The sequence below is a fragment of the Dermacentor silvarum genome, chromosome 6, assembly GCF_013339745.2.
Source record: "Dermacentor silvarum isolate Dsil-2018 chromosome 6, BIME_Dsil_1.4, whole genome shotgun sequence".
Taxonomy (NCBI): Eukaryota; Metazoa; Arthropoda; class Arachnida; order Ixodida; family Ixodidae; genus Dermacentor; species Dermacentor silvarum.
In genome coordinates this window covers 67,621,389-67,765,567 of record NC_051159.1, presented here as the reverse complement: position 1 = coordinate 67,765,567, position 144,179 = coordinate 67,621,389, and the positions used below count along the sequence as shown (strand labels likewise).

Here is a 144,179-nt window from a genome sequence, read left to right as displayed (position 1 = left end):
GACCTCCCGATGCATCATCTGGCGGCGGGGGTGCTGTTGTGTCTGGCGGTCCCTCGGGACAAAGGAGGCCGGCGCCGACTCAGACGCGCCAACCTGGCGCCCTTTCTCGCGGCCGAGAATTGTCACCTGGGACTGAGGGATTAGCAGTTGGTCTCCGGGCTACCTCATGCGTGGCTAAACGGCAGCGTCGCCCCTTGGTGCGGTCCCGTGAATTACCAGCGCCGCCCGAACCACGACGACGCTACGCCGACTGCTGCCTTTCGAGACAGCCACCGCCCTACCTGGTTCCGCGAACTGACCGCTATGGAGAGGCGAATCTTGAAAGGGGCCCGTGTCTGGCAATCCCGGGGGAACGACATCAACAGTTCGGTTCCCAAGGTGTCAACCGCTGCCTGTGTTCGGGGGCGACCTAACAAGATTGGAGGCGGAGCCCGGCGGGAAACGACGACACATCACGTGCGGGATATGGCCACCTGATCCAAGATGCTGATTGGCTAAAAGAACTACAGTGTGTTCCCTCGTCGAGTGAAAGAGGGAAACGAAAGGGATAAAACAGGGGACTTGAGTGTTGTGAAGGACGCTTGAGGCTTGACCATGTAGAGCACGCTTGACGATGTAGAGCACGCTCGACCATGTAGAACGCTCGGAGATGTAAACGCTACCACATGCAAAGATGTTAGCACGTAGACGGCTCCAATATCATGGAGCCCATCCTGTAATATACCATGTACAGTGTATATAAAACAGTTTTGTAATCTCCCTGGATAACTCCTCCTCTTGGCACCTGGCACGGCATCATACATGGAACCTTCGTGGACACCACGGACCATCACCATTCGCAACAGGCGATAGTTCAACGTTGTCCTGCTGCTGTAGTTCATGCTTAGAATAATCTCGCTCTCTCTCTGCTTTTTTTTTTTTTTTTCATCTTCTCTGCCATGTGAGAAACGGTAAACCCGATCCGCGGTTCAGGTTCAGCTTTTGTTCTGGCTTCAGAAGACGCATGATATAAATTCGAACCTGTGTGTTAGCGTGACTCGTTTATTTTCCGTTCTTTTTTTCTGTGCTCTTACGGACCATAGACATCGTTAGGACCACTGACATCCCTGGGGGCTAGCTTTGAGGGTTCCCATTATCGATCATCATCTGCGAGCCCCTATATCAGCTCACGTCAGACTGTCCGGGTATGAGTGCTTCATGTCCGCCACAAACGGAAAATGCAGCAAGATTATCGTTTTCATACGACATTACCTTACGTGTCCATCATGCAGTGCCGCCTGACCATGAAAACCAGTACGTGTGTCTGACAGTGAAAAAAGGCCCACATGTCGCCCTCAAGTCTGCTGATCTGCGAGCGGTTACGGCGAATCACGCCAGCGACTCCGCAGTCTTGGGTGATGACTGGAGATTTTAATGCCCACCTGGGGAAGCTCTAAGATAAACTCGAGGGGCAGAAGATTAGTGTCATATGCCTCCGAACAAGAACTGTGTTGGCTAAACGATGGAAGCCCTACCTTTCTGCGCGGAACTGTCTACAGTAGCTGCCTGGACCTCACCTTTGTTTCACGCTCCTTCACCAGAAGGGTTAGGTGGTTTTCGGATATTGAAACGCTGGGAAGTGACCCCCTCCCCACTTATCTTAGGATTGAGGGGCTGAGTAGTTATATCCGGCGTCACCCAATGTATCAACTAGCCGAAGTTCAAATCATTTCTGGAAGACGTTGTCGTGATGGCTTATCCTCTAGCCTAGGGACACAATAAAAGGCGTCCTAGAGATTGCCACGAACGTCTACACGCACCGACTACGACATTGAGCTGGATAAGCTTCGCTCCATTCGTCGCCATGCAGAGCGAAAGTATAGGCGTACAAAGTCTGTACATGACTTGAGGTTGGCCAGAAGAACTCAAAACAAGATTCAGCGTCGCATGTACAAACTCGCATCGCAAAGATGGATGTCGTTATGCAATTGATTGGATCCAAGAACACCTCTGTCTCACATATGGAGAACTGCTCGTGGTCTCCTGTAGCTGTAGTTATACCAACAATGGGAATAACTCAATGGTTCAAGACTTCCCATATCACTACGTCTACAGGTTCAGAGCTTGCGGCTCTCCGCAGTGCGCTTCGTGTGATAAATACCTAGAGTCCTCGAAAATGAGCAGTCTTCTACGATTCAAGGCTGACCTTACAATGTGTACGGTCGTTTCTCCGACATGGAACTCACGATCAGCTGACGTGCGAAATCATGAAACTTATCCATCGCTTGAGGGAAAAGGCCATGGTATCTCTTTTCAATGGATACCAGGCCACTGCGGTATCATTGGAAATGATGACGCAGATAAGGTAGCTCAGACGTCAAACCAAGAAGACCGCCGCGTGCCCATTCCTCTCTCAAGAACCGACGCTGCGAGACAGCTTCGCATTCTAGCACGCACACTCTCGTGAGCTGAGTGGAATACTACACATACAAGGTGCACTAGACTGGTGCCAGACCCATCGCTGCAATTCGGACATCCGGCCGGACTGCACCGACGCGAAGCGTCTCTTCTGAGTCGGTTGTGGTTGGTTAGGAGTTGTCTTTACGAAAGCTTATTCAGCACTAATTAGAATGGCTGACAGTCCTGCATGCGGATGTGAGAAGAACATTGAGCATGTATTGTGCCGCTGTACTCGACTTGAAGCAGAAAGAAAATCTATGTTCAACGCATTCAGGAAACTATATGATCGTCCTCTGAGTGAACAGACTACACTAGAACACCGTACCCACCGATCGTCGGCTTAAAGGCAGGGAAATCACTTTTGCGCTTTCTGAAACGTCTGCTTTGTACGAGCGCCCTTGACTCCGCAGCACGGTTAACGCACGTCTCTATATCTCTCTCTCTTTTTTTATTGCGATAGCAATTATACGGACACTCAAAAGCAGATTTCTGCCGTCGGCGTCGCCGTCGCCGTGAGGTTCCGTATGACGTCAATGGAGATGAAATCGTCGCCGCGCGCCGAACGCTGTATGTGCGAGTGAAAGGGCGCGAGGGACGCGCGCTTTCACGCGGAGTGAACGCACGGCGGAGAACAAACGCGCGTTCTGCGCTGTGCTCCCTTAAGGGCTGCAGAAGTATGCGTCTCTTTCCTCCTCTACAATCACCATATGTGTAGAGCAAACGTGCCTTCTTCCGACGCGCGACAGGCTGTGGGGGAGGGGGGGAGGGAAGGGAGGCGACGTTTAGCTGCGGCACCACTTGCTTATTTATATCAGAGGCTCCGGCAACAGTCACCAACGCCGCACGCATTTTAAGCGAACGCGGGCAAAACGCCGACGGCGTCGACAACAGTTCTGCGTGTTGCCGGTGCTGCTGCATGTCCACGTTTATACAGCTGATAAAGCTGCTATTATTACTCCGTATAGCTCTCTACAAATTTGCTATCGCAATTGATGCTTCGCCTTTCAGGTGAAACTGCGACAACTTTTTTCTTTGTCCCTTCTCCCCTCCCCCAGCGTAGGGAAGCCAACCGGACTCGACTGGTTAACATCCCTGCCTTCCTTATATATATATATATCTCTCTCGAACATTGAGGTTACATGCATTCTTATTTTCGGAGAAATGAAAGAATAATGACGCAAGGTGTAATGTCGCCACCGAAACTATAAATCCTTATAAGAAGTGGAGATCAAAAACAGCAATACTGAAACAAAAGTTGAACAAGAAGTCATGCATGACGTAACAGTACGGTTCCCCCGACTTCAAGATGGCGCAGTTCGATTGATGCTCAAATGCAACATTTATGCGCACGAGGTCGATAAATGTTTGCTTATAAAAAGCCCCGTGACCAAGGCACAAGTTATCAAAACGTATCCATATTATTATTGCGATAGCAATTATATGGACACTCAAAAGCAGATTTCTGCCGTCGGCGTCGCCGTCGCCGTCGGCGTCGCCGTCGCCGTCGCCGTCGCCGCCGCCGTGAGGTTCCGTATGACGTCAATGGAGATGAAATCGTGACCGCGCGCTGCCGAACGCTGTATGTGCGAGTGAAAGGGCGCGAAGGACGCGCTCTTTCACGGGGAGTGAACGCACGGCGGAGAACAAACGCGCGTTCTGCGCCGTGCTTCCTTAAGGGCTGCAGAAGTAGGCGTCTCTTTCCTCCTTTACAATCACCATATATGTAGAGCAAACGCGCCTTCTTCCGATGCGCGAGACGCCGTGGGGGAGGGGGGAAGGGGGAGGGAAGGGAGGCGACGTTTAGCTGCGGCACCAAGTGCCTATTTATATCACAGGCTCCGGCAACAGTCACCAACGCCGCACGCATTTTGAGCGAACGCGGGCAAAACGCCGACGGCGTCGACAACAGTTCTGCGCGTTGCCGGTGCTGCTGCATGTCCAAGTTTATACAGCTGATAAAGCTAATATCATTACTCCGTATAGCTCTCTACAAATTTGCTATCGCAATTGATGCTTCACCTTTCAGGTGAAACTGCGACAACTTTTAAAAAAAACAATAACGGCAGATATGTAATTTAGACATATACAAAACGTGGGTGTGTATCACCGCAGGCAGACGGCACAACCGCGCCGACACGTTTTAAGACGTCCGCGAGAACACTCGCAAACTACAAACCTCCCGAGACGCGATATGATGAAAACTGAAAACTTGGCATTAAGCTAACCGCGGCACGCGAGTCTCAGAGACACCGCGACCGAGCGTTCGTTTCCTTACCACAAGTATACAAGGCGCATTCCGCAAGCGAAACGAAATCACTGCGCTCACACATGTGCACGCAAAGAAAAAAACGAAATCTCCTAAGCGATTGGGGAAAAGCGTATATACCGAAAGAATGCCTCAGCGCAAAGTGCAGCGGGCGATATATCACATGTCAAACCTATGCATGGGGGCGAACAAGAACGCCCGCACGGCGAGTCCCGAAAACTGAAACAACCCGCCGCCACAACAACACCGGTCGGTGAAGGGTGGGGAAGAAAAAGAGGGAAAAAAAAGGACGACGGCCTAGAAGCGTGTAACGAAGAAACCAGAGCGACTGAGAGTTCCGCGCCGCTCGCGCGCTGCGTTTCATCTGTCAAGAACAGTGGGTCGCTACCGCGTGTACGGATAGCGCAGCAATCTCCGCAAAACCTTACAACTCGTTTTGTCTCGCTACGTACATGCATTAGTTTCGCGTATTCCTTTTTCCCTAGCTTCCACACTGGCGCCGAAGGAAAGGGGAACAGAAGAAAAAGGTGCGCGAAGGAAAACGAACTGACGGCGCAAGAGGAATAGGGAACACAGCAGCGATCTTCCCGAAACTGGCTCACTGGGAGGAGCCGAAAGGAAAAAAAGAGAAGGGAAAAAAAGAACTACCGCAGAAAGCGAGGATATCACGCCGCGGTAAGGAACCTCGCGTAGAGTGGTACGATTAAAAGGATCCGACGAAAGAGGAACGAAGGGCGGGGAAGAAGGGGCAAAAAGGAAACAAAAGGCTCCAAATTAAACGGGGAGATAGAGGAACTGAGAGATAAAGCATGCTACTCCTGGAGGAAAGTAAAAATAAAGGACGAAACGAAAGGAAGCGAGAGAGAACGTTGAACCACCACACATGCGTGAAAAGTCCCGACAATGGTATAAACGGGAAAACGCGACCCTCTCGCTCCTCGAGTGGAAGGCACAAGACGGGACTTGGCGAGGGCGCCCAGTTCGCCCACGGCGAGTGAGTCGCCGCGGCACCTTCCTTCATCCTGCTTTGAGGAAAAAAATAGGAACAATAATACGCGGGAAAACGAAGAGGTGTGGTGAGACCGCGGAAGGGAAAGGGTGACAGCGGCGCGCTGTACGTGCGCGACAGTCGAGCGAGGAAGAATAGGGAAGACGGAGGGGAGGAAAAAAAGAAACTCGGGGAGGGAGACATTCCGAAATTGGTCGCGACACGAGGGGGTGGAAAAGAAAAGGGAGGGTTGCTGCGGGGGGGCGGACGGGAGAAGCTATTTTAATGAAACGTAGAGAGAACAAACGACGGACGGCTTTTCCTCGGAGTGGGTTCGGATATCAACAAATCGATACGGCATATACATACCTCGAATGTTTGCTGCGCCGAGAGAGAGGAAGGACCGGTGCGCGCGCCGGGCGTCGCAACAGCGCTCCGGAAAACGAATAGCCTCGGCCCGCGATGGAATGCCGGCGGCGGAGACTTCGGTGTGGTGCGGTGTGCTGTGCGTGCGTGCGTGTACGTGCGCGAGCGCGGCTTGGGCGCGGGCACACACTGACGCTTCGCCGCTTGCTTTGCTGTTTCGTGCGTCGTCGCTTGCCATAGCTGGCGCGCTCTCCCGCCCGTTCGGTTGGAAGCTGGTTGGAAGCGAGTCGCTCGCTGTTCCGCCGCCCCTGCCGTGCGGCCCGACGTTGGCGACGCTGCCTCGGCCAACGTCGTCTCTGCTCTTGCGTTACTTCGCGCGACCGCGCCGGCAGATAAACACTCGTCAAGTGTGCGCGCGTGCGTGCGTGCGTGCGTCTGCCCGCGGCAGCGCAATACGTGTCTGTATGTGTCGACGGTGGTCTGACGCACACACACGCACCGACGAAACGCCGACGGAAGAACGTGGCGGCCGCTATAGCGGCTGGCAGAATAGCTGCGGCACCACTGCTGCTTGCGCTCCTCTTGGGCCAACGCTTCTTTTCCCGTCTTTGTTCGGCCGCGGCGCCCGCGGTATTTTTTGCTGCCTTTTCTATCGCGCACCACGGACGCCACGCCACGCACGGCGCCCGTGGCACCGTGGCGCCTGCTTGTCACTCTTGCCGCGACTTTGCTGCGGTCGCGCCGCGCATTCTCTTTGACGTTGGCGGGAAAAGAAAGAAAAACCAGGCGAGCAGAACTTCCTCACGCCGCCCGCTTGACGCTCGCTCTGTACATTCCACTCGCTCCGACAAAGTTTTGTAAGGGGAGCGTGGACGAATCGAACTTGTTCCTTCTTTTTTTTTTTTTTTTTTCTCGCTTTAATTCTTTTTTCGCCTTCAGCGGCCGCGCGGATTGAATCAAGGCGGGCTGCTCTGGTGAAAGAAAACTTTTGTCAGACGTGAAGCCGGCGCCCATTGGAACACCAAGAACCCGAGCGCCCGTTGCGACAGATTGCCTCGAGTGTATATACCTGAAAGCACAAAAGGTCTTCGGTGCCCTACACGCCGAGAATGCTTCAAACTTAAAGAACTGACAAGACAACGACATCACGACAGTGCGGGAACGCCTCGATAGGCCGCGTTACCCTCACGGCACGTTATTTAACGTGATGTAAACTGGTAGCAGTGTATAATACACGCATGAAAGGAGCGACACGACGAAGCTGATCAGGCATATAGGCACAGGCGTACTGTGCTATCTCTTGCAACAATCTCTTTAGACAGTCTATGGAAAGTCCATTGACATTAGTCTATAAGGGTGATTGGCTCTCTAAATAAATTGAATAGACTTCTATAGACTTCTAGACACTCTGTATAAGCTTATCTATGGACGGACTTATGACCTTACACTTTTCAGCGAGTATTGTCTATAGGATATCTACAAACAGTCTAATGACACATTGTCTTACAACTGTATCGAATATGTCTTATTGAATGTCCATAGAATCTCCCCTACATACTCTTTATAGATATATACAAATTCTTATTGACTATTGTTTATAGAATGTCCGTAGACAAAGTCTACAGAACTGTTTATAGACGGCCTATAAACTGTCTATACTTTTGTAAGGGATGTGGCTCTTAGATTATAAGAGTGCAGCGGGAGACAGAGTAATGTGGAGCACAGTGTTTAAACGGCGTATATAAATATTCGCATATATGCTACCCTGCAGGGAGTGCGACGGAGTAAAGCAAAAGCCCTAGAAGGTGGAGGGAAGAAAAACAAATAAATAAATAAGGACATCGCTTAGAATATTTAGATAGAGAATAATACTAGATCACAAGGCCTACACCTTCCCTGCAGGCAAGACATGAAGGTGCCGTTCGAAGCAATCCCTGCTCAATTTCGACAATAATAAACTCTCGCTTGCAACATCCTTATCTGTTCTCACAAAGGATAGTGATTGCTTTATCGCTGGGCCACACCGACTGGGGGAAATTAACGTGTGAAGTGCGCAAGCTTTCTCGGCACATTTCTGTCCATCAGCAACTCGCGCTTTGCAATACGTATCGCGTGCAGTGCTAAATTTCTCTTCAAATGAATCAGGGTAGGTATTTAGCGTAGCGCGTATGGAGAGAGCCACAACATGTCGGAGGCGCAAAGGCAGTTTCCCACCATTATAAGTTTCTCTAGTGTATCTTCATATGCAGGGCTATATAATCGAGCGAGAGAAAGCAGGGAGAGGAAAAGCAGGGCGATCTATACCAAACGAGCCGACGGTTATCTATCCTATACAGTCGTAAGGGAGAAGCCAAGAGAGAGAGAGAGAGAAAAAAGGAGAGAGTGAGCAACGCGAAAGCAAGTTTTGTCTGTGCTGTCAAAGCTGCCTCCACTCCCCGTGATGCAGCGCATTTCGTATATAAACGAGACGCAGCGCTCGCTCCCGACAGAATGGAATTAAAGACCGGTAAGAGGCTAGAGTAATTGAGCCTCTCATAAGGCTATAGCTTTGTTGGAAAGTCATCCAAACGAACGACTTACAGCACACGGAGAAAAAAAAGGGGAAAAAAAAAAGAAAAGGAAAGATAGTTGCTTGGCCCCTGGCCTCTCCGTTCCTTTATTTGCTCACGCGCTTCCTGGCATGCACTGCGCGGAGTCGGACCTTCCAATCGTGTTTCGTCCTTTTTGTTTGCTTTCTTTTTATTTCGCTCTAACCTGTCTTGAGTCGGAAAAGAACGAAATAAAAAAAAAATAGGGAAAGGGGCACGTCGTTACAAAGTATCATTCTAGTGGTAAACTGAAAAAAAGAAAAACACATAAAACACACAAAACACAAGCAGGACAAGCTTGGGCCTTGCGTCTCTTTCGCCAGCCGCGCAGAGGCGGCGGCATTGCGGGTCACTGTCGCAGAGAACCTCTCAACGCGCTCGCACGGTTTTTTCATGGCCGCGAAGTTAATGCGAGCAGAAAATGATGGCGTGGCACATTTCTGGGCGCATTCAAGTGCGCCAAGTGATGAGGCGAGAGCGCGGCCGCTCAAACGGGCTCTCGTTCAAGGTCAGCGGTGCGCAGCTATCGTGGCTTGATGAGAGGATGCGTAGAGCGCAGCCTCCTGTTGCCGGGGGAAACGGAACAGCACCGCAATGACCCCAACAGTGCAGGAAACAATACTGCGTATTTCTCCGAAGACCGTGCCTCTGTTGGTGATTCGAGAAAAAAAATCATCATTACTTTGTGAAGCGTTATATCAGTAATGGCGGTCTATGACGCGATAGTCGCCAATACGGTCATTAATGAACAGTCATTCACTAATTACCTTTTTTAATTTATGACTTTATGAGGCACGTTGAAACTGGAGATTTTGAGTTGACCAGTATAGTCAAAGTGATATCATTTGGTACAAATAAGTCTATGTCTGGTGTAAGTTCCGGGAAATATGGACTATATAAATGCACAGTGAAATGCACTGTTGTCCCAATTAACACGTTTCTGCACTGATGAAAAATGCACTGCGAAAAAAGAAAAAACAAAACGTTAGCAGCAACAGCAGCGCATTTTGGATCAAAATGTGTTACCCACTGCCGCATTTGGGCATTAAATTCACGTCACTGCGGCAAAAAGGAGTTGCGATTGGGAAACAATAACCACTAAGCTGTCGCTCATCTTGTTCTCCCGGTAGCTTCTGCGGACCTAACAAAGACTCCGAGAGCGGCGGCGTCTGCGCAAATATTTCGGAGGCAACCGCAGACATTAAGCTCAAAAAGCATGTGTCGCGTTGCTTAAAAGTTGTACAGTCAGAGTAACGTAACCGATGACTAATAAAGAAGAAGAAATTGCGAAACGGAATAGGGCAGAGCGTCAAAGCCACAGGGAGTGTGAGAGTGTGAATATGAGGGAAGAGAGGGTCGTTGCCGATCGGCAAACAGCTGGCCCGGAGAGTAAGTGAATTGCAGAAGCGACCAAACAAACCAGATACGATCAGCACGGCAAAGATAGCTCCAAGACGTTGCAGATCTCAGTAATCTGGAACTAAGACAGCTCACTTCCCATTTATTTTCTTTACCTACGACGATAAGGTAACTAATAAAGGCCATTACAACAACAAACAACTATTGAAGAAATCGCAACCCATGGTTGAATCTACAAAGCTTTTCCTCCAATGACCTGTCGCCTTTCTCATTCCAAACTTTCCAAATCCCCCCATTATGAATTAGCTAAAGAAGGCATTTGGACAGCTCTTTCTCTTCTTTTTCTTTATTTACCTTTCTAATTCCGGGCGATTAGTTTGAAGACCTAGAAAGAGGACTTGCAGGGAGTTAGCTGGGGCGAAGTTGACGCGGATGGTGTCTCTGAACCTGTTCGGCCACTTTCTGAGAGATAACTCGTTATTACGTGACTACTTTATTATTTGGTTTATTCCGGCTCGTAATATAATAAGGTGAAGTGCGGAAACAAGGAAGCTGGGACAGCAATATCATAGCGACACGTAGTCTGTCCCATTCGCGTAGACTCCCTGTTTTCCTTTTCTTTATTACTTCTTGTTGCTCAAGCAGTGATCCATTTTCACCTGTGTTCTTTAACGTGCACCTATAGTTCACTCTCTCTTTATGTTTAGGAGCACGTTAAGTAAATCAAGTTCGTCATACAGAGAGAGATTTATTATGAGCAAAAATCTGAGCGGTCGACCTGAAGAAATCCAGAACCCTCCGCCTGAGCGTCTTTAAGAGCCACAGTGCTGCTTTGGAACATTGATTTTAATCAATAAATCAATTATTTAATTAATTAATCAAGTAATAATCCGCTGTATATGCTCTAGGCGCACAACCACCCGAACGTTCTCCACACGTGCGGAAAAAAAAAAGAAAAAAGAGAACGGCGCTTGTCAACGTCGCAGGCGCCGCCGTCTCTGCTGCTCGGCGTGCAACCCCGATACCCACGCGTACACAAAACGATGCGCTTGCGCGCGCGCCCCGAAAAGCCATCCCTTTGCCTCCCCCAGCCCAGTCCACCGCTGTTCCCACTGACTTGGCGTGGGTGCCGACGTTCTCGGGACGATCGACTGAGAGTGCGCGCGCCTCTTGTTTTGCGCGCGTTTGCTTGCCGGTGGGGCGGCTCACGGCTTGCCGACGGCTTACAGAGCCATCCATCTCCCGGGCTACCTTTCAGGGGAGCGATTCTCGCCTCTCCTCGGATGGGGAACAGCTTAAGAGCAATTCCGTAATGCATTAGCGATTAGCCTCGGAGCGGTCTGATCAATACCGGGAGAAAGAGCGATTCGCCTCCTTCTTGGGCCGAGATGACTCCGAGGGAAAAAGCGACGATGCTCCCGATGGCTGCGGTGACGGTGATGCTATAAAGTGGAAAGAGGACGAGGAGCAAGCAAGGAGTGAGACTTAGTCCATGCTTGCGTACGCGCAATGTCTTTAACAGCCTATACACACAAGAGAAACGTGGCATGGAGTACACTGACAAAGCTCAGGGGTAACTGCAAACGGTGGCAGGGGCCTTCCAATTTTTTAAGCCGGACTTTAAGGGACGCTATAAAAGAAAGGCATTAAGTCATTTAAGAATAGTCAGTACAGCACCATTTCAAAACTCCATTTGCATTCATTTGGTAAGAAAAGGTTAATGCGCAAATCAAGGCCAAGCTTGTACTTGAATTTTCTCACCGAAACTGAAAATTTATGCTTAACCTCTCTGCCTTTCACCTCTTGTTTTCCTCCTCCTCCTCGAAACCTGCCTAAATGTTGTGAAAACTTATAATGTCAGAGCGAGTTATTATGGGAACTTCAGAGCGACGCGACTATAGTCTCTCGTTTTCGGCCATTTCTGGTTTACCAAACGTGTACTCTTAAAGTAGGAAACGGCCATTCTTGTAGTGCAGTAGTGGAATTTAGTAGTACAAAGCTCAACATTTGCTTTAAACTGCTGCTGGTGGCGCTGGTGAGACACACGCCGCAGGGATATCACGGCTGCGTTAAAAGGCAACATTGGCGTACCTTTGGTCGTGTAGTGCAAGTACAGACTGTCCAAAAGGATAGCAAGAAAATTTGCGTAGAGTTCAAATTAGGTCATTGCCCTGTCTGCCTCTCTGCAATTAAACTGGAGAAAATGAGAGGGAAGTAATGGTGCGTAGTGTTAAAATGCTCTCTCTCTCTCACACACACACGGGCGCACGCACGCACACACACACACACACACGGCGCACGCACGCACGCACACACATACACACACACACGGGCGCACGCACGCGCACACACACACACACACACACACACACACACACACACACACACACACACACACACACACACACACACACACACACACACACACACACACACACACACACACACACACACACACACACACACACACACACACACACACACACACACACACACACACACACACACACACACTAATATTTATTTCCCCATCAATGCAGGTTGATGGAAGGCCTCAGACTACAAAGCGATTAACGCTTGCCGTGTGTCTCGCACCTCTTGCAGCGACCTTATCGCGATCACAGCGATTTATCTGTACGGCCGCGAAACAAAATGCTATGACTATATCTCTTTGAATTTTCCTTCAGCGCTCACATCTCACTGAACGTAAATATTACTGTGCACTAGAGGACAGCGAGCTGTAAGAGAAAGCACCAGATTGCCTCGGACGATAGCATTGGAAATTATGGTTGTCGAAAGGAAAACGTTTTCCATCGGTCAAAGGAGAAAACACGAAAGCGAACTGCGTGAGCGTTACAAAAAACGAACCGTTTGCTCACAGCAGCAAATCATAATACTCACTATTGCCTCGCTATAGGAAAGCAGCTCCACTACATAGCCCAGCCAAGCAGAAAGCTATACTCGGTTTATATATATATATATATATATATATATATATATATATATATATATATATATATATATATATGCACACTTCTACACAGGCCCGATTAGAGAAAGGGAGGCAGATGCGTCGGAAAGATACGTGGAAACGGGCAGCACGGCCAGCCGGCCACGAGTGCCTAGCCCGCGGCGTTCGATTCCACGAACTGCAAGCTGCAAGCAGTCAGCTCGAGGCGGCACATGTCCGTCCGCGCAAGCGCACGCGTGCGATTGCTATCGCGTTCTCCGCACAGCAACAGCAGCGGCGGCTGTGGTGGCTCTCGTGACAAATGTGCGACGACTGTCCGTTAGCTGACCACGACCAAGGGTCAGTCGCGTCGTCTCCCATGGCAGGACACGCGCGGACAGGGCTTGACGCAGGCCGCAGATGTGGGCCGATCTCGTATAGCTCTTTATGCCGTTCTATGCACTATGTATACAATGCTGTAGATATTCGAGCGAAGGACAGGAAGGCAAAAGAGGAAAAAGAAAGAAAGAACATGCAATGGACGAACGTAACTGACCGTTCGGGTCACATTGTCTGTGGCCAACAAAGCGAAATGGCAACGTACGTTTTGTTCGATTCGGTGCCCTGCACTAAGCTTTACGTGTGTGACTGTGGATACGTCGCCGAATAGAGAGCCATTGCGATCATGTACCAGTTCAATTGCTGGCTGACCTTATACGACTGACGTTACGGGCGACTCACAGAACACTGGCTGTCCGACGTGTACTGTTGAAGGTATTTCCCCAACGACGTGCATCGTGCGATTAAGAGAAGGCCAGAGAAGACCGAAGCACTATATTAGTACTCTTTCTTACGCACTTTTATTCTTAAATGTGTTCCATTGAGGTACCAACGTGAACCCTATGACCTCATCGCTGGTGCGGGCGAAAAAATAAAATCAGATATTCAATGGGGTCATGTCTCACTTAGAATTATTGCGCATTTATGAATGCCTTTGCTTTAACTTAAGAATATGGCAATGTACGTACATGTATATGTCCAGCACAGCCAGCAGCAATCTTTAGAGGTGCATTTTGTACATTAATAATCACACTACAAACAGCAGCAATTTTGGGGGTTTAACATCACGGTAGAGTGACAGCAGCGCTGCTTAATAGGCGCACATTTCTTGGTTAGCGTGACTGTGTGCTGACAGAAAGATAACTCCTTCAAACGTGGCGGTTATCCACCCACAAAAGCACGACTTTCTCTGTTTCGCTCACGGTAGTTCTAATTTGCTATCGATATAAAATACATTTCAATCTCGTTGCTTCTAATTACAGAGGGCAACAATTCGGCAACATTTTTTTTCCTTTACGCCTGTGGTAGCATTTTTTTGCTAGGTTGACAACAGCCATGGAGCATCCCGTTCACTAGAATGTCATGGTAGTGCGGCAGGCAGACACATAAAAATTGTCTCGCAGAATTTCCTAAAGAATTCGGCGAAACGTACCAGCATGTGTTAATCATCTCAAATATCCGTAGTTATTATCAAGCACAGCTTACTGCTCTTTTTCAACACTGTCCTTCTTAGCCAGTCTTACGGTACCTTTTTAAAAGACTTCTACGTAACGAATTACCATGCAATTAATTACTTGTAATCAATTACATTTCTTGGCTGTTTTGTAATTTGGCGGTTGCTTTTTTTTCCTCGGTAACGGTCACTGTAATTCATTAAATTTTTCGCTAACCAATCAAATGCAACCAGTTACATTATTGGCGAGACAAGCTGTAACAGGAGACATAGCTTTTAGCACTTTAATTTAGCAGGAACTACAGTAGGACGCCCGTGGTCGTCCGAGACGGCAGACTCATGGATGCGGCTGTTTCGATATACAAACCAGAGTTTTGCGCACCTTTCTCGGAGGCGCTTTTAAGCAGCATCCATGGGCGGTAAGAGTTGCTACTCAATTCTTCGCTAAGCGCAGTCCCTGATTACTCTCATATAGACAAGTTTGTGGCCGTTAAGCGTGCATGTTCCAGCCCGTATGCATGATACGTGACTCGCATACACTTATATTGAAGGCTGACGAATAAGCATTTATATTTTCTAATTACAATACAAATTTATCCATCTTTTTGAGGAGGGTGAACTTCTGCTGGCATCCCTTATAATTCTTCGGTTTAAGTCTAAATGGCTAAGGAATGAAGGTGGCCGGCAAGAGCTCCACCATATGTTGGCCGACGGATTGAGCTGGTGGTGCTATTACTCCACGCCGATGGCCACTTCAGAAGCTGTTGCCAGCGTTCAACTGTGGACGATGGTTTTTAGCTTTTGCCTGCCAGAGGCGGTCTTCTCCGCGCTCCAACAACAATATACAATGTATTCGTGCATAAGCGAAGCGCTACGATTCACAGAGGACTCAGACGCGAGCATTGCGGCATGGTGTTATATGCCACAATCTCGTGCTTAAGGCGTTCATACCAAGGAGGTTATATTTTTGAAACCTCCCTGGTTCATACGCTACAACACCGCCATTCCTTCCTGCGCCCACATCGAGCGAGTTTTCACTGTAGCTGCTGTTGTCTTTAGAAGAAAAAGTGGGAAGATGGGCGACGAAAATTTTGAAAAAAAAAAAACAATCGTTTAAACAAGGTGTGAATGGATGCAACGACGCACTGAAAGAGCCAAGCCAGCTCGTATTACATGTTTCCTGTATTCGTGCAGCATTAATCAATGCTGGCAGGAAATTTACGTGAAAGCAATCGATTACTGCTTAGTTGCTGCCCAGTTGCTTTCGTGGGGAGTAACTGTAATTAATAACTTTTTGATTGAAGTACCTGTAATTGTACTCGGTTACTTTTTGTCTCTGTAAGGTGCACAAGTCTGCTTAAAAAACATTTGGCAGTTCTCTCATAAAAATTGTGAAATAGAAAGAGCCCGTCAAGTAGGAAGAGGACTAGTTTTGCTAGCTGCAGATAGACCTAGCCTTGTGGAAGCTGCCGGCAATTGCTCCGACCAGAGTCGTATATGAATTTAGGTGGAGCCAGAATCCCGCCAAAATATTTACGATTGTAGACTAACGGGGAAGAGGGAGTTCAACCTCGCGTAACCTGCGACGCTGTCTGTCCCCCGTTTCTTCACGGTGCACTTGTGAGCCGCGGTTGTCTACTTCACCGCTCACAGTTGTGACGTAATCCAACACAACTTAATATTTGTCGAGAAGCCAGCGAGAAAACAGTTACCAGCGTTTTCAATCTCATGCAAACGAAGCAATCACACCAACATGTCTTTCCCAGAGTCGCATCGCCTAGCATCACCTTCCCTTTCCCGAAACACACAGATCGGTTCGCTAAGAAGCCCTCTATACACTTTAGTACACCAGTCGGAACTGTAAAACAGCAACACCTAGGATTTGAGCCCCATCCGACGCGCAAGAAGTTTTAGCATCGCGGCATCAGACACTGACGCACTATAACACGATGCGGTTTTCGAGGAAAACACCACTGATTCACTTAGCCCACGTGCGCGCTAATGGAGCGTACGTGTCTAATGGGCCGAAATTCCGGCATTCCCCTTTTTGCGAGGACTCCGGCCGCCTCACGGTCAAGTGTCATCAAGCATCGGGATGGCTTTCATCGCGTGCCCACCTATGGTATACACAGGCACAAAGACGGCGACCATGAGCTTGCCAGGAAAGAAGCTCGCGACCCTCGGCATTGTTTACGAACGGAGAATATACCCGTTTCACCTCAACACTCCCTCCACCCCCCCCTCCAACCATTCCCCTTCCCATGCCGCCCCCCATTTCCATGCGCCTTGCGTGGGATGCACAGTCACAAGCGCAAAATCATAGTTGTTTTCAGAGCGCACGAAGAATACAGGAAGGTGTCATTTTTTCGACTGAGGCCTTCCTCGAGGAAGAAAACATACGTCGTAGGAAACCAGAGTTTCTTCGCTGATCACGTGACTACGTCGGCATACAAAAGGTAGCAGCGTATAATTTATAAATCCGCTCTTGCGTAGATCATGCACAAGTGTCCATAGTGGAATTTAAAATAAATGTTTCTCAAGTATTATGTACAGCACGAAGCAAGATGGGACTGTTTATGGTGCAGTGTGAAGGGCTGAAGTATACGTGAAAACGGAACAACAGGAGCTTCACTGATCCACACCATATCAGATCAGCTTTAAAATAAGAAAGCGTTCAATTAAAAAAGAAGAAATAACCATATGCATTCTGAATAATGAGTGAGGCCACAACCACTCTTATCCCTTCAGAGTAGGTCATGAAAACACATGTAATATATTTAGCGAATAAAAGTGCTCGAAGCATCATATGCACCAGAATAAACGCGCCTCCTGTTTCTGCTCATACAACCTTTACCGCTAACATATTAAGAAGCGGTCGGCTGCTGGGCGCGAGTTTTCACACGGTTAGTGAAAGTGATGTAGAATTGAATACTCATGTCCTCACACGGGCAAATTTGGCCTTGTGCTAAGCAAGAATGTATAATAGGTGGAGATGACTCCGGGAGATGGCGCTCATTTCCTGAGCAAGAACTACACCAGTGTCACTAAAACCAATGCGCCGAGAAAGGTATATATATATATATATATATATACATATATATATATATATATATATATATATATATATATATATGTGTGTGTGTGTGTGTGTGCGCGTGTATGTGCGCGTGTTATGTATGTATGTATGTATGTATGTATGTATGTACGTACGTACGTACGTACGTACGTATGTCTGTATGTATGCATGATCTTAAGCATACATTAAAATTAGGGCAATCGTTCAACAACAACAACAACAATAATAATAATAATAATAATAATAATAATAATAATAATAATAATAATAATAATAATAATAATAATAATAATAATAATAATAATAATAATAACAGTAATATCACAGTCATAACTCGCCCGTCCACATTTCTGAACACCGTAACAAATTGCCTTGCATTGTAATAAAATATGGGTTTCAATTTTTTATGTATGTACCCACCCCTTATGTAATACCCCTTCAATGGGGTCTTTAAGGTAATAAAATGAAATGAAATGAAATAATAATAATAATAAGTAAACTTACATTTTAACTTACGCGCCACTTGTTTTCCCTATGAAAAGTAGATGCAAAATATATGGAAGGTGACCGTAAACTATTCACACGATAACAATCGTCCTCACCAAAAACATTCATAGGAATTTGAGTTGGCTTGGATGATTGCACCGTATATAGCCTAAGACATTTCGGCCATCTCGTGTAGTTCAGGATCATGCCAAATATGACACAAATGTGCATGCATTATGTGTATTTGCGTATAATACACCACGCCTTCAGACGTGATCCGAACACCGCTTGTGGGCCTTCCTCCTAATGACTTCTTTTTGAGACATTATTTTTTTCATTGTTTCATGCCTTCCACGTAAAAAGGCAGCTGAACTTCGCTTAGATTTTGGTGTATTATGCTAAACATCATGTCCTTTTTTTTGTAGCTTTTTATGCAGTTGACTTGTTTCAGCTGTGAAATATTCTCAACGTCTACCGCGCTTCTGAAATGTCAGTTGACGGTGGTCGTTCGCGTATTTGCAGCTATTTATGCATGATGACATGTTATATTAAAGATGGTATAAATGCGTGCACAATTAACGGAAACAATTTTGCTTAACTTGATCACTATCAGCTATTTCTTCAAGTATGTAAGGAGCAATATCTTATAACAATTTTTCACGATACCGTGATAACGTTGCTACTGCAAACTGTCATAATGTAGCACGAAGGTATAGGTAATAGCTACTTTGAACGCCTTAACTTGTCTGTAAGATATGCAATCTTGAACTCCAACCTCTTCATTGTGAGCACTGTTCTGAGAGGGTCAAAACCAGTTCTACAAAGGCTGTCAGTACATAATGATCTTATCGACTATCTGCGTTAAAACGTGCCTTTCAAAACTCTTCAGGACGCATACCCTACTAAACTCCAAACAGCCACAAGTCTTCACTAAGCACTGTATTCACGTGGCCTCAAGACTACAGAAATGCGTTTATTAATTTGCACCCTTTCGTGACGGTATATGCAGGTAGTGTTCAGTGGGGTTTATGTGGAGACGTGGGAAGCAGTATGTCTTCGGCTACTTCACTTTCCTTCTGTGGGAAATCATCATCATCAGCCTATATTTTATGTCCACTGCAGGACGAAGGCCTCTTCCTGCGATCTCCAATTACCCCTGTCTTGCGAGAGCTGATTCCAATTTCCACCTGCCAATTTCCTAATTTCATCACCCTACCTAGTTTTCTGGCGTCCTCGGCGGCGCTTCCCTTCTCTTGGTATCCATTCTGGAGCTCTAATGGTCCACCGGTTATCGCTATGCAACTGTACAATTGTCCACTCCTGTCACAGCCATAGCAGGGCTGCAGTATGTAAAACAATAGTATTAAATAAATAAATAAATAAATAAATAAATAAATAAATAAATAAATAAATAAATAAATAAATAAATAAATAAATAAATAAATAAATAAATAAATAAATAAATAAATAAAAAGCCGGCAGCTCCCACGCCTAGTGGGAATCGATGTTACGCGAAGCAGCGTGCTGGGAGCCTACTAAGTTAACGAAACGACCATGAGACCACCAAGACGTAGGCTGCTCTTTCATGACCTACATAAAACGCATGTCATGACATTCATGTCATGAGCCTTCAGGAGTCCCTTTAGCTACACCTAAGAGACCTTAAGGCGAAAGCCTTAGTCATGCTCATGACAATGACTTCGACCATCAACCTTTAGCATTTTCATTCACTTAGTAACACATAGGAAACCATTCCATTGGTTTTGAGTGTTAAATCTTTTTTCGCTGAGTCATTGTCATTTTGGCTGAGTCATGCTCATGACTCAGCCACTTGACTACCACCATCCTTTAGTGTTTCCTTCACTTAGTATGCCCGTCCAAACCCATGTCAGTGGATTTTGAGTGTTAATCTTTTTCGCTGAGTCATTGTCATTACCTACATGACACGCATGTCATGACCTATCACTTATGTTCCTCATACACTCCTGTCATACTATGCCAATTTTGGTACCTACTAAGTTAACGAAACGACCATGAGACCACCAAGACGTAGGCGGCTCTTTCATGACCTACATGACTCGCATGTCATGATATCCATGTCATGACATATCATTTATGTTCGTCATATGCTCTTGTCATATACAGTATGCCCATTTTGGTAGACACCAAGTTAACGAAACGACCATGAGAGCACCAAGACGTAGGCGGCTGTTTCATGACCTGCATGACACGCATGTCATGATATTCAGGTTATGACATATCATTGATATTCGTCATATGCTCTTGTCATAGTATGCCAATTTTGGTACATAGCAAGTTAGCGAAACGACCTTGAGAGCACAAGGACGTAGGCGGCTAGATAGATACTGTCAAAGTAGCAAATGTTCGCCAAGAAATGCTTCGCATTTAATAAATAAATAAATAAATAAATAAATAAATAAATAAATAAATAAATAAATAAATAAATAAATAAATAAATAAATAAATAAATAAATAAATAAATCATCGCGTCCCGTTGGCAACAGCAGAGCCAGCAGAGCAATGTAGCGAGTTATAAAAGACGTAACAACTACTTCATACAGTCGAGCGACATACCGGAGTTCGCCGCCTGTAATATCTTATTTTAAAATACATCTCTTACGGTGATCAGCCTTTATTTACAAGCTTCTAGTATAATTCTTGTAAAAAGTTTGCTGAGTGCATGTGTTTAGCATCTCGAACTCATCTGTACTGGTCTGCGGGGACTTCAATGCCCACTGTAACGTTATCTGGGGTATAGCGAGCATAGTGATGCTCGCAGGCATGTTGTCGAGCATGCGTAACAAAAAATGCAATCTAAATGTGTTAAATGACAGCTCTCCGACGTTTCCGCGTGGATATCGCTACTTTAGTTGTATTGACCCTTTTCGCGGAGCAGTTTGTTTTAGAGAAACGAGATGGCGCACGAATGGTCGAAGCTGAATGTTTCGTGACGGTCCACAAGAGTAAGCGAGTTACTATAGCTGTAATATATATTTGCTACAAGGTATTACAATGTACAAAACAGCTACGCTTCAAGCCTTGTGCGCAGCAAGAACAAATCTATCGGAACTGAGCACACCCGCGAGCAATTAGGCAGAAAATAATCAGATAGTGGCCGCACCGAGGAACTTCACTGAGTCAGAAACTGACAAGCCACGTACTGCTTCAAAATATTTGCGAATAAAGAAAAACACACTAATCCTGACTGAATTCATGAGCGGAGTGTTTGGATATCATGGAATACATATTTAGCCCCGCTTTTAGAACAAGCACTAACAAATGGCTGCTTGCGCCATTTGGACATAGCTTAATCAGCTCCGAAAGCGCTTTTGCATGTTCTCTGAAGCTGTGATCAAAGCTTCGTGTCATCCACCTAGTCACCGCCTACGATATCTCCGAAAACAGGTTTTCTAAGCCGCGCCAGCGTCAGACACTTCATTGTAAACAAGGAGGCAACGGAGGCAGTTGAGGCAAGCAGTGGACGCGGCACCACGTAAACAAACATGGCAGCGCCCACGGGATCGCCGCGAAAAGGGTCAATAGACGTTACGTTCTGCTCACAATACCTCCTTGATTGGGTTGAATGGGCAACGGATATGGAAACGCATGGCGGCGAAGATTTCCCGGTTCTGGTAAAACATCCGCTGATGCGATGCGCAGAGACCCAGCGCTACTCAAAATATACCAACTGGCAGAATTTTCGCCCCTGCATAACTATCAGAGTAGGCGAACCTACAAAGTTTGAAAGTTTTAAAGATATCTTGAGTGAATCTTTTCAGACTTCTACGGAAGAAGTCGCTGTTCGAAATGAATACGCTTCATTGAATGGGGAATACGAATATATAATGGCCATTATAGAATATGGGCCGAACGTGCGTACAGCCTCAGCGGACGACTCGAGGAATACAAGAATTCAGAACAAAGTTCATTAAATCTCGCGCAGGCGCCTGTAGAAATTAAGTATATGAGACGATATGGGTGAATATTGCGGAACATTGTCTCCTTTCACACCAGTTCCGCGAATATGGCTCGTTGCCCGGCCTCTATATCACTGTGGTGTGTGTAGTGCGCGACACGGTGCGGCGAACGGATATAAAACAAGAAGCAGACTACAAGAAACCTCCTTGACTACAAGAGTGCACGCGCACAGGCGAATTCCGTGCTGGTTGAAAGACGACAACGTCGAAGACCGTTGGCACGTGAACGCGTGGCGCAAGAAGGAAAAAAACAAACAAAAGAAAACGCATCCAATCGCAAGAGAAAGCGAAGCTTCGAGCGGCCAATGAGCAAACGACGAATCGGCCAGAGCGGCAGAAAAGCGAGGCGCGCGCTGGCAGAAGGAGGAGAGTTCCAGGAAGCGGCGCCAGGAGAAGGTCGGCCACCGGACCGGGAGTTTAAGACGGGCCGTCGGTTACGCAAAGTCACCCTTTCCGAGCCCTTGCCATAGCTCGCAGCAGTTGCTGACGAATTATTTCGGCTTATAACCCGACCCGGAGTTTCAATCTCTTGCCATCAGTTTGCAAGTTCTGTAGCCCTCGCAGACCAGAAATTTCGAGCATGCTTTTCGTCAGAACACGCTCAATTTGATTGTGAGTTCATCTTGGACGAGCTGAAATGTACTCTTACATTATGCCGTATACACAAAGACAGCTGCAGGGCCCAGACGGCGTTACGTATATGATGTTAAAAGACCTCGAACCCACAGGTAGAATGACTCTCCTGGAGTTACTTAACGATACCCGGATAAAAGAGCGTCTTCCGTATTCATGGAAAGTTGCTCATTTTATTCCAGTTCTGAAACCTGGAAAGACACCTCTTTGTCTTCCTTCCTTCCGACCCGTATGCCTCACAAGCTGTCTTTGTAGGGTAATAGAGAAGATGGTGTACATTTTCTGACTACATGACAGGGCTTAGACAAAGGCATTGTACTATGGATGTCGTGTTTGACATTGTCACATGTGTTTAACATGAACGCATGTGTGGAAATATAAAAAATCGCAATATTCCTAGACATGCAGAGAGCATTCGACATTGTAAGTCACATACATTTGATTGCTAATATATTAAAGCTTGGCCTATGTGGCCCATCAGTGCGACGGATTTCAAAATATTTGACTGAAAGGAAAATATTTATGCGTACGAACGAATGACCGAGCCATTACCACAGCGTCCCGGGCAGTGTTCTTAGTACGTTTCTTTTTAATTGCCTAATGGAATGATGGCAACGTTACCACAAGAACTACCGTATGACCTGCAGTATTCACTGTACGCAGATCACAACTATACATATGGGCTTAATTCTGGACCATGTATAAGTCAGATTCGATCGAAGTGGCAAGAAGCTCTCGATGTTGACAACTTCGTGAAAGAAGGAGCCATGGGTCGTTCATACCCTAAGACAGATGCATTGCCTTTCATTCGAGGACAGCTGAAGAATTTTAATCTCAATCTTGAAGGGCAAACCTTGATGTCTGTCAATGTCAAATAACATAAATTTCTAGGAGTTACTTTCGACCGACAACTGTCATGGGCCTCACACATCGGCGCCATTGAACAAGACAACACTGCTATAAACGTACTTCGTCGACAAGCCGGCATGACATGGGGGGAGGGGGGGGGGGGGGGCGTATGTTCACTATTACAAGTACACCATGCACTTATAAAGCAAAAAAAAAACATCCTTATTCGGCACCTATTCTTCATGGCCTGTCGCAAACCTCCGAGGAGCGGCTTCAACGTTTACTGGCAAGTAGGCTTAAGGTGTGTCTCGGCATCCCCCAAGCAATTAACCTCAAGTCCTCTAGCCATCGCTGAATCTCGTCATCCGCCCTTTCCATTTATACACGCGGTTGAAACTTGTCGACACAGTTACCGCGTTTTAACGCAGCATCAGAAGCATCCACTAAACCAGGCTTTCAGGGGAGGAACAAAAGCAAAATTCACACGGTTATTCAGGAATGTAATACATTATTGCCTAGTTTTGAATTATACAAAGCGGATATTACGTCTTTTCCTTGAATGCTGAGAACTCCAAAAATTTAACTACTGGTTGAGGGAATATAATAGCTAAGAGAGACATGTGCATGATAGCTGCGCTACAATTGGCAGTAACCAGATTTATACTTTATATCCTCGGCATGTTCACCTGCATACCCAGAAGAATCGTACCATAATTATTCCTCTGCTTCAGCATTCGTCATTACAGCAAACGTTTAACTTATCCAGAATGACTTCTGCCACCGTCGCTAACATTTGGCTTTTCTATCCGCGTTGGGCTTGATATCATCAGTAGAGAATGCGCAAAATTGGGCAACTTTTAGTGATTCTCGAGCAGCACTGCATGCTTAAAAAGCATAGATGAAAATTTGAATGCATATTTATTGTACGAAATGCTGAAAGAGTTCACAAAAGGAAGAGTTAAGATCTTCATACGTTATATAGCATTTCAGTGGATACATGGCCCCTGCAATATTCCTGGAAACACTGCAGCGGATGTAACTGCGAATCGGGTGCAGAATAATGAATAAACACTAAATATTCCCCTTTCATGTAGGGTCCGCTTGCTCATGAGACAGACATCCGGTCGTCTCAGCAAAAATGCCTGGTTTGACCAGCCATCGAAGAGTTCGGGGTTATTCTTTATAGATCCAGGCATAAATTTGTCGATTCTGCCAAACATGAGAGATAACAGAAAACGTGAGACATCACTGCACCACCTGCGGCTCGGTGCAGTTACAAACAGCCTTTTTGTGCAGGATTAAACGTTCCGCTAGTCCGCAGTGCTCTTGTGGCCACCCAGACGAAGATGTGCACCACCTCCTTCTCGAGTGCCCAAAACAGAAGCTCCAAGGCGAGCTTTGAGGGCAGATTTATTGCTATTATAGATATACGACCATTCACCATAAATTAGAAAATACTTGGCCCATAGCCAACCACGGGGCTTCAGAAAAAGCCGCTTAGAGCTTTAAAAGTTTTCTTAGAAAACACCAGTATCTTACGACTATATCATTTTGTGTGTGTGTGTGTTTTCCGAAAGATAAATGTGGGATGTAAGTCTGCTTGCTAGGTTGTCAAATGTTTATGTAGTATGTTATGTATGGGTGTACTTACGGTCCGTGCACTCGTCTGTGAAACTGAACTTCTTTATGTGTTCTCGGACAATTGAAGTAATTGTGTTTTACATATACAACGGTATACGTGTTCATTTGTGGGTTCCTGGACTCGTGTACAGACATTTGTGTTAATGTTGACTAATTGTGCTTTCTAATACTTCTGTGCCACAATTTGTTGCAAATTTTGTGACAATGTATTTCTTTGCCAAGCGACGAGTAGTAGCTAGTGCCATATAAAGGCACCGACCTGAGAAGCGGAAGCCATTTTTTTTTTTTTGTCAGCCCATTGTATTAGCTTAGTTATTGTGATCTGGAGCTGCCTTTCACATGCTGGTAAAATTGAGGCCCGGTACGCTATTCGCAGATTCTCGACGTATATAGAGTCCATAACAGGGGGGGGGGGGGGGGGGGGGATGACTGTCTTAATGGAGTTCATTTCTACTATAAAGAATGTTGTGCTAGGTTGCTTGGATAAATACGCGCGAGGGCACAGTACCGAGACGTATATGGAATGTTCTGTTGGCCATGAAATTAGCGGAACAGTTCAGCATTTTGCAGCGGATTCCAAAAGCAGCGAGATCACGTAAGATTCCAAATCTCCAAGTGGTGTCATACGCTTTCTCTAAATCGAAAAACACTGTCAGGCAGTGCTGTTAGTCTAAGAATGCTTCACGTATATCATGCTCAATTAGGACGAGGTGGTCAGTCGTTGGGCAGCCTTTCTTTTTACGTATACACACTGATGCAAATTAAGTAAGCTCTGCGTTCCAAGAATCAATGTCATTATCGCATTTACGACACTTTCGTACGATTTAGCTACAAGCAGCTTGTCCAAGCAATGAATCTGTAGCCACTTGGAGACGTAAGGTATTTCCCTACCTTTAGTACTGACACAACTATTGCGTTTTTTTAATATTTTTGCATCATTCCAGATTCAAATATCTCATTGAAGAATTTAAGGAGAGTATCTGCCGATGCTTGGGACATGTGTGCCAGAATGGAATTATGAATGCGGTCAGGACCTACTGCGGTTTTTTTACCAACACAGAGTACCCTGTTTAGTTCCTGCAGAGTAAGCGGAGCATTATATTCTTCCGTTGACATACAAGCAGTTAGTTTCTCCTTTTCTGCTGACTTTTTGTATTTTAATAACGTGTCTGAATAGTTCGCAGAGGTAGAGACGCTATGAAAGTGCTCCTCAACACTACGTTCCTGTAGTGTTGTGTGGGCGCCTGAAATTGTTAGTAAGGGTATTGTTTGGTTATTATAATAACAGGTGGTTATTATAAATAACCTGTCCCGCGGTATCCTTCAGATCATGTCAACCTTCCAAATCGTTCAAAGCTTTCGTTCATTCCAGAATTTAGCTTCCACTTTAATTCGTTCAACTATTTCGCGGCTGCGGCATCAGTAGCTTTAACATCCTGTTGCTGGGTACAGGCAAGAATGAGAAATTTATCACCCCTGCGAGCAGCTGAAACTCACAGCAAGTGACTACTTGCGACTTAATTTGCAGGAAGCCCGCGACTTCATGCTAACAGATTAACAAAATTTACCCACGGGAAATGCGTGAACAAACCACAAATACTACCTAACACGAATCAAATGTTTTTACAATTCCGTAGTATATATACTTTATAGACTTGGAACACACACGATGTTGTCATAAATTGTATGAGGACCACCTATGCAAAATAAACCTGTAAGCGAGGAACAGGAGCAAGTTGACAAATCAAGAATCCATGGAAATACCAAAAGCCAAATATTTCCGAATCTAAGAACAGTGAAGAAACGTAAATAAGGGCATAAGATGTAACGCCATAATGAGCCATATTAGACCAACCTTCAAATATACATTAAATATGGATCTATTGTTCAAAAGAACTTTTAGCCTAGAGAGAAGGGAATGTTTATAACAAATACGGCTGAATGACCTATTGTGAGAAGCATTTAGCGAAAATTATCAATCAGAAAAAGAGAACTGCTTGTTTCGGCGAACTCGTACATCTCCAAAACACAGGCCAACACCGAGGTGACAAAGCTGACGGTCGGCGTTTGTCCAACCCAAAGTCACTGCTCAAGTCTGTGCGCCAACTACACATCCGCCATCGTGCATATCAAAACAGTCGGCGGAACTCGAGATTGGTGAATATTGAACCAAGGTGAACAAATTCGAGAATGTGCTACGCTATTCACGTCCGATAAGCTAGCCCGTCTTGTGCCAAGACAACGCCGCGAATGTGACCCGAGGTAAATGTAAAAGAACGCACCCCGTCATATGTAAATCATTTCAAAAAAGACGCAATGGAAAGAGAAGAAAAGTCAAGTATCATGCTATAAGAGCTCTCAGTCAATACTTACATAAATCTGCCGCAGAAAGAATCATTAGTTTGTCTACAGCAACGTTTGTATAGTTTTAAATCGATTTAATGTCCGAGAATTGTTTATCACGAGAAGTATAATGTGTTCCAAAGTCCCTTCAAATTTATATGTACAGTCTTTTTTCCTTTCTTTTTGCAGCTCGTACTGACTTTCGCCAATGTGACCATTTCATTCAACGCGAAAGTTATTGGCGCTATAATTACCAAGGCGAGACGATGAGAATGTGGACGCTGGACGTTCATTATTGACAAGTGTTTTAATTAAATGTCCGTATTGTATTTAACGAAATATGCTATCATCAAGATGCCTCGTGTAACTGTTCGGCAGTCAATTTAATGAGCGGTGCAACTTGTCCTCGCCTTGCCTCTGTATCCTCGGCAATTATCGGAATATAAGGGGACCTCGTTCACTCTCATTCGATCCTCTCGCCCTTCTTTTTCCTAACTTGTAACGGATTTTTAATATAGTATTCTGTATTACTACTCTGTGAAAGGAAGTTGTCTTCACCAATGTGGGGTGCCTAAATCTCTTTCTTTTATTTTCGTTTCGATATAGAAAGGACGTCTTGCGTGTGAACTTTCCATACAAATCTTCTTTCCACTTTGCTTAGCAGGACATGTCCGGCTAAACAAAGTGGAAATGCGACTTGTGCCCAGAAACCATCGGGGGCAGGGGAACGCCGAAAAAACATTTGAGGCGGTTATAGGCAGAAGTTTTACAATGAAATTTTTCCCAAAGCCCTTCCTCCGAGACGACATCAGGATTTTTGTGTTCGTATGTGTAACTCCCAGGCTCAGTTAGCACAGACGGAGGACCGGCCACCCCATCGCTGGACCACTTCTGGCGGCCGTGTCGACGTAATATCACAACTGCTCAAAAACCGCACGAGACTTCCGAACAATGAAACTGACGACAGCTCGAACCGAGAGGAAAAAAAAGAAAACGGGGGATGGAGTGGAAGGGAGAGGTGGCAGGGGAGGTATGGGGGAGAGCCAACGGTGAAGAGCTGGTTCCTCAGAAAAAGGAATCGGGAATAGGAGTCCGTTCACAAAGCATGTGCATGCGGCCATGCGAAATCTGTATGTGGTGGAAATGTCTAGTTGGAATAAAGGGCTTTCACCTGGCTTGCTACCTGTCCACATGCATAAGCTAGACGCACATGCAGCTACACTTTTGACACTGTATAAGGAGAGAACTACGGCTAGTGCCGCTTTCTACTACCGTTCAGAGTTGATACGTGTTGAATAGACTCCATTATGAAGTCCCGAACAATGCCAGCTTCCTGCGTAAGAAAGTTCGGAAGGACTTGCGTTCACCCAGGTACAGAACGGCCCATTTACATAAATTCAGTACCCAGGTTGACAACGTCATGCACACGCAAGAACAATTAACGCTCATTGAGGTACAAAGACCTTGTCGGAGGCTTATACCGGCATCGTATTTCTTGTACACCGGTCTCCGCAATTAAAAAAAAACTTAATAAGAAAAACAGAAAAGCTGATTTTCACTTGCATGCATATCGTGCTTTGGAAAGTTCGAGTACTGTTGTCCTTCAGGTTCCAATTTTCACAGATAACTTTGAAAGATGCGGTCAGTTATGACCTTATTTCAGAAACCGCGCAGTTTTTCATTCAAACTGGGCACATCGAAGCTTTGTCACTTGATTTTGTTTTCCTTGAGAATGCGAAATACGCATTGTGTCGTAACCGAAGCTTAGCAGAAACCGCCGAAAAAGCCACATTGCAGTTTAGTGTAGATGCTGAAAGGCGGGATTTTTTTTTCTTTTACTGGGTAACTGGAATTAGGCGGCATGAGCAACTGAACCCTATTGTTAGTACACGCATACGTAACTATGCGGACCCAACAGTCCCATTGGACAGTGACTTTTGTGCGCCCCGATTTTGTTCCACCAAAGCTTCATTTGATGTAACGTTGTCACCGTCGTATGAAGCAAGCACTACGCAAGAGTCAAGACATTACCTTAAATTCAAAGCCACGTCTTCACAGATGCAATATATTGCACCTGTGAAGACGTTGCTTTGAATGATATGACACTTGCACTGCCACGAAGAGGATCATACTAGGGATTGAGTTCGAAGCATGGCGCTCCCGCAACACACAATGGAGCACCAAACAATATTAGACTGCTATCCGCAAGCTCGCGGCGCCCTGGCTGAAGAAGCCGAAAATATCGCCCTCCAATGTCAGAATAGTACAATTAGTACGTCAATTAGTACGTCAATTAGTACGTCTCGGTATATCCTCCTGAGACAGGAACATAACCATGGTACATAATCGCTCTTCAAGGTAGTTTTTATTGTCTACTGTTATGCCACGAACTTGAAAAACAATTTTTTAAATTTATATGCAACGGTTAGGTACCACAGGCTGCGCCTCCATGTACGGGAAAAAATAACTATCTCCGTCATCTCCTCATGTTTGCTGGGGTAAAAACTGCATTTCATGGCTTAAACGCACCGAAGAAGATGGAACTACGTGTAGTATCTGCATCGCCATGTTGCTGCTGCGTCCAGTTTTTTCACACAATCGCAGTGATGTCGAAACACATCTCGAGGTTACTTTCAGTCCTCTGGGACGACGCAAAGGTCTAGATTAATTCAGTGTCAAATTTCTCGAAAGCGGAGGACAAGAATATGAGTAAACCACTTCTTTACAGTTACACATGCACCGTACTTCCTACCCAGAATTAATATTTTGCGTAATCTCTTCGGAGTGAATTTCTAAAAAACGTTGAAGGCAATGTGCAATGTATTGTGCACACAAGGGGATTTAGGAGGCTATATTGTGACGCGACACGTCGTGAAACACGCCAACCAGCAACGCTATACTGATGTCGCGTACGTCCTTCTCCACGATATCATGCGAACTTCATCACGGCGCTCCTAGTCATCTTCGAGTCGACCTGGGCCCAGCAGCTCCCCGGAAACATCGTCGACAATATTCTTCGCTCTTTCCCGACAATAAACACGCTCACTACAGCTCGCCAATCCCAGGCTAATGACCTCACAGAACAGTTCAATGATACGATCAGGCGTTCGTGTGATCGGTCCACCATATTGGCTACTCTTTTGGACACGCGAAGGAATTTAGGACATTGCCACTTCGACAATCTGTTGAACTTCGCCGCAACACACCAGCGTAACTCCATGGGCAGCACTTTCAAAAATTACCCATTTCAGAATGTCAATCTAGCTTCAATAAATTTTTGTTAGCACCGTCTTGAGGGTAATTTATTCTAATAAGATACCCATTTGGGACACTTAGTCCGCACTTAGTAGTGCCTTATAGCATTGTTTTGGTCAGGTCCAAAACCCTGCTATAAAGCAGCAGCGAAGTTCGCCGATAAGTACCATAAAAGCATAAGTTATTAGAAGGAAGTGCCCCTGCTATTAGAAACTTTTTGAAACATGGCCAATCTTTTGAAATAATTTTTTTTTTGTTTGAAGATGGTGCTCACTGAGTTACGCTGGTGTATTGCGGTGAAGTTAGAGATATTGTTACGGGGAGGCAAACAGAACAGGAAAACGCATTTACAGTATATTTACAAGGCGATCAAGCGTTCAACCATATCGCCGAGAGCGCGCGCCAGATCATCAGCGTCTTCGATGCTTCATCGATGCTTCTCTAGATGAATCATACCGTGACATGACCCCCGGCTGCTCAAGCACCGTCACGGTGCTTGCTATAACCCAGGCGAGTGGTAAAGTTTAAGGAGGGATACGTGAACGTCAGTATAGGTGATGAAACGGTTCGCGAGGAAGACTCGAGCGGCCCAATCTCATACGTGACGCCTATTACACGGCGTAAGACACGGTAGGGTCCGGAGTACCGCGAAAGCAATTTTTCTGTGAGTCCAACACGCCGAGTCGGAGTCCATAGAAGCACAAGGGCACCCGGAGTTTAGATAACGTCGCGATGACGGGAGTCGTAGCGGTGCTTCTGGTGGCCTTGCGATGTAGTAAGGCGACGGCGAGCAATTTGGCGTGCCTCATCAGCTCGGGAAATGGCATCACAAGCGTACTCAGTTGGCAAATGGACGGCATCGGGGATGATAGTGTCAAAAGGTAACGTTGGGTCGCGGCCAAACAGAAGATAAAAGGGTGAGAAACCAGCAGTATCATGACGGGAGGAATTGTAAGCGAATGTAACGAAGGGCAACGCAACATCCCAGTCTTGATGGTCAGATGAGACATAGATAGAAAGCATGTCAGTTAGCGTCCGGTTGAAGCGCTCAGTCAAGCCGTTAGCTTGCGGGTGGTAAGCCGTCGTAAATTTGTGTATTGTCGAGCAGGAGCGAAGCAGGTCATCGATAACTCTGGAGAGAAAGTAACGGCCACGGTCAGTGAGGAGTTGACAAGGGGCTCCGTGATGTAAGATGACATCGTGTAGCAGGAAATCAGCGACGTCCGTAGCACAACTGGTAGGGAGAGCGCGTTTAATTGCGTAGCGGGTGGAGTGGTCCGTAGCAACGGCAATCCATTTGTTTCCAGAAGTAGAGGTCGGGAAAGAACCGAGGAGGTCAAGGCCAACTCGGAAGAAGGGGTCAGATGGGACGTCAAGGGGCTGAAGGAGGCCAGCAGGAGGCTTAGGTGGTTCCTTTCGGCGTTGGCAGGATTCACAAGCAGCTACGTAGCGACGAACGGAGCGGTAAAGACCGGGCTAAAAGAAGCGACGCCGAACGCGATCGTAGGTCCGGGAAACTCCAAGGTGACCAGCGGTCGGGGCGTCATGTAGCTGGCCGAGATAGCTCAAGCGCAGATGCGTAGAGACGACGAGCAACAGTTCGCGTTCGTCCGGTTGGACGTTGTAGCGATATAGCGTGTCATCTTCAAGCACGAAGAGGCGAAGGGAAGGATCGGGCGCTGCAGAATCCAGCTTCTGAATAAGCTCACTTAAAATGGTATCACGGCGCTGTTCATCACGGATGTGGCTTAAAGCGGAGAGCGAGAGTACACGTGCAGGCGTATCATCGGAGGCTTCAGGCGGATCCACGGGATTGCGGGACAAACAATCAGCATCCCGGTGCAATCGGCCAGATTTATAAGAAACAGAGTAAGTGTATTCTTGGAGCCGGAGTGCCCAGCGACCAAGGCATCCAGTGGGATCCTTAAGCGACGAAAGCCAGCAAAGTGCGGGGTGATCGGTAGTCACGGTGAAATGCAGGCCATGTAAATAGGGGCGAAATTTGCCCACCGCCTAAACGAGAGCAAGACACTCCCCTTCTGTAATAGAGTAGTTCTGTTCGGCTAAGGAAAGGAGACGGCTGGCATAGGCGACAACACGGGCATGCCCATTCTGATGCTGGACTAAAACAGCACCGATTCCGTAGCCGCTGGCATCGGTGCGGAGTTCTGTTGGAGCGGAGCTGTCGAAATGAGCCAGGACAGGTTGTGTAGTGAGCGACGTGATGAGAGTAGAGAAGGCGGCAGCCTGTGCAGCACCCCCCAAAAAACGAGACGCCTTTCTTCAGTAAGTTTCTTCAGTACCGTGACAATATTTTCGAAGGGGCAATGTCCGAAATTCTTAGACATGATTGCGTTATTGCAAACGGCCCCCCTGTAAATACAATTTTACCTTGTGCATTTTGCATTACGGTACACACGGACGTCACGTAGACAGAAACTGCATTGTGATCTACTGCACAAAGCAGCCGCCTGAGTCAATCAATAAGATTAGCGCAGTCATAAGGCAACAAAGCGGGATACTAAAATACTAAACAGAACTCGTGGATCGCACGTGGTGAAAAAGGCAGTGTTGACAACAGTTATACATGTATTAACTTATAACAAAGCAGCAACAACGAGAGAACCATAAAAACAATATATTAAACCTGACATTCACAGAGAAATAAAACAAAAAAGCAACACAGAACAAACTACCCATAGAAACAAATTACAAAATAATACCAGCTAAAATTATCTAGTAGAGACCATGTCTACCGCATATTCACGTAAATATTGTGGGGTGATTTATATAAAATAAGTTACACGGCCAGCTTACCATATAAATCGTTACGACCTTTGGCCAAATAAAATTGATGCTTGCTGGGAATCGGACGTCGCTGGCGTCATTAAGAATAGAAGTCGGGAACGTGTCAGGTGATACCATCCACAATTTTGTAAAAGAACATGATCGCATCACGAAAAGGTGCTGTAATCTTACACTTCGTTCTTCTTGATGCCACCAGTATATATATATATATATATATATATATATATGCTGTTTTATGCAGTGTTCAGGATGTTATGCGAAAGCCGAATTGCGACATCAAGTTCGTTACCTACTAGCTGAGCTTTAGCGTTAATGAATATTTTGCAACGTTCACGCATATTCCAGCTACGAGGCACCTTTGTAATGTAACCTTGGCGTAGAAGCTACAGAAAGCAGAATCCTAAATGTATCAGGCAAATTCGCAACCTAAATGTACGAAGTATCGCAATGTGTGTGCTACACATTTGCATGGTTTTCCTATTGTTGAAGGCGTTGCGAATGCCCCATCTTCTGAGGGACCGTATTGAAAGGAAACTGTGTCAACGAACTTAATAAGTTGCTGCTCATGTATATGCATGCACTTTGTTGGACAAGTTAGCACTGCGATATGTGTTCATGACCGTATACTGACATGGGTCTCCCAGCTAAATGTGCTCGTTTTTCAATCAAAATAAATCACCGCGTGTCCACTTGACACACTGAGAATAACATCAGGGAAACGAGTACTCAGCAATGAATGTACTTAAGCTACGCACATAAAAAGTACAGTAGCCGAATTCCCAAAGCTTCTTTCTTCGTAAGGGCTGTTTGTCAATGCCAGGCCACCTTCGCTAAATATATAGCGTCCGACATCACCATTGGCCGACATCTGTTCTTAAGAACAGTTTTAGCGTAATGTTTCGTGAATACGGGCCCTGAACAGCACGACCCCTATATGCGTCCAGTTGTGAAGTCATTCCAACAAACCGATGCGCCCTGAATATATTGTACCTGCGCAGCGCGTGCACAGCAAGAAAAAAATATTCTGGAGTTTTCCGTGCGAAAACCCCCGATCTGATTACGAAGTAACCCGTAGTGGGGGACTCCGGTTTAATTTCGACCACCTGGGGTTCTTTAACGTACCCCAGGTTTTAATGCACGGGACACGGGCGTTTTGCATTTTGCCCCCATCGAAATGCGGCCGCCGGGGGCCGGGATTCCATGCCACGACCTCGTGCTTAGCAGCGCCACACCATAGCCGCTAAGCCACCACGGCAGGTAAGCACAGCGAGAAACGAAGTACATTCAAATGAATTAAGAAGCATTCTTATTGGTCCATCCCGTGTAGAGATCACCGTGTGCGTTACATGCTCATCATCCGCCACGGTGGCTCAGCGGCTACATGGCGCTGCGCTGCTAGCACGATCGAGGTCGCGGGATCAAATCCCGGCCGCGGCAGCCGCATTTCGATGGAGCTCGAAATGCAAAAACGCCCGTGTCCCTTGCATTGGGGGCACCTTAAAGATCCCCTGGTGGTCAAAATTAATCCGGAGTACCTCCCTACGGCGTGCCTCATAATCAAATCGTGGTTTTGCCACGTAATACCCCCGAAATCATTCATTCGCATGCTCATCTTAAGAAACTATTTGGTAAATCAGTACAACCTTAACCAAGCATTAACTGATTTGTGTTGTCTTCAACTTCAAACCATTCTCGAATCTAGGTTTGGTACGTGTAACAATAGCATCCCCGACCAGCATGAAGGGATGATGCATTTATCCAATACAAGCAAGTCAAGCTAAACGGTGAACAAACTACAAAAGTCCTTCCTGCTTGAATCCAACATGCAGTCAACGTGATAGCTTTGGCACCTTATACCGGGCATTTTGCATCTCGCGTATTTCTAGGTATACATCCTACGACCTTATCATGACTTTGCAATTAACATAACTAAACGCCGTAACACCATTGCACAAGTGCATGTAAGGCCATTTGATGGTGGTTAACCGCGGTTGTGACTTTACCGCGCATTGCCCTACGATCCGCATTATTTCGGGCGACCGAAGAGCCAAGCACTGCAGTCACTGTAAAATGAACTGAGGCAATAGAGCTCATAAGCCCTATCTGTCGAGTTGGTTAATAAGTTTATTATTATTCACGCTACAACAGTGTGCAAAGTGGGAGCATTCCAATATTTATGAAATGTTGGTATCAGTCCGGAATATTAAGTATATCTGAATGATTTCGCGAGGCGCCATATACCCAGCATGCACACAAATCACCTTGGTACTACGTGATTTTGAACGAAGTATAATGCTGCGGGCAGTAGTGCTCAACTGAGGGACTTGGTCTCCAAGACCAAGGTCTGGCGGCAGCGTAGAAGGGAGTCAAATCACGCTTCGCTAGCAGTTTGCACCTGGACGAATATTCATTGGCAAAGCGAGGCGTACGTGAAAGATAACAGCGCACCCACCTGGACACGGTAAAGTATTCGCGTGGTGCCGTTGTCACGTTCGTAGTCACGGCTCGGCCCCCAGGGAGTCAGCTCATGGGTGTGACCTGCGGGGGGTTTGGCGATTGCCGCCCGTGGCCAAGACGCTCTGCCAACTCAGCAGTGACATCCGCCGCTGTGGCCCACATCAGTAGCCAAGGCCGCAGATGAAGACAGCAGGGATTTCCCACAGCAGCCGGGTGGCAGCGCCGACCGGGCCGATAAGGCAGAACGCATCGTGTTCGTCACGCGTCCACGCCGTGTTTTTTCTGGGGTCCGCCCTGCGCCTTCCGGTATAGAGCACTGTAGCCGGAACCCCAACAGGCTCCCGCAGATGTCAGGCCGGTTCGCGTAGGCGGTCGCGGTTCGCGGGCGAAACACCCGCTCAACCCTTTTCTTTCTTGCTTTTCTCAGTTACAGAGCAGAAAGCCTAGCAAAAAGCGCAAACACGCTGCCCTTTCGTGCTGTCAAGCGCTACCTTCTCACCCCGAAACGATGACCCGTATGGCCCGCGGAAACCGGCTATTTTCCTTCTGCTCGGTTCAGTTTCGACACTTCTTTTTTTTTCTACATATTTCGGAGGTATCTCCGAAGAATAGGCGGTTTTTGACGAAACGCCTTTACCACATGCTTGCGCGTCAGCTCCCTGTACGTGCCCCTTTCCCCATGCGCGGTAAACATATATACATACATATGTAAGGCACGTGGACGACTCGGAAAGCTGGGCGATGAGATATGGCGCGCCTATATAATATGCTGCGGATTGTGAGACGCTCTTTTCTTGCCGGCGTAGGAGGGTGGACTCGATTGTGAGTGGAAACTGGCACATTTTTCACTCTTTCGCTCCCCCCGCAAGATGGTGCGCATGCGCCTTCTGCTGCTACCGTGCGTTGGAAAGCTCGGCGGAGACATTTATCATTTGCGGCCCAGGTGGAATGCGACAATGGCCACCGAAGGGAGGAAACCGCACCCGTTTCGCACGGAGGTGTCTTTGACCTTTTATAGAACATTCATCGTTGCGGCCTCACGCGCCCATATGCAATATGTTGTTCGCCTCGAATGTGACACCTATGTGAGCAAACAAAACGTAAGCTTACTGCTTCAGAACAATTCAAGCTGTTAAACCTTGGAAAACGAGCAATACTTGCACACGGTCCTTGCCTACTTCCCATCTTTCGCAATGAGCTTGTCTGATACGTGTTTATCTTGCCTGCATCACAAAGTGCACGACTGCACTATACCACTGCCCTCGAAATGAGATAAAGTGGACGCTTCATAACTTCTATTGCCGTATACAGATACCTTCACCAACAAACCGATAATCTGATGCCATTTTTCGCTGACTAGAGCAGTATAACAGTTGAAACGACGCAGTATGCGAGAAATACACGCTTAATCCCGTGTCAGAAGCAGCATAAAGGAACAGTGCCTTCATCACTGAAATCTGGTGACACAGAAGTGTGTGCAAGAATATTACGATCATATATACAAAGCAATAGCCAATGCAAGCTGTTTCTCGGCGTTCCACCTGTTCGAGGTTCTTACTATATAAAATTGCATAACAACCCTTCCAATCAGAACCAGTCACGTATTCGTCTATGAACATGTTTCATTATTTAGAGCCCATGCCACGCATGGGCTGCATAGCGCAGTTCGTCACCGTTCGGAAGCCGCAAAGCGCGTTAATCTTCGTTTAGCGCCGCTTACACCCATGATTACAAGGGGTCATAAGCAGACGACTATCGCCTCACGGACCATCTGCGTGTATACCGCGATAGGGAGGAGGTGTCCCTCATACTTCAACGGGACCCTGCCAGCAGGGCGCCAGCGGCCACGCGCGCGTCACCCATGACTCGCCACGCTGCGCAAACACCAAACGAAGCAGATCGATGCTATACGTGTTTGCCTGTTTACCAATCACAACGCCCCCAGGAGTTGCGCCTCCAGTCGAGCGGATGCAGAAGACGCGTGCGTCCAGCAGCAGACGCTCATTTCCTGGCTGGTGTGCTTCCCCCCTCCACCTCGGGTGCCCCGGACAAAGCTACTGGCCTTGCGATCCCTAGCAGTGGATAGCAGTGGCGTCCCGGGAATCTAACATTCAACCCCCCCCCCTTTCCCACCCCTCCTCTACAACCCCCTTCCCCCAACCTCAGGCGACTCGATCACAAAGGTACAATTTATTGCCCCCAGGAAACAAACAACGGATCGCGAGTTGGACTGCAACCTAAAGGCAGGGCTGCAGGCACACGGGGTAATGCTGCAGACCCCCGAAGGAAGGGGGCAGGAGGTCGCAATGAGCCGAGCGAAGCAAGGAGCTAGAGCGCGCGCCGCGCAGGCGGCAGAGGCGGCGGCGGGTAGCGGACAAAGACGCCTCGGCCTCGGCCGGCGACTGGTCAGTCAGCAGCGCCGGGGCCTTTATCATGCGAGCGCGCGCGCGCGCGCTCTGATGCGAGGAGGCGCTACTAACGAAATCCCTCTGGTCAGGCGCGAGCGAGGTGACTCAGCGAGGCGGCCCATTAATCACGAGCCAGCGGCTCCAAGAGAGCCGCGGTCCGAAACAAGGCGGCGTCCGCGGGGGTTCGGCCTTAAACACAAATAAACGTCCCGGGGACGCGTCGATGAGGGACGTCTAGCTCGACCTCCCCCCCACTGCTCCCTTCACTCGGCACGTGCTGCCTGCCTTCCTCTGTGGCGAGCCACTTGATGACTATCCGCTGGATGACCGGCGAGGGTGGCCAAGCTCAGCACTGCCCCGCTGCAATGTTACCGTGCCTCCTGGAAATCGACGTTCACTGAAGTCCACGCTTACAACGTTTCCCGTGTGCTATGTGTACACATATGCATGTTGGAGTTGATATCAAGTTGGTGTCCCTGTACATACCTGCTTCCGCGCTTTGCGGAAGCTCTTGTATATACTCAAAATCAAAGTCGGCGTGGAAACGATACTGGTGTAGTATTCATTCATTCATTTGTTCATTCTTAAAGGAAACAGGCAAGAGAAGTCCTTGAAAGTCCAGCAAGCCAAACTGTAAATGTATAATCAATATAGTCTCTATAAAGCTGACACATGAACAGCGGCCAGCAGAGTGGACATGGGAGAGGATGGGGAAAAGTGAACAGTGAAGATGTAAAAAAAAGAAGAAGAAAAGCTATTTACAAATTCTTTAAAAAAAATTGGGACCAAGTTAACGTTCACGTTTCATCGCACGTATGCGTCACGCTAGAGTGGATGCAATAGAAAAAACGTTGGAACGCACGTGGGCTGCAGGGTCGTGGCTCGAGCAGGATAAAAATTAGCTCACCACCGGACTTTCTACGGGAAGACGACTTTACCGCTCAACATTAACTATTTTCTAGCGTTTACACTGTATAGTAGCACTAACGTTGCGCATTTCGCAGCTAGGAACAACCAAGACTGCTAGTGATCGTAGCTACACAACAATAAAGGCATCAAAACAGCAGCAACGACTATATAGAAAAATCGTGCAGCATGCCAGTTTGAAGTTTGCGCTAAGCACTGAACATAAGGAGTCCCACAAGTAGAGTTGGTTGTCTGGTTAACGAAAAATCAGCTGGGTCGTGGTCCATGCCGCGTCGGCCACCTGTGGCGTTTCCTTTTTCACGTATATATAGAGATGAAGAAGAGGACGAGGGAATTAAATTTGAAACACATCATCCAATTACCTGTCCAATTTTGTTGCTGTTTTCTTATCTGTATCCATAGCCGAAACAGAACTTTTAGTACTATTTGTTTCGAAGGGGGGCAACTGGTAAGCATGATTTTTCAACGTCACCGAAAAACCAAAGCAGGAGAGTAGACACAACTGAGGAAATGATAGCTAAAAGGTGTGCTTAGCTTTCTCTCATTTTTTTTTCGGCGGCCATCAGCAATGATTGCATTCGCAAACAGCATTACTGGGGGAAAAAGCGCCCTGGGGGGGGGGGGGGGGGGGGCAGTTTTGCAAGGGTTGCATCATTCTGATAGTGAGCCTTCGACAGAAAGCAGTGAACATTATTTTAAATACCTTATTTGAAGTATAATATTTGAAGTGCCGTTGACTCTCCTCTTGTTAATGTTTTCTGGTCGGAGCCTAAGATCCCACAAAGAACCTGTATCAATAGCCCAAATGTCAGGTCTTTTTCAGTACCAGACCACTTTATAAAAGCACCAGTGGAATAATGGCCTAAACGAGTATTGTAATCAGAAACCTTTATATGCCAGGCGTTCAGAATTAAGCTTTATACCGAATTTTTAGAAATCGCCTGTGACAGCTATAATTCTTATCGTTAAGCAGGGTTATTCGAAGAGACGGATATTAGTATATCACGCAAAATTGAAACACATATTCAACTAATTTACAAAAATTGACTAATGAACTTCTTAGTTAATTATTTTACGACACATATTGCAATTTAAGAATTGTAGCCTGTGAGTTTGCAAGGCGCATCCACTTGAAATTAATTTCAAGGATGACACCAGTTTCGAGAAATTCTTTGCCAAAGTGTGGGACGAAATATACGGGCGTTCCAGTTACTTTTGTGCTTCATTGCATAAAACATCGTTTTGATAAAAAAGTAACTGGAACAACAGTGCATTTTTGCGGCGAGTTTGATGGCGCATATCTCCTTACTGGTGAGTGATTTTGGAAATTCATTCCAAGTGGATACGCCTGACAAGCTCACCGGCTACAATTCGTAAATTGCAATATGTGTCGTAAAACAATTAACTAAGAAGTTAATTAGTGAATTTTTGTTAATTAGTTGAATATGTGTTTCGATTTCTCGTGCTACTAATGTCCACCTCATCGAATAATTAACCCAGCTCAACGATAAGAATTATGCTACCTGGCACACGCGATTTCTAAAAATTCTGTAAAGCTTAATTTTGAACACCCGGTATATATTACTGGTTTTCCACATAATTCTGTGTTCTGGCACTCACCATTGATGGCAATGACGAACATAATAAAACGACGATCGCCGCGCCGACAATCAGTCGCGGGTGGCATTAAAAGGCTGCATTCTCAAAATATTTCTTATGCTAAAGCTGCTCGTAAGAGTATAGATGCTTGCCAATCTAGATGGCGCACATTTATTATCCAGGACGGCAGGCCAGTGACAAACAGGATGCCTATGAACAAATATATTCGTGAATTCGGCCAGAGATGTGCAAATGAGGGCCCTGACATGCATGCAGCGAGCACGTATATATGCGTACCGAGTAGGTTCCATGCAGCCACTTCACTGAAATAATTCCAGCGAGTAGGCCTATTTATTACCATCTTTGTTAGCATGTTTTATGTCTGCTGCAGGACGATGGCCTCTCCGCAGCGATCTCCAATCACCCTTGTCTTACGTACGCTGATTTCAAGTTGTGCCTGCAAATGCAATAATTTAATCACACCTGCTAATTTTCTGCATGTCGTCATCGAGTGCGTTTGCCATCCCTCGGCACCCATTCTGTAAGTCAAATACACCACCGATTATCCGCTCTGTACACTCAATACATGGCCTGCACAATATTTCTTCTTAACCTCAACTATACAATATCGCCTACTCCCCTTCCTTTATTTATAATGTTTCTTAACTTTACACCAATCATTTTTCGTTTAATCATTCATTGCACAGTATTTAACTTGGTGTCAAGGTCCTTTGCTAACCTTCCAAGTTTCTGCCCCATATATGATAGTACCAGTAGGATGCAATGATATATAGTACACTTTTCGTTTCAAGCATTGCTGTGAGCTGCCGGTCATGACTTGGTAATGCCTGCTGTATGTGCTCAAACCCTTACTGACACTTATGCATATATACAGTTCCTTCTCGTGATCGCAGTCTTCTGCTACTAATTGGCCTAGTTAAACGTACTCTTGCTCACATTAAACAGCTGGCTACCCATTACAAGTTATCCTTCTCTCGCCAGGCTATTGAACATTATCTTCACCTCCGGCATGCCAGTCTTCAAATCTACTCACTGACTTTGTCTCTTAAATTACTCAATAATCTGTTGCAAGTCCTCTCCAGCATTACTCAACAGAAGAATACTATCTGCAAACTGCTGTTTGCTGAGCTGTTCCTCATTGATTCTCACACCAAATAGTTCCCAGGCTAACCGTTTGAGCATTCTAAGCCTGCATGCACTCAATAGTAGTCTTGAAAATATTGTTGACTAATTTCTAGATCTGGATTTTTTCTGCTTTTCTTTTGAACAATTAAAGTAGCTGTGGCAGTCTTTATCAACATTTCATTCCACTACTCCTTGAGTACACAATGCCACTATGACTGATGGCATCTCTTCTGAACTGAACGTCTGTCATTTCCTAATCTACGAAAGCAGTATGGAATTGTTAATTTATCTCTCTCTATTTCTTGAGAGGTTGGGTTCTGTACTTCACTCATTTTTCCATTGCCTGACTGATGACATGAATGTGATGCACTGTTGAATATATCTTACTAAAGCTAGCCTGCGCTCTGGGTTGACTGAAGTGAAGAATTACTGTTATTCTATTGAAAATTACCTCCATGCGTTGAAGTTACAACCTCGATGGCCACTTTACAATGGAATGGAATATAAACACTCCGCATGTTGGCGCAAGCTCAACAAAGCTATAGATGGCCAGAAGGAAGCCTGAACACTTCAATTCGGCTTCGCTTGGGACATGATTGTGATTTGTCATTTCCCATAGCCACGAGATGGCAGCTTCATGGACCTCAACACTACGTATCGTCGACATATGTTGGCACGAGAAGTCAAACCTCCGGAACACAAGCCGTTTTCAACTAGTTTACAAAGGGCGAAGTGAGATTCCCGGCGAAAGGCGGGTTTATTACGCTTTTTTGTAGCGTTAGCTACACTGGCCTAGCCATGCCCGTTTCGCGCGGCACATCAAGAGCCGTGCTGCGCATGCGCAAGGATCAGTGATGTCACACGGCTTGCGCACCGGAGCCACCGGAGCCGGCACCTCTCGCGCACTCCGCCGCCGCCGCGCGCGACTCACCGCCGCCGGTCTGCGCATTCCAGAGGAGTGACGTCGTAGCCGTGGTAGACGCACTGGCGCCGGCGCTCGCTCGCTGTGCAGTCGCCGTCTGACACTGCGCTGGAGCCGCTGCGCTTCTGACTGGCGTTTGCCAGTGTGGTATAGCCATGGAGAAGGAGAGCGCAAATGCTGCTCAACAGCGCAGAAGAACGGAGAAGCTTGACTCATCGGATCCCGAAGTAGTTGCCTGGCAATTAGCGGTTGAGCGTAGGAGACAACCAGGAAAGCTAAGAATAATCAGCTGAACCTTTGCTAACGCTACGTATATCCTGGCATAGCCGAGCTAAGCCACTGCAACTTTTTTTGTCTTATTAACATCAAAGATGGCGGCACCATCCAAAGAAAACTTGAGTAGCATGCAGGCATATATTAATGCAACGTGAAGATGAGAATATATACTCAGAGTGCTCTAGCGAAGGAGAATCAGTCAACGCAACGACATCTGTCGTATTCCACAAATCGCTTTTTTAGAATAAAATTAATATTTACCGAAATCATTCTAACCCATCAGTCAGAACCAGTCAAAGAAAAGAAGAAAGGAAATTGCGCATAAGAAAGCACCGAAGAAGACAATAAAGAATGACGCTATTCCCGCCCATAAAACCTCAGTGGAGTCAACAGTCTAGAATTCTAGTGCGGAAAATTAGCTTCATTTGAAGCAAATTAGCACAAATATCTCCGCAATGCAACAACCCACTTTTCCTAGGCCAACAAACAACGGTAAATCGTCTTGGTAAATCAATTAGTAAATAAATAAATAAGTCATACATGAATACATCTATCCAGTATATCTGCTTATCGAAAAAAAAACGTCACTATGTAGCACGTTACTTCGACTGGAATTACCGAGCCCTTATGGAATCGTGTTTCATGAGTTCAAATTTCTTCCTTCGAACTTATCTGAACTATAAACTAGCGTTGAAATGCGATTGATGAATATCAACGATGGATTATGGTCAGCACATTTTATAAGTCACTATTGCAGTATCTCTATGAAACGGGCCTGCATGTTTATATTTATTTTCCTACTGACGTTATGCCGCGATGCAACACAAGAAAAGAAAAGCAGAAAAAAAAACGATTGCAGTTCACGCAATCCACAGTCGAGCTCTTCCACGCTGCCTAGCGATACTTCGATACGTTCACATGCATGCCCCAATGACGTATACGCCCCCTGCCTGAAGCTGCAACCGCTGTCACAACCACTGATACGACGTGCGGGGCGATGCAAGGTGACCACCCCGAGTGTCGCAACATGCTGCATGGAGCCTGTTAGAAACTAGTTGGACATGCACAAGAGTTGATGCTTGGGCGTGTCGGTATTGGATTGCTGAATGTAAGAGCGCAAGACACAGACACACAAAGTGCTGTGTTGTTTAGCTCCGTATCTGTGTGTTTCGCACTCTTATATTTAGAAATTATTGGACGTGACTGCTGGTCCGCCATTAGTATACATCCCATCGCACGCGGAATCGTCCGTGCGTCTTCTGCTTAAGCTCGCAAAATGTGGCGAGCGTTCATGCAGGCTATATACCACATGTTGTTAGATGATTGGACACTTTTCACGCATGCATGCATGTAAATGGGGCCGAATACACAAGGCTTTTCGTTCGTATGTACCAATCTTTGCCACTGCCCGGCCGAATCAAGATTCACTGAAATTTTCTTTTTCGAACAACTGTACAGCGTATAAGAGCTCTTCGTGAATGCAGGTCCCGATGCCCTCAGGGTGTATCTCTCCAACATGCGTGGTTTCTACAGGCTATGCATTTTTATGGGGTAACTAAAAACATATCAAGCAGGGTGCATCATCATAATTGGTTGACACCAGATATTGCACGGAATAAGGATTCAAGTCAACGTCTTTTTCAATAGTTCGGCAAGGTACGTTCCAAAACGAAATGGCATCTTTGCTGCTTACAAAACAATCTTCAATGGCTGCTGGTAATCGCACAAACGACAATGAACGGATGACACGAAAATTTATCTTCAACGTATAATTTTATCACCAACTCATTTCAATCAAATGATCGTCCGACTGAAAGATCGATATGACAAAACTGAATTTAGTTCGAGGACGTATTATAAGTTGGTAAGGGGTTTACCCTTGCCATCGTTGTAGTGTTTCTTCTAAAGATTGACCATTACCTGAGCGGCATACCTCAAAGGTGAATACGAAAGTTTATGGGTTTCTTTGTCTGCGCCGTCGTGCAAGTGAAAGACATTGCAATTAATTGGTTTGTTTGTTTATGCTGCCCGCAAGAGTCATTTGTGCCCTGCGATTAAGTACCACGAAAGAAAAAAAAATAGTCATGTTATTGGTCGAGCACCAATATGTCAGAATTAACAGGATCATTCGAATGCTGCCGCGAAGTGCGTTCATATACGCGTATAACGGCACTAACCATAAGAAGGCGATATTCACGGTTTCAGGAACTCACAAATATTTGCAGTACTGTGGCTCTCACCTTTAAAAAAGAAAGTAAAAAAGCCAAACCAAGCTGTTATAAGAGGGCTCTCACGTCAAAGCTTTATAATTGAAAAAAAAAATTAAAAAGTCGCACTGCGATGAAAACTTGCGCAAGTGTGTTTTGAATAGCTATTCAGGTGACAGCACGAAAGGACAAAAACACGGAGACAGACTGGCACATTCAAAGCCTCTCGCGTGTCTCCCACTGGCTTTGCGTAGGCGTCTGGTCAGATATTAAAATACATGCTCCTATATGCTCGATCTTTTTGGGTTTTTGTTTCTTCTTCTTTCTTTTTGTGGATCACACGTGTCACCAAATCTGCAAAGTGCACCGTGGTTTGTGTGAACGCTATGGCCAGTGAAGGGATTTGTAAACCATCAGGATTTCCGCTTTGAATACATAGCGGAAACCAGCTACCAATGATATAATAATAATAATAATAATAATAATAATAATAATAATAATAATAATAATAATAATAATAATAATAATAAACACATCATAATGCCACATGTATTATACAGCGACGCCATTAAAAAAATGCAGTACACTGCACCTATTTGCTTCATCTATATAGACACCGCGTCATGATAGCGAACTTCTCGTGAAAGCTAGCTTCAATGCTCAATAAGATAGTTCTACTAATCTAAGCTACTAAAATGAACTGCAATGGCAAGTTCCTCAATCAGAGCTAATAAAAAAATAACGTTTAATCCCTGAAACACAAGGAAAAACAAGAGAACCGTCTTCTGGCCAAGAAGATTTCCAACTCGAAAGTCCTCCGGAGGCACATACGAAGAGACAGTGTCGCGTACGCACACTGTCTTCGCTTCGTACGCACATGCTTCGCTTGCACACTGACTCGCGGACATGCTTCGCTTCGGCGATTTCGATGTACGCAAGATGCTCCTGTAGCTCCGAATACCGTCAGTAGAGGCCGCCAGCTTACGACATGGCGCTTAATAGCTCGGAGAGAAGGAAAGCCCAGAGACAAGAGCGAAGCGGGCTTGGCGCCAGCGGCGTCCAGGTATAAGCGCAGAGGGCCCCCGAATAGGGGCAAGGTGGTACATAACCCTCGCTTCGGCACATTGGAGAGGGAGACGCCGTGCACCGGCCAAATCTGGCCGCTGATCGTTTTGTGTTTTCTTGAGATGTATATATTGCGGCTTTGATTCGGCCGTCCCGTTCCCATGGGCGCCGCGGAAACACTGTCTCCCATTGGCCAGCGGCTGCCGTCCAATAATTTTGGCCCCCGTTGTCGCTGACACGGTCGCGCCCAGGACGGCTTCCGTGCTGCTTATGACGCTCCGATAGTACGTGGGTGCGTGAGTTTTTAGGGAGTTTCTGCTCGGCCGCGCAAAATGAAAGTGGGAACACCTGAAGGGAGGGGGGCGAGGACACGGTGTCACGTGACACTGCATACGTGACGGTTTGCTGCCGATGACCGATGGTAATCAGGGAGGCGAGAAGCACATTTGTTTCTGTGTGATTTGTAACCGCCTGGACGCGTTGGAATAGTTAGTGGTACACGCGCCGATAGTCTGTATACACCGTAATTCAGCACATCGGTATAGCTCCATGCCTGCAAGTCGCTACACCTGATATCAGTCAGGTCCTGCATGCAAAAAATTAGCAGCTCTTCATCGTAAAAGCAATCTTTCTCCTTCAATGTGACGTGAAACATCTGATCAGAGACTAAAAGCCGCGGGCAAATGTCCTGGCGCTTTTGCATTGTTGTTGATTGTTTTACGTTCCCAGGATTGCTGTGGCAATCACACTGAGTCAGCCATCCGGATTTGCGGTCAACGAAAAACAACTGCGTCCACTGATAACCTATAGAAAGTATACCAGCATTACTGACCCATTTCGATAACGAGGTGGTGTACCGCATGGCAACGATCGAGATATATAAACCAGAAAAAACACCACTCCGAGATAGAGAGAGAGAGTATGACAAGAAAAGGCGCGGAAGTTAATCAAGTCGCGCCTAGCTTGCTACCCTACACTGGGGGAGATGCAATGGATATGACAACCGCAGGGGTGTTGGTAAGAACTTAGTATATGAGTACGGTATACGGCGCGAAAGAAGAGTGCAACAAGCAAGTAAACAGGACGGGTCGTGTTTTGCGCTACCTTACTCATACTTGGAGAGGAGGCATACAAAAGGAAACTGTAAGAGAAAATGCACGCGCACATACAACATTCAGTATGCATTCAAACGTGACAGTACAGCCCATGCAGTCGCTTTTACAAAGCTCAGCAGGGCTCTTCCGTCGCTTCCTGCATAGCGGAACGCGCAGGCGTGGACAATTTCGCACGGGTGGCCAAGTTTTATTAGCCTATAATGCAACCTTAGTAAGGAGAGGGGTGCACGTAGAAGCCCAGTAGCCGACTTGTCTTGCAACACACACGCCCCTGCGTAAGCATTGCACCGAGGGGAGGAAAAATAAAACGAAGATGCGTAAGTACTCGCAAGGAACGGGACTCGGAGATAACGAAGTGGAGTCTGCTTTCTTTTCTTGCCTCTTTTTATTCCCACCCACCTGTCGACGAGTGCCGACGGGGAGTCGAATTTTACTGCGGCCCATAAATTGCGGTCCGAGGGCCGCGGCCGGGCGGGAGGGCGCGAGGCGCGCCCGAAATTTATTTACCCACCAACACACACGACTATACGAGTACCGATTTGTAGCCGTTTTACGAGCTATCGCGCTGCGCGTTAAGAGCTCTGCGCGCAATAACCCCCCCCCCCCCCCCCCCTCCACTAACCCTCCACTATAGACCACCCTCTCGGAGGCGAGCTTTGCAAACCACGCGCTCCAGGAGCCCAAGGCGGGACACACAAAGCTTATCGCCACCGGCGTTCTCGGCCATTTGCTTGCTCGCGCAGCAGCCACTTGCTGTTCATTTCCTTTCCCTTTTTCTTTCTTTCTTTCGGCCCCACGACTCCCGCCCTCGGCTACGAACGCCCGTCTCTCTCGGATCTGCGCAGCGTCCCGCGCACTCGCTCCGAGACTCCGGCGTTCCCACTCTCCCCCACCTCCTAAACGCTCAAGTGTTGCGAGGTAAAGTGAGCTTAAGAGACCTCGCGCCGCACGGCCATATATTACGGAACCGCGCCGCGGACCCCTGCAATGTATACGGAGCTGCCTCTCTTCTCCTCGCAAGTGCAATGGGGAGGTGGCGCGGCCCGACTCCTATAGCTTAGCTATACTTGGGCAAGAAATCAGCCCGTTTGTCGTCGTCGTCGCTCTCTTCTGCGGTTGCTTTGCCCGCGAGGAAAACTGCGCTCACGTGGGGGGAAGGAAGAAGTGGGGGAGGGAGAAAGGGGGGAGGGAGGGGGAGTAAGGTGTTAGAAAGCCAATTGGCCTTTTAGCCTTTGTCGGCTCTCGGGAGCCGCGCGCACTTTGTCGCCCTTTATCTTCGCGCACATAAACTCGGTTGACACACTTGTTAGCCGCGAGACCGCCACGCCGCATCTGTTAGCGCGGCCATAAATGTCAGGCCTCACACAGAAGGAAGCGGTCTGCGGAGTGCGTCGTCGACTGTTGGGAGTCGTAGACGGGCGACGCGTGCCGCTTCGCTCTCCCACCCCAACCGGGAAAAAGAAAGTTGCGACTTGGCTAGCGCCAGTATATGTATAGGCTTGTTTTTACACAGGCGAGGTTTGACGTCATGATACTTGAGATAATCTCACTGGTTGTGTTTCGCTGAACGTGGTCGGCAACATTAACAGGGGTTGGAATACGAGCGAATATTTCATCGATCCGAGTTAGATGGCTCCCCTCTATACGTTCTTTATCGTTTAGCGAAACGCCGTGTGTACTGATTAGACGCGATAATTGGGCAGTCCTCTATCGGTGACGCAGGTGATTTTATGAAGAAAAAAAAAGAACGCTCCGCTTTTATCTGATATAGTGTCGCTATCCTGCAATGTACAACGCTATACAGAAGGAAACAATTGAGAGGTGTTTTCAAAGATCGTGTTTAAAAACTGTCCGCTATGAGTTGGCGCGATTTGTTGTACGAACTCATCTGCTGTAACATTCGGTCATAGACCACCCTTGTAAAAGCCGTTCTTTGAAACGAATCAGAATCGAGCTTAGTAATCATAAGAAGTATAACACTGTAATGAAAGGAGCAGTCCCGAAGTGACAAATTGGAACACCGCCGAGTTGCGTGTGATATACGCCGAGGTGGGTGCAACAATCCGATCTAAGCTACGGCGCCTAAATGACGAGTGTGTTTTACGTTCGTATTCCAGAAAAAATCGCTCCCAACAATGTACATAGTGTTGGGCGCTTCTACCTTGGATTTTCCTAGAGGGCTGCGTCCCCTGCTTAAGAATGTTCGCTCGTTTGTCTCATAGTTCAGTGGCGCGACCTTCAACTCTTGCCACTCAGACGTCAAACACCAAGGGCCCTTTGCTTTCTTTCTTTTTCTCTCTTTGACTTGAAAGGCGCTTCTCCTGAGACCGCCAAAGGAAAGACAGCCGTGTTCGAGCCGCCTCAGCATGCAACGGCGCCGTCCCGTTTCGAGATGTATACGCGATGGCGTGGCGTGCAACGACGTGGCGCGCGCGAGGGGCTCCGCGTTGTCGACGGCGGCTTCAGGCACGCACGCACGCACGTTTACGGCGGCGGCAGGCAGAGGACGATCCGGGCACGCAGGCACAGGTGGGACGGTATACGCTGGGAAGCCGACGGGCCAGGAAAACAAGAGCGGCGAATGCAGAGGCCGCCTGCTGGCCAATGAGCGTCCGCTCGGGGACCTTCGTGGAGGCTGCTTTCCTGTTCCAGCGCGGGCTCTTGATGTCCGTGCGCGAAAGAGCCGAGGGGGGGAGGGAGTGCGGGGGAAGGAAAGGAAGGCACGGCGCATCGAAATGAACGCGCGAGGCGGACCATGCACCGCAAGGGGGTCGGCATCGCCCTCCCCGGCCGTCCCTTCACCCTCCCCCACCTGGGCCGTCCCCCGCACCTAGTCGGCGGTATTATACGCCGCGGAGGGCCGCAAAAGAAAACATACATCGCACTCGGTTGCCGCCGCCGCCAGCCAGGTCACTCTCGGGTGACTTACGTAAACGCGGGAACGCTCGGCGCCTATACGTCCTGCCGGGGTCGTCCGTCAGCCAGACACTCGCGGCGACGTCGGCTGACCGGAGGAGGGACCGGCGCTCGGACTTTGACGTGACGGCGACGCGCGGCGCCCCCCCTGCTAGCGAGCGGCTTCCCGCCGTCGGCCCCTGGATTAGACGGCTTCTTCTTCTTCTTCCTCCGCTTCATCGCGGTCCTCAGCTTCTCGTCGACGACGACGCAGCCGCGCCACGCAAGCAGATGTTGCACACGACTGGACACCTCTGACGGAGTGACGGGCACGGCGCCCCGTACGGGACGGCCCGAGCGGCGATCGGCGTCGGACCCCCTGGGGATTTTTTCGGAGGGCGCACCGGCCGGAAGCCGCGCCAACAATCGCTGCCACGTCGGATCCCCCGCCGCGCTAGATGTGTGCCCAGGGAGCGTGATTATTGTGCGTGCGTGTGTCGTGGCAGCCCTCCGCCCGCACGGTGTGCGCTGGAGGAGGCGAGAAAGGAGCGAGGAAACGAAAGAAAAAAAAAAAAAGCAGTGACCGGTCACCTCTTCCGCTGACCGATTGTGCGCGGGTTGCTGCTGCAGCCCTCGGTCATTGGCTGAACTCCGGGTTCCTTCGTTGCAGTGTGTGTGGCTGTCTGTGTGCGTGAGTGCGTGCGCGCTGCTCCCTCCCACTGCACAAACCGTTCGCGTGCGCGTTTCAGAGCTGCAGTGTTAGCTTTTGCTCAGCGGGCAGACAGAGGGAGAGGGGGGTTGGACACCGGGTTCGTGCGCGCGAGCGTTCAGGCGCGTAGCGGCGGGCAGTCAAACGGCGACACAAACGCTTTGGAAATGAAGAAAAGGCGAGGGAGCGACCCGCACATCTGTCGTCGTTCGGCGCTAAATTTAGAGCCCGGGTCCTCGTGGCCCTGGTGAATCCCCGGTGGCTGCCGCTGTGGGAGCGGGTGGCGGCGGCCGCAAAGAGCCTCGGAAGAGTTGGCGCAGCGCACGCGCCACTTTGGCTCCTGCGACCGGCGGTGTGCCCAGGTATTAGCGCTAGCTCTGCTGGACTGAGAAGAGACTGCGTCGAAACGGATGCCATTCTGCGATCGACGCTGACCACGTGTGAGTATGCCGCAGCCTCCTTTCGTTGCGTGTTCCCCTCGATAGAGCATTCAAGCCAACAGGGAAGCGTATGTATATATAATGTATGCACAGGCAGCAAATTCATGACAGATTAGGGTCAAGTCACTGCGTATACGCCAGGTCACCACTGATAGATGCAATATACTTACTGTATTGTGTCCTCGTAACGTTTATAAGAGTGAAAGATCCATACATAACTTATAAGCCATACGCTTCACAGTCCTATATGTACTAATTAAGGGGCGAACGGGACAGTCCCGTCACTTGTATCACTTGGGGCAGTTGGAAATACAGAAAGGATGCGCCAGCACGCGTCCTGATATTTCGTTCACTTTTTGCAACCGGCAAGCAATTCCAGAAAGAAGCACAGTTGCGTAAAGCATCGGAAACAAGCTCAGTACACTTCGTGGCCCCCACGAAAATAAGTTTCTCAGGCGTATATAAAAATGACAGCGAACGCTTGCGTTCAGCTACTAACAAGTAAAATAGAGGTTAGGGCACGAATCATCCCACCGTCGTATTCAGAAAGATGGCCCGCAAACCAGTACAAAAGTAGAGTGGAAAAGACAGCCTTCAGAAGAGCAATCTGCTGCGTCTAAATATCGGTTCATTCCCCTATACACCTGAGCCATCTGCGAAAGTGCAGCGAAGCAATTTTCGCGCGAATGGAAAAACGATTACACGAGTAACCGAACACCGGCGCGAAAGGTGTTTCCGGCCGTGATGTATTGAGCGCATAACAGACGTAACCCAATACGTTAGAGAGGAGAGGCAACTCCCCCCCTCCCCTCCCCGCTGCGTTTCTGCAGGCGCCTACGGCAATGGGCAAGCCACTCTCCCGACTCATCCGGACACCGCCGGCTTTAGTATATAGATACCGTTGGAACCTCTCGCACCGCTCACTTTCTGGCGTCTACTGCCGGAGCCCTTGTAATTACGGAAAGCTCACTTAAACGTGCTTCGGCAACGTCAAACATTCGGTTAGTCGGTCGTGTATGTTGCAGAATGTAGCAGCGCGACTTGGGACAATTGGAAAAAAAATAATAATAACGGATAGCAGTTGTACTGAAGCCCCACATCTCTCCTGTATTGAATACCGAGGTTTCATGAGCCGGACAGTACTTAGGATAAAACTCCTGCATGCATCAGTGTTTTAAATAGCACCACTCTACCGGGAAAGTAGCGCTATTTCAGGCGTAGTTCGTGCACATACTCGACAAGCGGCGCGCGCAAGAGTTTGCTCCTTTGGCTTTACGGTGACCGGCAGGCAAACGCTATGCCGTTATTCAGGCTCGTGCGCGGTCGGGCGGAGCAAGGGCGCCGTTCTGATAACTGTGTCGGGGCGGTCACTTTCCGAGGACCTCAAATACGAGATTATGGTAAACGAAAAATGTTTGAAAAAGTAAATGGAGAACAGCAACGATTCCGAAAGAATTATTTAGAGTCGCTTCTGCCGCTCTCGCATCGGCACGCGTAAGAGGAGAAAAAGAAGTCATCGAGAGCGCGTGCCCTCGTCTCGCCTCCGCCGCCAGTCTCTCGTCACAACGGCCATCATCAAGCCGGCTAGCTGACGTGGTCGCTAGCCACAAATCAGTGGCCCTCGGGCCGGTTGGCATGAGCGCGGCGCGACGGCCTGCCCGCTGGTCAGCGTCGCGCGCGCTGATTGGTCCGCGCGCTGCTCCACCGCCAAGGTGTGTGTATTCTTCTCTCCGGGGCACCGAAACGTGAGCCGGCCGCCGACAACCGAGGAGGAAAAAAAGGCAAGAGAAGGGAACGGGCAGGCTCCCCCCCACCCACCCTGCGCGTCGTAATGGACACGCGAGGGGGTCTCTTCCGACTTCTAATCCATATCTCATCATAAGCATTTCAGCTGCCAGGTTATGCGGCAGGTAGGCTTGACGCACGAGCGACTCCTTCGGACAGGGCGCCCATTGGCCGTCCGCGGCCGGGTCACGTGACGGGCTACCTATGATTACAGCGGCGGCGCGCTAATTTGCCGCCGGCCGACAGGCACCTAAGAGCCGCGTCTCTCCCGCTATTGTTTCCCCAGTGTCCGGTCCGCGCGGGTCCGCGCCCTCCTCTCCGGGACGGTGCTGCGGCGGTTCCCCGTGGCAAGCCGAGAAGGTGTATGCGCGCCGTGACGGCAGCGCGATGCTGACGGCCTCGACTCCTCCGGTCAGCAGCGGTTCGTCATGACCTCGTACTTCGGCAACCTGAGTCCGGGCGCGACGGGCTGGCCCACCGGCGCCCAGGACCCGCACCTGTACGCTCCCTCCAAGTACTCGGGTGCGCCGGCGGGTTACGTCGACGCACCGGGAGCCCACCACCACCAGTACGCGGCGGCTGCGGCGGCGGCAGCGGCAGCCGCGGCGTCGGCTACCTTCGGATCCGCCGGCCGCTACCCGTACTCGGGCCGCTTCGACGCGGCGCCCAAGGGACTCGGCTACGACGCTCACCAGCACCCGACGTCACCGCCCCACCCCCACCATCATCACCACCATGGCCATCCGCAGCACGCTCACCATCAGCCCCTGGGCTTGCCACCCTCTCACCACCCCCATCATCACGCCATGCTACCGCAGCAGCAACAGCAGCAGCAGCAGCAACCCGGAACCGCCTGCTACGAGCCACCCAACGTCGGTCCCTACTACTCGGCCGCTGTTCCCGCCAGGCCTCCCCCCGAGACGCACGCCCACGTGGCCCCGACATCGGTGGCGGCCATCGCCTCCAAGGAGTACGGCAAGCCGGCGAGCAGCGTCTCCCCGTTCGCTGCCATCGCCAAGCAGCAGCAACTGCCTCAGCAGCAGCCGCAGTTCCCGAGCCAGAGCTCGGCGGCCTCGAGTCCCGTGGCTGCGACGCCCGGCAGCAACGGTGCGGGTTCGCAACCCGAAGGCAACGGTCCCGGGACGCCCGAGAGCTACGCGGGGAGCGCCGGCAGTGCGGAGCCGGTTTCCGCGAACGAGCGCCAGGGGTCGCCCGCCAACGCGCAGTCGCCGAGCAAGACGGAGAACTTCTACCCTTGGATGAAGTCGTACTCAGGTAAGCCATTGTGGAGCATGTCAGCGTCATTTCACGTCTCTTATTTCTTTCTTTTTTTATTTCGGCGTATTACGTTAGAATTAATGAAATGTCATAGCCAGAAATTTAGGCATTATTTGAATAGCTGAATGATCACTTTCATTTTGGGGCAGCGTGCGCCACTGATACAGAGACAGTGAATGTTAAGCATCACGCTCGACTGCATGATGTTTGGAAGTAAAATCGATGCTCATTGTATGTGCTGTATTTTCCAGTCGAGTGTATATACATGTGTTCAAATAAAAATAATAATAATAGTGGGTCAGATCAGACAGATCAGATCAGATTCATTGGTTGGCGTGTTATGTAGCTGAACTTCTTGCGTGCGTCTTCGGTATTGAACCAGTTCTGGGTAAATATCTCGAACGTGAATATTCGCCGTGTACTAACCATGCCTACAGACACCATTCGTAGATTGAGGCAACTTAACATGCAACAAGTATGATCGCCATAAACATGTAAAAAGCTTTGCTTATTTTCCGGCAGAACCTGGTACCATATTACGTGAGGATAGAAGAAGACAAAAATTTTACACGGGCAGGCGCATGTTTCTTAGGATCGCAACATGGCAAAGTCCTCAAAACTAAAATAATAATAATAATAATAATAATAATAATAATAATAATAATAATAATAATAATAATAATAATAATAATAATAATAATAATAATAACATGACTTCCGTCAAGCGGGTTAGTGCAAGAAACATTTTGTTACTTTTGATACACAACGAAGAATTCCCTCCCTGGCTATAAAACACATACAATTGCACAGTGCACTGATGGTGAATTTCTCAGAAGACAGGGCGGTGCATAATTTATATTGATTTACCTGCTTAATGTCGAAAGCACAAGAATATTTTGGAGCTATATAGTCCGTTTATCCTTGCGTATAATAATTGTACGTTAAAACGGCAAGACGGCGATCACGATTCAGCGGCATTCACCTCTTTTATCATTTTATATTTAATACTTTGAAGTGGTTTAATACTTTGAAGATCAAATGGAAGTTTGTAAAAGAAGGGGCTGAGCGACGCACACTTAACGTTTCGAGGGCAGGCAAATTTTCATACAGCTCGAGAACCTACACCCTCCACAACAAAAAACAGCGACATCTGATATACTTATCTATTTCCGTAAGGGAATCGAACCGCAATGCATGCAAGTTAGCACCGTTAAAAGCACTACTGAGGAACCACCACTGTGTTGATGAACGGTGTATATCTTTACGCAAGCCTTATACGCATCACTATAACATTTAATCAAACCAGTGATAAGGCTTATTAATTCTTGCGCGCTACCCGCGTTTCTTTTAGTCAACGCGTGTAATTGCTCAGAATAACCAACCGTTAAACGTCGGTAAAGGCAGGAAGACCCACCCGCGTGACCTATCACCTCGCGTCGCACAATGTATTTGCTACGCGTGTCCCCGAGGGAGCTACGTCTCCACACAGCGCTCCTATCGGGCGCGTTCTGGGGAGCTCCCATGGAGTGTGAACGCATAGCTCTGAGTGCTCGATCTCACGTTCTGCGAGGAATACGCGCCAGACACCGCTTGTTGTTTCAACATATGCCGCAACAACTTTGCAAAGTCACATAGGTCTGTCGACACTTATTTTCATTTTGTTTAATTTCGCAGTGTGTCGCTCTGAAAGATTAAAAGATTAACCATACGGCGCGAAACTTCTGAAAACTTGTTCCAAATTACTCGCTTTGCCTCTTAACAAACTCTATTCTCTTCCTCCTTTTCCCCAACGTGCAGGGTATAGGCAACCAGACAAAGTTCTTAGTTAAAATCCATGCCTGCTCTCTTTCTCTCCTCTTTTTTTTTCCCTCTCTTTCTCTCGCGTGTGGTCATTGGAGTATTGCAGTTTGACAGAACTTCGTTCTTTTTTTTCTTGCTCTATGTTGCGGTTGTCTACGCCTTGGAGCACTCTTAACTTTTGCTAATATCAACATTTTGCCCCATGTGCGGAAGCTGTTGAATCTACCGACGTGGTCAATTTTTTTTTTTTTTAGGTGCGAAAATTTTAATCAAACGTTAGATAACGAGATACTGATTGGAAGGAAAGTCAGCCATGAAAGGAAATAACCGTCCAAGGTTCATATATAGAGTATAACTAGTAGAGTATAATAGTATAACAGAATGAGAGCCATGACAGTCACTATCGTTATTGTGTTTCAAGTCTTGCGACACAATGGCCAGAGCAACGAAGCAAATAGGAACACACAAATTAATCTAGAAAGCGCAAGAACAGTGACAAGAAATTGAAGCGAAGTCTTGGGGGAGGAGACAGTGAAGAGTAAGTGTGTTACATGCCACATTGTGTGGCATAAAAAAAAAAGAAGAAACACGAGCTTCTTTTCCAACCCAACATTACTTGTCTTCCGGAGAATGTTTCACCACTAAAACATTGTGGCGTTATTTTTTTATTTGTTGTTGTTAACAAATGGCACTGATCCATCAAACTAATGTACTTTTGTGCCCAAATAATGAGGATAAGGAATGCTTTGCATATAACTCGGTGCGACGGCTTCAGAGTGCAAGGCAGTGTGTCTCATTTTGATTATATGTGTTATTTGGCGGGCCTGTATTTATTTTTACCAGCAATCTTTTCTGCAAGCTTCAAAGTAAAACAAACAAACAAGATATAAATCAGCCATAGATGATGAGATTTGTTGCAAGCACATCTGGCGGCCGCGCAGTGTCATGACACTTAGACATCAAGCTATCCAGCGGTACAGGAATCCTTAATAGGGCAAATGCGTGCGTGTGTTTTAGTGCTGTCTATTTTTAGTTTATCTTCAATATTAGCACGTGTTCATGTGGATACTAATACTTGCTGCTTAACAGGACAAACGTATTTCTTTATTGAAGTATACCCTAAAGGCTGGAGGGTATTACATATTGTACAGAAAGGCACAGGAAGTCAGTCATTTCAGGCGAGCCCTTTCTCCGCGTCGACCTTAATTTGGCAGCTGTGCTGTGAAGGACACACTGTTGGGTTGAAATAAAGCGCAAGTATAGAACTTTTTACCACAGTAGAAGCGTTTCCTAATGGAAGCGCTTCCGTATCGAGCGCCGACCCTTCATTGAACGCCGAAGTTCATTTCCGCGTTGAACTTTAGGCATCGTCTGTAAAATACAACAAAAATAATGGCAACCAAGATCAAACTACTGTACAGTGCTCAGTTAATTTGGCTGATCTCTCATTTAATTGTTTGTAGAGCCCACAAGATCGCAGCCAATAAATTAAAAAAGAAAACATCAGCAATATAAGTCTCCTTGTGCAACGAAAGCCGTCTTCCACTGCATGTACCCTCAGTTCCCGATGTTCAGGCACCGATGTTCAGTTACCGCTGCTCATGCAGTTACCGGCGTTCAGTTACCGGTGCCCATCACTTGCTGGAATGCGGTGAAGTAGCAGTGTGACCAGTCAGATAAATTAATGTCGATAGTGCATACCCTCGTACAGACAAGTCGTTCTTTTACATGCAGATTCCTCGCAAGGGCCCAAGAGGACGCGGCAGACTTACACCCGATACCAGACCCTGGAGCTCGAGAAGGAATTCCACTTCAACCGCTACTTGACACGGCGTCGGAGGATAGAGATCGCGCACGCTCTGGGCCTCACCGAGCGCCAGATCAAGATCTGGTTCCAGAACCGGCGCATGAAGGCCAAAAAGGAGAACAAGCTTCAAGGGGGACTTCTCGTTCCCAAGCCTGGAAACGAACTCGTCAGTGTACTTCAGGACTCCAAGGGGCTCGGGGCTACCATGTTGGACAGTGTGGTCTACAGCTGAAGAGGACATGCGCGGTCGGTGCGACATCACGCGCTGTGACGCACTTCGTTGTGTACGCGCGCGGGTTGTGTGTGTCCGTGTGTGTTAGTGTCAAGTCAGTGTACATTTTCATCGTCGTCACTATACGTCAAGCTTCTTTCTCGCGAAACGCCGGAACAGCGAGAATGACCGTGCGAGTCTCACAGCAGAGGTTTTTTTTTGTGTCGATGCACCGCGTACCGCTGGCGGGCAAAGTACAAACCATATATGCCATTGATCACAGCAACACATATCGCTGTTGTGGTCTGAAGTGTTCTGAGCCATCATCGGACCTCCCGTTTACATACACATAAAAACCAGTGAAGGAAAGAAAATACAACGCAGAAGCAGAGAAAACGTATCTTCCTATGCTACACACATTCTTATAGGAAAGAACAGTAGCTGGCACGACAACAGCTCGGCGTGTTGTTTGAAGCGTAACAGGTGAAGCTTTCAGCCAGAAGCAGGTAAACAAGGAAAAGGATACCTCAGGGAAAGTCGCGTGCGCGACGGAGATATGTTCGCCAAATGTCCGTGCAAGATGCTCCGCGCGTTAAACGAAAGCACACTTGCGGAAAGAAAAAAGAGAAAGAATGTCGTCGCGAAGATGGGCCACGCTCACCTTGAAAACCGAACCGCAAGCTGACAGCCGAGGTCCGCTAATTTATTGCCCCGTCCCATCTTCTTCCTCGGCGAGGGCCTCGAGCGCGCCCTCGGGAAAGAACGGTGTGACGAGCCTCGCTTCGAGCGGCGTGACAACGGTCCTAAGGGGCGCCTCTTTCTTGGACGTTTTCAGCGCCCTTTCAAGGCGCCCAAAACGACTCGGCCGACGACGCAGTACTGTCCTCCGAATGGGACGGGACGAAAGCCGTAAAAACGCCGCGGCACCCTCAGTCGCGGGACGATTTTTCATATCTGCATGCCCGACCACAAAGGGCCAGGCGTGCCCGAGGAAGGCGCACATGTGGCCATCGGGCTCGCATATAGATAGCACAGCCGACGGGGCGCCTCAAGAGTCAGGTGGTGGTCGCCGCTGACGCGATGGGTGCCTCCGGGACCGTTTTTCTTTCTCGGAGGGGGTCGCTCTCCCTCCCGCTCACGTGCGCGCCGCGCGCTGATGGTCTTATGACACTCGACGACCATTGTCTTGCGACCCGGCGCTCGTCTTTCGGAACCATTACCGAGAGCGGGGCCGCGAGCGACGCTCGCCGAAACCGTCGACGAGAGAAGACCTTTCTGCGCGGCGTCTTGGATGCGCGGGGCAACAAAGAAGTCCGCATTCGTCTCGCCATTTAGTGACCCATTTAAGGGGGCCCCCCTCGAGAAAGGGCTGGATGGCCCCCCCTGGGAGTCACCCCTTCTGGCCGATTCCCAGGACGGGGTGTCTTCTCGGGGCCGCGCGGGAAGTGCTTCTCTGCTGGTCGCTCTTCGCGTGCCTAATTGCTGCAAAAAGGGGGGAAGGATGCTCGAACGCACAAAGAACGGCGCGACGGCGACGGCCAAGAGCACAGCCTGGTGGTGGTCCCTGCCGCCGGCGCAGACGCGAGGAAAAAAGCTCCCCAGAAGCGCCCCCGCCCGAGCAGATGCCGTGCAACGTTCGTTCGGTGCCGCATGCAGTGCGCAGTTGCTGTGTCAGTGTTCAGAGGTGCTTGCTGCCGGTGACGACTTCGGCTCCGATCGGACGTGAGACCAAGTGCCCGCGATCGTAAGCCGCTTTGAATGCTCTACCACGTAGGTTCCCGTGTGTGTGCTGCGTTAGTCGCGGCGATGTGTCTTTTGGTGTGGTGTCAGAAAGCGTACGCGCTTGCGTCTTGTACTCAAGGTAAGGTTAAGCCATTGCAGAGGGAAAAGAAAGGGAGCGCTGACGAGGGACACTTGTAAACGCAGGCCGAGTATGCTATACTTTTTGTTCCTACAGATGCGATGGAGAAAGTGTCATCGCAGGAGAGCCCACCCAGTGATTGATCGTGCGGGACCTGTCAACTCAGTACCGTCATAGAGTTTGAGATGCATATGTATACGTATCTTATTTATAGCTTCTGCGTGTGTTTCACTGTACAGATTTTCGTGGCTTCATATAAAAAAATAGCATTTCCACAACCTATAAAGGTGAATGCGCCATTCGCTTTGTCTTCTGTTTTCTTTTCAAGCTGATACCAAATCTTGCAGGCACAACTTGCAGAGATTGACAAAATGAGATAACACGAACCATGCACGTCTTTATTATTATGTGCCCACAAGCACCACTAGGGTTATATATATGATGCAGAGTAAAAATGGTTAAATCGCATGTCAACGATAAGTGAATAAACACAGCCAGAGATCCAGACCGAGCGACTATACTGAAAAATACCTATATGGTAAGCGTTAGGCATTTGGGCGATCTCTCAGACTTTTTAAAAACTCCGCGGAGCCCGAAAAAGATAGCAAAGCAAGCGAAAGACATAGTATTTTGTATAGTATTTGTATTCGCTGCAATGGCAAGCGTTTCATTTGCTTGTGTATAAGCAAAGGGCCCAGAGGTCGTGTCAGCCTCGTTGGATCCTGTTAGTGGCGCATAACAGTCAGGCAGGTCAATACTTCCTTGAGTAGTCTTATGCAGAAAAAAAATGTATCGGCACTGTCTCCTGGAGCTTCCATTCATTGATAAAGTAGTAGTAGTAGTCAAAGTACACCTTACGCTGAAAGCGTCTATCGTACACAATTCGAACAAGAGGTTTCTGTACTACCTCAATTGGCTCATTACATCTTACTCCCAAGTTGTTCCAAATAACAGATGCGAATTCTAGAGGAGGTCTGATCTGCGAAAATAAAAGGCGAAGTATAAGGCATCAGGGCCGCGATTTTGTAGCGATTCCTTCACCGGTGATATTCCTTTTCGCAATTTTCGCGCTTTGTCAGTGGTCAGAGCGACGTCCCGCCCGTGTTATCAAAGCGATCAGCCGGCTGTGAAGGGCGGATGATAAGAGTGGCATATAATTGAGCGGAAGGCATCGCTACAAAATCGCGGCCCGGGGCCGGTATTTTGTAGCGATGCCGTATGACTTATTCTATACTAGTCTTATCATCCACCGCTCGCGGCCGGCTGATCCCGTTGATAACGCGAGCGGACCGTCGATCTGACCACTGACAAAGCGCGATAAGCGCGAAAAGGCATTAGCACGGGAAAGGCATCGCTACAAAATCGCAGCCCAGGTGCCCGATAACGCCGAGTTAGACGAGATAAAATTCCAAGGAGTTTAAAACGAGTGAAATACGTTCATGGTTCAAGCCGGAACCAAACTACCAGCTTACATGGGTACCGATGTTTAGTAAGTGTGCACCCGCACCAGGTGTGACATTTATCGTTCTCCACGCCGGCAATCATGGATATCTCGTCTGGCTCAAGACAAAGCGATCACCCAACAGAAATCACACCTGTCCCCGTATCGTTCCTCTTGGTTCCATATCAAACCCACAACGCACACACAAATTCATACTCTCACGCGGTCACCAATTTGATATTATTATTATTATTATTATTATTATTATTATTATTATTATTATTATTATTATTATTATTATTATTATTATTATTATTTGCTTGTTGCACCACTTACCATTCAAGCTGCGCAAGAAATTTCCGTCATTAGCCCATAGGCATTACAGTACACCAACGTTGAGTGACGTCAAAGTTAATCAAAGTGACGTCAAAGTTATATGAATACTGTCCCTTGCATATGACCACAGCAAATGAATTGTGACACAAGACATTATGTTAGAGGAGTTGCCTCAGAACAGTGCCATTTACATTTTGACCAGCACTTCAACGGTGAGTGTTGCCTAAGCCAATTTAAACACATGTAATATATCTTCATGTATGGTATAATGTTCACAGCATACGCATTTTAGTTTCAAGAATTTTTTTTTAGTTACGAGATTTGTTTAAAGACAGCTGCACTCCATATGCCCTATATGACAACACTTCAACGATGAGTGTTGACCAAGGTCACTATTAACATGTGTATTATGCTAGGTCGCACTTAATTATGAGTTGTCTAACAACAATGCCGCCTGCGCTTTGATAAGATTGCAGCGTTGAATTTCGTAAACGTCATTCGCAATCTACGTACAGAAAGCACCAGAAGAAAACGTAAAATAAAGAGAAATCAAACAGTGAATTTCCAACAGAATCGGCAAAGCATAACTGCTCTGCATAGCGTGCTTAGAGATTCTATAGGTCTGGCGATTGTTTTGAGGAGGTCTATTTCATTGCAGGATAGCTGTACTGGGTATTCAAATTACGAGGGCGGGTGGAGGGGAATATATATAAATAAGATATAATGTGATAAGAGATATATAGAGAACGTTTGCACAACTTTCGTCAGCGTCTGAGTTTGTGGAATAACGTACGGTTCAGGTAATTGTCAACCCCGTAAGAATGTTCCTGGAACTGAAGTGCCGCTTTGTGTTTATACGAGAAATAAGTGCAGGCAAATGCTATTTTAAAGTTTCGTTTTTTTTTTTTTTTTTTGTCTATACTTTCGCGGGTTTGAATGGCTCCTTGGCTGCTGTTAGGTCGGTCGGTATCTCGGTGGATAATATATATTGGTGGATATATATACAAAAGTTACAAGAAGGTACCCGCGAAGTGGCACAAATAAACCTTGTGCGCTGACCATGTATGTCCAGCTCTGTTCAGCATAACAAAAAGATTAAGTTCCTATACATAAAACCTGAACATATCAGGCATCAATACAGCCACCTCTAGAGCACACCAATCTGTTAATGGAATGGGGAATATTCTTTCACGGGTTCCTTGATGTGCTTCATTTTCTTTGATTTAGCTACTCAGTATGTGCGAGTGGATTCCTGGCCAATCCTTCAGAATGGGCATGTCTCACAACGATTCATAAAGCTTGCACATAAAATTTCGGCTCACAGGCATATACAAAGCACAACAATCCGTTAATTCAGTGGTGAACTATACTTAATTTTTTATTTACTTTACTTTTTCTTCTGATTTAGCCATTCGGTATGTGCCTTTTGGGGATGTGCGCGTTCTTGGCCAATCCTGCAGAATGGGTGTGACCCACTGTGACACAAGAGGTGCAGAATTCCCAAATGTTCCTTGATAACTGTCGTACTTTTCTATGCATATACCTGTCATCACCAAATTGTACGCGTCGCTGTTAGTTGTAAAGCATTTGATTAATTTCTTTATTGAATCTTCGCTTTGCGTGCATTCCAACTTCTGCGTTGAGTCAGCTTTTCTTTTCTTTCTTTTTTTTTTTTTTCACGTGCGGCGCTCGAGCAAAAGGCAATGAATCCCTTCAGAAAAAGAAAACATAACACAAATCTACACCTGTCACCTCCATTGGCTAATGCCAAGATGCACAGGAGTTCCATATCACCACGTTAGAAATTGAAAGCGCTGCTATATATGTGGCTGTCTGATCATACGAGTGCTCATATAACGCTTCAAAGAAGAAACGAAGATGTATCCTGTACTTTTGAGGAAACGTTGAGACATCAGCCTCATTTGCATGAACAACTCACGCAATCCCAGCCACTTCGCTTCTGCCACGCAAAAGGTGCCGGTGAGTTCCGTCCAATGCGCCACCTAGGGTTGCTTGCCTTTCTTTTTTTTTTTTTTGACGAAACAAATCTGCTCTACATCTAAAGTCATCTAGGTAGCAATACTGCCCTTTTTTTGCGAGAATTATAAACTGATAGCTCGGGGGACATTTTCTTGGGCTATAGTAAGGCTTAAGGACATAATTCGACGTGTGCCTATCTTCATGATTATCCAAACAAGACAGGGGTACCCAGAAAATTTTAAACTGCCAACCATGATCGATGAAGGGGTGTCTGGAGTCTCCAGAGGCATCCCTTGTTTGACCAGTTATCTTCGTGGTTGCGTCTTAACGGTGCATAATAATTTCTCGCAGTTCCGGTTTATTGCTGCTTTTCTTTTCTTTCTTTTTTCGTAGAGAGGCCAATGGCTTGAAATGAAGCATTGCGCTTATCCACTCGTGGTCAAAAATGGGGCAAGGGGAACTTCAATTGTCCCGAGAGAACGGAGACAAGTTACTGAATATAATGCACCACGTTCGCACTTACCGATTGCAATTTTTACATATCGAGCTTCCAAAAAACGAAAATGCCAACGCCGGCTAGACACAAGCCGCAAGTGTACCGAAATCTCGGGCCAACTTCTAAGTTGTAAACGTGGCAGTACCACAGTCATCGAACGCCTCAATCACACATGCCTGAGCAGGAAAAGTAAAAACACGTAAATACAGCAACTTGTAAGAAAAGCAGTTCTATTATGTCAAAAGCGTTGACAACATGGATCGTCAACAAAGCTGTCGGGCCTGGGAGTCACTTGATGTCTGCGATGTTTCATTGCGATTCCATGTCGTACATTCAACACAATTCATTTTATTCACCAAAAAAAAACCTCCTGGCTAATCTGCTGGGCCAAACATGTAAAAATCAGTTCGAAGAGGTCCAGGCTACTACCACGTACGAGGCAACATGCGACAGGTTTACATATTTAGAGCGGAAAGACATTGGCTCAGATCCATACGGTGCAAGGAAGCGCAAGGAGTTACTATATATATAGATACAGTGGAACTTCACTTGAACGAACTTCAAGGGACCTCAGGAAAATGTTTGTTAAAGTGAAAGTTCACTCAACTAAAATAAGTATGTTGCCGCCTGTTATCACGAGCTAAAGGAAACACCGCGTGTTGAAATGCTATTTCAGCCCATTTATTTGTCACTCTGCTCATTTGGGAGTGGTAAGTGCGCCAAGCTGCGCACTTTCCGATGCGACCACGATTGCTTGGCGCTGGCTCTTAATCTTAGACAATGACGATGCTGAGATCCCAAATGCCTTCGCAACGTCGATTTGGCGCTGCCCCGAAGTCCAGCATACGCAAAACATCCCATTTTTCGTCTAGAGGAAGGCGCTTTCGTTTGGCGATCATGTTTAACCAGCACTCGAATGTCTTTTCTTTGTGGTTGTATAGGGCTAAATCTGTAGCTGTTGTTATGACTTTGGCTGGCTACGAGCTTATCTAGACAGCCAATCCAAGGAATCTTGGCCTATCCAGTTCAAAGCTAAAATAGGGCGCATCATTCGTATCTCGATTATGGATCACGGTTTTCAACGTAAAAATATGCTACAAAAGTGCGGGTTGTACTTGAAGTGATCAATATGACCTGGGAGGCATGGGATACATATGATGATGCCGCAGAATATGTTCGTAGGACTGAAATGCGCAGTGCACTGAATTTCTTTAAACTCAACGGCGTTTGCATTATGGGTATATACAACGGCGCTTCGGTGGGGGATTTAAAAAAGTTCGTACAATTGAATAGTTCTTTTAAATGACGTTCGTAAAAGTGGCATTTTACTGTATATACAAATGGGTTATGAACACTGTACACATGCAGACAGTACATCTATTCGATTCAACCAAGTTTCTCTCCACCTTCAGCACCTGTATAGGCCCTCTATTCTCCGAGATACAGCGGTGTACCCTATATACGCCCCCACGTGGTCTCGAGGGAGCAGTGCACCCTTGAACCTTAAACCGAGTGGGCTCACCACATGCAACTGGCACTACCTGCACATTTTCGTTTGTGGTGGTGCCATGCAATTATATAAAGTCAAACAAACCTAATACTAACCAGAAATTATCACAAGAAGACAATGATGAAGACAACGATGAAGGCTGTCTGATGAGTCCGCAAAGCTAGTAGAGCCGAGATGCCTTCTTCTTCGTCATAAAAGAAAATAACCTTAGCCCAGAGAGAACTGGCCAGCTTGTAGCCTTCGCAGGACGATTTGAAAACTATACCAAATTATCAATCATGCAAGTACCACTGACACAACAAACTCCTCTTAGGAAATGCACAGTGACTTAATAGATCTAAGTCACACTACATGTAAACCCGTGAGCAAAAGCATACGGACCAGGGGTTGCGCGATAAAGGCGATTTTCTCATCTGCCTATGAATGTAACATGAAATTAAAGACTGCAGTTTAAGCTTGGCATTGCGAAGTTCCCAGTACACTCGTAAATTTAAGTTTATGCATGGTAATGACGAAGAAATTAAGTTTTTTCATTGACCCAGTGGTCCACATATTTTGCTCACGGGTGTACACTCAACGAACACGCCCACCTCTCTTGTGAGTCGCATCTCGTGTGGTAACATTTATCGGAAGTGCGTCCCGCGGCCGTCTCTTTATTGTGAATTGTCGCTGTTCTGAAGTGTTCGCATGACCTGAACACAACACACTACAAAACAATGTGCGAGCAAAAGGAACGTCTCACAGTGAGACTGTGCGCGAGTATGATAGCTAAGGTATATTAACGCCGGCAAAAATAAATGCTGGTGATAATTTAGAAATATCACAGCTGCTTCCATGGAAATGTTTTCATTGCTTAATTAAATGTGTGCACTCTTCACGCAAGGAGTTTATCCTGGTCAGATAGACTTCACCTGAAACATGGAAGCAACAGAAGGCTTTAGAAAACACCCACATAAGAGCATTAACATATAACGATTTATGAAAAAAGCAACAGTTGAATAGATATCGCTAACTTTGGTACGCACATATCCGGTGTTCAAAAATCATTCGTTATTTCGTCGATGTACACCTACAAGGTCAAGCCTTCCCGTTGAAGATGAGCTTCCAATTTTAGAAATACAGTGCCACTATACGGCAGGCATAATAGGACCTCGCATAATTTTCCTACTTATTATAAGATGCCGCATCGCATGTGAGCCGGTCTACAAATAACAGCTTTTGGCTGCGTGCAGTTGCACATTCTATAGTCGGAAATAAACATGGGATATACAATTCTGTGTAGCTGCGATAGCTGTGGGATATGTAATACATTACATATACATAATACATACATCTATTAGAGTTACATAATGGGGGCCAAGAGAATTGAAACGCAGTCGGAGACGGCAGATGACTAGGTGGTGCGATGATATTAGGAAACTTTCAGGCGTAAGATGACGTCAGCTGGCACAAAACAGAAGTATATGTACAGGGTCGACCACATCTAAGGTGAACACTTCATTAGTATTCAGGACATCATAGAAGCTGATGTTCAGTACATAATTCGAAAAATCATTATTGTGTTAATCGACGCCATGATTACACATCGTATAACGAACATTTCACTCGTGAAGTATAGAATAAACGCTGTAGTTTTACCGGCTTGAATACTAATGAGGTGTTCACCTTAGATGTGGTTGACCCTGTACATCGATGATTGGAAAGTTTATGTTCTCTACTGGACATAAATTGGCTGATGAGTACGATGATGATGATGCAGCTGTGGATACTTCAGCACAGCATGACCCGCATAACGCGATTGATCTTGCCTGACCATATTCCATTCTCATCGCACGCTTCTCCAGGCGGCACGATACAAGCGATAATGTAGACAAAGCCCCGTTCGGACCAATGACAGAGCCTGAAAAAGTATAAAATGGTTACATTATTCTAACTCAGCAAATCATGCAACATGTTATTTTGGACCTTCGGTAGGCACCCTGACCCGTAGGAACAACCCAGCGGTGCACTGACGGCTTAATTAGTTATCAAGTTTAAGCGTAATGTAGGCACGTCGTCGTACTTATAGTCGTGATTCATATAAAAGGGAACACTAATTTCGTTTTTAAGCAACGATTACTCATGATGTGTGTTCGGATCTGGGCCCGAATTCAGAAAAACGTCTTACGCTACAATTTTTCGTAAGAAACAATTTTAGCCAATCAGGATGTCATACATATCATGCATTAGCCAAGGCGGCCAGCCAATGGCAAAGCGAACTTACGAAAGAAAGCTTTGTGAATCTGGCCCCTGGTGTGTAAATAAGTATATTTGTCTCATTGAACACTTTAATGTGGGGTATATGTGTGCCTACCCACTACACAGCTTCCAGAAAGCACTTATACACATTGCTCGAGGGAGTGCATATATATACACCTTATATACCGAATTTTAGTGTCTGCACTGTACGTTTTCGAATTGAATACGAAATAGTTTCTAGCCAGCTACGTCAACTAACAGATAACTGAAGGTAAGTAAATGTATTTTTTACAAAACGAAACGAAAGCGCAGGAAACAAAGGGATCAATGTCATTTCCGGTGATGCAGTAACGCCCAAACCTCTTATCGTGGCTTGCAGGGCTTGCAGATCACACGTCCCATTTGCGTACGTGCTTGCTTGCTATTGTCATCCAGAGCGTCCACACTCCGAAATATAAATAATTAAGTTGCCAATCTTTGTGTCATCGACGCTTTCTTGAAGACAACGTGCAAGGAGCGACGTCGGGAATTACCCAGCAGGCGCACCAAAACTATAGAGCTTGGTTGCCGAACAAAATACTTCTTCTTTAAGAATAAGCTACATATAAATAACGCCACAACGTCTTGTTGGCGTCTTTAACTACGTGATTCATCCCACTAATATGACAGTGGTCATGGTGTACTGTCTTTGCAGACGTACAAAATACAAAGGTTCAAATTCGTTGCATCAATGAACACAGGGCATTTGAAAGAGAATGCCCGCTGTGCAGCAGTCAGCAGTCGTCCTTTATAAATCGATGGCGCATACTGGGTCGCTTAAGATACTGAAATTTGTCCGGTGTTCTGCAGATGAGCATCAGAACGTAGCGTTTATTTGACCGCAGCTTAAATAAATGAACAACACCCCAGTCGGTACCCTCAGCTTTACATACGGCACCAAAGAGAAACCAACGCACACCTTGCGCAGTGGTAAGCAATGAGAAGTTTACGCGGCCAACTCATTTTGCAAATACCTATTCCCTTATTTGTATGTTGAGTATAACAGTGCTGTTATCATAAGAAAGTGAAATGGTAAGTTTTTGGACGAGGGCCACGTTAAGGCATCGAATCAAACCCGTTTGCCACCCGTTCTCGCCACCATTTCAAGTGGCGACGCCGGCGTGTACGGAGCATAATACGCGGCGAGCAGCCGCAGTCGAACCGTTATAAAGGTAGAAGATAATGCCGTTGCACCAGACAAATAAGTTTGCACGCCCGTAAGTAAAAAAAGCGCGCCGACAACATCGAAAAATGCGCGGGCCGGCTCTCCGAATATCCGGCGCCTATGGGCGGCGCCATGTTTGTTTACATTGCCGCTTAAAGCAGTCATGGCGGCCTCCATCGAACGCGACGGGCTGCCACAAAGAAGGGCGGCGGGCGACGGTAAAGGGAAGTGATTTACCTGTGACTCGCACTAGCGTGGGTCTTGGCACCTTTGCGGGTCGGCCAGAAGGCGTTAAGAAGGCAGTAATGGTCGCTAAGAGCGCCGGGAACAGCGCCGACGCAGCTCTGAGAGCCGGCGGCATCGCCGGCGCCGAGGCAGCCGCACGCTTCGCGCGAGATTTATGGCGTCCACGACGCGCGAGGGCCGGCGTCCGTGTTTTGGCGCCCTCTTTTGAACCGCGCAGCCGTTGCGAGCCTCCGGCGTGGCACGCCGCGTGGCAATTCCCGCGTGCGCCGGCCGTCGGAGAAGACGGCATGAGTCCCGGCATAGCGCCGGGCGACTTATTCGAAATAAACTTGTGTGATGTGACAGATGCCTCCCCGATTATTTGACTTTTTTTTTTTATTCCGCGAGAACAGCGTTTAGGGAAATAAGCAAAACAATATATTTATTAAGCATGCATGTGACAACAACGCTGGCAGACGGCTGACCATGATATAAGCCTTAGATTTTCAGCTACGACGCTGTCGAATATACTGACAAGTATTTGAAGAAGGTCAACGGCCGCAAGGTGAATGAGTTCCGTACTATATATATTCTACGCTGAATGCGGTAAAGCGAACCGACATTTGCGCAAACGAGGACACAAGCGAGCAGTTTAGCACACATGCGTCAGCAGCATCCCGTTTCCATGCCGGCGACGGAGTCGCAGAGACATAGGTGAACAAAAATTACGAGTAAATAGCTCACAACTCGAACGGGTGAAAGAAAATAATTTTTATTTCAGGTATGGTGCACTTCTCTAACGATATCTTGACGCTTCGAAATAAAGCGGCACATAGTAGCGGCATCGGCCGTTAAAGTGACTTCTTAGAGTAGGGCGAGTGAAAAAAAAAAAAGTAGTGAGAACTGATCAAAACGAAATGAAAATCCTACCTTATATCCTGAGTGCACTCCTATCCAGGCGGAAAGAAATGAAAACTTCGCGGCGGCAAGTGAATATGAATGCTGATCTAATCATGCGGCAGCGAGCAAGGACGGCTAGCGTCTCGATCGCCGGGGTTGTCCCCGACCGACTCCTGTGATGCAACACCGGTGAACGTCGGAGTGCTACTAAACTAGAGCGACTTCCGGCCCCCATTCACTTCCGTCGGCGACGCGCAAAATAAACCTTGTTTCGCGGCGCGCTCGATCTGCGAAGGCCGTGCGCATGCGTGCGCGCGTTGAGGCGGAGCGTTCTTTGTCACGTGCCGATTACGTCACTCAGTAGGGGTGGCCATGGCAGCCGGGAACGAGAGTGGAAAATCCTCTCGCGCAGGCGAGGGAGCACGCCTCCTCTCGCGCGGCTCCAGGCTCCGCAGAGGAGTGCGCGTGGCTCGCCGGCGGCGAGGAGGCGGCGCGGCCTGCTACGCGCGTAGCCGGACTACTCTCGACGGCGGACGCCGCCGTGTCGTGAGTGAGGAGGACACGAGAGAGCTGGCAGATATTAATTGCCGCTGGAAGAAATTATAATGCGGTCTCAGGGCTAGGAGGGAAATGTTCTTGGCGTCTCATTCGCCCAGAAGGGAATCGATCATGGGGCGCGCGGCAGCGACGTAGCAGTGAGCGACAAGCAGCAGCAGCGGTGGAGGACCCCGCCGGAGCTCTCTCCCTCGTGTGCGGCGCGCGAGAAAGGTGCAGAGGGCGCTGTGGCCAGGGCAGCCCCTCTTCAGCCCCCCCCCCTCCCCGTATAACAGGCGAGCGGCCGTGGGCCGGCGGCACAGTCGTGCCCTGAGGCTTGATCGGGTGGAGTTCGGTCGGCATCGTGTGCTCCTACCAGTTTGTGTGTTCCCTCCCGTGTGCTACTGCTGCTGCGACTGCGTTTCGCGCCACCCCATGGCGCCCCCGCGTGGGCCCTGAGTTGCGACACCCATGAGTTCGTACCAGTTCGTCAACTCGCTGGCCTCCTGCTACGGCCAGCAGCGAGGCCAGGACACGGACTACTACACGCCGCAGGTGCAACCGTATGCCGCCACCGGCTGCTACAGCGGCCCGGCGTCGCCCGTGCAGCCGTACGGCGGACCGTACAGCCAGCCGGCGGCGCACCTGCAGAACGGCGGCGCCGAGCACGGCTTTCCCGGCTGCGGCCAGCGGCTCCCCGGCGGCGCGGGACACCCGAGTCCGCGCACGCCCACGCCGTCCGCGGCCAGCTGCAAGTACGCGGCACCCGAGTCGACGGCCGCGTCGCCTCAAGACCTGAGCGCCTCGAGTACCCAGTCGCCGTCGAGCCCCGAGACGCGAGGCTCGTCGCCGTCGCCGGTACAGCCCGCGCAGGGTGCGCACAGCAGTCCGCCGAGGAGCGCGGCGGCCGCAGCGCAGGCCACGCCGACAGCTGGGAGCCAACCGCAGCAGCAACAACCGCAGCCGCAGCAGCAGCAGTCGTCGCAGCAGAAGCCCGCTTACCCCGCCAACCCGCCACAGATCTACCCCTGGATGCGAAAAGTCCACGTCGGCCAGAGTGAGTCGCTGCCACACGCATTGCACCGCGCGCTAGTAAACACGCGGCACGCGCGAGCACAGACCACGCGGAGGCGTTGCCGGAGCCAACGCGAGCTGCGCGCTCTTCTCCAGCGGCGCTCGTAAATATCGCGCCGGTCTCCTCCCCTCGCGGCTCTCGAGAGGTCCGCGCGGCTCGTAATCCTGTCAGCACCGTGGCCGCGGGGTGCGTCTCGAGTGGCCCCGGCGGCGTGCTCGAGGCAGACCCCATAAAAACGAGCAGCCCAATGGCCAACTCGGAGGGTGTCTATTGCCGGCCGAAGGCTAATACGCGCGCGCTGTTTGTGAACGACCGGGCCCGACCCAATCCCGACCGCGCTGCTGGCAGTTTTAACGGCCCGGACAAATTTACGGCCGGCGGTGCCGCTGCCTAAAGTGCTGCTCTCGCTCCCCCCGCTTACGAAGCTCGGAGTCGCTGCGCGGTTCGGCCGAAGAAGGACGGCCTTCCTATCGGCCTTCGTGAGCTTCGCCTGAATGAAAACCCCGCTACGCGAAGTGTTGTGGCCTCGCGTCGCATAAAGCCTGCTAAACTGCAGTCGCGTGGCCGGCGCGCTGTTTCGATCGCGACGTTCGCTCGGTGCGCGTGCTTTTCTTTGCCACCTGTGCGTCGTCAGGCAGTTGTGCGAAAACGCCGTCGGTGATATATGAAGCGCTCGCTCGCGTTTGTGGCAGGCCGTGTTGGCGAATAGCGTGCCATGTGAGAGAACTGAAATAAATGTTGTCATGTCATTCTGCCACGGGCGAAGTGATTTTTTAACACCCTTATACAGGTCGTAACGCTGTCTACGGCAAGTGTCGCTCTGTAGTCTGCGGAAAATAGTGACAATACATGCGTGCCAGCTGCGAGAGCCTATCGCAATGCCACGACTCTTGTTATTCTCCAAGCAATGTAGTCGGTATACTGAGATCAGCTTGGACGCAGCAACTTTGGCTACGACGTTATGCGATGCACGAGCAAATTAAAAAATCTGAGGGCTATATGATAATGTCGTGAGGGACAGGTTTTATCATACGCGCGCGTTCATATACATATGTATACAATGCTAAAAAAAATATTTTTCTGAGCTCTCTGCTTTCAGCCGTTTTGAATTTTTGATTCTGGGCAGGAAACGTTAAAGAAAAATTCGTGTGTTCAATCACTACTTTAGGATGAAGGTTTAAAATGTGTGGGGCAAGAACTTCACTGAGCACAATATGCCGGAAACGATGTCTTCCATGTGGTTTTGGCACGAACGTTCGTGACAGACAGCAGGTTCGCGATAATATAACAAGGGAAGGCCGTTATTAAATGGTTCACGCGCAAGCAGATCTATGCGTGCAGCTCTCGTTGAGAATTTTCATGTTATGGTCGTATCACGCCTTATTCACGACCGTGTTTTTTGATCAAGCGCATAATATTTTCCACTATGCTTTCTGCATGTGATCTAGTAAAGTATCCGAATAATCGGTGTTTAACCTTGCTGGCGTTAAATGTTTTCGTCAAGTTTCAGGCCGTATACAGGTAGTCCTATGATATAGTTCAGGGAATGAGTGTTCTAATGCATTGATTGACAGAAAGCGAAATTCAAATCCTCCGTCGGTGCCTTGAACGTGTCGTCGACAGCTGCGAGTTTTCATCGAAGTTGTTTTGTTATTTGTCGTCACTGTGGTGGACCTGGCAGCCTAACAAAGACTTACCCTGCGCGAACAAAATCTCTTCTTAGCGTAAAGAAGGAGAACGACTAGTTTGCAGGCGTAGGTATTGAATTATTGTGCTAAAATGGCGACCGAGCACACCGGACCTCGATACACCAGTGTCTTTAGCTAACTCTCTCTTGTTTCCCGACAATGAATGAATGAATAGATAATTTATTGAAAGGGTGGCTCATAAGCCTAAGCAGAGAAATAAGTGCTCGCTTCACAGCCAACATTGGGACAGATGCGATCAATGAAAAAAATTAACCCGAGCATATAACGTCTATGGTATACGTTATCAGGGTAACATGCGGCATCAGCTATATGCTCCACATACCACGAAAAAAATATATCATAATTTTACAACACTAAACTATTCGCCTAACGTTTACACGCAATTTTAGATGTAATAGATCGATACTGTCATATCACCAATTCACATTTTAAAAATGCTGAAATTCGCGGTGAATAGACTCCCACATGCATTGCTGCAAACGCAGGCCTCTATAGGTGGGACATGTATCTTGGCGCGGACAAAGGCACGTGATTCTAATCAGTAACGTAATAGCGTTGTTTCCCGCAGAATTTTCAGAAACTATGTCATAAATTTGTTGTTCTTTGCTACCTATATTTATCTTTCTCTAACTCAATGCTCGAACAATGTCAGTAGTGCTCGACGTACGCAGTTTAGTTGATATTACTGATATGTTAAAATATGCAAATAAATCACCTTTCACTCGCGGGCTTTTTATAAAGACCGACGTGCGAAATTATGTTAGAAAATGAAAATGTTCTGAAGCAAAGCAAGCGAATGAGGTATAAGATATGTAGGCAAAAACCCTTAGTACTTGTTCGCTGTCTGAAACCATGTCACGCGCGCCTCAATTTCGGTGTAATGCACTAGACAGTAGCTAAAACAACTAAAGACAAGTATGCTGCCCTGATATTCTTTGAACAAAGCAAGGATGTAACGTCTAGAGTCTCACTGCGCGTGCGTGCAAAACGAAAGTATTTGGCATTGGACGCGATTCAACAGGCGCGTTCGTGATTGGTTGACACCGGGCACGCCTTCCTAATCCACCAATTGCTGCAAAGACGTTGCCACTGCGTGAAGCCTTTCTGCATCTGTCGCCGCTGCGGGGCTGCTGTGGTTGGGATACGATGTCTGCATAATGTGAAAGAATGCTGTGGGCATTCCTTAATACCTTCGTAGCAGACACTGTGAGAGCATCGCGTTTGCCGTGATTTCATGCAAGTCTCCACTTACATCTCATCGGGTCTATTCATCCGCCAGGCTGAGTAGGACGGACTGTCGATGTGGAGGCTGCCAGTTCACAGTAAAGAAAGGAGCAATCGCGGATCGAACACGTCGCTTAGCTTTATTGAGGTCCAGCAGGCGCTTATGGATACGAAACCCAATCAAAGTACGGATGGGCGGGGTCATCGGTGAGTGCTGGTGTGCAGGTGAAAATTCACGTTAAATAATGTTATGTAGCCTAAGATTGGATTTACAGCAGATCATTCTCACAGAAAATTCTGTCTTTCAGTTTCACCGAATGAAGTCTTTTGGTATCTGACGCCAATTTCGTACTTCTGAATTCCACTCAGTCCTGCATAATTTTTCCCTACCCATGGTGACATGAAGAACGCCATGCAGTACGTTCACACCGGTCCATACCAGAAGTTTCTTTCAAAGCTGGCTTTTTACCACTATTTCGTGCTATTCTTTGTTTTCATTAATACGTCATTAAAAAAAATGGAGAGTTAGTCACCGTACAATGGCCACAGCTCCTGCTTTTCAAATGTCAGTAATAAAAATAAGTAATATATGAAGAATAGGTATAAGCTAAGAAATACATAAACGAAGTAAGGCAAGTCCTGATGCGTGTGCGAGATACACAAGAGTGCATATATAGATTTAAAAGGCGAAACGCAGGCTACCTGCGCTCGCTACCTTAGAGCTGTAAAACCACATGAGATTGCAACGTGGTACTGGATGCACGGGCGCACATGTGAGAATTATACAGAGATAACATGCAAATGCTGATACAAAATGTGAAAGCACTGTTCTTGTTGGTATTGTGTATTTGTTGCTACAACGTTTCCCCAGAAAGCTTGGCGAGTAAGATTTCTGTGTGAGCGCTATTTATATACTCACTTCTAGTACCTTCTATAGCGCATACTCTGCGAGCGAGACCACTGACACTTGCCTCACTAGACCTGCTTCTAAGAATGTAATCAAAATATGTGACTTGTTTCGGTATATAGCCTCGCCCAAAAAAATGTGTCTGGAATCAATCCTAGGTTGATCAGGGAGTTCTCGCGACACGTGCAGTGTTGCGATAAGTCCTTCACCTATTCAAATAATAATGTCGACTGAAACTGATCTCTTTTTTTTTAATGTTCGGCGCGGTCCGGCGTATCTAACTCAATGTTAATTACCAGCGTTACCAGACCACTAAAACTTACGTTTTGTTATTGTTTTCTGCCTGACGTTGTGTCTAATCTCGCTGATCTGTATAAAACAAAGCAAGCAGAATATTTATCACGCTATGCAATTCAAGCCGTGAAGCTCAACTAAAGGTATAGCTCTCCTGTATAAACATTTAGTGTTATGACTATCCAGATGAATGCGTAATATTGCACAGTAAACCTCATTTTCCTCCGTGGACGTCAAACAGTGACTCTTGCAGTAGGCATCGCGAGCTTTTCATCGCTCATTTTTTTACAATAAACAAATAAATGCGGCCGCGAAATCAAGCTAGACTCACGCGTGCATGCAGAATAAGAAATCGCTAATTTGGATACACTCTATATAGAACTGCGAAGCGTGCGTTTCTTAACTGTTTGCTATCAGACGCTCGAGAAAAACGGCGAAAGTCCGCAGTCTTGCCACGAAACACAGGATTACAGCAGGAATGGCGCTGTAGGAGTGAGACAGACAGAAAGAGAGAGGAAGAAGAGGAAGGGAGGAGAAGGGCAGAGATTCCGAACTGCCAGAGCCTGCCCTTTTGTCGGTTCGCGCGCAGTGCGCGAGGTGGGGGGGAACGCGAGCGTCATAAATTACACCGCGAAAAAACCATTATGTCCAATCGATGCTTCCGAAGATATTGGCCGGAATCCACCTAATAATACGCGGCCAAGCGCGCACTACCAGCCCGCGCACCCGCAGGAAGTTTCCACGAAGGGCCCGCAGGAATCCACGGAAGGAAACTCTGGTCCATGTATGTGTCTATCTGTGTATGTATATATTACTCGTGGATACATACGGAGTGCTGTGCACCGTCTCGCAGTCCGTGGACGCGGGTGCGTGTATGTATGTATGAATGTATGCGACTGCGGGGTCTGCACAGGCGCGTGTGTGGCTGCGCGCTTGTGTCGCAGTGGAAACCGCTCGCACGACGTCCGTATAGGTGGCGCCTCCCCCCTTTTCCCGCTGACTGATGATGCGCCGCGCCTAATGATCGATGCTGCCGGTGTGTGTCACTGAAGCAGCCACCAGGGTTCGTGCGCTACGCGACGAGCCAGAGGCGAAGCTGTTGGAAGCGAGAGGAGACGCTCGAATAAGAGGGGGGGGGGGGGGCTCGCAAACGCGGTGGTGGGGGGGATGCCGTATCTTGATGGGTCCCTAATAACGAGTTCCAGGCCGGCGTCAATGGGACACTGTTTGACTGCGGCGTATCTTCCGCGGGTAAGCCCTCGCAGGAACCCCTGTCTGTCTCCCCCAACCGAGCCGCCGACCAACCAACCGGCCGGAGGAGACCTCGGGCCTCACACTCGGGCTCGCCGCAGTTGCGTGCAGTAGAGCGCGAGCTCCGCGTCGGGCTGCGTCATGTTAACGTGCAAATTCAATCTACAGTGTCCTTAGCTGTGTGAACGTGCGCTTGCTGACACGTGTATGCCACGCAAAGTTATAGCTGGCGCGTATACGGCTAAATCAAAATAAGCATCACCACTCGAACACCGCTAGAATAGCGAGCAAGGAGGATCTGTAAGTATACAGAGTCGTTGTATGACAACAGGATAGGTAACTACGAAAGAAAGACGCGAAATGAGGACTTGATACGAGCAAAATTATGTTTAAAGCTCCCTGTGTAAGTGCACTGTAATTGAGGAATGTGCCCATCCAGCGATAACGTTTTGCACCTCGCCTTCTCGTTGCAGCCAGTGTTCTCGCCGTGTCAGTGCGACGCTTACGTGGCGCGTGAGTTGAGGCTTCTCGCGGCACCTAGATTTGACAGCGCTGCACCGTAGTAGTGGGACGGGGCCTGCGCTCCTGGCTCGCATGCCAACAGCCGACTAGGCTGCCACCGCTGCAGCAGCCACGCTGCTATCAGCTGCAGTCTGGTGGGGAGATTCGCGGAAGATGCGGCCGACGGCGTCGCTTAGAATTTCTGCGCGATGGGCAGGCTTCTTCTGCGAGGCATGTTTACACTGCCACGAAAGCACGCGTTGCGTGGGTTCTCTTGATACGCGATCCAGTTGAGGGAGCACTGTGAATAGCCAGTGCGTGTGCGCTTATCGGTGGCAGATCGCGCCGGGAAGAGCACTTTGTGTAAGCACCCGACAACGTTAAATGAAGTATCAAGAATGTACGCTTCCTTAAAGAACGTAGCTGTTCCATGTTTGTTCGCTATATACAAGAACGTACCGTCTGTCGGCATACGTCATTCGGTGGTTCAGAAGGTTTAGCCAGAGATTAATGAAGTGATTAAGCGTTCGTGTTCTCATTCCTTCAACTGTTGAGTAATCGAGGCAAATGCTGGTTGTTTTCACGTCTGCTGTCACACATCAGAACTACCAAAGAAAAGCTAATCGATTAGTTGTATATTGGTTACGTCAACTCATACTGAAACTTCTAACCGACAACCGATTAAAGAAAACGTACAAGAGACGATGAAAATGGCATATGTATGTATACGTTGACCGCACGTGGTAAGGTATCGTTGTATAGCAACTAGAAAAGATCGGTTAATCGATGGCATCTACATATACACTTTAAACATGCCCGGACCCTCATTTAAGTAAATCAAAACTGTTCTGAAAAAGTCCTCTGTGCTGCACCATTTGCGGTGAGGCGAAATGCGATGATTTACACAGTTCATGCATAAGAAGTTGTGCCTCGTAAGATCACAAGAACGGCACCTTTCTTCCCCTCCGTCGCATTTTCTACACATTAGTATGCATTAGGTGAATATGAAAGGGAGTTTACTTTCTTGTTGCATGCCCTTTGAAGTTAAATAAAGCGTCTGAGGGTTCGTTTACACAACGATACGTTTCCTAGGCTATATATACTGCTAAGAGCTCATAGTCTTGGCTTGCTTTCGGAAAAGTAGCACAACAGGTGCAAATCATGCGGCATTTACAATAAATAGGATGTCTGACAAAGTGCACGTGACAATCGCGCCATGATGAAAGCGGCGAAGAGGCCTGTTTGCACAGATGTCAATACTAATTCAAAATATGCCTATCTAGGGGATTTAATAATCATAATAAGAACGTCTTCCCGCGTCATGCCCGTCAAATATTTCTTAACACTATATTTTCTATGGGGGTCCTCGATAATAATGGTTGGGATCCAAAGCATATCTATACGTTTCGGAACACACGTGTTCCGCACATAGCCTGACTACACACACTGGTACTTTAGTGGACGCCAGTACACTGCCCAATAGAAAATCCCACTAGTGAACAATGACAGGCCCAGCCGTTCTGGCTTCTGTAATTGTTCGGCCAGTTTTACTGACTCAATGTAAGCGCACGACCTTGACAACACGCTTTTCTAAGTATGGCTGGCACAACAGCGTTATCCCCAGAAAGCGCGCGTTGCCACACACAGTACCATGCAGCAGCGTAAACGATGTGTGGAAAGTTCTAACGTTGCTGTTAGGGTGGTACGAAAAGCAACTACTCGCTTAATGGTTGAAAGCTCTTAGCTGTCGCGAAGTGCTTGAAGAGAACCGTGCAGTAACTCATTCGTCGCAGGGTTCCGTTCCCCACGCAGTTGCGTGAAAAGCGGAGTGTAATCGGGGCTTATCTCTTTATCTGCCGCTAAATTAGCCACACGCCCCGTGAGTGGCGCGGCCGGTAGTGGTCTCTCTCGTCAGCGCAATTTCACGCCACTGTCATGGCAACACTGTGTATCCAGCATTTGTGTACAGGAGAATGAGACGCTATGACAACACGTTTATGCATTATAGCTGCTTCAGAGACAGCTTCTGGCTCGCTACATATTTTACACCTGTTGTAAACTGTGCCATATTTATTCTTTAAATGTGTCTTTTCTCACACTTTAATTGTGTCATTGAGACAGTACGACAAGAGCAGACGCTTGGGCGTGTTGGTGCATTATGCATGCAATAAGAACGGCACAAATGGAACACTGAGACGGTTATATATTGATACAGATTAGTATATAGATGCCACTTTAATTTTATTTGTATTTCTGATAATTACCACGACAGATGCGATGCTTAGACACTAATGAAATCGTCTCGTCTACTATCACTTGATGTTTAGGCGATAGAAAAGTATACAACGAGTAGACATCTAAGATATCCAGCTAATGAATACAAATAAAACCGGTCTTAAATTAATAAGACCGCAAAGCTATTACATCCGCACTTTCAATAATGACGTCACAGAGGAAAACACTGGAATACAAAATTCCTAGTTTCAACGATAACGTAAACGAAATAGTTCCCAGAGGTCATTATGTCTTCTTCATTTTGTCAACTCCCAGGCGTTAACTTATGCTGCAAGCAGTGTGACATGATTTAGTCAAGCGTATTCTCAACTTTTTGCGCTACTTTTCATCCATTGCCAATCATAGTGAAGTAACGAAAGCGCTACGTCGCCATCTTCAGCACAAATCGTGTAATCCAACTTGAGAAAAGAGCTGAGCTGAATGAATCTCGGCTTTCTTGTTCCTCCATATTGTTCTATTACAAGTGCGGAAACATGAAAAGATAAATAATGAAAGGAAGGAGCAGTACAAGGGAGGGTACAACGAAATAAGTTCGAAATAGGTTCGCGAGATCACAAGCGTGCAACACAGGCTGGCCCCGGTTCGCGGAGGGCGGAGCTTCGTAAGCACAACCCACGAATAAGACCGCCAGCACAGACTTCGCACGTCCTTCTCCAGCGCGTTTTACTTCTAGAAAGTGCCAAGTTACAATATTGTTTCGTTGTTTGATCGTAAACGTACATTCGCTTCGCTCGCAGTCATTGCGACATCGTATCATTCTGTTCTTATTCACACGCTGCGTGTACGCGTCGGTGCATTTATAATGAAGCAGGAGATCCAATAGTTGCATGCAACTTCGCGGTCTTCCTGACATGGCACGGATATGCATTAGTGTAAAAAGCCAGAACTGCTTTGATCGTCTCCTATTGTAAGTGTCTCACTGTATTGATATCATACGACCGTCGATGCCTTTAGTCTAGTTAAAATACTGCGTGGTGAGTGGAATATTTCCAGGCACCTCTTTTTGTATACTGCCTCTGTCGTGAAGCCCGATAACCACACCCCTTAATCCCAAGCGGCTTTATGTGGCAATATGTTAATTTAGGCGCAACCTTTGCGCTGAAGCCAAACTGTACTATCGCTAGTATGACGTCATAACTACGTAAGGAAAGAGGCTAGTTGGTCGTAATTTATTTTGGCAAACTACGATTAGTAAGCATAAACATGTCATGTGATGCACGACGCGATAGCCATTGGTTGTGCATATATCTGATTGGTGGACACTTCGCGTATCACGCGTAACATTAGGTTGATCTTCATGCATTATCTGTGGAAAGTGCAATATTCCTTAATTTCTAGGTTACTCCATTGCTGCTCGAGGAAGCTGCCCTTAGGTGTAAATATGCGATGCTGCGTTAGACTTTTTATATGAATATTTTGCTATTTCATTTGTTGATCCTACTTACGGGACTTCAGGGCACAGTATGCGTATTCGTACCCCTTTATGTATAGTAACTCGATGGGGTATGGTCGTTTTCCGCGTCTTTTCTGGGTCTTTAGTATTGTCCCTATAATGGAGTGGGTGAGTACTCCTACAGAGAAAAAGAGAGGGATTTTCTACTATATACTCTACAGGTGGGCTTAGCTTGACACGCGGTAACGAGATTGTTTCACTATGTGCATTATGTAAGCTTAGGATAGGAAAAGCGAGTGTTAAAAAATATAGATAAACCTTCGAGGCGGCTCATGTATATCGAAGATCGAAGCTGTGAAAAGAGGAGACCATTCCTCATTTGTCGTGACTGAAGGCGAACCACCTGATTGGGTAAAATTTCGCACCTGAGGCAATGGAAATTGTTGCTTATTGAAACGTCCTACAAGTGCGCTTTCTTCGTTTACTGATTGTCTCAGGGTGATTATAGATGATTATTACTGAGAAGGTAACAGTGGCTCGCAGAGCACAATGAATACTGAGCGGTGACTGTCAAACTGATTATACAATTTCTACCTTCCATGCTGTCCTGCCGCTGTATAGTGCATATCCACGGTTGGACAGCCTTTGTGTTTACATCTATTTGTTATTCATTGGGGTGACGTTATTTTAGAGCCGCAGCATGGCCTTATTTCTTCAATAGTCTTAATAGCAAGCAATTTGTTCGCGTTTCAGGACACAATGTGTTTAGGTATTGCTGATCGCCAACTCAGGATCTCACTATACTTTCTTTCACCTTTTAGGTTTCTGCATGGAATAGCCTGCCGTAAATTGACACTATGTAGAACTTTTATTCGTGCGCCCATATTTATATTAAAATTCTTACGTTAGATATGTTCTTTGCGCATTCCCACGGACATCTGATGATTGGAATCACCTTCCCGCCACTGTTGCCTCCATAAATGATACTAACCGTTTTAAACAAACTTTACGCGACATTTCGGTTTGAGTATGTTTATAACTATTGTTTGAATGTTTTTCTTGCCAGGATTTGTGCACTCGTGATTATTTATGTTCCTTATGCATTTACTGTCTGTGTGCGTTGACGTAACTAGTTTGAATATTAGTGATGTACTCTGGTTTGTGATCTAAAATTATATAAGTATTTTGAGCAAGATACGTTACTACTTCGAAACTTGAGATTTCACAACTGGAAGTTGCCCTGAACGCTGAACTACCAAATAATTTGTCTTCATTTCACAGTACAGTTCTCTATCCCTCCTATAGAGCGCGTGCGCACGTGCGTGCGTGCGTGCGTGCGTGTGTGTGTGTGTGTGTGTGTGTGTGTGTGTGTGTGTGTGTGTGTGTGTGTGTGTGTGTGTGTGTGTGTGTGTGTGTGTGTGTGTGTGTGTGTGTGTGTGTGTGTGTGTGTGTGTGTGTGTGTGTGTGTGTGTGTGTGTCATTGAGTATTTCCATAGTGATTCCCTGCTGTTTTTTTAATGTTTGTTATGTTGTGTTCTTGCTTTGGTTTGTGATCTACAATCAACTTATATACATTGTATTAAAACTTCATTTGCGATCCTATTGAACTGGGTTCTCGCACACGCACACACAAACACACAGCTAATAAATCGGCTACAAGTTGAGAGGCGCGGCATGGTCTCATAATTCAACGCGCCATATAGTGCTACTGCGAACCTCGCGTAAAGTCCTCCCGGCGAGCGCGCTCGACATGGAACATGCAGCTCCCCGACTTCTCCGCAGCAGCGGCACTCAACACGGGATTGGTAGCTCGCATCCCTCGTAATGGAGCGCGCCACACGTCACTTGGGTCTAGTCGGGTCCCTTCAATGCAGGCACGGCGGCGCCAGGCCGCGTGGGGGAAGTTGCATCCACTTTTTTTGTTTGCGATTCTTTCCCGCGTTTTCAAATCAGATTTCGACGCCTGCTTTCTTTCTCTCTCGAGTGCTTGGCCGCGAGAAAACACTGCATCCACAGTGGTTCCTGTCGCTTGTGATGTTTTCTTCTTTATTTATTTTTTCTTTGTATATTGGCCCGTCTCTCTCTCGTCCCTCCCCGAGCTTGCTATAGCTGTCTGCCTCGGTTCTGCTGGAGCATGGAGATCCGCATCGCGGAACGACAACAGCGGCAGCCTGGGCAAGAGTGTGGCAGTGCACCACCCGAAATAAGTATAAATCTCCAGTCACTCGAAGCTTGGCGTGCCGAGAGTGCTCGACACACTCCTCCTCCCACCGGACGCCCCCTCGGCCCCAAACCCTCCCAACCCCAATTCGTGTAACCGCCTATACTGCTTTTCTCGCTGTCGTAACCCGCACACGCCGTCTCTCATCTAAGCGTATGCCGCCTATAGTCAAAAACAATGAATAGCAAGACAAAAGGCCATCGCATCGGATGATGTAAAGTCGTGCGAATGAAAGACGGTGGAGCTTCGGGAGGACGAGTTACGGCGCGAGATGGCGCCTGCGGCAGCACTCCTCACAATCGCGTCAAGATGCATGCGCAAAGCATCTGCCACAGTCACTGCATGTCTGTCTTTCGCTTGTTATAGGCTTGCGCGGCTTGTACCGCATGCTTTCCTTTGCAGTCGCCTCAATTCCCTCCCCCCCCCCCCCCCCACCCACCCCCCATCCCGTGTTTCTTACCCTCCTTTTCATCTTCCGCCATCCTTCCAGCGTAAAACTCCGCACAACGACTGGAAATATCTCTCTCCCTCCCCGCCGTGTTTTCAGTCGCGCCGCCTTTTCCCATTTGATTCCCTAGTCGGAGTGATGCGTATTGATGGTTCCGACTCGCCCCTGCAGCACTTCGTTCCCCCCCCCCTTAAAACTCCTGCCCAAACACGCGGCTGTTTTTCCCCGCCAAGCGTTACGCGCCCATGGTTCCAACCTGAGCCCGGCCTCCGTGTTTTCCGTTTCCGAATGAGTGAAGCTCCTCGTTGGCGCGTTATATATATATCGCTCTATAGGAGCAGTGGGAGAGCCCCCGGGCCCGGAGGACAAATTTGGGCGACCCGCTCCCGCGTCGTTAGGAGGTTTTGTTGCACCACGAGCATGGAGGAGTACGACCTCGGTTTGGTTCGAGCGAGGCGCGTGGCGCTGAACGAGGAAATGTGTACAGAGGGCGAACTTGTTCGGAGGACAAGCAGCGCTGTGTCTATAATGTAACTTCGCGAGAATTGAGCCGCCAGAATTTTCGGGCAATAAACAGTGCTCGGGCACTTTGTTTCTAAGTCTGTATACAGAGACCGCGTTCTTCGATCGAGTGGTTCCAGTTGGAATCGTCGTTCCAGGAGTCTAGCGCAACTGTATACACTTATAGCAGCCTCGACGTCAGATCAGGTTTTCAGAGAATCGTAGATGCAGTTCCTTTACACGATTTGGATGGTATATATAGGCCTACATGACCTTGAAACTGTTCAGCGTCAAAAGTATAGGACCTCGCTAAGGGACTGCAAGCACGAAATAAAGGTTACGATGGGCGTATCAGGAAAGGAAAGAATGGGAGATAACCCGCCGTGGTAGCTTAGCGGCTATACGGTGTTGCGCTGCCGAACACGAGGCCGCCGGTTCGATAACCGAGCCGGTCGCGCATAGGGGGCGCAATGCAACAATGCTCATATAGACATTATGTGCACGTTATAAAGAGCCCCAAGGCGTCGAAATTAATCCGGAATCGCCTGCTACGTCGTGCCTCATAAAAAAAAAAGAAAACTTATCTGCGGCACTGTGACGGCACGTTATTCCGCTTCTGCCTCGAACCCAAATCCTAAAGCGCTTAACCAGATAGCAGACTCATTTTTTCTGAATTTTCTCATCGATTGATTGCCTTAGTGAGTGAGTGAGTGAGTGAGTGAGTGAGTGAGTGAGTGAGTGAGTGAGTGAGTGAGTGAGTGAGTGAGTGAGTGAGTGAGTGAGTGAGTGAGTGAGTGTAGGATTACAAATATCGGCAAGAAAAGGTCGCCGGCTTCTCCATAATGCTGCATTATGCTGCATGAATGAATTGCTGCATGAATGGAGCAATGGTGTGAAGTGAACTGAATCCGTACAGACTGATACAAAGGTCTGCTGGGTGTTACGTTAGTGGGGTTAACATTAGTGGCAGAATGCTGCTGAGTGGTTATTTAGCCGTAAAAAAGCTTCTGCGTTCATAAACGCTACAGAACTATCCATAGAGAGAGGGAATGAACGCGAGAAGAGCGAAAGGCAGGGATATTAACAGGAGACGGGTCTATTGTGATGCCCTGCCTTGGGAGGAGGGAATCAATTGCAGCGAATGCCAAGTTAGTCGCGCGCAATGTAGAGTGCAAGAAAGTGTAATGACTCAACTTGTGAGTTAACCTGTCATGCTGCCTCGAAGATTTATGTACAACGTAATCAACACACCGGGTGTATCGTCCAGACTTGCTTCACATAATTCCCCATCTTCTCGGATGAAGACAATAGCATATCTGTCATGACCATTGTGCTGCAGTTCGCATCAAGTTTTTAATCATAAATAATTTTGATGACTCAGTGACTTATGTATAGTACATTGCCGGGCCTCACTTTACAATAAAGATCCTCCCACATTTCCTTGAATGAGCTCAGATTCTGTGTAGAGATGCAAATTAAGTTCTGTGCAGCTTCGATTCTGAACGGTGATCGCCGCACGGCCGAGTATGCCATTCAGATTTCGCCTTTCCGTGTATATACGTTCTAGCGGACCATACGATGTACGGCCTGCAAAACAGAGAAGAAAAAAAAAAAAAGAAAAACGTCAAGGTTCGTTTCCCCTGTGTACGCTAATGCAAATCGTGTCGATGTTTCTGCAAGCTTCACCAATGTGAGAACGAGGCCTATAAAAGCCACGCTAAATCTTTTTACTCTCCACTTTCATAGTCGGGCGCAGCAACAGCGGCACAGACAATGTATCCATCCGCACGGAACAGCAGCGCGTCTCTCTCTCCCGTTCGTGTAACGAGGCTTCTTCTTCTGCCGACCCATAATGCGCAGCCGCCGTTGAAAACATAACACGATTAAAAAATGGGAAGCCTTTTTCCCGGTCTGGCGATTCTGCAGCCGTGCCGGCGGCGGCGTTCGACATCGTTTCGCCGGTCGCTGAATCATCGCTGAGTGCGATAAGCACGGCGAGCGATTTCAAATAAAAGAAAGGAAGTTACAAAAGGGGTAAGAAGCACGGCTTCTGCTGGACTCCGTCGCATTTGCCCTCACTAGGCGGCGCGCATAGCCCAGGCGCCCTCCCTCCGACGGCCGTTTAATTAATGCTACTCTGGCTCGTTTCCCGCTGCGTTGGACGGGAGCCCAAAAATGTCACCCACTGCTCGCGTCCCGATACGCAACGCCGCTGGCTCCGGGACGATCTCTCTGCGGTTGTGCGTTGCCGGCTTTATAACATGGCTGAGATTTTAATCGATGTGGCCGTGTAGAACATATATATTGCGCGTTCCCCGTGCGCCGCCGCTTCTCCGCGTGCTCGATTCTTCTCGTGTATATATATATATATATATATATATATATATATATATATATATATATACATAGCTTTTGCGCTCGCAGGGTAGGCAGTATAGTGGGAAGGGGGCACGTATGCAGCATGCACAAGCGCCGCGAGGCCGTGACCTGGGACGACGTGCCTATATATGTGTACGTGCGCGCGCGTTCACATATTCATGCGTTGGTTTGGGGACGTACTTGATTAAGACTGTTTCTATGCTAACAACGTCGTTACGATGAGTTACGGGACTTGTTGTTGGTCTTTATATATAGTTGGCGTACGGTACCTATACGCGCTCGCACAAGGAAAGAGCAGAACGCAAGAAATCGACGCGATATATACCTCTAGCCCATTCCTCGGGCATGCAGGGGCTAGGTTGAGCACTGTAACACTACGTCTGCGAAGACAGGCAGAGGGCGCAGTGCCAATGTCAACAGCGTATCTCTCTGTGTAAGAGCGCCAGCAGGCTGATACGCTCTGAAGCGTCCGCGTGGGGCAAGAAGTAAGCTGTATGAAGGGGGCGGCCTTGTTTCGTTATAATAGACTTGGCAGCAACGCAGCTTTTGTATACGTAAGGATTTTCCTCATAGAGTTACATTTTATTTTATTTGTGGTTCTCACTTTCTAGCATCTCAATTCAAGCGTTCGACTTCCGAGTCAAGGAAACCGAGCTCGACTTGGGATCGCGTTGTAAGATGTTACTGTCATGCGGAGCCGCGATGAGAGGAGGGAAATTGGCAAATTAGAAGAGATTCACACTGTCCCATTGCCCCCTTATCTTGCAAGAGGGATAAATAGTGTTTTTCATTCAGTCACAGGCTGTGTTATGTATATTTCATTTTTTTTCTTCCTTTTCTATCTTTCTTTTTTTTTTGTATTGTGAAGTTGCGTAGCAAGCTATACATCGTCATTATTATTTTTACTTGCTGCGATACCGATGTAAAAAAATGATCTACAGGTAGCTTAATGGGAGCAAAAAACGAACGCATAATAAAAAGAAATTCAGCGACGTTGCAAGGAGATGTTAAAATCGAGGCACGTAGTACAGAGGTCAGCCAAATGACATAATGAAAAAGCTGCGGATGCAGAAACATGATAAAGTCGTGTACTTACGCCCAGCTACATCAGACATGAATGCTTAATGATTTGGTAAAGTGATTCTCGCTTTTTCTGGAATGTCCGAGAGACCGGTGATTTACTTTCGTGGTGTTGCAACGGTCACATCCTAGTAAATAATTTTAAAAAAAAAGTGTGGTAGGGAGTTCTGCTTACAGCATATTACACTCACCGAAAATGACGTCACGTCACCCAGACTGCGCAGACTGAGCGGCAAAATTTCCAGCGCCATGCGCCGTCTTTGGTGCATACCGATTCTCAGAGCGGCGTTCTTGCGGGAGAAAAGGCAAACCCGTTTAAAACAACATCGTGATGGATGACTACCGAGATCGATCAACTAAAAAGCGGCACCGAGCCCTAACTCGCCCTATACGCCCGCGTTGCGTGGGCAAAGAAAAGCAAAACAAAGGCGCGCAAAGCTGAAAAAATCCAGGCATTGTCGCTGTCTCCTACACGCACCCTCTCGATCAATATGGGTTTCCCCCGACTAAGCTGTATACCGCCTCCTCCGCACCTGAGGAGAACGCGCGGGGAATATAAGGGATCGGCCGGTGACTTCCATTACCACGGCCGATCGCCGGGGTCCCCCCTCCGAGTAGAGTATTCAGAAGGAAAGCGCTTCTGCCGCTCGTCTCTCCTCTCCTTCCTTTTCCCGCACAGGATATGTGACACACACGCCGGTAGCGCAGCGTCAGTGGCGCTGCCTTAGCGCAGTTTGGCGCAGTTAAGCGTCGCGCGCCCGCGGGAGAAAGAAAACGAGGTTTGAGGGCGGCCTGCGCTTCGGAGGAACGACGCCAGCAGCGTCGGCGTTCTAGACAAGAAGCAGCGGAGGGTTTACGACGCGAGGGGCAGGCGAGGCAGCCTTCACAGTCTCGCGCGCGCGCGCGCGATCCGAGGCCACCGAGACGGCGGCGGAGGCCAGCGGCGGGCAATCAATCAGGGACTCCTCCCTTACTTGGGCAACCCCCTTTCCCTTCTTCGCCCACCCCCTTTCCCTTCTTCGCCCACGGCTGCTGCCTCTAGTAGTATAGCGACGTCGTCGTCGTCGGCGGCGACGTCGGTCGGCGGCGCAGCGGCGGACTGCCCCTGTTTTGCGATGCTCCCTCGGAGCCGCCCGCCGGCGCTTCTTTTGTCTTCCTTCTCTTTCTCTCTCCATTGGCGCGCTCGCGCCGAACTCCCGAAACGGGAAGAGGGGGAGAGGCCATCCTCAGGAGGACGACTAATGGAGTAGCGCGGGGAGCGGCCGCGTCCATCCGTTTTCTCAACCGGCGTTTCAGCACCTGCTCGCCGGCGCAAGCGGTCTGCTCGCGCGGAACCTCTGCCGGCTCTCTCGCGGCTTTTCCATGTGTGCGCGCGGAGCTCCGCCGAAGCCGGATTGCTCGCCCTACGTCTTTTATTGTTCTTCATGGCCCTTCTGCTGCCGCTATTCCAGGTGCGATTATACACTCGCTTTAGCAACCACCGTTCCTCGCCTTTTGTTTCTTAGACCTTTAAGGCCTTAAAGCAACTCGTCGCACAAGTACGGTCTGCTGACTACAGCGCCTCAGGAGGAATGCTTTGCCGTTCGCGTGCTTCTGGAAATGTGGCTGCTACAAATGTTCGGTTGATTTCGTGACAATATATATGTGTAAGGAAATGCTAGGTCTAACCGTCAATGCAACCCGCCAAACAAATGGACGCTGTAATCTAATCAGAGAACGATTGGCTTGTGCCACCCCTCAGAATTGCACGAATACCCGATTGAAATATTTACGAATGCGCTTAGCTTGCTGCGATTGTTTTTCCCGGCTCAGTGACGAGAAAGTCAAACAAGCGTCTCGAAACAGCTAACATATGCGACAGCAACCCTGCAGCGGAAGTGGTCGCGTACCATGAAAGACCAGGGAAAATGTGTGTTAGCTTTACCGGTGACAGTCTATATGAGGAGCAAGTGACAGCAGACATGCAGAGAGCGGCTTCCAATGATGTACCGCGTATATACGAATGTGCGATCATGGTTTCTGTAGAAAGGACCAGAGCACCCTTATAAAGCGAACGTTGCCCGTTGAGGGATAAAACAGGACGATCGCAGCTGCATCTTACGTCATGGCCAAGAGCAAGAAGCAACCGTCTGCGATTCCGCAAACCGTTCCTTCTTGTTTCGACTACGTTGGCGCCATCCCATTGCGCTCGGTTGTTCCCCTTTGCATCGCTCATCAGAAACAAGATCAGCAAAGTGGATTTACTTACAGAATTTTTATAAAGACATGGGAATCACGACTATGGGTTCTCTGCTACCATTTTTCTGTACACATTATGCAGTGCAAAGTGTGCGTCAGAAGACGTTATCAACAGCGCCCTTTCCTTCCCTCCTTAATCCTCTTTGATCTTTCTGGGGATGGAACTTACAAACTATACACTCCCCAGAGCGTGATGATGGTTTGACCTTGACCTAAATAGCTCGCCGAGACACGTATTTTCCGCCATCAACAGGGCGCTCCTCCTACTCCTCTTCTCCAGCATACAGATTAGGTCACCTGACATCCGGTGCACATAAATACAATCCTTGTGAAGTTTGCTGGGGCTTTAGTTTGCTACAATCGCTGTTAATTTGGGATTGCGATCATTACTTCATTGTGGATTGACGGGGAGCCCTCTCCTTCTGACGCTACGCCGTTCAATTATATATACACCTTTGGCAGGCGTTTGGTTGTAGTTAGTCCTGCAGTCTCCGCCCACCGCTCTAGCGCGCCCTTTCGACAACGCACTATATTTTAAGGGGCGTCTCCTTTCTCGTCGAGACTTCTACGCCATTGGATATTTTCCCTGGCGGAGCTTTAGGTGCATGTACTGAGCTCTTGCATTCTCATGCGTTGGTGAGGATCGGGAAGTACCGTACACAGGGATTCAGAGCAGTTTGACTGGGTCGTGCTGGGAGGCACGTATTCGTAGGAGGTAATTCCCACTGTATACAGACAGACTTTAACCTCTTGGGACACTGCGGTCAAATGGTGCGTCTTGTATTTGCATACCCCAAGTTTCAGTATAAAAATATCCGGATATCAGATTTAAACTCCGTTTAAACACGAAGTGACTTAATTATACACATTCTGTTTACATATATGTGTATATGTATCTTAGTGGGTCTCAACACTATATTGTCGAAGAAGAAGAAAACGTTTATTCTTCAAAAGGATTATGGTGGAATGGTCGGAGCCCCTTTAGTCCAGGGCCCCACTATAGCCTCGGCCGCCCACTGGACCTGTTCTATGAAGGACTGTTGTCCCGTCAGGTCTGAGCTGGTTAGCTGTGCCTCCCGTTGCTCCATTGTGTGGCGTGTTTTATCAAACGGATGTGATTCACAATCCCATGTAATGTGTTGTATAGTGTTGGTATGTCGAAAATATGCGCTAAGCCCACAGCGCTAAGCGATGGTTAGGGTGGATGTGGTGGTTATAGTTGCCTTTGCAATGTGGTGTCTTTGTGGATGTGGTGTCAAGTTGCCGGGCATTTAGTTGCCTTCTTGCAATCCCCTCCCATACAACCAGCGCGTATAAATCGTGTATGTCTTTCTGAATAAATGACTACTAATATGCTGTCAAAACACGGCTTTCCACATGGTATAGGCTGCATAAAATGGCGCTGCAACAAACTCACTTTATCATTCGATGCTGCAATTTTTCAGTGTCGGAATGACCGGCTGCATTGTGCTTCCAAGCTAGCGTCTTCTGAGACGAGCATTGTATCAACTCAGCGCCAGGCCTTCCGTATATATATATATATATATACTGTTCTCCCGCCGCTATAGTTTACTAGCCGCGGTCGCTCCGACGTGGCCCCAGCGCGAGCGGCGCAACGTTGCGAAATAGTTTATCGCGCTCTTCCAAGACACTCCCCAGCACGCCTGCAGACACAACCTCCGCAATCATGATACCACATATAAACAGATTCGCGCTTTCTCAAAAGCTCGCGCTTCCATTAACGAAGAATACAGGTACCGAGATAAATACGGGCGCGACGAGATATTCGCTGAGAAGAAGCCGGGTCGTGTAGGTCTCCACCCTTGGACTGAGGGATGCGCGCTGCACGTCTTCGGGGTTCGAGCGCACGACGCAGGGTGACTTGGCGGCGAGGGGAGGAGGTTGGAAAGGAAAGGCTTTATCGCGGCGGCAAGAACCTCTCCGCTTTCTACGGCACGCTGTGCTGGCGCCGCCGCCGCCGCTTCCTTAAGTGGTGTCGCTCGGCGGCGTTAATGGCGCCATAAAGGAGGATTTGCATAATACGTTAACTCGCGTAGGCGTGTCTTTTCCGCGGGATTCTGTTAAGCGGTGGCGCTGCGCGCGGTCGGCCGGGGCACGTTCTCAGAGGCTTCCATAGCCGTCGTTTCTCAAGGAGGCGTTATATTGTATTTTTTTTTTTAACTTGCGCGGCGTAATTTCGATTCTGCAGGCGCAACACGCTCGCGCTTAACATGCCGTTTCCTCTTGCGGCGTTGAAAGGTCGCGCATATTTCATTCCTTTCTGTGACGTCAAGAGCTTTGTCCGTATTCGCAGAAACGTGATTATGTTATTCGCAAGGACAGATGCAAATAAGCCAATCGTGAAGATTGACATGGTATAATGGCAGGTGGCTGACCAATAGTAAAGAGCCGTTACGTACGAGAACCTTTGCGAATTCGGCCCTAGCTTCAGTCGCTAAGCTATGTACGTAATGTTCTCTCTTCTTTTTTTTTTTCTTACTTCACATAATGTCCCTCACCGTATACTATCTGGATTTATTGTGTACCGGTCTGGTCAGAATAACAGTTTAAACACGCACCAGGAAACACTTGTATACACTGCCACCTGTTGGTATTGTCTACACGCAAAGATAGAATATCGAGATTATTTATTATAGAGAAAGAAATAATAAATGCACGTAGACACCTCTGATACTTTCTACGCCGAAGAAAAATGAAGTATTCCGCAGCCAGCACAGCATATCCATGCAGTCAGCCGGCGCGCATCGAGAGCGCAGCATCATTTTCGCAAGCGACAACATATAGGAGGCACTCGTGAGCATTCATACGTCTTTGTTTGGTCGTAGAGGGGGTTACAACCCTTCTTCCCAGCACTGTACACTCACCCCGCTGCTATACGTACAACGATGCGGAGGCAGAAGCACAGCGCAGAACGATCAGCCAGCAAGGCGCCGAAGGCTCCCGGCATACTCGCAGCAGCACCCCGTCGCCGGCTAACGTTTCCCATCGGGCTGCCCCGAACGCAGCACAAACAAGAAGAGAATAAGTGCAGATGCGGCTGCAGACACGACGAGAACTGATAAATTAATCAAGAGGTCCGCGCTCGCGAGCATTAGGGGCCCTTTTATAAGCAGCGCATCAAGCAACAAGGGGGGGAGGGGGGGGAGGGGGAGGCCGGGATAAAGCGAGCGAGTCGGGGCAGAGCGAGCGAGCGGGCGCTGGGCAGCGCGAGGAAGCCGGCAACGGCCAGCCACCAAAACCCCTTGGCGACAGCGAAGCTTGCAAGTTGCCCCACTGCTGTCGTTGCCCTGCGCTGCTGTTGCCCCTGTACTCCTGCGAGGTTCGTGCGCTATGCGCGCATTCCTGCCGCCCTCATGACTTCGAGAGTGTTCTCCTCTTTACCTTCTTTCTTCGCTTCGCGTCGGTCGCGGACGTGCTCTACTAGCTCGGCCAACGATCTCTCTTCTCGCCTGGGCTGCGTTCTTTTGCCGCCGCCGAACCGACGGGGAGCGGAGAAGAGGAGGAGGAGGGGGAGGCAGCAGGGGTTCAGGGGGGGGGGGGGGGGGTGACCTCGAGGTGTAGTAATGACTCTCGGCTCCGGCATAATGTCGCAGCGGGCCGAAATGACTGACGTGCCTGGCGGCGTCGGACGGCGGAATGCCGAAGTCTCGCGTGGACGTATCTCGCCTTCATGGTGGGTGCCTGCCAGTTGGAATGGGGCGAACTGGCGCTTTGTGGTTTGTGTCCCCGCCGTGTGGCAAGTTCAGTCGGTAGTTTCGCGCGGTCGTTCCGCATTGAAATGCGGAACGCCGTCAACGATTCGCGAATTATGAACAACTTGAACACTATAGCTTTGAAGCTAGTGTTCAATCGAAGATCGAACCTAGCTTTGAAGGACAGTCCATATAACACTGTATAAAGAATAATCCACAACTAGCACGGAAACCATGGGACACACAAAGGGGAACGCCATTGCCAGGTATCTAAATTTCCACCTGTTCGGCCTTTTCCCAGGGGGCCGAACTGTGACTTTTGCTGCAATAGGTGGTCGCATGAACTCGCTGCATGATAATATTTGTTTGAGGAATTAATGCAACGTCATTTACTGCCCACTTAGGCTCTTTGAATTCATGACATCGATTCACTCACGCAGTGTAAGCAGATGGCAACACACGCTGAGATACGATCTATCCTCTTCGTTTGCATTCGTCCAGCACACTTTAGAGTTGCTTCAGCAAGAGCTGTTCTACAACGTCGAAGCGGGAAGTTGGAATTCTACACGGCGTCTATAGCTTGCGTCACTGCGAGTTTCGCCTGACCGGATCGGTGCGCCCCGGAAAGCTGCCAGTATACCACCCTAATTCGAATGCGCAGATGCACGCTGAAAAGCCGTGTTTATTATTTCCTTTCTTTCTTCTTTAACTTTCTTTCGAGATATCGAACAAGGCGATCACGACATAAACGCCACAGGAAAAGCGCAATAGGGGCACGTTGCTAAGGTACGAAACATTGCCCGTAAAAAAGATTTAAGGATATACAACGGATAACATGCCTCTCCTCTCTACAACTCAAGGCCGGTCATTGAGGCTTACTATGTTGGCCTGAATGGCGCAATTTATCTGGCCCTAACCGCGAGAACAGGTGGTTGGGCTATATAGTTCCACGTATTTTAAATCAACCCCGAATTTACCATTCATACAAAAGTGTTGCTTCCGAGTATCATTCCATTCGCACCAAGCTTGTGTACCGAGAGGACAGCTCGAATGGCAAAAGCAGACGAAGAACGATCGTGCATGCGTGACGACGCTGGTTATCAGACATTTGGTGTTCTTTTCTTCGGCCGCTCAGAATTTTCTTAGTTTACAAGTTCCTTCCAAACTAAGCAATATGGAGGTCTCTTCATCGGTCCTGCACGCTGGTGAGAGAGATAGGACGACAGGTGTCGGGCACTGTCGCTCATGGTTGGCGAAAAGGGAACCTAAGAAAACCGGCGAGAGCGAAACGCCATGGCGGCCGGACGTGGCCGCGCGGTTTCTTTATTTTGCCTGCCTGTCGTCGCTACACATATACAGAGAGAGAGAGAGAGAGAGAGAGAGGTGCTGTTGGAAGATTCAGGCCGGACCAGATGAGACGTAACCTAGAGAGAGAGAGAGAGAGAGAGAGATGAAAGAGAGACAGCGTGAATGCGAAGAGGAAAAAGAAGTCGCGGAAGCGGCGTGCTCCGTGAGAGGCGGAAGGAAGGAGCCACGGAGACGGCCAGCCGGCCAGCCTTTTTTTGATGGATGGTCGCAGTGGCTGAGAAGGCCTTCGCCTCGAGCGAGGGATAGGGGGGGGGGGGGGGGGGGATACTGGTGCGACCGGGTCCGGGGCCGATTCGGGCCGCGGGTCGGGACCGCTAGAAGCAGCAGAGTGGATTCGCCTGCTTCGATCCGCCGAACCCATCATGCTAACGGCACCGTGTAGGCCGCTCGCCGGGCGCTGCTTTTATCCTCAGGAGCCTCATCCTTTCAACTGCTGGCCCCCCACTCTTTCCCTCGCTAACTCGCTCGTTCACTCTCGGCCAACGCGCGGGCGCGTGAGTGTGTGTGCGTATGTGCGTGAGTGCGCAGAGCGGTGAAACAACGCAAAGGAGGCCTACAGGCTTGCAACGCGGCCAACGTGCTCGCTCTGTTTCTTTCTTTCCTCCTCGCCACGTTGTGTACATCCATGCGCCCTCCGGGAAAAAGAAAGAGGGGGGGGGGGGGGCGCACTCTCCATTTAACCACACATCGCTCTCCTTCGAGAGCGTGGCCGCCGTGCTTTTCCTGGATTTCTTTATTTTCTTATTATCTTCTCTCGCTCGCGTGATCCACGCACGGCCGCGCCGCGCCGCTTGAGGAATGTGAGAAACCTCGCAGTCTCTGATCACGATGGATGGGCTTCCCGGTGCAAGCGTGCGTCCTCATTGAAACAAACTGCGATGTGCGCAGTTTTTAAGCGCTGTCTCGCGGGGATGCTTCGAACATCGCTCGCGCTGCTTTTTCGTAAATCGCCGCGCTCCGTTATGCACGTGCGTGCGAAAGCGCGCGGAAATGTTTACGCATTTGTTACGCGTTTTCGGCGGTTGTTGGTGCTGGACATCGTTTACTGCACCAATAATTGTTGATGCACATAAGATTTCTAGCCCCGTCATCACCCGGCACACGCACTGCAGGCTCTTCAACGTGCTGTTTTTGTGTTTACAGATGCGCAAGCATAAATCTGAAGTCAAAGCACACATTACTATTCAGAGCGCACAAATAAGTGGGAAAAAAGGATCAGTTTAACTCTGTGCATGACTGGCTAACAAGTAGTTGTAAGCAGATTTGGATGGTTTTATTGCGGAGTTTGAATCGCTCAACCTGTTAACAGATTCAGTTAACGTTCTACTGATATTGTAGGCAAAGTACCAACGCTAAACAGGGCACGGATTAGGACAGACGCCTTTCTGTTTAAACTCATTCGTCCGTTCGTACTTGCAATGTGTAAAGCTATACTGATGTGACAATGGGCACTGCTTCGTACAGTAACTCCAATACCGCCTATATAGAACCACGAAAAAAACATTTTTTTTCTCCTCTTTAGGCGCCTGCGTTACGTAAGCCGTGCTAAGCTCGACTCCGTCATGTCGGGCTGACCTTCTATGAACTCTCGAGCACAAAGGAACGTAGGCCGAAAGAACTGACAGTATAAGGACAAGCGAAAAAGTGGGCGCTTGGAAGCGAAGTGCCTCGAAACTGGCTCATCGCAGGAGTGAGTAACAGCAAACATACCACGGATCCAAGAGGGAAACATACAAAACATCGAGGCAGCTAAGAAAAAAAAAAATGGAAAGAAGCGGCGGACAGGAGCAGAAACCGCGAAAAGCTCTTCTATAGACACGCCGACTCACACCCACTCGTGAAAAGAAGGCAGCAGCAGCAGAAGCAGCACTCCCTTTGTGGAGCCTCCAGCTCGCGCCTTGGGCCACTCTCCTGCACTTGTCACCGTACGCACAGGGAGGAGTAGCACAGAGAGAAAGGAGAAGAATAAGAAGAAGCCTCCGGCAGCTCACCGTGGCTCTCGGCCGCCGCCGCCGCAGCCGCGGGCCCATTGTTCGCCAGGCGAGGGGCATACCGCAGCATCCCTGCAGGTCCTCCCTATTGTGCTCCAGTCCCGCTTAAGCTGATTAATGAAATCCCTCGCACAATTAATGACGGCCGGAGGCTATAGGACCGAAGATCCGCGCGCGCCCGCCGTTCGAAACCTTCGCTTGTACAAACCCACTGCACAGTGTCGTTCCCTCTCTTCGTGCCTTTCTATAAGCTCAACTCGTATAGTCTCGGGTCGGGGACTATACGACTATCTCCGCAGCACGCAGAGTGTTCGCTCGCGCGGCTAATGCAAAGGGCAGCTTGTGTATGTAGTTTCTGAGAAGAGCAAGGGCGCGTGCGCAAAGCTTCTCACTGCAGGGATGTGCGGAGACGATTTTTCGCGTGCCGTATGTATATATGTACTCACTCGCGCGCGATCTTCTTCTGTCCGCTAGCCTCCGTTGATGCGGAAGCTGCAGAAGAAGAAAGAAGGAACCGGCGTAGTGTCGGGGTGGACCCACCCCGCTCACCCGTCGCCGAACCGCGCGCCCGCGACTCAAACCGCCGCCGGCGGCGGCGGCGCGCGGAATTCATTATGTACACAGAAGGAAATCCTGCGCATACCAATAGCGGGAGAGATTAATCGCCCGCGCGCCATATTTCACGACGGAGCCAGAGAAGGACAAGCAAAGCGCAGAAAAGTAGCCAGGGTCGTCGCGCGCGAGCGTCGAGACAGGAAAGGCAGAGGAGGAGGGGGGGGGGGGGGGGTAGCTGCCGCGAGCAAGTGTGCTGGAGGTCGGCGCAATGCGTAGAGAGAGCGAAAAAGACGCCACGGCGCCCGTTAGAGACGAATTGTGCGTCGCCGGCTCATTTCTCGAGCTCGACCTCCGGTAATTCATTTTATCCCCATCACGGGGACAGAAACCTACAACGAGTCCAGGGGGCAGGACACCCCCCCCTTCATCCGAAAAAGATGAATGGAGTGGACCCCGAGGAATTACGCTGCCTCGCGCCAGCGCACGTTCTCTTCTTGGCGTTTATAACTGCAGCTCTAAGACTGTGCACAATGTACACTGTATAGACGCAATGGAACCTTATAAGTTCCGGTTTGTGCCTGCACTGTGCATGTCACGTAAATATTCAGGAAACGTGGGCGTTACACCGGCGCTTTTCTTCATAGTCTTTTTCTCTCGCACCACCAAATCACGTGGTTACCAGCACCACGTAGCGGCAATATATATATATATATATATATATATATATATATATATATATTTAAAGAAGGCATTCCTGGACTGTGTATACAGAGTGTTGTTTTTTTTACGCGTCGAATTGAGTAAATATTGGTTCACGTTAATTAAATGATTACTTTTCAACCTCTCAAATCAGCAGCTCAGAGGTGGCCCGCGCTGGAATATAACACAGTGTGGTGAAGAAGTGAAATATACGCGACACGTTATCAAATTCAGCTCGACAAAGGCTATAAGAAATTGGTATTTCGCCTTGACATAGAATTCTTGTTACCTTCGCCCCTGGCAAATTTCAGAATATATCTAAAGACACGCCGAAATTTTGAGCACGCATTTCGAAAGGACTATAAGCCGTATTGGAATAACTGAGCACTTTTTAAAAGCTCTATATTGTCTCGCTTATATTTCGGCAAAATATATTTGCTCAAAGGTGAATGTAATACGCGATGGCCGAACACGAATTATATATTCACTCATAAATAAGTGAGTTAGCTTCACTTGTGCGAATGGAAAACAGCATTATACGAATGAAAAGCTTGTGTTAGATTCGGTCCCTTGCTTGCTTTTTTCTTCTATAGACATGTTCGTTAGTACCGTTCCGAAACGGTCGCCTCTTATCAAATTCCATTGCTCCGAAACAGCCTTGACAGGCGCGCCTGAGCCAGTCTAGACAGCCGTCGTTGGAACTCGAACGTGTGTGGTCTCATTATTCTCAATAATATCTTGTTCGTCACCGGTCGGGTTGATATTATCGGCACAGTATTTGCCCTCAATGGTCTCTAGATGTGCACGCGCTTAGCCGATCTGAGGTGAGATTGTGGTCTCATTTGCACCTCCAGATCAGATGTCTAAATGACTTGCGAGTTTGGCGACAACTAGGCTACTCTGCAGTTACACCCGTCCTGTCGCACCAAGTGTCTGGCGAGGCGATAGAATCGCGTGAAATTGCCTCCACAAACGAGGGTAGAGAAGTTGTGAATGCCAGCGATAGTGTAGAAGGTAACTCGGGGACATGCAGAAATTTGGGGCAGCTTGAGTATGTTGTGGCCAGAACTTAAAACCTCATTCAGACTGCAGCGATAATATGAGTACTACTGCTTGCTGGAGACTTTTATACCTTATGGTCCAACTAACATTAGCCAAGCTGTCTAAAGGGAGAAAAAAGAAAGCTTAAAAAATAACGGTGCAAGATAAAGTTATAACGCCTACGATGTTTCGTCGTCAGAGGCCTGAAGACCGAACGCCGTAAGTCTTAAAATCGTATCTTGCACCGTGTTTTTTTAAATATTTTTGTTTCTTTCGACAGCGTAGCGTGGCTAACGTTAGCTGGGATACCCTACATACTGCAATGGACTGGCAACCGCATCAGGGAGCGAGGCAAAAGTTTTCAATTTTATTTATTTTTGAACTCATATGTTTTTATGCGGTTAGTCCGAGGGCAGATACGGGATAGAACAACACATACAATCTAAGTTATGATAATTTACTACAAATATTAGGATAAGAATAAATATAACAGCGTAGTGTAGCATGTAATGTTTAACGGTACAATCATAAACATGGAAATAGTCACGCGTGACCAATCCAGCCGCAAGAACCATGTCGCATTTAACTTAAAGCGGAGAAAACCACGGCTCCCCCCCCCTTTTTTTTTTTTCTACAAAGAAAGGGAAAAAGAAAGAAAGAAAGACGTTTAAACTAACACCACTGACAACAGAGAAAATTATAACAAATACATCAGATAAAACTGTGCACTTCCTAAAACACGTACTATAGTCTATAGTTTCAGATGTAGTAGGAGAAGCACATGCCTGTGCCGGAACACATTACAAGCAAGATTTTTCGTGCGAACAGCGGCAATAGTGTGCAGTAATCAATACTAAAAAAAACAATAAACAACTAAATAAGAAATAATATCTCAATACTTCAGACTGATGCCGGACTATTAGACTATGAAGGCCCACTGCGGCAATACATATCTTTAGCCACCTCGGTATTCCTATTTCTTTACATATATTATTCACGTGCGATTTTGCAATGAAATTATTTTTGTTCCCTGTCAGCACTGCGCTGCATTCATTAGCGAGCAGAATACCCGAAATATTTTTTTTTTCAAATCCTAACCAAGGTTTACAGAAAGACAAAGCGCGAGCCAATAGGTCGAATGCACTCCTCAAGCACGTTCGCCAAAGGGCGGCGGAACGCACTGTCGCGGCTCATAAATTATGTTTATTTTCCTTCATATTCGTTGAAGAACAGACCGCGGGTTGTGTAGGTGAATTTTCGTATTACATTAAAGCTTTGTTCGGCTGGAGTAAAAAAAGTTGATGGGAGAGCAGGAATACGGTGTCCGTAACTAGGAACGAAGTGACACTAATACGATTAAGAAACAGATTTGTCGTGAAACAGGTGGTAGGCTGATACGAGTCAAGGATGCTGTTGAGCCCCTCCTGCACAGTTATTGCTACTAAATACGAGATCACGCGTCGGGGCAAGAAAAATTCATAAGGCGACCGAAAATGAACGAAATTGTTTAGTACAAATGCGAGTAAGCATAGGTAAACTGCTTATAGCAAGTAACCGAATGTATTAAGTAATTATAGCAAGTTGTTGACGAAAATGAGACGATATTACACGGCAAAATGTGTCTTTTGGTAATTGTCATGAAATAACTGCATTTCTTAAATACAAAATGATTCTGGTGGTATTGCCGACGGAGTTGGAGAACAGTGACGAGAGCGATTCTTATTACGGCCGGGAGCCGGGACCCATGGGAGCGCTAGGAATCACGATGAGACTTCTGTGCAATGGTGGTTCCAAAATGATAAGCGAAAGCTTATTTGGAGTTTGGCGGATTGCTTGTTTCGTCGGCGACGAAAACTTATCTATAACCTGTGCGCCAGCAGTCACCGATACTATTTCCATAAATACCAAGTCCGCACTTTACTGATAGCGATAATAAAAATGAGTTTTTCCGCGTAGAAAGTATAATGTCAACGGTAAAATTAACACACACAGCAAAAATTACGATCCACTCCTAAAAAGGGTCAGTAAATTTGTGAGCCCCGTAAATATTATGATATGCTATATGTTATATTACGTTCAATAATATTTTGTTAGCTATACCACGATCGGTCGACACTCGTTTTCTCTCACCGTTATGCCGTATATAGGAACTGCCTTGTGAATAATCGTCATGGCGTACGAAATGCTTCGTGAATACACACCTACGACCCGTCCTCACAAAGCACTTACGCTATTAGCAGTTCAATAAGAAAAAACGGCAGTTGTATAGCAGACATAGTGTTAGCAAACGCGGCCAGATAATGGCAAACAGTAAATTAGTTATATGCACAAAGACCTTGCGAGTTCGCCCTTAGGAGTTCTCAACAATACGCGTTCCGCTCCCTTTGTTTACTCTGCACTAAGACTTCCTTCCGAACTTACTGCGACAAAATAGCTTCCAACCTTTCCACATTTATCCAAATAAATTGGTCACTCACATGCATGCTATTTCACCGAGAGTGCATATATAGTTTACAAAATCAACGCTACGCGCGCAATTGTATATTACTCGGGTATAGAAAAGCCCTCCTGAATGCCAGCGCCAACTTCGACAAGAAACGACATATATAGTGCCAGTCGCCCGCTCATATTTCTTGGGCAAACTACAGCCCTGAGGGTGCACATGCTACGAGTGAACTGAGCAAAACCATTAGGAATCATCATTCACTTCTCGCGACCGGAAGCCGCCAAATTTCAACGCCCCTTCCGAATCATCAACGCTGTCTGTCACTGTGCTCGCCGTGGGGGCCAGCAGCGTGCGATGGCAACAATGCACTGTATATACACTGCGGGTTGTTACACAATACCCAACCGCGCGCGCAGGACGGCATAAACTAAAGCGCTCAGCGGGAGAAAATGAAGCAGAGTGTGCAAATCATGCGCGGAGGCGCATAGCAGTGTGTGTGTATGAAAAAAAAAAAAAGGGGGGGGGGGGGGGGGGGCGTTCCTGTTGCGTGGGCGCTTGTTTTGCCGCAGGCAAGAACGGCGTTATCTTAGAGCTGAGATGAGGCTCCTTAATGACGACAAGCCACGCTTCGGGGCATTTAATCGTTAATCGACGCCGCCGTGCTGCGCCGCGCTTTGAGGGGGGGGGGGGTTACGCCTGGCTCGCAGTTTGCGGACCGGCGCGGGGAACGCGCGACAAACCGAAACGTGAGAGAAAGCAGCAGCAGCAGCAGCCTCTCCGCAGCATGCGAGAACAAATAGTTAAGTCGGCGAGCAAGGCGAGCAGGCACGCGCGGCTTTCTTTGTTTAAAAAAGGGCTAATGAGCTCAGTAATTGTGAATAAATTAGCGAGCAGACGCGCACGCCTTTCTCAAGACCGTTGGGGAAACCCCCGCCACCACCTCCCGTGCGGCGCAGTCGGATGCCCGGGCTTACGTAAGTCTGCGGGCGATCGCCGTTCTGTCAGCTCAGCTTCGCTTATTTGCGCGCGCGCGCGCACTTGATGATGAGCGCGTTCCGGGTATATACTTCGTGTTAGTCCCGAGAAAACAAATGGTGGAAACGAAAGAAGGAGAACGGTTGCATTTTACTTTGTCTCCATTTGCATCTTGACTTTCTTGCCGTCGAAGCAGGACACGCGGTCGGGCGCTATACAGAAAGCGCATGGATTCACGAAGTCGCCCGCGTTCGATAACGGCTGCAGGATATATAAGAACAATTGCCACCGCCGGCCGGCCGGTTGCGATAACGTGATTACCTGCGATCGCGGTATACCAAAATGATTGCGAGTACTTGTGATACGAGGGGCACTGCAAACATCCACATAAACTTACTCACGTTGAGCTGCGGCTCGGACCGACCACTAAAACATTTTAGTTTATATAAGAATGGCCAGCTTCAATCATAATATATTCGTTTACACGACTGGTCGCGGCCGCCAAACAAACCGCTTTAGCGTATAGGAAACTTTTTGTGGATACGGAACCATGCAGGTGCCAAATTCACAAGGTCTTTGTTCCCAGGAATTGCTTGCTCTTAGCTGGCCACCTTCACTATTTAATAGTGTGTAAACCGACGCTGAGTTATGTTAGCTGACACTGGAAGTGGTCACGAAACACTCTTGTTTCTATACTTGCATTTCCATTGTTCTACCGCACTCGTATTCACAAAGGAGTTCTTATACGTTATAACTATTCGGGGGAAAACAGGTGCTAGCCAATAGGTATATTGGACATGTTATCGGAGAAACTGGACAGCCAATGACAAAGCAGCTGTCACTGAATGAAAAGCTTTGCAAATTCGGCCGCAAATATTTACCGTCGTACGAATTAGTGGCCATTAGTCGATCGCTTTTGACTATTCCATGTTCGCTATAACGATTGGCTAGTGCCAGTTAATACGAACTGCTTTGGGAATGCTAGACATATAGATGTTTCCCGGATTCTGTCGCCTATAGATAGCTACATTATAGGATGCATCAGCAACGGTGAACGTAACCATTGGTCGTTTTCCCCGTTCGTTGCCAGTTGGAATAGGCTCGCAAACTCAAAAGAAAAAAAAAAAAAAAAGAACAAGGCGTATCATGGCTGCGTGCGCACGGCCACCGCGCGTGCTTCACCAAGGTACACACCCATTTCATGCCATGCTGCACTTTCGCACTGTCATACGAAAATGAAAGTTCGATAAAAGCGTGCGAACATGAGCATTCATATTTGAACTTTAAAATACAGTACAAGGGAATAACTTCTCCAACTTTAATTTCTTTTAGTTATTATATTTTTGAGAGATTTCGCTGCATGAAGGACGCTTTGCGGTGTTAATGGTGACGCGAGGTTGGCCGGATGTATACTGCAGATCGTCACGTGACCTTTACTTTAAGTAAAAAAAAAATTGTCACGGCGAACGGAGGAGCACGGCAAATCCTTTAGCACTGTAGAACTCGCCACTGAGTTTAAATCACGGCACAGTCGTATGATTAAAAAGGCGACCATGCATGGTCAAATGCGACGACGGTTGCAGCCTAGCATTTCTTGTTCCCAACCCCGTCCTCCCACGTTTCCCACCTATGAGAGAAGTAATACTGTCGGTTTGCATTTTCGTCGCATCGGCATAAGAACGGTTACTGCTATTGTGAACCATATTGGCATAATGCCACGTTTAAACGACGCCTATTTATGTACAGAGTGAAGAAGACCAAAAGAAAGTTGAAGATCCGCAAGAAGTGGAATTCGAGGGCCCCTGTATACAAAGGGCTGTTACGCTAGAATTACCTCGTAAGTGCGAATGTCAGCCAATCCTTATGCTATACATATCATTAGCGAAGGTGGTAGTCGAATCGTATAATTACGAACGACCAGCTTTGCGAATACGCCCCCTGATCCATATATCAATCTCACTGCTTAGATCTCTGGAACCCTGGACAAAAGTCATTATAATTATGTTTGTCTAATTGATACTTTGCCTTTGCGGTGCCTTCGCGCGCTTTCATTCAGCAATTCTGTAGCGCATGTCACTTGCAGTTATCAGACCCCCGTATTCCCATACCAAACTTTCCTTATAGGTGAGAAGAGCTTCCTCATTGGCCAGCATTTTAGCCCCTGTATTCCATAATTTGACGATCGACGGCATAACGAGGCAACCGCCGAGCCGAAGGCCAGTCGCGGACAGAACCATACCTTAACTGTGACAATTCGACGAGAGCAGCTTGGATTCAGCCTTTGGATTCCGGGTTAGCTCCTGCATGTTTCAAGCGTAGAAATGTAGACGTCTTTACGACGCCGTAAATCCCTCCCTCCCATCACATATAGGGACGTATTCTCGGGCGATCGCTTTCTGCGGTATCCCTTTCAGTGCGCGCTTATTGGCTGGTTGAGCAAAACCGGATGCGCTGATTGGCTGGTTGAGCACTACGTCACGCGAAGGCTCTAGTATCGCCGAAAGCGATCGTCCCAGAATACGTCCACTGGTCTCGCGGGAAAGCTTGTCTTAGCGAAAGTTAAGAGATATATCGTCGACTTGGCTTTGCTTTTAATCCTGAAATAAATATAGATATATAAAAACGCTTTGTATATATTCAGACACTTTCATTAACGTTGTTGCTTCGTAAGGAAGCAAAAGAAAGGCAATTTTACTTTTCGCTGCTTGAGTTCATTTTCGTGCATAGTGTATTGACTGTAAGCTGCAGATTTCGTTCCTGATGCGAATGGAAAATAAGAAAACAACGGAATTAGAGGAGTACAGAAAGTATGAGGACACCTTGACCATCTCTATTGTATAGCTACGGCACGCTGCTGTAGCGGGCTTTCCAAAACGAAAAAAAGATTAAAAAATCATAATTCTTGCCCTCCGCGCGCGCTAACAGCGTCATGCACAATTGCCTGTCTAATGAGTAGAGTCTCAAATGCGAAAGATAACTCTCCGAAGTCGCAGAAAAAAAAAAAGGGGGGGGGGGGGAAGAAGCAAGAGCATGCAAGTAACGCTTACTGGTTTGAAGTGAGAAGCTATAAACATTACAGAAGTACTATGGTGATTAAACTATGAAATTACTTTCGATAGATAACAACACTTTACAAGTTTCCGGTGACCGTGAAGATACTTTTGGCATGTCTGCTCTTTATTTGCCACGCAGGAAGGGAAATAAATGAAAATCGGACATTGTTATCTCAGGTTACTTATGAATTATCTAGATTTATTGAGCAAGTTTCCTCACGTACGCCCTCTGGAGACCTTTGCTGTGAGGCCCGTGGGAAAAGGTGAAGTAATGCTGGCGTCATACGCGCCGGCACACGTCCTTATCTTCATGTAGGACAGACCGCACCAGGAACTATAGCACCGAGTTATCCTAATTAGGTGAGAGTGCTAAAAGATAGACTACAAGCACTGCTACATCGGAAGCGGTGGGGTGAAAAAATGCGTAGGGATATTTTAAATGTGTACAGGGTAATTAATATAGGAAAACACACACACACACACACACACACACACACACACACACACACACACACACACACACACACACACACACACACACACACACACACACACACACACACACACACACACACACACACACACACACACACACACACACACACACACACACACACAAAAAAAAAATGTGCGCTTTCATGATGGGAATTTTCAGGGAGCCTCGTGCTATATTTCACGTGTATACTTTGCTAAAACAGCATGACAGTTTGTCCCATCGACGATGTTGTGTCACACGTTTTGTTTCCTTTTTTTTTTTAAAGAAAGTTTGAGGGCGAAACATTTTTATGCATACGTGAAAAGGCAGTTCTGTGTAGACAACAGCACCCACCGGGACAGTGCAGATAGTGGACGGGCAAATTCACAGAAGCATGATCAGCTGGTAGTGCAGGGATGCAGAAAAAACGAATATATGTTTGAAGCAATTGTTTCTGAGAACTTTGCCTACATACTTGCACGACAGCGACTATATATAAATCAACATACAACACCGCTGCTGCGTTTTTTGAAGTGCACCGGCCTGTATGACCGCCTGTGACTAACTCAGCGATGAACGCTTGACTGCATGTGTAACTCTGCAGGGTGTGAACTTCTCTTTTCCTTCTCCTCTTTCAATCCCCTTTTCCCCTTCCAAAGTGCAGGGTAGCCTAACGGGCTCATCCTGCCAAACCTCCCAGCCTTTCCCTTATGACTTCTCTCTATATCTATAGACATAAATCACTTTGCGGCCGGGAAAGTGACCTGTAAATATATCTTCTTGCTTCCGTTCATTTGATGAAGTTATTGATTACTATTGATGCATTGGCCTTGTAGCGGTTGGCCTAACCTTTGTGGCACATACGTGAAAGATGCAACTGTTTTTGCGACAGCATACCATCACGTTGCTCAAACGCTTCAGAATATAGCTATAACGTTCCGCTTGCTAGCGCGAGCATTGATCATTAGTCTGGTCATTTTGGCACAATTAAGTCCTGCGACAGATATTTATTTCCATGCGATCGTTCCTTCAGACGCGCCTTCGCATAGGAGGTGTCGCTATTTATGCCTATGCCCGATATGCAGCACTTGTCACGGTGCTTTGCAGCTCCTTTCCGTGAAGTAATAACAAAGATTAATGAGTAATCAGCGCTGAGGAATCTCGTGCATGGGGCTCCGATAGGGCTTTGCGAGTACAGGTTGCTGTGTGTGCAGCCGCACGGCATTTTCCTTGCGTGAGCTGTTCCGTCTATACGAACTACGGAGGGAGCAATTTAGAAGGCCCTCCTGCAGGCCATATATATATATATATATATATATATATATATATATATGCCCACCGCCTTAATTACGGAAAATTGTTTCCCACTGGCAATAAATAAATAGAGAACCGCGAATTAACCGTTCGCATGATTGCGACTGTGATTATTTCCGTTTTCTGTCCACATGATAAAGTACGAGCGTGCTCCGCGTGAGCGAACGGCCGCAACAGCGGATAAAAGGCGCCACGAGCAAGGTCATTCCGCGGTGATTTGTCTCGGGCTGTTTTCACTTAATAAGAGCTCGCGCACAAACGCTCCTATAATTCGGGTCATTGCCTCATCAGGCGACACGTCGTCACATGCGGACCCTGAAGTTTCCACAATCTGTAGGGAGGATCTGCAAACAGCGATACCCACCGATAAGAAACAAACACTGCGATAAGAAATGACCAATCGTGATTGTTGCAAGGTGAATTCATCATCATCGCCACCACACGCGTGCGCGCACACACACACACACACCGCAAGCAAAATGTGATCGAACTTAAAAGCAAACATGGAAATGTGCGTGCGTGCACGTTTTAGTAGATTGTACAAGTACCGGCGCCACTGGCCGAATGATTCAATTTGACATGGAGATTTGTTTATTCTCTTCAAATGCACGTACCCAAAAGAGTGGGCATTTGGCAGACCGGATTTCGCATGGACATGGTTGTCGTCATTAAGATCGGACCTCGTGAGAGGGGAAAAAAAAAAAGAAGAAGAAGAAAGAAGAAAGATGACGCCTTTGTTCAGGCAACTAGCTGCTGCTTGTCGCTGCAGCGGCACGAGGAAGATCGAACGATAAGCACGTCTGCAACGTTTAGTCGTTCGAAAATGATGGCTTAACCATCCTCAGCTCACCGTCGATCGAGAGCCTTCTGTCCGAAGCATAGTAGTTCTTCCGGATGCCTGCGAGTTCGAAGCCGTTCGCAAAGGGACACTAATTATACCTATCGTCTTCGTCACGATGCCGCCGCCGCGGTTATATTTAAGAAGAATATAGACCGCGCGCACACCGCAACTTACGGTTTTACGACCTATCGCGCCGGTTCGCGTGTCGGACGGCCGCGCACGCGAAGCCAGAAAAATATGGCGGAGGCGCCCGCCTATCGGCGCGCGCCCAAATCAGGGTCATCGAGCCACGCCCCGTTGGTTCGGCGATTGACGCCAGAAAACCTGCCCGAAATATACGCTTCGCGCTGGTCTGGCTTCGCCCGCTCGCTCCCCTTGAAGCGGCTATAGGCAGCGCCGTTCCGCAAAGTACCTTGTTTCACTAGTTCTATGCAGTGGAGCATAGGCTGTATCGTCCGCTGCGGGTACAGGCAAGACTGTGTGGGTACAGGCATGACTGCGCTGCTCTCTTGTGAGCTTTAACACTTTACTTATTTCTGGACTCGAACCGAATGTCCGTGGCCATGTTCGTAACATTCCGAATCAATTGTTTTAGGTAATCGTTTTCTTCTAAAGCTATATGAATTCCAATAATTTTACTAACGATGTTGTAGTGCAATGTGGACTCTTATTGTTTGCAAGCTGTACGTCACTCGTGTTATCATGCGTTTCGTGTTGATGCAAAATAAGGCCCAAGCTTTATATTTCGTTCTCTTCTAAAACCGCTTTCTTCACATAAATAAATATATATATATATATATATATATATATATATATATATATATCAAATTGAAGGCCGGACCCCGGCCGAAACATCAATAAACCGCTCCATACGCGCGTCTACTTCACTGTATATATATATATATATATATATATATATATATACCTTACTATGATCTTCTGCAATATCGCCAGTATCCGTATAAATAAAAGAAATACGAACATTTTTGTCGCTCTTGTGTACAGAGAAAACAGTCGGTATGGCCTTCAATCAACTATCCACAACTTATTCGTTCCCGGCTTGCTTGCCAAGCTCTGGTGGTGAAAATCTCTTTCCCTATATACTCTCTTGCGCGCCACATGCGCCACGATTGTGGGAATCTGCATGTAGCCACACTTTGAGGCTATCACGCCGCACGCCGGAAAGCAGCATCCGTTCACCTAGCACGCAATTAACCGTGGGTGTAGTCGAGTTACTCGTGGGCAGGAACATTGGAGGTATAAGAAGCCCAAAGTGGCCACTTTGCGAGGCTCTCCTCTCCTATAGGCGGCGCCGTTGGAAGAAGCGGTGTGCTAGAAAACAGGCACCCAGCACCACAGGTTCCTTGAAGGGACCTGCGCCCGGGGCCTGAATGCGCACGAGAGTCAGAGACGGCCGCGCTAAGAACGCTGCATATTATTCGCCCCGATCTCGATGGTAATCTTGTGCTTTGTGGACTACGAAGTATAAGGCGCATAGGTGTACACACATCGCTGCATAATGTTCCAACCGTGCGGGTTACAGCATAATGTGGACGCAGCACACGGACACGGTGGTCATAGGTTAACGCTCGTTCTTTCTTTCTTTCTTTCTTTCTTTCTTTCTTTCTTTCTTTCTTTCTTTCTTTCTTTCTTTGAAGGCTAAAGCATTCCCTCGGTTTCTCTTCTCTTGATTTTTGCCTTCATTTTGTGTATATCAATGAGACACCTCGGTGGCGCAGCTGACGGTATACCTACGCCTTAAACACGTCCATGAAATTAACATAATGCCAATGCGAGCAAAACCAACTTGCAACCAGCAAGACGAAAGCGCCCTCCGAAATGCATAGCCCTGCTGCCACCACGGCATAATGTACCACCACATTGCTCGCATGTATCTAATAGTTCCTTTGAATCTTACGTTTTTTATGTAACTTATAGCGTTGAGCTTCATGCCCGTGATGTAAACGAATATATATACAGGCTTATCGTTTTTAGGTTTTACGGAATTTTTAAAAACGGCCTATAGCGGTCATGCTATCTGCCACATGTGATTTTTGGACATTCAGGAAAACTTGGCCACACCGTATATTTAGCACTGGCGTTTGTTGCTAATATAAAGGTGTAGAAACGCCACTATTTCCGCATATCAGCCGTACGCTGGGAATGCGGCAATCCAGTCGGTTGTACGCAGGTCTAGTGCTTTGTGCCGGACGGCAGGCATTGCATGCCGGATACGGTAATTCGGCAAGGCTATAACTCTCTAAAGTTAATGAAAGGTACATATTAACATTACTATGACATAGCCAGAATGACAGTTGTCATGGACACCGCAATAATGTAAACATTACTTATTTGAGAGTTCTGTGGCGAGGCCGTACCTTGTCGTTTGATAATGTACGGTAATACGCCGCCTTTCACCTGCTGCGTTTCGCAGCAATAAAATGATTTACCGCATCCGAACCTTACGGCAATACGTCATGGCTAAGGGTTTCTGTTAGGTCACATTTGACGAGGCAACTTTTCTATGACGGTACACACATGGCTGCGCATACATTATATGCCATATACGACGCATAATGTATGCAGTGCAGGTGACGTTGTGAAACGGAAAAAAATTTCCGTGACACAGGCGGCGTTTGTGAGTGGGCCTCCAGATTTTCGCAGGTTCCCATTCCGGAGTATCGTGTTTGTAATCCTCTCGATTATATGTAATCTTCTACTTTTGAGAGCTATTTGCGTCGGAAAAAAGTATGACTTTGTGTGCGTGGCGTGGTGCGGTCGCAATTCGTTACGTTGTGTGTGTGTGTGTGTGTGTGTGTGTGTGTGTGTGTGTGTGTGTGTGTGTGTGTGTGTGTGTGTGTGTGTGTGTGTGTGTGTGTGTGTGTGTGTGTGTGTGTGTGTGTGTGTGTGTGTGTGTGTGTGTGTGTGTGTGTGTGTGTGTGTGTGTGTGTGTGTGTGTGTGTGTGTGTGTGTGTGTGTGTGTGTGTGTGTGTGTGTGTGTGTGTGTGTGTGTGTGTGTGTGTGTGTGTCTTCGTGAAAAACCATAAACTTTCGAATACTGTCTGCTTTTTTATAGGAAATTCCAAACAGGCATTTATCAAGAACTCAGTTAGCTACAAGGCAAAGCACCCCTTACAAGAATATTTACTGACATTCTACAAATTCCTCTTGAGTTTCCACGGCGTTCAAAAATTTTGTTGTAAAAGCTATTCAAGTTCCGTTTAGAGTTTTGGAGAAATTGTTCGGATACGTGCACAGGAAAAACATTTCATCGAAGCGATGTCTCACTTCACACCGAGCTCTCCGTAAGAAAAACAACATGCGGGTTCAGCTGACCGAAAAGCTGTCGACAAACAGGTTTCCGCCTTCGCCACGAGACTTTCAATTCCGACACTCGCGCTGCTTCTTATCGTGCAACGCGTTACTTTGGTGAAATTCTTCAGAAACCTAGGAGACAAACAGAACAATGCCGACTGCAGAAATATGACGAGGCCTTTGCTTGCGCACGGCCCAGAAACGAAAACCAACAACGTAAGGCCTCGAGAGAAAGTCCGCTGTCTTATAAGTTATAAGGCACGAACACATTCACGCGTGCCCGTGTGTAAGTGTGCGTCTTCATCTGAGACGGCTGCGCCGGCGCCATTAGCTTTCAGGACGCCTCTTGCAAGACGAAGAAGAAGAGTAGGAGAGAGGCTGTGATAAGGGATCGTGAAAGTGGCGCGGCGCTTTGGCCCGTCACAGTTTTGCAAGGGGAGCCAGCCCCTCGCGTCGCCACGGCTGCGTAGCAGGTCGAGCGCCGCCGAGCGGCATGCAGCCTTGAACTTTGACCTCTCGAACCAGTGGGCTTCTTCTTGAGGCGTTTTCTTCTTGCTTTCTCTCTCTCTTAGTTGTGCCGTGTTATTCAGGTGCGCCACTTGGCAAGATTACGTCTCTTTCAAAGATTTTCTTTCTCAGAGGTTGCAACGGCGACGTTTTTTTTTGCGCTTGCCACAATTTTCACGCTTGCTGATCCTCATAGGCAGCCCCTTTATAGAGACAGATTCGTAACGGCCGTTTATAAAGTGAAGCCGCTGAAGCCCAGTATTTACAGCTTTAAGACGCTTCCGCCGACGCGAGGCGTGTGTGGGTAGCACCGTTGAAAAAGCGATTATGGGAGGAGAATGCTTGCGACCGGATCTCATGAGGGGAGAAAGCTTCAGAACCCGAGCGAAGGAGTCCTAGCGCTGGTATGTCTCTCTTGAATTTAGTTTAATTCCGGCTTTCTTAAGTACCGTGAACACACACGCACATGCACAGATTCTCTCGCACGCACATACTAAGTACAAATCAATAGTGACTGCTAGCACGTGTTGTGATTATGGAGAAAATATGCCCATGGCATGCCCTGGGCACTTCTCGCCAAACTTGTTTTCTCTGCGTCTTAAGGCAGGGAGAAACAGCACTGGGTAATGATAACTGGAAATAACATTCAAACTTTCTTAAACTCTGCATGAACAATTTTCGTGCGCTCTATCATTTCGATATGACATTATGGCTTGCGCGACAATAGGCATTCTGATAGGAGGACACTACGATGTCGTTTCGTCATGAGTGCGTGGCCTCTCGCAACGTGGTCGGAACAGTCGCTCGCCGGCGCGTAAACACTGTGCCCAAACAGCAGTGCACGCTATAGGACTGTTTTCTCTATATACGCCCATTTCCCGGCGCGTCCCGCGAGCGCTTCATCACGCTGAGTCAGCGAGGGGAGAGGGCAACCGAAACCTGGCGCATGGCAGGTCAGAGACCGTGACCCCCCCTCGTAATGTTGCCGCTGTCTTCTCGTGACTCCGTGAGCCATGGGTCGTTATTTTCGTCACCGCATTCTTTTCAGGCCCCATCGGGACGTCCTAAAATGTGCACGCGCCGTGAACGTTGAGGTGGCTTATATATATATCCCGACTTCCTTCTTGCTTTGCTGAGAGGCCCACACGTGCTTCCGAGCCTATCCACTCGATTCCGCTGGCTGTGGCCATTTATACTGCTTCAAGTGCGTTATTTGCACGACTGATCGTTCTTGTTCCGCGGTCCTGTTCGGTGCCGCCCCCTTACCTCTGAGAAATGTTTCGACAGCTGCAGCTTTTATATATATATATATATATATATATATATATCCGGAAATTCGAACTCAAACACCTGCAAGTGTTTGGTGATAATCGTCTCGAAAGGCGTAACCTGTGCCACTTTACACACTGCACCTAATAAACTGAGTTGGTCACGCCATACATCTGGAGAAATCAGGGCTTCCCTGCCTACAAGCATATGTATGAGAATAAATGGTTAAGAAGCGCGAATGAATGCACAAGTACTTTCGCTAATTTCTTACGGCACGTCGTCGTTCCTTTCAGAACGCGCTTCGCTCTTACAAATGCGAAGCATCCACCTATTCGAATGATCACTTTGTTAGCTGCCAGGTCTTGTCTATTCTTCATTAGCGTCTCTCGGCACCTCTCGTCTCACTTCAATTTGGTTCCGGTCACGCGAGCACCCGAAACAAACGTAACTAATACCTAACCCGACTTTTTTTCCCCTCTCGTTATAACGTTGGCGTGACTATTACAGTCGCCGCACAAGGCTATATACCTTCGTGACAGCGCGCATTGCGTGGCCGCCCATGTCTCTTGCCGGTGCTCCAGCCGCACCGCACTTGCCTACACACTCCGCGTCCCAGCCGCACGCTCACAGTCGGGAGAGAAACTTGTTAGGGGCGCGACGGCTCGGCAACTTTTTAGCGACTCAACTAAGCAAACAGCGAACGCGAGCTCGTTTATCAGCCGCTTCGACGGCAGTGCGAAGGCGGGAAAGTGTCGAACTAAAAAAAAAAAAAAAAGGATACAAGCGGCGTCGCACTGTTCCAACCAAGCACGCTATACGTATAGAGCTAACTGTGTTGCGGATAGACAGACTGCATGGCTCCTATGCAGCCGAAGGAGTATACATACACGCCCTGTGCTGGCGGAAACGCAGTAGCACGAGGCGCAATAAAGCCGCGCCCGTGAATAGAGTTGAGGAGAGATTGAGGGAGTGTTATATAGTGAAAGGGGAACTGAGTTTGTCGCTGGAGCAGCATTTCCTCGGCTGCGGCGCTTATTATATAGCAACCTTTCGTGCCGGGCCGTGTTTGTTCCTATGCTAGCTTCATCCCCACCCCCTCACGCTGTTGCGTGTGCTCGCTGAGTCGGTAGCAGAAACAAGTGCAAGCTCGCCAACGCGGGACGCGGGCGAACACATCGGCCCGTAATTAGCTCGCGACTCGGCTACTGGTCTGGTGCCGAGGAGAAGAGGCGATGGCGGAAGCCGTTGGCGCCCCGGCGCAGACACTTCCTGACTCGGCGTTCGCTGACGAGCCATTTCCGACCGGCTACGCGCGCAGTCGTCGTCGTCGTCGTCGTCCCAGAACCTTCTTCTCTCCCCCCCCCCCCCCCCCTAGCCCCCTCTTCGCGCACTCCCCGTGCATTGGTTCAAACACCAGGAAATTTCCTTCCCCTCTGCCTCCTCAACCCCCTCCCTCTTCGTGGTCCCAACACTGTTTTTCTGTGGCTTAGTTGTATACGCTTTCGTGTTACACATCTACATGCGCAATGTACACACATAAGTATAACGTGCGCTGGGAGGATGCGTCAATTCCGAGTTGCTACAGCGGCGAGCTTCTTTTGTACGAGCCGAATTGGGCGCGCTTTTGTTCCGGACCTTATGTAGGCCCGTCGAGAGGTTATCCGAGTCAGTTTTGCTTTGACCTTTTCCTTCTTTCTTTCATTTGTTTTCTTTTTCTTCTCCAAAGGAAGGGACCATTAACGCAACGAGTGCCTGATTCGGGAAGCTGCACGCAAGGCCATAGCTAGAGCTGCATCTTTTGATTTTGCTGTTGTCGCGCGAGCTCATTGTGCGGAACAAGTCTTCTCACGTCGCTACCAAAAGAAAGTGTTAGTGGAGAAATAGTAAGCGTGGTATAATGATTGCTACGTCAGCGTAGATGAGCTTGACGGAACTAAATAATGGAAACATGCATATTCGTTTCCTTTACTTTCAGTGACGTCGAAGCGCAAATGTGTGCTTCTGTATTCGTCACTCTATATTTCCCGGTTCCCCTTTCCCAGCGCTGGCATTCAGACAGACTTTTTTTTTTTTTTTTCTGGTTAACATCCCTGCCTTCTCTCTTTCTTTTCTCCTCTCTGCTCCGCGCCCAATCCGCAGGACGTAGGTCCGAGTTTTTGTAAGCATCCTTACAATTCTCGAATATTGTTTAACGTCATTATTAACTCTCATCATGAAGCCACGACCCTGACATCGCGTTGATAAGACACTCTGACCGCGATGAATGATAATGAACTATTCGAGTCCAACGAAAAGCATGCTTACAGCCCGTGGTCGCCATTGTTGAGTGCAAGGTGGCGAACATGACTGCCGTAAGGTTCGATAAAATTTCCTACATAAACCTTGTAGTTTGCCAAAGAGACACGTATGTTGCACAAGAAAAAGTCGAAGACGCGTCTAAATATAGCACGGTATTGAACGTACATGCGCACGTTGAAACTTGTGAGAAGCGTGAAATTTGCTTTATTTCTTTGCGTATATACATCACACTATCGTGTAGCGGAGCAGGCTAAATATAGTTTACAGGTGATCGAGCAGGAGCTTCAGCGAATTGGTGGAAATAGCACTGCGTATGCTGTACAGCTGCACGCAGCATTGGTTTGTTCTACAGTGTATAAAGCCGTTTAATGAAACTTCAAGCGAAAGTGATTCCTGCACGTCGCAAGTGCATATGAAAGCATCAGCTGATGTACGATCGTGCGAGCGGGCTGCGAGCGATTTTCTGACGATCGTCACGCGTAGACGATAGGACGTATCTATATGTATAGGTGAGACATAGCATAAGAACGAGGAAGATATTAAAATCGTGTACTGATGAGGGCCCTAAAGGGTATGTGCTAAAATTCAAAAGCTCGTTATTAACTACCAGATTTACAATGTTGTCTGTTGCTTTGTTTGCTTTTATTTTGATTTCTTGCGTTTTCACTACTTTGTAACATAAATATTTACGGAATTGGACTATGACGCTGTAATTTGCACATATACATGCATTTTGTTTTAGTAGGTTTTATAACTGTGGGACCTCCTAATGTTATCAGCCCCAATAATTATATCCTATGTTGTACGCAAAATGCCAATAAAATTTGAACTTGACTCATGTGGAGAAGGCGGGAGCCCTGCTGGCACCAAGCCTGCCTTTACGTAATCGTGTATACGCTGGTATGTGAACACACCAACGTCATTTAAAGATTGCACTTGGAACCCTTGCAGACTTTTGAACTTTCCTTTCAGCTGACTGTGTTCATGATGTATTCCTGTACATTATAGTCCATTATAGTCTGTACATTATATGTCCTGTACGTTATAGGTATTGAGCCGAATACACTAAGCTTTTCTTTGGGTAGCGCTTCTTGCTATTGGCCGGCCGCATTGGCTAATAATATGTCCAAAATCACGATTGGCCAGCCCCTGCTCATATAGGAACAGTTAAAGCTAATAAGGGCCCTGATATACTTCTTTTTCTGGTTATAAGGTATGCAATTTCTCGCAATGAAACTGAAGTTAGGCGTATAGACTTCAAGTGTATACATATAGCCCTCCTGAAAGGGCGCTCGGCGAAAGCACCGCAGATACACGAGGTCTCATACGAAAATTTGTTACACCAACAGTCTCACTCCGTGACCACTTTGTGCATGCAGAATATAGCGATGCGGTCGAAGCCGTCGGACGGAAGGCGATGTGATTTTTCACTGCTTGCGTTGAAGTCGTCGTTCTTATTTTGTGCGGGCTCGGGAGACATATATATATAGCTCGCGCGCGTATCGTGGACAAAGCTGTCAGCATGGCAGCTGGCGCATGCGCAGTCGTTCATTGTGGCTCAGTCGCCATGGCGGCGTCTCTATAGTGGCTTGCCCGCAGCTGCGCAATCATTCTATAGGCTTGCTGGCTCTTCAAACTGTAGACTGCTCGCAGTGTGTGCGCAGCAGCTATTCTTTGTAGGAGCCCTTCTGTGCTCCCACCGTGACAATGCTTCTTGCGCGGCGAATGTCTATATAGCAAAACAAAGGGAAACAAATTTGAAAACAAAAATGCAGAAAGAGCAAGAAGAATGGACGCGGGCGCCATCATTAACTATATATGTATATACAACCACTTGTGCACACACGCGCGCACGTGCGCCGTTAGCTCCCGCCCACGTCTCCTTTTTTCTAGGCAAAATGTGCGGCTTTGGGAACCAACCTGCACTCAGGTGCACGCCTTTGAGCATCGAGTAAACTACAGCTTCAGTGTGTTGTAACGAATGGACTAAAATGGCGCTGCATCTCAGTCGCTTTCGATTTATATATGTATAAGTTTGCATTGTCCCGTGAGTTACTCTTCTATTCTATTCGGCTCCAGATCTTTCTTTCTCATTTTTGTCCACCCCGTTATCTCGTCTCTTGGATCCCAGAAAAAGTAAATAAGCGCGACACGTTTCTTTCTTTTATGCCCTTGAAATATATTTTAAACAATCGATCGTACGAAGGCCGCCTTCCGGGCTCCTCTCTTTCTGGAAAACAACTGCACAGTGTTTACACATAGAAAGTGAGCTTCTTTGTATCTACGCGAGCGAAAATTGTCTCCTTTTGCTCCACGTTATAAGCCGCGGCATGCCAACAAGGACAATTACTTTTGCTTCTAATTCGCGACATTTTACAAGTGGCAAACTACAGCGACGAAAAGGGGACGAAATGTTCGCGATGCGGAAGGCAAAGTTATCTGGTGAAAGCGCGTCGCGCCTCAGTCTTGGAAGGCTGCCATGCAACGCGAGTGTGTGAAGACGCCTAAGCTCGTTTCTTAACGCGCCCCCGAATTTGCTGTCACTGGACGTCCGTTCCAACTCATCTACCACGCGGCTTGCGCGCGGCCGGCTGGGTCGAAGAGCGACGAGAATATGAATTCCGACGCAAAGAATAACAGCAATAAATATCTCAGTCGCAGCAGAGACAGGGACGCGAGGTCCGAGCGAAAACGCCAAGAGCAGGGAACGTCCATTACGGAAGGAATGCCAGCCGAGGACGGACCGTGCGTTTACCTGGCAGGCGCCGTATACCTTCTTGTATCACATCGGGGAACCTTGCCGACGCGGCTGCAACGGGGGGTGTAAGTACACGCGTGTTCGCCAGAAGCGTAGCCCAACGGTGCACGTTCGAAGGCACTGCAGGGAGCTACAGGGCAGCTAAGCAAGGAGCGTTGCCATAGCTGCAGCCGTGGCACGTCGCGGCCGCACACTGAGACACCTGGGGCATGCCAGGAGGGGGGAAGTGTTTGGTGGTTGGGGGGGGGGGGGGGGGAGAGGGGGTCGCAGTCTTTTTCGACAGGAGTAGAAACCGCGGGTCGGCCTGTCGGCTCGAAGCTGAGCCACAGACCCGATGGCAAGCGGCGGGCGGGCGGGCGAGCCAACGGTGGTGCCTCGGCCTGCTTTCTGGCTGCGCGATTGAGAGAGCGAAGGGGGCAGAAAGAGAGAGAGAGGAAGCAGGAGAGAAAGAGATGCACGGGGCGCTTCTTATACTTGCCTTTCAAAAGAGCTCGCAGCGACCATCCATCACAATGCCGCTGCGCTGGACTCGGCGAATGAAAAATGGTGCCTCGGTCGCGATAAACAACTGGCAGCCAGAGAGCGCGTCCCTCGACCGCGCAAGGTAGACACATTTTTTCGGGAGCCGCGGACAAAGCAGAATTCGAGACGCTCGTGCAAGCTACTTCGTCGCCGCCGGCTTCGAGGGTGGGTGGGGGGATGCAAGAGGGGGGGGGGGGGGGCGGTGTGGTCTGCTGCAGGACAGTCAGGCTGCGCATCGCGCAGGGACCAACGCATGCATGCATCGCGGGGGAGCAAAAAAAGTGACACACGCACAAGCAGCGCGCCCAAAAGGGCGAGACAGCGCCGGTTTGGCCACGGTCTCTTCAGCCTGCATGCATGCTGCTGCCGCTGGGCTTACGTGCGTCAGCGTGGCAGCGCGCGCAGGCGCAGAACACAGTGTCCCGGAGCCCTCGCGACGAGACGCTGTCCGCCGTCCCGACCACCGGCGGTTAAAACGCGGTGGGGACAAGGGGTCATAGTAGGAGTGTTCTTTGTCTGCGATTGAATTGCGTATAACGAGCGCTTGCGTGCAATCGCTCCTCTTTGTGTGTACCAGTCTCAATGCACAATGAAGTATATATCTACACGGGGCCCCCCATGCACTGGTATAATGACCCCGAGGTCGCGCGTTTGATTCCCAGATTTGAAGGGCTAGCGCTAGCCCCTTCATTCAAGGAGAATGACTCGGTCCGCGCGTTGGCCTGAATCGATTTAGAAGAACCTAATTTCACTCGTGGAAAATAGCTCCCTATATCCATGCTTCCAGCTTAGTTGAGTTAGGAGTACTTAATTTCACAACAGAAAAAAAAAAAAACAAGGTTCATGCGTCGAGTTGGGTCAAGTTAGACCAGGGTAATTTGAAACAATAAGGCTAACTGCTCTAGAACGTTCCTTTTTTGTTGTTGTTCTGGACGTAAGTAATGGAGCAAAATACTCGTTAAAAGGAAGTGGTAATTTTACTGACCGCACCGCAGCTGTCTAGAACACGGCTGAAACATGTAGGTCAGCCAGCAATAATGAGAAAGGCAAGAGAAGAGGCAAGTGAAAGATGTAGAACGGGAAAAATGGTATCGCAGCTCTAAGCATAAAACGGCCCGCAAGAGCATTGAAGACAAAGCGCGAGCCATCTCGCTACGTAGGCCCATCACGTCCATTACGTCATGCAATCAGGCTAACGTGAGAATTGTAGCCCGGCAGTATATGTCCCGAGTGGCTCTTGAATCTACCAAGCAATGATGGGGAAACGGGGACAAAAATCAGCTGGGAACAAGGACAGGAAAGGGTGAGATTAACTACATAGTAACGGCCATATACGGCAACTAAAATGACGTATCGCGCTACAGTGACAGCCACGGCGATGTGCCCAAGTACAGTCGCTTAACAGCATTAGAAATTATCTTTGATTACATAGTTCTGAGTCGCAATATTGTAACAACGCCTTTACTGAAGCCCTTCCGCGCTTTCAGTGCATGGTCAGAGCGACGCTCCGCGCGCGTTATCAGTGGGATCAGTCGGCCGTGAACGGTGGATGATAAGAGTGGCATAGAATCGAGCGGAAGGCATCGCTACAAAATAGTGGCCCTGTCTTCTTTTTTATCTCTGTTTTACCGCAGTATATACGTATGCACTGAATAAGGAACTTGACAGCATGCAGTTAATAAAAAGTGTTAGCATTATTAACACTGTGTTTTAAAACTATACTAATCAGGGGAAGTATCAGTGCCTATTAAGAATTTCTTCCTTTAATAATGGCTGACACGTCAGCGTGCTAGCTTCGTGATTGTTCTGTCAGGTGTTCAGGAAGCTTCAAGAAGGACTTTTGTTTAGGCATTTAGGCACCAATTCAATCATACAATTTACAGTGGAATGCTACTTGATCGTACACCGACATTTACGCTGAAAGTGCGAAAACGACTGCTCCAGAGACACATTGAAAAGGCGTGCAGTTCTGTACTACAAAAGGAAGAGTCGCGCCGCTTATTGGTTTGCTGTCCAGTTCCGGTGTCGCCACCCAACCCGGTTGGTGCGACATCAGCCTTGACCGGACGTCGCGCCTGATCGATTTCTTTCTTTTTTTTCCCGAGCCAACTGTATTCGTTTAACTGTTCTCGCTGTCGCCTCCCCGAGGGTGAGGAGACAAACGCGCGCGTCACCGCATTTCGTCGTTTCACAGCGATTCGAACCAATCAGCCTGTCGTGCGTGCGCGCGCCGCGGTGCGTGTGTGTGTTCCGTGCGCACTAACACAACATGCGTGATGCGCCGCCTCGGCCGCCTGTCCGCTCTCCCAGGCCCCCCATCCATCACCGCGGGCACTCGAAAAAAAAAAAAAAAAAAGGAAAGAAAGAAAGTGCGCCTCGCAGTTGTGCCACCACGACAACAATCGCAACGGGCTCGCAGAAAGCTTCGGCCGAGAACCATGCAGCCGTGTCCGCCGGCTGTTTATCACTCTTCTTCGCGTACATATACGTACCGTACTACTACATGCAGCCCCTGTGAGGAGAGGTCCAGACTCCAGAACCTCTCCACGCTGCCCAATACGCCGTCGCAACCGAACGCCCCCACGGCAGTCGTTCTCTCCCCATCCCGTCGCCCTCTCTTAGTCCGCACTCTCCCCTCAGCCTTTCTCTTAGACCGCAGCTCCAAAACAGCTCCCGGATCGATCATTTTCCACGCAGCAGTGTTGTGTGCGTTATGCTATACAGCGGCGGCTTGCGGCTTTCCCTAACACACGCACAAACGCGGGCTCCGACGAGGCGATGGGGGCTTCCCCACGAAGACGTACTGTACATGCAGCCCCGCTAAAGGTGCGCGTTCCTCTTCGCCGACGAAAGCGTCGTCTCGGGCGGCTGCTGCTGCTGCTGCTACATCCGGACTCGCGCGGGCTAGGCGCCTTCAGTTATCGCGTAGCCCGCTTCAGTGCTGCTGTGTCAAGCCCGTATAGCTTCGCTACGCACACTGGTCCCACGTCACCCCGCCGCCTCTTCCCTCGCCCACGCGTCGGTTTGCGACTGGTGACGGGACGGGAGTCTGGCGCCGCTCTCGTTCATCTTCATCAAGCGTCAAGTCGACCGCCTGTCGGGGACCCGCTGTGTGTGTGCTGGCCGCTCTCGATTGGACGGTACAGCGCGCGCCGGCGGCGGCAACGTTTCCCGCGCTCTGAGAGGGGCCGGCTCAAAACGTAGCTGCGCTTCTTCCTTTTTCATCGAACTTTTTTTTTTCTTTATCTATGTCTTCTGTTTCTTTTTTGGGCCCCGACTCTCCCAGCGCTCTGCTTTTTGTTGGGACGTCGGGAGGAGCAAGGTCTGCGTTTTTCGCGTCGCTGACGTCGGCACGAGTTGTAAGCCCCGTATATAAATCGCTTGCTGTGCAGGTTGCATATAACGGTGGCGATCATGCCGCAAGTCGGGGTCACGGCTGCGGCTTCTCGCCAAAGAATGTGGTCCTAAGTGACCGAGGCGATTGAGCGTTCAAGGTCTGCTATGTAGTACGTTATAGTGTAATGTCGACGGTTATGCCAAGAGCCGACAGCTCGATCACACTGCAGGTCTAAATCTCTATAAGCCGTATTATTGTTCAAGCGACATACGTTCGTTTGCTGAGACCGTAATTTTAAATGTCACTTCTGTTTAACCTGTGACATCATAAGCATTTAGGACTGCCATTTTGGAGATAATGAAAGGAGAGATGAGCTACACTCAATTCGTATACCACTTGGTCACCCTGCTATACATAACCATCCCTGTTTATAAAGCATTACCTAATTGTAAGGATCTCTATGTGGGAGGTGAACGCAAATCTGACAAAGCGTTGGGTATATAAAAGTTATCACACCAGAAACTCGCCTCTGGTTAACCTGCCTTTCCCTCTCTCTCTCTCTCTCTCTGCGTGTTGATTTTTGAGCCACCATGGAGCAGAGCGCTCAAAGCAAAGTGCTATAGGAGAGTTAGGACATAAAAAGAAACAGACACGATGATTTCTAGACGCATGAGCTGTTTGCTCGTGATACTTTGTTTTGAAGCTGCAACTTAGTTGCAATTTGTCCTTGTGGCCGTAATTAGAGTAACATACGACTCTTTACAGCACCGTTTCGACTATCTAAAACAACTTAAATATGGGCTTCTGTGCAAACGTCAGCTGGAATTTGCTATAAACTTGCGTTAAAGTATCTGATTATTCTTTTTCTGGAAACTACTCGACAACAAGACGTATATCTGAGCTTAAAAAAAAAAAAAACATAGTAAAAGGACACTTCGCGAGTCAAGCAAACGAGACGTTGTGGCCTGAAATAGCACCAAAAGAGCAACTATATATATGATTTCTAAATGAAGCGGTGCCAAATGATAGAAACATCCACATAATACCGGTGATCCTCACTGTAATTGAACAACTTCAGCGTCGGGTTTCCCTCCAGTAATCATTAGTAATAAACTATAGTATAGTAACTTACCAGTGCGAAGTTACCTGCTTGAAATCCTGTATGCACGACGTTAATAATTTTTAACATGCGCCTATATAATCATGGGTGTAGCTCACGGCTCTTTTCCCCCAGGGGAAGATTTACTCCATAAATGTCTGTAAGAGCAGGTTGCAGGTGAATGTGAGGTTAGATATATCATTAGCGAAGACGGCCAGCCAAATGGCAAACAGGTCTTAGGAACGAAAAGCCTTGTGAATCAAGCTTTTACTTTCCTCCAGCATAAGTTGTGGAGGTGTTCGTCCCCTTAGCTGCAGGTTGGAATGCAAGAGCAAATCCGCCCACAAGGATTCAAGTCTATACGCGCCAGAATGAAAAGCATTTTATCAATCTCCTTCGCACAAAAAAAGGCGCGACCGGTATGCTCCCACGAATGAGCGCCGCGAGGAAAACCGCGCTATATCTCACGATGGGACTCTCGAATGCAGCCATTCCAGTAACGACTGGTTGGCGCAGCCTCTCTGCAGGGTATACGTACGCATACCAAGGGGGCAGCTTTGCTTTGCAAAGCATCACTGCGGGCGCGCGATTCGGTTTAAATGTGGTGCCGAGGTGCCGAAGGGTGGATTTGCCTCCACGACCGGCATGCCCTCGCTCCCTGTTCTCGCGACGTTCCAAATTACAGAGCGCTCTCCAGGCGGCAATTAACCATTCCAGTGTCCCGACTGCGCAAAAAAAAAAAAAAGAAAAAAAAAAACTTGTCGCCGCAGTCAGCGCCTTCGTCGGAAATGAGATTCGCATTAAATATGCATATCTCCAGACCGACAAGCCCCGGGCACCACTGCGCTGCTCGAAGGGTTGGCAAGGAGAAGCACTGCACGCGCTGCACTTCCAATGGGTTCCGGGCCATCATCGTGCCCGGCTGCAAACCGTCGGAGGGCCACCACGGTGCGATCTCCGCTTCGATCTGAAAGCAATTTGCTCGCGACATCGCGATGAAACAAGCAGAAACAGAGAGTGATAGAAGGAAAGAGACGCTCAACCGAAAATTCGTTCGCGGGAGCCGCCGCGTGCTTTTTTCTGCCCGCGGCTGGACCTGCTCGCATGCAGGCGTCTTCTCCTCCCTGTATATAGGGGCGATGCAAAAGCCACTCCTTTCTATCACGCCCGTGCACGCATTATTGCGTGGCTTCTTGGCTCGCCAGAGGGGCCCGCTCTTGCAACTTGTTTTCTCGCCGCCGCCCCGCTCTTGCCGGCCTGTGCCGGACTGTAGCCGGTCAACGCACCCTGTCGCGCGCGCGCACACACGCGCCACCTCCCGGTGGCTAAATGAAAGCCGCCGGGAAATTCCCGAGAAGGCTCTGACGTCCCTCCGGGCGTCAGTACCTCCGTTCGGCGGTGCCGCTCGGGGGCTCTTCGGATATGAAGAGTTCGTGATCTATTAACGATCCCGGCCGAGTGACGACGACGCCGCCAGTGAGTGGACGCAGTGGCTGCTGCTTGCTGCTGGTGGCAGCAGCAGACAGTGCGCCTCAGGCACGGGGAGTGCAAGCCCGTCTACGGAAGCCCGACAAGACAAGCTCAATATACGCGCGCAAAACAGCCCGAGAAGTGAACGGAGGAACGCGCTCTGCTTGGCCGGTGAACGAAGAGAGGAAAAAGAAATATATTAAAGAAAGAAAGAAAGGCTCTCTCTGGCGGAGACCGGTTTCTCAGCGGCGATGCATCAACCTCCCCGCCCGTGAATGGTCAGAAAGGGCGGAACACGCAATTATTACGGGTTCATTTTCTCGGGCCTCTTGAGGTTAGGCCCAGGCGAGCGTGTCCGACGACGACCAGGGGCGAAGCGAAGCGGCGTGTGTGCGTGCCTGCTTGGCTGCCTTCCTGCCTGCCTGCATTCGCGTGAGGGCAGCCCCCACCATCACTGCCTCGCTTCTCGGCTGCATGCCCGCGGGCCGCTCCACTGACGCGTCGCGACTTCAGCCGATCCCTCCCTCGAGTCCTCCCCGCGCCTGTCTGCTTCGTGGCAGCCAGCAGTAAAGGCGCGTCGTCAACACACGCGCGCGAAATGAGAGCAAAAAAGAAAGGCTCGCCGGCAGCGGAGACGCATAAGAAGGAGTTACCAGGAGGACGTCGAGGCAAAGAAGTGCCGTAGTAGGATTGCAAAGTGGAGTGGCAGGGGGAAGGCAAGCGCTGCCAGACGAGCCAAGGAGGCAGTGCAGTTCAGGCTCGGATGAAGTGAAGCGGAGAGCACCTTCCCGCAAGCGGGCAGTATAAAAGGCTAGGCAGGCAAGCCTTGCGAAAGAGTACAGGAGAAAACGTGTCGTGGCGCGGAGAGATGAAGGAACGACGGAAGAAGAGGCGCGCATTCGCGGGGTTTCCTTCCATCGCGCCGGCGACGACCGGACGAAGCCTCGCTCATTGCCTCTCGCGTCTTCTCGCCCCCTCCCCCCACTCCCCCGACACCCCCCTACAACCTTCCGTCTCTGGAAGCCGCAGACTGCAGCGGCAGCCGCCGCCGCCGCCACCTCTTTCGCTGCGCCTCTCGGCACCGCCACCAAGTTCCTTTCCGGTCGCGCCGACTCCTCGTCTCCTTCTCCCTGCGAAGATTAATTTCTCAAGATTTATACGGTCGCGCGACCTGTGTGCGTGTGCGAGCCGCATTTTTTTTTTTGTTTACGTCGGCGGCGATTGTCTCTGCGCGAGACGCCGGCACCGCCGCGGCGCTCCGCCGCCCCTTGACGTGCGCATAATTTATTTATTCCGCCATTTACAAATTGCGAGGCGCGCTTTGGGTAAACAGCTTCCTCTTTCTTTTCCCTGGCTTCCTCTCGCGTCCTCGTCGTGTTCGCAGACGTGTTCATTTCTCTGGTTGCGCTTTCTTTCTTTATTATTATTATTTTTTACCTTCTTTGGCATCTTCATTTTCGTAGCTCATACAAATGGCCTTGTCCTGCCTGTTGCCAACGCGAGCGTTTTCTTTTTTTTTTTTTTATATAGCTAGTGAACTTTGCGCGTAAGCCAAGATAAACGTGAGAATACCGGAATGACTGCTCCAAGGCAGACGCGAGAATGTGAGAAAGATCTGCAGAACGCAATTAAAGAGTTAACCGGTGTCTTATAGGCGGAGAAGTACCAAAATACACTATTTATTATTATTATTTTTTTTTTGCCGGTGGTGATTCTTGAGAAGTCTTTTCGCCACTCACGTTCTCAAATAGCCACATATTGAAGCAACGTCCTCACTGACATCATTTGCTGTTATAGGATTTTAAAGGCCGACGTTCTCCTTTTTATTATTTAGACTTTACCTTAACTTCTATTTCTTATTTACCTGTTTAATATTTGGACCTATACGTTACCTTTATTTATACGTTAAAATTAATATATAGACTGCACACCGCGTATTAACAGGAAAGGAAACTGTATGTATTGATCTAGCTTTATGCTCTTTATGATCTGCTCTTTATGCTTGAAGTGCAACGCAATCCACACATCAATTTAACGTAACTGATGAGCTTAGCCTACGACACTAGCTAGCTCTGCAGTTCCTTGTACATATCACTTTTCATGGGTCGGAAAATCCGGCTTCGCTTCAATGTAAACCATCCTGGAATTTTAAATAAATGTTTTTTTTTTCTTTTTTGTGTGTGTGTGAGGAGCAATATATATTGTTAAGTTTGAGCCATTTGGCCCGTAGTTCCCATTTTATCGAAGCTGATGCGACAAATGTTTTTGCTTCATAAATAAGCACTCTGTATGAGTTCTATTCCGCACATTAAAGTAGTCTTTAGTCAAGCTTAGAGCCTTCATCGAAGACTATGAATAAGCGATAAAGACTTCAGTAATATTTTCCGCGTATACTGTCCCAGTGGGAGCTCGCGAAAGCGAATGTCTTTGTCACATGAAACTGTCGTGCTCTATAGGCTCACTTCATCATTCTCTTTTAACCCCTACGCGTAGCTACGTGATAACGATCACGTAATTCGATGCTGTGTTCTCGTGCCGCCTCAGGCAGTGCTTAATGAGGCTTGCCGTAGTTATCGGCAATGTTATCTCGACCTTGACGCGTATGCACGTTTGTCAGCAACAGCCGCTGTGCATGCGAAGCCACGAACAAATTGCCGGTATAGTTTAGACCGAACTGGTCTGAGCTAGTAGTTTTTTGACTAACCTGCCAAAACACGGAATACAAATACAGGAACGGTCGTATACGCTCATGAGCGCCGGTGCCTTTTTCTGGAAGGAGCCTTCCATTTGTGATTGCGCCACTGCAGCTGGTTTCTTTCAATCCTTGCGGTCTTCTGAATTTTCGCGCGTTGGTCGTAATTACGAACTTCGTGCGGGACTGAGTGAAATGTTAAGCCGGCGGGAAATAGAAATAAATTTACGGAGGTTTCTGAGCCTTCCGAGCGATGTGACTGCTGTAGAATCCAAATAATTACACTGTATAGGGTGCCATGAATGGAAACAACAAAGTATCAGTGCAGCATACCGAAGAGGGCTAGAACAACCAAAAGTTGCGAAACAGCCTCTGCGGTTCCACTGTGTTGCTAACTCGCAATACTTTCCCGGGAAGCGTCAATTTGGTGTAATTAACATATGTGCAGCCGGTGGACGGGCAAAACGTAGTGAGAGAAGACACTCGTTACCATGGGAAAATATCTAACTTTCTCGCTAGCTAAAAGAAGGCCTCTGTTATTATAGGGAGTTTAAATGTAGCGGAGACAGTATAAACATGCTATAGCGGAGCTTTAAGCCGGTATAGTGGGAGGCGTGTGAGGACACAACCCTGATGGTAGTGACATAGTGTGACAGTGTGACCGGCTGTAAAGCGTTGGAAACGTTCTTGTGTCGTTCGACTTTCAAAAGCAGGGATACGAAAATACCTTCACGGTGATCACAGTATAAACATGCTATAGCGACATGATTACGCCACCGCAGAGTGTGGCATGTAGGCGGCCATTGGAATAAAAGCTCCACCTCGCGTTATACGGTTGAGCGCAGGGACGCGAGATGTCGCCATGCACTGTGCTGCTCGCATCTAAGCTTACCGCTATGTTTCGGTATACGTCTATACGCCATACAGTGCGTCTCCTCTATGCTATTACACGTGCACGTCTCCGCAATATTGAGCTGGGCCTGTAACTAGCAAACGTATACCTTGTTCCAAGAAATCATAAAAAATCAAGAACAGCAGTTTAACCTTTACTTTATAACAGCCAGAAAAGTGCTTGGGACGCGTATATATATATAGTAAAGGCGGATGTTTATTTTTGCGTCACACGACGTCATAACGAGAGAAAGAACAGGCGATGCTGTATACCGTCCGGTTTTGGCATCGCACACGACAGGTGAAGACATTCCGCGCAAGCGTGGAGTGGGCAGAAAATAGAAACCGAATAGAACGACAAAGAAAGAAGAAAAAAAAAGAGAAAGAAATAAAGCCTGTAATCGCGGAAGATTTTCGCAGGAAGAAAAAGAAGAGGGACGCCTTTGCAAGGACGCTCCCTCTGTGCGCCGTCCGTGCATGGTGGTCTGTGATTTAGCACCATTAGGCGTCGACCACACGCACGAACGCGCAGACACTAGAATGCCTGTGTCCACGCGCGCTAGCTCTGGCGCGCAAGGTACGGCGCTACGTACGGCGCACGCCCACAAACAGACGACAAAAGCGTTTTTTGATGAGAAAGAACCCCACATGCGCCATAGCTTTTCCTTTTGGAACCCCGTGCAATCCTAATGTTCTTTTTCCTCCTTTTGTCTCTCTCTATCCTGCAGACGGCGTGAACGCCATGGGTGAGACCAAGCGGCAGCGGACGTCGTACACGCGGTACCAGACGCTGGAACTCGAAAAGGAGTTCCACTTCAACCGCTACCTGACGCGGCGGCGGCGCATCGAAATCGCGCATGCGCTCTGCCTCTCGGAGCGGCAGATCAAGATCTGGTTCCAGAACCGGCGCATGAAGTGGAAGAAGGAGCACAAGATGGCCAACACCATTCCACCCCAGATCCCGCAGGTGATCCCCGACCACCATCCGCACATGCACAGCGAAACCAAGGCGTAGGCAGGGCAGTTGCTGCCGTTCTCATAACAACCGTTTGTTTGCCCTCTCTTGTTTCTCCCGTTCGACATGCCCGCAGAACAGACGAGAAAAATGAAGGAAGGAGACGAGGGAAAGAAAAAAAAATAACGCGAAGGGAAAGAAGAAAAGATTGAAAGAAAAAAAAAAGTACAGTCGATACCGCCTCGTTATAGTTCGTTTGTTCAAGTTCGCTCGTTTTCTTAAGCTCTTCGTCTCTGTCGTGAAAGGCGTCTTAGAGTTCTTTCTTTCTTTTTTTTTCTTTTTCCCCCCCTTTCGTCGCTCCTCGAACTCGCAACTTCACGCGTGCGCGCGGTTACGAGACGCGCCTGTCAAACCGATCCCTTTTCGACTGATCTCCCGCATGCTAGGCGGCATTAATTACAATAACCCCGGCGAACTCACATTCGAAAACGAAAACTGAAGCCTTCGTGCGATCAGAGGAATTTCACTTACACGCGAATTCGGTGGCGAAACTCGACGCAGAAGCGTCATTCCACCGTTAGTTCTGTTCCTATGCTAACCGCAGCGTTTACCTTCCGTACAGCTGCCGTCGCCAACTTCAACTTACTCAGGGGATCTGTCTAATACACGCGCGCAAAGTGGTCGCGAGGTAGTTGCGTTCCACTGGCGCCTCCCAGATGTAAACACACCAATCCTAAGAAATGTAATTTCCCGGATACTGCGACCTGCTTAATGCGTGGTTCCTTTATCATCCAGCAAGATGTTCTTGTATCTCGAAAGAATCTTGCTTTTATTTGGCGCGCCAGGGCGACTACTGTCCTGAGCGTTAACTTGTCAATTTATTCCCGTCTAGTCCAAGGCCCATGACAAACAAGAGATCGTCGAAGTTCCGAAATTTCAAAACAGGACTCAAAAACTATTTTCTGTATTTACAATACAATACTCATTCCTACCTGGCGGTTTGCGACGTGCGGCTGTATTTCCTCTGATGCGCGCGCCGGCTTCTATCGGAAAGCTCCCCCAAAACCTGTCCGTCATATGCCTTTGGAACCGATGGCAACCCCCCTCCCCCTCCACCCTTGCTTGCTTTCGGCTGCCATGTGCGTACAGAGCTTCTTCTTTTTCACTTCTCTCGGAGGAAACGTACCGTGACCAAACTTGAAAGAAAAAAAAAAATAACCACAAGCAAATGGCCCGAAAGAAACAAAAGAAAGAAAGAACCATCCGCCGCCATGCATACACCGCCTCAGTGAAGCGAGCTCCGACGAACGCCATCTGGTGCCGGTTCTTCAACTCTTTGCCCACCCATAGCTAAATTGCCGAGCGGTACACTTAATTATGTTGCTCCCCCACAAAAAAAGAGTTCACGCTATTGGTGGATTACGCTTCGGACTTGCATTGTAACTCACGTTGTAAGGAATGCAACCAATTTAGCGAGTTCAGACGAGTATCGAAAACGTGCCACGTAACATACGTGTGGTGAAGCACACCCAGCCGGAGCCTTGCGTACCAGCACAAGGCTTCAGAAATGCTATTCTGCTGCTATTATCATTTGATAACGGCCAAAGCGTCAGACGGTCCGGTTTTGGAAATCAAATTTGTTCGGTGTTGTGCACTCTGCTATTTGAACAGTGTAGGAGTAATTTAAGGTAGACATATGTGCAGGCCCAAGAAACATGATAGCCGCAATCTTTCGCTGAATTTGAATTGACAGTTGCGATTGGCCTGCATTTCATCACCGGTCGATAACCTGCCCAGATGAGTTCGTCGCAGCTTCGCCCTTCCAAAAAATAAAAAAAAACGAACTAACTGCCTTTTTATATCGGAGATTACGCTTCGCAACCAAAACTAAAAAAAAAAAAAAAGAAACGAGCAGAACTGTTTAAAGGCAGCCCTGATCCTCCTCACCGGAGGAAGGCAGCTATCTCGTGCGGTGTGTCTAAGCAGTGAAGCTAACGTCTTTTCGGGAAACAAACAAACAAACATGAGAATAACAACGACTGTCTTATCTACGCGCGTGGTGATCGACATAATGGGCTAAGCAGAGCTCAGGCCGTGGATCCTTACGAAATTTAAAAGTCTATACGACAAACTCACATCGCGAAAATCGCGCAAACAAGTCGTATAACAAGAAGGGCAAAAAAGAATGAAGAAAAGCAAACTGCCTGCCGTCATTTGACTGACGGGCATACCAGCAGTTTATAACACAAAAGGGATCCGGCCAAGGAATAGCTTTCCCCAGGAGTGCATGTCGCGGTCATACGTGTGGTATATACATACTACGACAAAAACAAGAGACAAAACAGCGACGACGAAAAAAGAAGAGAAAAGAAAGAGCACCATACTCGGAAAACACGACCCGTGTGGCAGTGACTTCCGCAAGGCAAGAAACGTGACCGACGCTGCGCGCTCGAGCCATTACGACTCGCGCCAACCAACCAGCGCACACTTCACCCATTCCCATCGTCTTGGTCCGAACGCCTTCCGAGGCGTGGAAACACCGTCGTATAACTTCGAGGAAGCAGCGACTCGGAAAAGGCCTTCGCCGTGAACACGCCTCCAAGTATACGAGGACTGGCTTTTACGATGCGTACGGCCTCTCCCCGCCAGATGAACGTCGCCTTGCGGTGTCTTCTTCTTCGGCGTGTCACCCAGGGAAGAGTCGTGTATCGACAAGCACCCGGGACGCTCGCGCAAGCGAGTCACCATCAACGACCACCACCCTCCTCCGTCACCCTTCCTCATCCGAGTGAGTGAGTGAACTTTACGGTGATGGAGACGAGGAGCAACGGGTTGCGTTCTTCTCGTTCGTCAGCGCTGTGTGCTGTGAAAAACACGTGCCCTGAAAACAGACTCTCAGGCAACGCCACGCACCTCGAGCCAAGTGTGTATACGCTCTAAAAGCAACGGCGGCGCACGTCACCAACACTGGCCGACGGCACCCAATTAAAAAAAAAAAAAAAAACCGTGTGTGACACCGCTGAAAACACACACATACACACTGAAAAGAAGGAACAAAAAGAAAAGATATATTTATATATAAAGTATGTATGATCTGTAAAGTAAAACGAGGGGGTAACCAGGGCAGTGATAGAAAGGATCCAAACAAACAAACAAAAACAAGAGAGAGAGCTAAAAGTTGTACCACACACTCGCGAAAACACACAAAACACACTCTCACACACACACACACACCGAAAGGAGGAACGACACACAAAACACACGCGAAGGACTGTGTGACCACGAACTGTTTTCCCCCTCTCCCTCTATCGTCTCCAATGCTGCAATTGTTCAAGCGACGTCATCGTTCGCCACTGCGTCCTCCAACCGCCGAGCTGCGCTGCTGAGGCGTCAAGCCGCAGCGGCAGCTCGCAGCGTTCGACAATACACGGGCCAAGGCAAAGAGACAAGGAAAGAAAAGAAAGAAACTGTTCTCTCTCCCGGATACGGATTGACTTTTTGACGCGCTTTGGGTGATGATGCCTATACACGGTGGACGCTATGTGAGACGGTGCCTAAATGTGTGTCGGTGTCTTTAGGCATGCCACGCGAAAACAACCGGGAGCTGAAAGGTGAAGCTAGTGACGCAGGGCGAAAGAAAAGTGTCGTATTAACGTGAGCGCACACTCAGGGGTCAGTACACGGCGGGCTCTGGAGTGGCTCACTGCTGATGGGGAAAGGAAAAAGAAAGGTGGTTGGGAAAGAGAAGCCAAGGCAGAGGCAAAAAAAGTTGAAACTCAGTAATTTAAGAAGAACGCGAGTGAAAGAGATTTGAAGCTGACGAGAAGTGTGAAGTGTGCCCCCTTTGTTTTTTCGTTTCCTATAGATTTGCCCTCCTAGCCGAGCGTGTTATGTTGAGGTCTCTGATAGCTGTACAATTGTTTTCCTGGAAGTGTTGTTGTGCGAAAAAGGTGTTGTGAATGGTATAATGCTTCGTTTCTTCGTGACACGAGCGAACTGTTTTTGCTTGCTTCATTTTTCGCACCGATGGCTCAGTGCATTTGTTTGGCCCCCTGCTGGCTATGAGTGGAATGTATGGAGAGATGAACCTGTGTTCACTGGCTGTTTATTATTATTATTTGTGGTCACCAGCGTGCTACTTTTCCTTGTCTCAGGTTTTTACGCCTACACCACTAACACTGGTGAAATTAAGAAGGAATGTACAATATTGATTTTATTTTTACATTTTCACATGTTACCTGGAGCATTCGGTGAGAAACCCTATACGCTTGTTTTGAGAATGTGGTTGTGAATTTCTTGTGTACATAGGTTATTTTACATGAGTTTTTTTTTTCTTACCATTTCAAAGAGTGTGAATATGTGCTGCTCATTTACTGGTTGGTTCGTGTTTATTTTATTCTCTTTTTGAGGAGTGAACCGATGATGTGCTACAGAGTCATGCCAAGAAGGAAACAAACAACTATGGTAAAAGAAACCTGATGAAACAGATGTATGTTCGGAGGCAAGCAAGAGAATCGTGGTTCGTGCCATATTGTTCTCGATTTGCTGATCTCTCCTTATAGTGCTAATTTATTGCGTTTGCATTTATACCGTGACAGAGGTTGGAAAACCGTTTTTGGCTTTTTGCTCACCGGTACACGGTTACCATTAGAGTTTCGTCTCGCCTTGCATAAAACATGTCACGGCGTGCGATTGGTCGCGCAGTGGACGCGTTGGAATAATAAACAGGGGTGAACGCAGGGGCCCGGGGGGCCAGCAATTTAGGGTCGACCCCCGCGGAAAATTGTAAGAATGGTCGGTAAGTGCGAGCCCTCGCAAAGAAGTCTCAGTTCGCGTTCGCATAGTGACATTTCCCATTCTAATCGAACACGATTATTCGAAAACGTGTGACTTCGGATGTCGAATCGAAGACGGAGTACCTTTTTGTTGCTTACGTGGACGAGGAGTTAGTCCAGAAATATATTGTTTATGACCTTCAATGCACGCATTTCTATACTCAATTCAGCTGAGCAGCTTGCGGATGAAAAAACAAAGTCAGAATTCACAGCAGGTCCTGGTTGACCTGCAATTGGCACTGTACAACGGCTGGTAGACTAAGTTCACAGGCCTTGTTACATAATAATCACATGTATTCGTCCACATTTGAATATTCGAAGAAGTCGAACATCATATTCAATCGATTGCAAACAAACATACTCGACTGACATTCGATCATTTGAATATTCGCGCATTTCTCATTCATTGATTCGCAGGCACCTCCTCCAAAAGTGCACAGGGTCCGAAGAGCAGTTAATTCGCTGGGAACGCTCTTTGCGCCCAACAAAATGTTTACTGAGACGGCCATGGGGCTCTGCCTGCCAAATCTCGCCCAAGAGAGAGATATAGACAAAACACTCGTTCCCCACAGCTGAAGTCATCCGCGCCCCGCCCGCTTCAAAAGTAGGCGGGGCCGCGAAGACGCCGCCCGACCGACCAATCGCACGCCGACGCTTGTGTCCATTTCACCGCTTTGCTTGTATAGAAGCGCCATTTGCATGGCGAGTCCTCTCGACCCGAATTATTTGAAGAAGGAAAAAAATCCGAAGTCAGTTTTTTCAGATATATATATAAATATATATATGTATACACAAACATTACTATTTATGTAGTGCTTTCCATCCACGTTCATTTTAGTGGGAGGCGTACGAGAACAGCGGCGCGAAGGCAGTCCTTTGTACATCGTGGTGCTGAGGGTCGTCTTTTCACCTTTCTGGCCGATCACGCCTTACAGAGGCGGCACACGCCTGTCTTCTGAAGTTTTGCCGTTTCCAAAGATGAAGCTACAGCGATGAACGGCTGTAGCCGAGCGCCGACGAACATTTTTTATGCAGCCTTTGCAGCGCTTAGCATTTGGCGTACACATATGATTAGAGTATTTGAGTTGAAGAGTGCCGGTCAGCAAGTTACGACATTGCTACAGCTTCTATGTGCACCTTGTTGCGAACGCTGCCAAGGGCGCTTTGTAGTCACTGACTCTTCGGTTAGACTTCGAGTACTTGCTTCAAAAGCATGCTTTGAAAGCCTGACAGGTTCACAACGTTTGTAAGCCTAATGTGGTCACAATTGACAAGTTCCTCGTGTTCTCAAATGAAAAGACTCGACATCAGGCCCGTAGCCAGGGGCCCGTAGCCAGGGGCCCGTAGCCAGGGGCCCGACCAACCCCCCCCCCCCCTCCGTAATTTTGATCTCTACCTAAAATAATTATTGAAAAATAGGTGCTTTCCTCAAATAGTCAGAGCCTTCAGCAAGTGCCCCCCCCCCCCCCTCCCCTGAAAAGGTTCCTGGCTACGGGCCTGCTCCACATGTTCTTTTGCTGCTGTCGATAACAAGGTAAACTTGCAGGTGCAGCAGTAATATTGATGCGTCTTTCCAGCTGAGTATGGTTATCTCAGATCGCAGCATCTCTGTAGGCCAAGTGCTTGCAGCCCAATATCAATTCGTCTCGCGCTTCTCGAATACATCGATAAAGTCCACTTTAAATAACAACAACAACAACAAATCAGTGGCACACTAGCTGCACCCGTGTCCTGTTTGTACGTGTGAGACCGACGTGAGCTGCGTCACTAACTGTACTGCTACGGGACTGAAGCTCACAATCCTGCATTTCCATTGTATCAGCACGGCAAAAGCAGCAAAAGAACGTTTCAGCGTAGCGTTGGTCCTAAGAGTCACTCCAAGTTGGTCGTTATATCATTACCGCCCTATGCCGGGTGCCACCTGTGCATGTATAGTGGGACCGGGCAGGGAGCAAGCAAGGAGAAGCTGGCAGCTTGCTGGTGGGGTAAGGTTAAGCGGTAATCACCGTTATGCCAGAGCTCTTTTCGAACTTTTGAAAAGCTGTAAGTGACGGCCAGAAGGTCCCCTCAGCACCGCGGCGCGCCGCTGTTGGACCGGTGTATAAGGTGCGGTAGTCATTGAGGAACAGTGCGTGGTTCGGTAACTGCGCGTCACGCAGGAGTTTGGTCGGATATCGAACGCTGGTTGCGGAGGCACCCTGTTCTTCTCCAGAGCAGTGTGTACATGTCAGATAGGATTACGCGCGTAGTGGTCGTCGTCGTTCTTCGTCGTCGTCGTTGTAAGCAGCGCAGGAACGAGCAGCAGAGATCGCGCAGCGGTGACTGGAAGCTGCTCGTTATTTTTAGACTCGCCTGGGCGAGGAAGGAAGAAGCGTATTAGGCGTCCGTTGCCCGTGCGTGCGTGCATGTCCCGCCCGCCGTATAGGCAGCTTTTTATTTCCCGCTCCGCACTTCTCGAGCGGGTATATAAGGCGGATAATAAAACAAAACAAAAGCAATGCCTTTGGTTCCGGCGTCAGGTGCATGTAGGACGGCAGGAGAGAGAAAGCCCCCCCTCTGTAGGCGAGCGAGAAAACCGTGCAAGAGAGACTGGGCCTTTTCGAGACTATTCTGTGTAAATATTTGATACCCTTCATCAGGATCGCCCGGCAGCTCGATACTTATATAAATACCGCATATACAGACAAACGAGGTGCACATAGCTGTATACGCGACATCAAGCGAGAAAGAAGGAAGAAGTGTGAAAAAAAGTATATATATATATATATATATACACTCACACACACGCCGCTGCATCTACACCACATCAATGTCGCATTCCATTGTTCATGCGGAAGGAAAAAAGAATATTACAACAATGTATTGACGTGAAGCCCTACCTTTGTTGGTTCTGTCATAATTCATAGTGTCGTACCTCCTGACCACTTCGTTCCCTCCCTACCGCCCCCTCTCACTCCCCCCCCCCCCCTTTCCATGTGTTGATCCCGGTCCTAATAGTGTATAGTTCGTCACCGCGAGTGTGTAAACGTCTCTTGTTTTATTGTTTCGTTTCTTGTTTCCCGCGCGATGAGATGGAGTCGTGTGACGCAAAAGCATACTCAGAGAGCTGCGGTTGGTGCAAAGAGAATACGGCCAAGTTGCAAGGTTGTGGTGGGGAAAAAAAAGGGGGGGGATGGGGGTGGGAGGAGCAACCATGGCAACGCTTTGATCCGAAGTGGCACCCCGTTTTGTTTGTGTGCAAAATGGAAACGCTGACGAAAGGACCTCCTATCGAGACAAAATTGTGAGCGGAAAAAAAAATTGTCCGATGCCTGTTAGTGTACTCATGCGTGGGTGATTTCAAGCAAAGCCGGGTCGTTCTCACCTTCTTGCTATACCAGTGCATTACTTGGAAGTCATGAACTGTGTATGAACTAAGCTGTCATTAAAATGTGGTTGATGTCACGGACAACGCTGGCTTGTGTTGACCCTTGGCGACGGACGCGATCATGCAGTTCGTCGCACGAACGTGGCCGGGCCAAAGATGGACCTCGGAAGCACCGAAACTTAGTGAAACAACGGTCTTAATTCCTCCGTAGCCTACATAATTCCAGAGAGAACATTTGGAATCAACGCTAAGGCTTGCGATAATCTTTTACGTGAAAGCCGCCTTTCACTTCAGTGGACTCCGCAAAATTCCAGGCTGTGAGCCTATAAGCCACGGAGTGGCACATCCTGTTCGCTGCTCTCGTGGTACCATGTCCCCGGCTGCTCTATTGTTACTTTGTTTATCATTCGAATCTTTCACAAGGACCCGATGTGTGCTCCATATTACATTGTTCTTGAAATTGTGTAGCCGAGTTGCTATTGTGTGTCAGACGTGTGGCACCTGGTCCTTCCTATAGAGGCATGAAATTGACGATTGCAACGATCAAACAACGCAGCAAACGCAACAAGGAACTACGTGCGACCAAGTGAGTTTCGGAGAAGCCGCGTTGATGTATATGAGTAAACAGGTATCAAGAGTGGTGAATCCACAATCAGACCGACACTCGACCAAAACACAGCACTCTTTTGGCTTGCCGGTATCATCATCATCATCATCATCATCATCATCATCATCATCATCATCAGTCTATATTTTATCTCCACTGCAGGACGAAGGCCTCTCCCTGCGATCTCCAATTACCCCTGTCTTGCGCTAGCCTATTCCAACTTACGCCTGCAAATTTCCGAACTTCATCATCCCATCTGGTTTTCTGCCGACCTCGACTGCGCTTCCCTTCTCTTGGTATCCATTCTGTAACCCTAATGGTCCACCGGTGATCCATCCTACGCATTACATGGCCTGCCCAGCTCCATTTCTTGCGCTTAATGTCAACTAGAATATCGGCTATCCTAGTTTGTTCTCTGATCCACATCGCTCTCTTCCTGTCTCTTAACGTTACGCCTAACATTTTTAGTTCCACCGTTCTTCCTTTATTTCAGGGCGCCCTCTGAACTCTCAACTACTTCAGCTTCATCTTCCAGCTTTTTCGTTCGCGTATGTAGCGCGTCGGCTTCACTGCCTCGGCGTCACATTCACGTAGCACGTACGGTGGGCAAAGGACCCAGATGGCGCTTCGACGAACGAAGAGCTTTGACGCAAGCTTTGAGCTTTCAGGTTCACTAACGAAAACGCACAACAGACACAAAACAAAATATGAGCCAAGGTTTGGAAGAAGCGTAAAGCTTCCGCAATTCTCCGCCGCCGCCCGCCGTGCCGTTCTCCCGCCGCGAAAGCGGCTCCCCCGCAGTGCTGCTCGCGCTCGTTTCGCTCATCGCTCGCATCGAGCATGGTCGATCCCTCGGGCCCCCGACAGAACCGCCGCCGTGCTGTAGAGCTCGGCGCACGAGACAAGAGAGAGACACACACACCACGTGTTTCAACCGAAACGGTGCCGTGGCAGTTGGGCCGTGGGCCCGCCGACTGTCCGCGCCCCGCGCCGCCCGTTCCTGCATGCGCGTCACGGCAAGCCAAGGCGACAACACACACAAACACGCCACCGTCGCGTTGGTTTCCCGCTACTGGCTCGACGAGCCCGCTTTGCCAGCCGCGCATGCAAAAGGAGTGGGTTGGGGAGAGGAAGGGAAAGGAGGGAGAAACTGGAAAGAGGGAAAGCCAGAGAATAAAGAAAAAATAAAAAACATAAGTACCACGTAATATAGTATAAGAAGAGAGACGACGACGGCGGCGGTTTTGTTTCGCGCTGCAGCCTCTCTAGACGGAGACGCGAGACGGCCAGCGTGCGAGGGAAAGAAGGAAAAAAAAAGAAATAATTAAAGAAGGAGGAAAAGAAAACAAAGAAAGTATAAAGTCGAGGAGAACGTTATTCGGGCGCGCACACAAAAGGCGCCATGGCGACCAAGAAGAAGAAAAAGAGCCACGCCACGCAGCTCGGCGTGGCAGTGGCGGCGATATCCAGCGATGCGGGCTGCACCACTACAGCTTGCAACAGCGGCAGGCGGTAGCAGCACGAAAGCGCTGCCGCGCGCTCGACGTCAAAGCGTGCGGCAAGGCCGACGTAGCCAGGCCAACGTGGTTCGCGAGGCGGAGACGGGGAGAAACACGAAAGGACGTGGTGGAAGCCGCCGCCGTATAAAGCTTTTCTTCGTCAGCGCGATAACTTTTTTTTTTTTTTTTTTTTTTTTTATAACCTCTCGTTTCGTTCGGTTTGCCGAGGCCCTTCTTTTCTGCGAGCACTTGCTAGCGCTCGCACGCGCGTGTGTGTGCGCGTTGCTTTTGCGCCGCCGGTTTCACGGAGGGAGAGCTAGCTGTCACCGTTGCTCGGTGCTTCTCCGGCGTCTCGGCAAACTTTCAAAGAATCCGAGAGGACAGGCCGGAGCCGCCGCCGCGCACTGTTGAGAGGGGTTGGAAGAAGAAAACGTAAAGAGAGAGGGATCGAGAGAGAGAATGAAAGGAGCACAGCCACGTCAGAGAGGAAGAACGGACGAATATTGTAACAGCGTTGATTTATCGGCCAACTCTCGTGTCACCTCTTAGAGGCACATGTATATAGAGATGGATATATATATTCGTCTGGCGTAAGCTGTTCTGACTGAAGAGTGTGCGTCCCGTTTTTATGCTTGTCTCGCCGTGGTTCATTTTTGCTTTTTTTTTTGTTTTTTTCGTTCATTTCCAACGCCGGATTTTGCATCTCTCGCTTGAACTCTCTCTCTCTCTCTCTCTCTATCGCTCCCACATAGCCCTCATCCCGAAATGCGCATATATATATTTTTTCTGTGTTATTTGTGAGGCGTCCTACGTGTATTGATTCCATGTAGATGCTGTGTCCCGGGCCGCTGTCGCAGCCGCTTCAAAAAAAACCACGAGCGATGAAAAAGAGGGGGAAGAGCTTACGGAGTCCTTTCCCTGCTCGTAACGCGCCTGAATAGCACGACGCCGTCTATGGTCAAAAGAGCCGCCGTTCCGGCTTTTCGGGCTTAACAGGGGCAGCGTATTGAAAGCTCCTGTGGGTTCGAGAGGTGCCGAAACACGTTACTCCGTGCAAAGAAGGAAATAAGGAAACGGGACATGGAAGAATCGCTTCGCGGAGAATTCCTTGAACCCATTGTGGTGACCGTTGTTCTTGCTACACGTAGCCTGCGGTGAGTGCAGCGTTAAATGTTGAGTTCGTTTAAGAAATAAGAACGTCACAGACGAGCTGGCTAGAGAAACAGAATTCGACATGGCAACCGCTTTCTGGGCCCGTATTCGCAAAAAGAACTTACGCTAGAATTGTTCGTAAGAAGAAATTCTAGCCAATCCTGATGTTGGACGTACTATAAGCGATGGCAAACGGCCAATGGCACAGAACAGTCCGAACGAAAAGCTTTGTGAATTCAGTCCCTGAATTCAGTCCGTGAGTTCAGTCCCCGAGTTTAGTCCCTGGGACCGAATTCACAAAGTTTTTTTCATTCCTAAGTGCTCTTTGCACCATTTGCCAGTCGCCTTCGATAATCATATTTCTAGCAACAGGATTCGCTGGACACTTACGACTAACTCTAGCATAAGAACTTTTTTGTGAATTTTGACTAAAGAGAGCAGCGTGATACCAATAATACTTCACGCTTTTACATTGGATTTTAGCGTAAGTCCTAAAGCACTGTGCATGACATTCTCGAATTGACCGCTAGCGCAGGCAGTTGCTCAGAAAAAACGGGTGATTAAATCTTTAAATTTAAACTTCGTCCTTGCTATTTCAGCACAAGGGCAACTCGATCCACCAAACGCAAGGATGTTGACGCGTAGCCCAGCTGCTATGCGCCGGTCAAGGAGGTTCTGAAAAAAAAAAAAGAATATTCGGCGCTGCGATATATGTGACCTTACATGTGCCGCCATCAATGGTTACGTAAGAAAATTGATTGCTAAATATTTTCTTATATTATTTTGCTTTCGCTACTCATTTAGAGATATGTGTTGTCTGACATTGCGAGATTATGTGAACCTTCATAAAACCGAGAAGTTACAAACATGAAGTATCGCTGACGTCTGCAGTATACATGTACTCTGCATATCAGCGAGTAACTTGAGAAAGAACATCGAATTGGTTCTCAAGACGCGATTAGTCGGGACTTATAGTATGCGCATATACCAAGTCCAGCTTTCCTGCCGATCTAGCGGAACACTTCTGTCGTCAGAATTTTGTCTTTTGGTCGAAGTCTTTCTGCTTTGAACGGAACAAATTGACAAAAAGAAGACCCACACAACGCTGTGTACGCTTCTTGTTCGTTCCCATCCTGCGTGGTGCTGTTCAAATTACAACACTTTTGTGCATAACGTGTTTATTTGTTGAGCGGCTACGTGGTCACCAGTAAATATCTGGGACCTTTTATGGCGCCCCGCTTTTTTTTCCTTTCTTTTTTTTTCTGCGTGTAGAACTGCCGAAAATTACTAGTCTAATAAGCCAGAACAGACGGCAGGCGACGTAACAAAAGAACGGGCAGCCCGTTCTTTCGTGTGTTTGGAGCTGAGGCTCGCTATTGACGTCACAGCGCTCCTTTACAACCGTGCAATAGGTCTACATACATCAGCCATAAGCAAACACACTAACGCCCGACTCGGCCCATTGGCAACCGTCTTTCTATACGCTCGAACCGCCACATTCATGTGTCATAGCTCGCAGGATTATCCTATTCCATTGTTCTTGCGCGCACCCTGTCGTATTGCCGATAGCGAACCTCGCGCATATATGCGCACACCTAAGTATACGCTATAGTCGAGCCCCAGAGAGTATATCGCGCTTACGTCTGCGAATAGACCGTGAAACTGTGCCGATCTCTTTCATACCTCGTTAGACGAGCGTAAAAGATAGGGGAGAGATACGCACTGGCGCGGCGAGGAGGATTCTCTCCTCTCATTTCATCTCGGCACCGATCGGCGACTCTTCTTGGAGAGAGAGAGAGAGAGAGAGAATAAGGGAGTGAGAGAGAGAGAGCGGTTCGCGTGCCTGTGAGCTTTTGCGGCCGGAAGCCCCCGTGCGCATCGGCGCGTGTCTTATATATACAAGCCGTGAGTGCGCGCGGCCGCAAATAAAAAAAAGAAAGATATAAATAAAGAAATCGGATGCGCGTTTTCGTTGAGAGAGCCGGCCGACCCGACTTTCCAGTTTCCGGAATTCATTACCGATAAAGGGTTCAGGATGCTGGAGGGAGGGTAAGGAGGAAAAGAACGAGCAGAAGAAAGCGCGGCAACGGTTGGCCTTTCCTTCGGAGACTTGCATGATATGCGTGCTCTCGATGCGCGAGCACGAGCGTGTATACTATAACGCGTACGCGCCGTGCTGGCGCCGCAACATCATTCTTGTTGCGTGGCCGTAATTGCCCCATTCGTGGCCCCTAGCTTGATAAGGCCAGCAATGAGCAAGCGCGTGGCTTCCGAGCGTACGCAGTATAA

The 144,179-nt window shown here is 48.1% G+C and overlaps 2 protein-coding genes across 3 annotated transcripts; both read left to right on the top strand.

Moving 5' to 3' along the window:
- The first annotated feature begins 50,592 nt into the window (after positions 1-50,592).
- Positions 50,593-60,778, top strand: LOC119455550 (homeobox protein Hox-A4). 2 transcript variants are annotated; one of them, XM_049668863.1, is made up of 3 exons: positions 50,593-51,724; positions 53,796-54,784; positions 58,322-60,778. In XM_049668863.1, the coding sequence occupies exons 2-3, from the start codon at positions 53,938-53,940 to the stop codon at positions 58,624-58,626; spliced, it is 1,152 nt and encodes a 383-aa protein (XP_049524820.1). In that variant the 5' UTR covers positions 50,593-51,724; positions 53,796-53,937; the 3' UTR covers positions 58,627-60,778. The 2 variants fall into 2 exon arrangements, with proteins under 2 accessions (XP_049524820.1, XP_049524821.1); XM_049668864.1 differs by having other exon boundaries at positions 50,593-51,728.
- A 10,622-nt stretch (positions 60,779-71,400) lies between these two features.
- LOC119455548 (homeobox protein Hox-B5) lies at positions 71,401-138,716 on the top strand. The gene is made up of 2 exons (XM_037716951.2): positions 71,401-72,387; positions 130,204-138,716. Exons 1-2 carry the CDS (start codon positions 71,802-71,804, stop codon positions 130,488-130,490), a joined length of 873 nt encoding a protein of 290 aa, XP_037572879.1. The 5' UTR covers positions 71,401-71,801; the 3' UTR covers positions 130,491-138,716.
- Positions 138,717-144,179: the final 5,463 nt, after the last annotated feature.

Coding starts and splice junctions, on each gene's coding strand:
- LOC119455548 (XM_037716951.2), top strand. CDS start 71,802: ATGAGTTCGTACCAGTTCGTCAACTCGCTGGCCTCCTGCTACGGCCAG. Junction 72,388..130,203: donor AAAAGTCCACGTCGGCCAGA/GTGAGTCGCTGC, acceptor TCTATCCTGCAG/ACGGCGTGAACGCCATGGGT.
- LOC119455550 (XM_049668863.1), top strand. CDS start 53,938: ATGACCTCGTACTTCGGCAACCTGAGTCCGGGCGCGACGGGCTGGCCC. Junction 54,785..58,321: donor TTGGATGAAGTCGTACTCAG/GTAAGCCATTGT, acceptor TTTTACATGCAG/ATTCCTCGCAAGGGCCCAAG.